At 34.8% G+C, this 126668-nt stretch overlaps 5 protein-coding genes, 1 long non-coding RNA gene and 2 pseudogenes across 7 annotated transcripts; 3 read left to right on the top strand and 5 right to left on the bottom strand.

The window, feature by feature from the left end:
• Positions 1 to 31274: 31274 nt before the first annotated feature.
• On the bottom strand, positions 31275 to 32099 carry LOC116137154. Its single transcript, XR_004129115.1, has 3 exons — positions 32004 to 32099; positions 31819 to 31886; positions 31275 to 31723 (listed from the first exon to the last, which is right to left on the bottom strand). It is a non-coding gene; the product is annotated as an uncharacterized LOC116137154 (long non-coding RNA).
• A 26-nt stretch (positions 32100 to 32125) lies between these two features.
• Positions 32126 to 33239, bottom strand: LOC116137057 (annotated as a pseudogene).
• Positions 33240 to 41215: 7976 nt separating this feature from the next.
• LOC116137058 (acidic leucine-rich nuclear phosphoprotein 32 family member E-like) lies at positions 41216 to 42124 on the top strand. Its single transcript, XM_031422747.1, has 4 exons — positions 41216 to 41301; positions 41396 to 41506; positions 41617 to 41751; positions 42013 to 42124. Exons 1-4 carry the CDS (start codon positions 41216 to 41218, stop codon positions 42122 to 42124), a joined length of 444 nt encoding a protein of 147 aa, XP_031278607.1.
• A 14526-nt stretch (positions 42125 to 56650) lies between these two features.
• LOC116137182 (ankyrin repeat-containing protein NPR4-like) lies at positions 56651 to 60670 on the top strand. The gene is made up of 5 exons (XM_031422869.1): positions 56651 to 56903; positions 57174 to 57656; positions 59241 to 59387; positions 59495 to 59946; positions 60027 to 60670. Exons 1-5 carry the CDS (start codon positions 56807 to 56809, stop codon positions 60645 to 60647), a joined length of 1800 nt encoding a protein of 599 aa, XP_031278729.1. The 5' UTR covers positions 56651 to 56806; the 3' UTR covers positions 60648 to 60670.
• Positions 60671 to 66010: 5340 nt separating this feature from the next.
• On the bottom strand, positions 66011 to 67341 carry LOC116137169. Its single transcript, XM_031422857.1, has 2 exons — positions 67029 to 67341; positions 66011 to 66272 (listed from the first exon to the last, which is right to left on the bottom strand). Exons 1-2 carry the CDS (start codon positions 67285 to 67287, stop codon positions 66190 to 66192), a joined length of 342 nt encoding a protein of 113 aa, XP_031278717.1. The 5' UTR covers positions 67288 to 67341; the 3' UTR covers positions 66011 to 66189.
• A 2737-nt stretch (positions 67342 to 70078) lies between these two features.
• On the bottom strand, positions 70079 to 73084 carry LOC116137059 (annotated as a pseudogene).
• Positions 73085 to 73975: 891 nt separating this feature from the next.
• Positions 73976 to 76027, bottom strand: LOC116137026 (coatomer subunit delta-like). Of its 2 annotated transcripts, XR_004129106.1 has the most exons (4): positions 75378 to 76027; positions 75077 to 75139; positions 74893 to 74987; positions 73976 to 74296 (listed from the first exon to the last, which is right to left on the bottom strand). XR_004129106.1 is itself a non-coding variant. In XM_031422710.1 (3 exons), the coding sequence occupies exons 1-3, from the start codon at positions 75452 to 75454 to the stop codon at positions 74900 to 74902; spliced, it is 228 nt and encodes a 75-aa protein (XP_031278570.1). In that variant the 5' UTR covers positions 75455 to 76022; the 3' UTR covers positions 73976 to 74899. The 2 variants fall into 2 exon arrangements, 1 of the variants encoding a protein (XP_031278570.1); XM_031422710.1 differs by having other exon boundaries at positions 73976 to 74987; positions 75378 to 76022.
• Positions 76028 to 94001: 17974 nt separating this feature from the next.
• Positions 94002 to 98334, top strand: LOC116137061 (ankyrin repeat-containing protein NPR4-like). The gene is made up of 6 exons (XM_031422750.1): positions 94002 to 94119; positions 94389 to 94871; positions 96916 to 97062; positions 97182 to 97424; positions 97521 to 97633; positions 97714 to 98334. Exons 1-6 carry the CDS (start codon positions 94029 to 94031, stop codon positions 98332 to 98334), a joined length of 1698 nt encoding a protein of 565 aa, XP_031278610.1. The 5' UTR covers positions 94002 to 94028.
• The last annotated feature ends 28334 nt before the right edge of the window (positions 98335 to 126668 follow it).

Below are 126668 nucleotides of genomic sequence, written 5' to 3' on the forward strand. Positions count from 1 at the left end.
TAATCCAACGAAATCTTCCCTCTTCAATAGCCATATATGCATCTATAATATATTGCTGTAATAATCTACCAGATCTCATCAGAGTATGCCCTTAATACAATCTATACTACAATCGAAATGCATAATATTCTCTCATGTTTAGCCTGTTTCTCTTTGAAGACTTTTTGTCGGCGAACTCCTTTTGGTTAATGTCAATTCTGTATCCATCTTCTCCATATGGGAATAATATAGGATAACTTAATGCCATAAAGCTTGAATGCAAGACAGAAATCCTTTGAAGACCCATTTTTGAATGATGAATGATGACATCTTTCCCAGCTTTTGAAATTCCAATATCACCAACAATTAAACCTACAATTTCATATGGGAATAGCCTTTGAAGACTTTTTGTCGAGAAACTCCTTATGGTTAATGTCAATTCTGTATCCATAAAGCATGCATTCATGCTTAGCCTGTTTCTTTTGAAGACTTTTTGGTAGGAAACTCCTTATGGTTAATGTCAATTTTGTATCCATCTTTTCCATATGGGAATAATAATGGATAACTTAATGCCATAAAGCTTGAATGCAAGTCAGAAATCCTTTGAAGACCCATTTTTGAATGATAAACAATGACATCTTTTCCAGCTTCTGAAATTCCAATATCAGCAACAATTAAACCTACAATTTCAAATGCAGTTGGCAAATTGTATTGTCTTGCATCTTTTTCCCTTTTCATTTTTAACCACAAATGCATATTTGTAATATCATTCCTATGATTCCTGACAAAACGAAAACTTTTAACCAATTCATTATTCATATCAAACATCAATTGCAATTCCTGCACTAATTCTCTGTCAAGAGTACCATCACATGTATTACCTCGTATAGAGTTTAATCTGTGATTGGTTTCGTACTTTGTGTCATAAATCTAAAGCTGCACAAACTGAGGTTTCCTTCCTTCAGGTGGAAGCAACGATCCTATTCGGTGGTAATTTTGCCCACAAAGTTTTAAAACGTATGGGCCATCCCCTTGATTAATCCCATGGTCAAATGTCCTCCCATTGATGTAAATGAGAACAATGAATTGTATATTCTTAACTTGCCTTTGAAACTAATCCTCTTATTACCACTAACTACATCCAATAAACCTTTTAATGGTTTTGGCGATTCTTTCAATAACAGTAACTAAATTTTGCTATCCATACAACACAATGAAAACAAAGGAATGGTTGGCTTTTGGTTCTTAACAGTTCACTCTTCATACCACATAACTTATCCATAATGAATGCACTTGTATGATGGTTCACCAAAGTTCCAAGGCTCTTTTTCCACTGTGCAAAGAAATAATGTGATATTTTTAGAAAGTAATAAAGTTAATACTTAAATGTTTACTGTTAATTTGGAAACTCATAATGATATTCTTTTATCCGAGTAACTTTAATATTTGAGTTAACATTTAAACATATATAAGTAACAATATGATATTAGTTACCTCTTTCTGTTGAGCGAGATTTTGAACCTCTACTTGTCTTTGATAAAGATTTCTTTTTTTTTTTCAATGTGTACCTAGAAATGAAAATTATAAAAAAGATCATCACGATATTCAACGGCATTTCCAATTTAAAAAAGGTTCAGCAAAGTTCCACACCTTTATTTTCACGATGCAATGAAATAACATTATGTTTTTAAAATATAACAAACTGAATGTTTAGATGTATGTTGTCAAATTCAAAACTCACGATTGTATTGTTTTGTATCAGTAACTGGAATATTAGAATCAAGCTCTGCACATGGAGAAACACCAAAAAACATACATTTAGTAAGCCAATTTAATTTATGATAATCTAGAAAACTTAGGTAACCATGATATGATATTTTTTTACCTCTCTTCCTTTTGAATTTAGACATTCTCTCTATTCTATTTTCCTCGGATATCTCATTTACATTTACAAAAGACTTTAAAGAACTTGTTGAACCCTTCTTTGTCTTCTATACACATTGTTTCTACTTTTTAGATGTCTCAGCCGGATTTCAAAATAATAACAATATGATTGATACTATATTATGCAACAATTTATATCATCAAAAAGCTTAACCAAATGACAAAAATAGTAATTAAATATCTCATTTATATTTACAGAAACATGTAAATAAATTGTTGAACTTTTCTTTGTCTTCAATACACATTGTTTTTGCTTTTTAGATGCCTCACCTGGAATTCAAAACAATAATAATATGATTGAGACTATATTACACAACAAATTATATCATTAAAAAAAACAATAATTAGTTCATTTGACAACTATTTCATATCTATCAAAAAAATATTGACAACCATGTAATATACAAAATAATTATATGACTACACCAAAATAAAGAAGCTAGTTACTTTCGTTTGGAGCTTTATTATGGATCATTTTGATCTGAACTTCATATGTCAATACACTAATTTATAGTTGGCAGATAACTAAAACAAATTATCACAACGAAGATATAGATTGAACTCCTTTACTTCTAGATAATAATTATATGAAGTTCTAATATTAAATACCTTTTTCCTTTTTGGAGATTGACTTTTTGATTGGCTTTGGAAACCTAGGTCTTTTTTTTTTCAATATAAACATTCTCAATTTTCTAGTCTCCTTGCATATTTTTGTTCTCAAATCAACGATACTCATTTTTCTAGAATCATATTCCAATCTGTAGTTTTCAATCACTTGCAAATATAATTTCTAAACATATGACTGTATAGCTACTGCATCTTGATACGTAATAACTATCTTACAATTTTGTACCAAACGAAAACAAAAAATATATTATATTAATTCCCCTTCTTTTTTTACCTTTTCCAAGTCTAGGTTATTATAATTGTATGTAAAAATTGATAACAAATGATTTACTATAGTTTTTTTATATAAATTTATGGATCGACAAATGTTTTATTATAACTTTATAGCATGGAATATTATGGTTTTGCAGCAAGATTTTAACTGAAATAGAGCTTCATCTATTACAGCCATGCATAAACAATAGTTCGTCAACAAAGAGATTTCCAAATAAAGGAGACATTTATTATTATAATTGTGAATAAATTGTTGGTTCGGCAATGGTCTATCACAAGTATATCATTATTTGTTGGTTTGACAACTGAGAATAGGTTCGACTCTGATATTATAACCAAAAAGATACCTGTGTCTATAACAATTATAGATACGTTATGGTACTGCAATTGACTCGTTACAATTCTACAGGGCCATTATACATAAATAAGTGGTTCATCAATTAAATTTTGATCTCATGGAGAACTTAATGGATTACAATACTAATGCAAAATTATGATGAACCATGGAGTTTTCAATTTGTCCTTTATTGGTTTCCAAGAATTTATGTAAATATTTTCAAAAATTAGGATCACTAAGCTCACTTATATTAAACAACTTGAGTGATTTGAATTTTATATCACAATCAAAATTCAATTTAACAATCATACAAAAGTAGTTCACAAAAAGAATATATTCATTACCTTTAATAGGAACTATACTGTAACTATAAGGAGCAATCATTTCATCCAACTATATTTACATTAACAAACAATAAAATAAAGATGTAAGAAAAATACACCAGTAAGAAGTATATAAATATTATTATGCATAAATTATTTAAGAAATAAAAGCAATACAATACAATACAATACAATACAAAAAAAAAATGTAAACCTTAAATTAGATCAAATATATTATACACAAGATAATAGCAATCTAACATTCAGATAAATCTCTTATCTCTCTCTCTCTCTCTCTCTCTCTCTTTATATATATATATATATATATATATATATATATATAAGACTATATATATATATTGTTTAGACATTGATTTATAAACAATTTCAGATATTAACTGTTCAGATATTGTTTATAAATCAATGTCTCAAATGAAGTGTAGGAATTGTAACACCAACCATATCTATCATCAACTTCCATTATCTTCTCCTATTCAACCATCACCTATTCAAATGTAATTTTTGTTCACAAACTATGTGATAATAATCAGTTTAACGTTTTAGTGAATACTATACCTCATCAACATTATGCCACATTAGATTGGTAGCATATTTCAGTGATGTTTTATTCTCAAACATTTCCTTCTCAATCGGAACTTGATTTAGAATCTTCTTCTGTAATTGAATTACGGGCAGAATTCCTTTTCTGAAATAACAAAGAGCATATAAAATGTTAAAAATGAATCTATCTGTGAAATTATTTTAAAATATTGTTTGTCAAACACATACTCTTTCTGTAGAGAATGCACCTCCTCAACATCTAAATTTATATAAATTCTAGATGCCGAAGTTATATTGAGATATAATCTTCCTGTATGGAAAAAGAATAAATTACTTATCGAAAATATATTAATTTCATATAATATATTTTTATTACCTTGGAAATCTTTAACATTTGTTCAAGTAACTTTTATGACAATTGGGTTGGTATTTGCTGATTGCAAATCTTCATTGATCTCTTCAAAAAAAATTCCCCATAACATAATGTCAATTGTCTCTCTGAAATTAATATTGGTGTGAGTTATTTTGAAGTGGAAGAAGAACGTAAAAACATTAACAAAAGAATTTACTGTGCCATCTGCAATCTAATGTCTCTTTTTTTAGTCTTTATTGATTTGATCTCTTCAATTTCTCCTATTGCATTCAAAACTCCAAAGATATCTGCATATAATTTATTACATTTGATGTAACAAGATATTTCTTATGCATTTAAAATACAAATATTCAAATTAACTATACCTAATAATAACCTTGTATCGTTTGCTCTAGTATGAAGATCATGAAGACCAACAAATTCAAATTTATATCTCATAATAACAATTCTCGATTCTTTTATTTCTTGCACAGTTGTGATCACGAGAAATTGTATACAATATATACCATCAACAAGTTTGTAAGGAGCAGACGGTATGACTTTTATATGTCTGATCAAATATATCGACCCTTCATGAAGTTGATTTTTAAACTTCGTAATCCTATTCTTTGGTATCGAGCCATGAATGACTTGATTCTAAAAAACCAATGAAAATTACAAATTTGAACAAATCTGTATAAATCGAAAATAAAAGTCTTAACATTATTTTCAGATTATATTTTATGCCTATTGATCAATCAAAATCATGTCAAGGCTCATAAGTTTGTCACCCATTCTGAACTTCCTACATTCCCATAATTTAGATACTTTGCCAGTGACTATCCAGTCATCTCTTGATTCACCAATATCTTTAAGTGAATTATTAGACATTGTTATGACTTGCCTGTAAAAAGAAATTCATCTTTAGTACTGAAATTTTAAACTCCAAGAAGAACTTACTAATTTACAATTGTCACTACAATATTGTTCGTCGGCTTCTTTATTACAATTCTATAATATAATTATACGCAAATTAATAGTTTTTATAGGCGAATTCATAGTTCAACATACACAGTATTACAATAGAAAGGTAAAAACAATTGAAGGTATCACATTACCTGTAACAAGAACTATATTTCAACTATACCAGCAATTTGCTTTCTTTTTTTTTAATTTTTTTTTTTTTTAGCTGAGTATACCTACACCAAGATGCAATAAAAAATATTTATAATAAGAGCATAGTAGTCAAACACATATAACAATTATCTAACAATGTACTTTTAAGTACTTTTAGTTATTTCTCTTAATCGTGTATGACAACATAAACAACTACATGTATATGACAAACACATTAATTTCAAGAGTTATGTATAGAACCTTTCACATTCAAATAAATACTCCTCACAATTCACATTAATTTTGCATTAAAAATAATACATAACAAATACAATGTATCGATTTCTTTCAGATAAATATCTATCTACAAAATTGCATTAACGTCAATAACATTTCATAAACAACATAACAATAATAACAAAATTAAATAACGACAAATCAAACACCACGAAAATATCTAAGAAGGTGAAGTGAAAACAAATATATAACAATCCTGTTATATTAACATAAATATCTGCTTTTATGAATTCCATTAATACTGTATAAAAATCTACATAACAGTACCATTTATTTCATTAACACTTTTAAAAAAGCACTACCCAAAAGCGGAGACCGAAATTAAACCAAAATTCTACTATCCTGATCATTAATGGTAATCTCACATTAAAAATATCACACAACAGTATAATGCACTAATCAATTTTAGATAAATATATATATCCATAAACATTTGCAATGTCAACACAATGCACCTATATAATTATTAATAGCAATCCTACGTAGATTTCATTAAACTACAAATCCAATGCACCAAAAATGAGCAATTGTAAAGCTACAAAACAAGATATGACGAGACTAACTCCAATCTTTATATCTTTTGATTTAGACCTTTGTAATACCATTGCAATGCACCTATATAGTTGTTATTAATACACATCCAACATGTCAAAATAGTTAGACCTCTAGAATGTCAATGCAATGCACCCATACTAACAAAAGAAGTAACAAATTGTCATTCATAATCAGATAGCACGATTGGTTCGGCAGTTTGTTTATTACAATTCATTAGCATAAAATATTATGGTTCACCATTGAGTTTTTGAAATAAAGCACACCTTTGATATGTTCAATAACTTATGACTCAGCATATGGTTTATTACAATCCAAATTGTCAAATTTATCATATTATGAAGAAACTAACTCCAACCTTTGTATCTCTTTATTTAGACCTCTGAAATGTCAATGCAATGCATTTATAAAATTGTTATTAATACACATCCAACATGTCAAAATGGTTAGACCTTCGGAATACCAATGCAATGCAGCCATACTGACAAAAGAAGTAAAAAATCGTCATCCATAATTGGGGTGCATGATGGTTTGGCAGTTTGTTTATTACAATTATTGGTATAAAATATTATGATTCAGCATTGAGTTTTTGAAATAAAGCACACCTTTGATATATTGAATAAATTAGGCATAGCAAATGGTTTATTACAATGCAAATTGTAAACTTTATCGTTTATAGACTGGTACTGAAATTTTCAACTGAAAGAGACATTGAAACTTTAACTAGTTATGGATGGTTCACTAGCAACAGAAGACTCAAAATTTTGGAAATTACGGGTCATATGGTCAGTAGCACCAGAATCTAGAATCCAATCATCTGCAGTATTGTAATTTGAGTATAAGGAAACGATTTTACCTACCAGATTAGTAGATGGTGCTCCCATGTTCTCCTTTCCCAGTAGCTGAAGCAATTGTGCATACTGTTCTAGAGTCAAGATATTGCCTAGATTAGCTCCTCCTTTGTTATTGTCAGGTGCAGAATTAGTGTTTAACACTTGCTCTTGACTTGAGTGAACATGATTAGCTTTGACCTTCGATCCTGACTTTCCTTTATTAAACTGAAAATCTGCAGGATAGCCATCCAATTTGTAATAAGTATCCCTTTTATGCCCAGCAATATGACAATAGTCACATTCTATCTAGGGTTTCTTCCCTTTGTATTTCGAATTTTGAGTTTGATTCCCTTGTGAGTACAGTGTTGTAGAAACTTCAGTATTATGATTGAATCCAGTCAATACCTTCTGACTCTCATCTTGACTCACCATTGAATAAGCCTGGTTAACTGATGGCAGAGGAACCATCAACAAAATCTGACTTCGCACCAAGGCATATGATTCATTAAGTCCCATTAGGAACTATAATAGCTTGTATTGGTTGAGATGAGCCAAATAAGCCTTGGCTAACTCACTATTTGGTGGCGGCGGCAGACTCACCAATGAACTCAGTTCAACCCACAGAGTTTTCAATTTGCTGTAATAAATTGCAATTGTACTGGTTCCTTGTACCAAATTGGCTACCTCTCTGTGAATACCAAACACTCTCGTACCATTGACTTTATTGTATTGTTCTTGAAGATCTTGCCAGACCTGATGAGCACTAGTAGAGTATACAATACTATTGAATATCTCCTTCGACACAGTGTTAAAAATCCATGCCAAAACTAAGGAGTTACAACGTTCCCACTGTGCATGCAGAGACTCATTGAATTTTGACTTCTCACAAGATCCGTCAACAAAGCCCAATTTGTTCTTCGCCCTTAGACAGACTGTCATCACACGACTCCATATCCCATAATTTTCTGTTCCAGTGAGTTGTTCTGAAATCAGAGTTGAACCTGGGGTGTCCGACGGATGAATATAGAGAGGAGAACCTGAGTCACTAACATTTGACATATAGAATCTATTGACTTTAAGATATGTGTAGAAATCAAGCTAATCAAGAACTGATGTAGCAAAAAATTAGCTTAATCAAGGATGAAATTTGATGATGAAGATAGAAGAAATCAACTTTATCAAGAATTGATTTGGCATAAAACCATTTTAATCAAGGAAGAAATTGATGACGAAGATCAACCGATCTTGAAGGTTGATACAAAAACAGCTTCTATTTGAGGTTGATTCTTTGATTGAAAAGACTGTCACTTTCGCAGCTTAAAACACTGTTCTGATACCATGTTCGAGTTTGTTTGAGAGAGAGAGTAAAGTGAATATCTTCATATTCAGCTTAAAAAGTTGACTGTACAAGAGCTGTTTACAGCTATATACAATCTGCAGTAACTATGGTTAAGTTAACCATAGTCAATTATTTCTAACTAAACCATAACAGCATTCTAACTAACCTTAACAGCAGTTAACTAACTATAAAACTAATTAACTACTTTGTTAACTAATTACAATAATTAATCAATAATCCAAGACTCTCTATATTCTGCTTCTTTTACATCATTTTGATTTCTTCATCACAAGGCAAAGGCAATAATATTATTCTTTCGCGAGTAAGCTACAACAGACAAAATCAAAGTAATGGGTACATTTTACTAATCTTTTGACCATTACTTGTCCCCACTTTGAAACCGAAAGTAGGGGTGAATACAGTTCTATGATGTGAGAACGAAAAACCTGTAAATATCCATACTGTGAGTGTTAGCTAAAGAAGTAAACTAGATCTTCTACTCTCATATCGATATTTCTATTTACTATTTACAGCTACCGCCATGTCACGGGATGATAATGGAAATCATCAATTTGGCAATGATGTTAATGGAAATCATCAATCTGGCAATGGTGGACCACCAGCACAAAGTACATCGTCGTATCCGCGCAATGGGCGTAACATGGTAAATGACCGGCTGGACACAAGGGTTAAACCACCAGCACCAAGTACATCATCGTATCCGCGCAATGGGCGTCCAATGGTAAACGAGCGGAAGGGGGCCCAGGGCACATAATTTCAAACAGGTAGTATAGCATATATATAACTTATCTATATATATATATATATATATATATATAATATATATATATATATATATATATATATATATTATTGCAAACTTCTCTTGCTCTTAGTGATAATCAGTTGCCGCCTTAAAAACTGGTGGTCTTTGTGGAATGACTTTCAAACAATTTATATTTTTTAATCAATAAATATAATTCTTTTATACCTTGATAAACTATAAAGCTGACAGCAGCACTTTCCGGAATGCAATGTAGGTTTACAGTTGATGGTGACAACTTTATTTGGTGGCGTCGTGAATCAAGATTCGGGTCGGCAATAAGGACAGTGTGGAAGGATTGTTGTCCAATTTGTGTTCCTGTTTCATTTAAATTGTTTTGCAATTCATTTTAATAAAATAAGTAATTTACCTCACTCCTATTCCTCTTTCAAGTATAAGGAGAAGGCTGTTAAGATTCAAATTCAAATAATGAATATTATTCGGATTTCGAAATAAAAGAACTTCCTTCCTAGTAAGAATTCAAATAGAAAACATTTCGAAAAAAAAAAATCGCAGGTTGTCCAGAGCATAATCCATGAATATTTGAGAAGTGTGCAGTAGGTTGTAGTAGGGTTGATGCTTATTAATCAATGAAGAACAGTTCCACCGATCTCTTCTAAAATATTCATCTTTTAAATAGTAAAAGTTAAAATGCAAATACGAAGTTGGGGTGGGAAAAAGTCATTTACTCCATTGCCAAAATAGGAAAAAGAAACGATTCCAAGGCCCTCACTTTTACAAGGCAGTTAAAAATGATAGATCGGCTTCATTATTTTCCATTTTAACAGGGACATGACTTTAAGCTTTTACTGTTCTATCTTGTCATGCGATAGAATTTGCATATTCATATAAATGGCAGAAACTGATATTTTATTTTTCTTATTAGAAGTTTATATGAGATTCTTCCTTAAAATGAATTATTGCTTTCCTCTTTAACTTTAATTTTAACTCAATTAAGTATGATCTTATTCTACAATATTCTCTATTAATATCTTCAATATTCCCATACATAATATTACAAATTCGAGCACTACAGAGTCATACAATGGCACGGAAATGCTACAATTCTGAGGTAGCCTTGTCTTTGAATTCCTAGCAGTTACTTCAAATTTTAAAGGAATGCTCAAATCTAGTGAAGCTTCAAATCTTGAACTCCAAAACAAATATAACGAAGATATCAAACGTTTTTAGACAAAATCAAATCAGTAAGAAAAAAAAAAAAAAGCATGAGAAATTTAACCCTTAGCATAAATATAAAGTTTTTAGAGAGAGAGATATTAGGGATTTGAAAGGCTAAAAAGAAAGAGAAAAGGAATTTTAGAGTGAGATTTGGGAATAGGGAAAATTGAAAAGCTTTTGCAAAGGAAAAGAAAAGAACGAAAGTGGAGAAGAATTGAGAGAGAAGAGAGGGAGAGGAGGCAGCAGAGAATAGAGGGAGAGACTAAAGAGAGGAGGCGGCTTGTGGTTTGAATTGAAGATGAAATAGGGTTTACATATCTTGTTAAACAAGCTTTGGGGAATCTACGTACAGTTCCCACCCATGGTTTCATAACTTGCAAATTCCCACCGAATTCTAAGAGGAAAGGAGAAAAAGAGAGAGAAAAGAAAAAGAAAGAGGTGGAGAAGAGATAAGGGGAAATAGAGAGAGAGAGAGAAACGTGATCATGATCAAAAACAAACGATCAACAGTGGTGAAGTACATATAATTGGATTATAACTTCTCAACGAAGGTATCTGTACCTTAAAAGAAGTGAAAATCAAAATAAGATCTTAAGAATACTTCAGATTTGTTCTAAGCTAGCTAGCTTTTGAAATATGCCGAATTGGGAAAACTTCAAAGTCTTGAAAGCGAAAACCAGAATGGAATCCCTTTTAATGAACAAACAAAGTGCACCATTATAAATCCCTCTTAGGGCATCTCCAACCCACGCTATTTACACCAAAATAGCGTGAAACAAGTGCTCCAGTGCAGCGCCATTTGCTGCACTGTGGGTGAACAGTGCCAGGCCAAATTTGGTGATGTACTGTTCATCCACACCAAATTGGCGTAGCACCGTTTATACAGCAAAAAGAAATTTTTTTTTTTTTTTTTATTTGTATTTAAGTTAATTTGATTATTATTTATATTAATAGTTATAATAATAAATTCATAATAATGATATAATTTAAAAAATGATGAAAAATTAAAAAAAAAAACTTTATTCAATGCAAATATTATGCACAACATGATAATCGAGGATAATCGTAATGTTGATGTATCGATTGGGAATCAGATGAAAGCGCCAACTTCCGAAGTTGAAATTATCGTTGATGAAAATATCCGATTTCAAAATTTTCTTGTTCGACATAGACAAATCAAGGATACAGAGACTCACCATGCTCTTCGAAATGCATTAATTAATCGTTTGTAGGAAGAATATACTAATTTGGAAAATTAAATCACTATCAATATAGAATTTTACTTTTATGTTGTTGTTGTCTTTTTTTTTTTTCTTTTGGTATCATTTTGTATTAGATGTAATGTTTTTCTATATTAAATGTAATATTTATTTGATTAAATAAATGCTTAATTTTATTAAATTAGTATAATTTTTAAAGTAATTATTATTTAATAAAAATATTATTCATAATATTTAATTAATATATACAAAAATAATGAGTGAAATAGATTAATTATTGGTTATTACAATAAAACAAAAAGAAAAAAAATATTCTAAAGAATATTTCTTTTGGTGTAATATTTAGTATAATAGATTGGAGATGCAATAGTGTTTCACACAAAAAATCATACCACTTTAGTGCAATGGATTAGAAATGGTCTTAGTGCCTTTCAAATTTCACCAAACTGACGCCTTACTATTAAGCACCATACTCGTAGACATTCCAAAGTAAACATATCTGACCAGGCATTTGGAACAACCATTGCTAACTTTCACAAGAAAATGATTAAATAGTATCCAATCGACATCAATAATTCTATTGTTTTTCGCCAATATTACCCAACTTTCAGACGTTATCTACACGATACTATGTTAAAGGGGCACTAAAGATGACGGATTGCTAAATAATATCTGAAAACTGGCGTCCTTTCCCTTCTTTATTCCTTTTAATATCTCTCTGCTTCGTAATTAATTGACATATATAAATAACGGTTATTATGAGAATGGAGACGTTCACGTAGCTTAGTTTGCATGGAAGATGCCTTTTTCCATGCACGAGCATGACCTACAGCAGAGGCGGACCCAGCATCCTTGAGAGTAGGTCTGGGCTACCCTCAGATTTTGAAAAAAATTTGCCAATATTTATAGTTAATGATTTTTATATCAAAAAGGTATAATACATATAGCCCACACAATCAAACTAAAAGCTAATATGGTAATGCTGCAGGCTCACCCATCATAAATATTGCGAGGCACACTAATTATTAGTATAAATATTATATATGTGACATATGCGGTCAATATTTTTGTATCTCTAATTTGATTTAGTGAGTGTGCCTTTCTTTCTCTTTACTGACTCGGATAAAGTTATAATTTTTGAAGATTATTTTATGCTTTATCAGTTTTAAATATATATATTACTTATTTTAATTTAATTTATTTTAATTTAGTTTATTCTAAGATTAAATCATATTTGTTTTTATAAAGTTTTTTATTCTGATAAAAAAAAGTATAAATCTTGTGAGTTTGCTTTGTGTTTGTTTGATTTTGTAATTAGTTGAAAACATTATTATTAATTTGTAACTTTAAATATCACAAATACATTTATAAAATTAATTTTTTATAAAATTAGAGGATAGTTTGATTTGCACCTATCATTTATATATTAATAATGATATTTTTATTATTTTAGAATGTGATTAGTTGACTAAGTATGCTCTAATAGTAATTAAATTAAATCTAGTTGATCTATACCAATAATTTAAATAAGTCAAAAAATTGATTAGCAAATTATATAAGTTTTTAAATTTCACTAAAATAATTTTAAATATAAGAAAATTAACATAATAAAATGATTAATTAATTGCTAAAATAATATTTTAATTAGATCTAATTGTTACATCTAAAAACGTGATAAGTCAGTCCTTGTAATTTTATTAATTAAAGTTTCATCGGTCTTTCTTTGCATATATCATATTATCTTTTTTTTATTTGATAGCTATGATATCCAATTATTTCAAGAGATTAAAGAAAATTCCAGCAGAAATTGTTGATGGAGACTCTATTGATATTGAGGTTAATCAAATCCCATTAGAAGAATATTTTACTTGTATTAGAGTTGTGATTGACCTCTAAATTTGTGTGGAATATTTTTGGTGGATTGTGGTTGCTGTAAACTCTTTTGCTTAAGGTTTGGTGGTTTTTTAAAAGTTTTTATTAGTTATTTGGCAAACAATGATGGAGCCATGGAGGCCCCCCTGGGTAAAAATCCTGGCTCTGCCACTGACCTACAGGAGACTTTTGGCCTACCTAATTATATAATTCGAGGTGGGTCTCTTAACAATTTATTTCCTCTGCGTAAACGGCTTTTTCCCACCTAAACAACAGCCTAATGACACTTATATCATTCTTTTGGTGGGAAAAACTGGTTTAAGAAAAATGTCATTAGACTATTATTTAGGTGGAAAAAACTGATTTTTTTTTCTTTTTAATAATTGAGGTGTTCGAACCTTTTTTTGTTTAATAATCGGGATTAGAGTGTCCAGACCAACTTACGTACCTTAACTAATCCTCATGCTCATTGACCCCCATATCAACCGCTTGGGGCTAAACTTGTTTACTCTTTATTTAATTTATATATAGTTGGTCAAGAACCATTAAACTTTCTTCCTTTCACTTGCCCTTTTGATTCACTAAAAACATAATAGTATTTACTTTATTACCACATTACATTCTATAATTATATTATTTAAAAGAAATTATTAATTATTATAATAATTACCTTATATAAAGAAGATTCTTTTAAAAGGCAGAATTTCAGTTAACAGGTCGTTGGATTCCGGCCGTCAGCAATTGGAAATTTTTTTCTGCATAAAAACAGTAAATTATTTATCAAAATGTTCATTTTTGAACGATCTATTCATCTATATAAATTAGAACCGAAATAAAGGTGTCTCTTGGCCGAGATCTGACGGAGAAACTGCAACCACCTAAATTTTTTTTTGTCAAATCTTGGCCAAACGTTGCATCCATTGTTAAAAAAAATTGTAGGAATAGATAGAGGATTAAAATATGGTCATTTTGATATCAACATCGTTAAAATATAGCACCGAAAAATTTATCCGACCATTAGAATCCGACAACCACCATCGATTGCCGGGTACCGAGATCTGCATTAAGGGTAATTAATATAATTTAGTTTAAAAGTATTTTAAACATTTTTATTTTTAAAGTATAAATTTATTATGATATAGGGGTATTTTTGTTAATCACATTTATGTATATATAAAAAGTTTTTAGATTTTACAATTAAAATGATATAATTAATCAGAAACTTTGCCAATGGCCCAATGTACGATGTAATCACAAACAGAGATGCAAACGGCCATTATTATTCGTTGAGACAATAACCCAAAAACAAATTGCAATGTCAAGTAAACCTTACGTCACCGTATGTACTGGTAGCTAAAAACTACACAGAGATAGGAGAAAAAGCTGATGAATCAGCTGGTATGAGAGATTTGTTATAACTACTCAAAGAAAGAATCAACCAACAAAAGCAACAAATCAAGATCAAGAATCACACACAAGACCAACAGATTTACCGTGGTTCACTTGCTCTAAGATTGAGCAAGTTACGTCCACGTTGAACTCGAGAATCACACGAGCTCGCTGCACTAATACTGTCAAGATTATAGATTACACGCTCAACAACACAAGTCACTCAAAACCCCTTCTTCAACCCGTAACTAAATCCTAGAGATTACACCCTTCGAATCCCTAAATACAGTGTATACTATACACCCAGAATGACCTGACCAGTCACTCAACACTCGAGTTACAGGAAACACTTAACCCAAACTATAGAAACCTTAAAGGTTTAACAATGGTGTTTAACAAAGAAGAGAGAGAGTTCTAAAACGAAAAATGAATCGCGCACATAAACTGCCAAAATAATTCTGCTTTTATATGGTTGACATTAGGGTTGAATTTCAATCCGTTGGATCTCCTTTTCATCAACGCTCAGGATTGTTTTCTGTCATTTAGACAAAGCGACGTCGTTCCACTTAAGTGTCAATACGGTAGCGTTTCAAGCCATCATCCAACAATCTCCACCTTGATGGGTTGAACAATAGCCCCTGTGCTTAGTGCAGCTTGCCTTTAGTGAGTCCTTCATGTTCTCTTGTTACTGTTGCTAACTGAATGGACAGTAGGTTCAAGCTGCTTGAACTTTGCAATAGTAACAATCTTCGTACCCATGTCTGCTGGTTTATGCTCCGTGGGAATCTTATTTAGTATTATCTCCCTCTAGTGATCAGATCTCTAACAAAGTGATAGCGACATCTATGTGTTTGGTTCGCTCATGGTAACGATTCTACTCAAGTGTATTGCACTTTGACTGTCTGAAAAAATGGTTGGTCTCAGTTCAGTCAGTTTTGCTTCACTTAGTATCCTGTGAGCCTATTGCCTCTTTAAATACATCAGCTACAACCACATATTCAGCCTCGGTTGTTGACAGTGCAACTAGGCTGTAATTGGACTTCCAGCTAATGCAGTTTGCCTCCAAGGTGAAGTAAATGCAGTGGTTGACTTCCTAGTGTCCCTTGTCACCTACAAAACAGAGTCTACAAAACCATCCAGCTCAAGTGAGGCAGATCTTTTATAATATTCCAGTCCCACATTCACAGACCCACTAACATATTTGAGTACCCACTTCAGGGTTGTCTAATGTTCCATACTAGGATTAGACATAAATCTACTCAGCAAAGATATCACAAATGATAGATCGGCCTAGTGCTAATCATAGCATACATCAAGGATCCAATCACATTAGCATAGGGAATGGTCTCCATTCTAATTGACTCAGCTCTGTATTAGGGCATTGGACTTGCTTAAGGTGAAGTGGTTTGCTAAAGGCATAGAAACTGTTTTGGACCCTGACATTCCAAACTTTTCTACTAACTTATGCAGATATGAGCACTGTGAATTTTCAGTTTACATTTATCCTGTTTCTATCAATTTGCATTCCTAAGATCTTTCTAGCATCCCCTGTCTTTCATTTCAAATTCTGCATTCAGTTTCTCTTCTTTACTCACAGATCAGAGGCTTTGACTTACTTATTAGTAACATGTCATCTACATACAACAGTAAGTAAATAGGTTTTCATCTAAAACACAAAGTAGAACAACTGTCATATCTACTCCAGTGAATCCTATACTTACTATAAAGTATCAAACCTCTTATACCATTGTCTAGGGGATTGCTTTAAGACCATTAAAGGATTTCACAGTAGGCACATATTGGGGGCCCTTTATCTATGAAACCTAAGGGTTGGCTCATGTAGATCTCTCCTCAAGATCTCCATGAAAGAATGCAGTGGTGACATCTAGTTGTTCAAGCTCTAGATCCTGGTGAGCTACTATGGACAGCATAAGCCTTATGGTCTTGTACTTAACTACTGGGAAAAGACTTCATTGAAGTCAATTCCCTCTCTTTGGGTGAAACCCTTTGCTACAAGTCTAGCCTTATACCTGAGGGATCCTTATCAGTGATACCTTCCTTTAGTTTGAAAAGCCACTTGCATTACAAGTTTCTGATCTTTGGGCTTTGGTACAAGCTTCCAGGTTTGTTCACCTCCAAGGATTTCATTCAGCTTCCATTGCAGCCTTCCATTGGTCACTTTCTTTTGTCTGCATGGCTTCCTCATAGGTTTCTGGTTCTCTTCTTGTACTTCAGTACCTGCAAGAAGGGCAGTGTATTTAGGTCAGCATAGGAATCTCATGGGTGCCTTTACCTGTCTTCTGGTTCTGTCTCTTGCAAGCTGTAGTCTTGCAAGTGTTCAGTTGGATCTCAGTATCATCTCCTGTTTCTATCTCATCCTTATGTTTGGATCAGTTTGTCCATTTTTCTTCTCCATGTTCAGTAGCAGTTCCAGTTTCTTGACTGGTTTGAGTTTGGACAGGTAGCTCCACCTCAATTGGTGTAACTTCAGGTTGGGTGAAGGGATCATCTGTTCTTGACATGTGGTCATTCCTGTTCTGGTTTCGTTACAAGAAAACTCCCTCATTGAATATGACATCTCTGCCACTATGATTTGACCCCTGAAGTATCTCTTTCCCAGAGTCTATAGCCTTTGGTCCCTTCTTGATACCCCGGAATATGCACCTTGGTTTGACCTAGGTTCCAATTTGCCTCCGTGGTGTGTGCATAGCTGCACACCCAAAAACTCTTATGGCTTAAGCTGGACTCTTCCTGTCCACATTTCCTCAGGCCTCTTTAAGTTGATAGCAGTAGATGAGCTTCTATTTACCAGGTAAGCAGCTGTTGAAAGGGCTTCTCCCCAGAATGAGGTGGGAGTTTGGAGGTTATTAACAGGCACCTAACATTATCAAGGAGGGTTCTATTCATTCGTTCTGCCACTCCATTCTGTTGTGGGGTATATGTCACTGTCTATGTCTTAAAACCCTTGGTCACTACAAAACTTATCAAATTCTTGATTGCAGAATTCTAGTCCATTGTCTTTTCTGAGAACCTTCACCTTTTTTCCCCATTTGGTTTTCTACTAAGGTTTTCCAATCCTAAACCTAGCTAGGCTGATCTTTTGTTTTCAACAAGTATACCCACACCTTGCGCTATAGTCTCCACCAGAGACATGAGTATAATTTCCTCCATAGACTTCACTTTTCCAGGTCCCCAGAGGTCAGAGTGAATGTATTCTAGTGGACTGGTGGCTAGGTGTGTCCCTTTGGTGAAGCTATTTCTATGCTGTTTCCCTAGAACACAATTCTCACAGAATTCAAGGGAAGTGGTCTTGTCCTTTCCAACTGCCCTTTATTCTTCAGAATGTCCATGCCCTTTGACTCATGTGGCCTAATCTAATGGCCACTTTTCTGTATTGGACAAGTTAGTAGAAGTAATCACAGAGTTAAAATAGTTTTGGGAATAATTTCCACAAAGGATATAAAGGTCATTTTCTCTTCTCTCCTGTCAGTATCAGTTTTGTTACCCCTATATATGTTCAAGCATCCATGTTCTCTTTGTAACAACATCATGACATCTAAGGTGCCTAGGGATATCAAGTTTCTTTAAGTTCTGGTATGTATCTGACCCTAGTTAGTTTTACCACTTTTCCTTTTTTAGCCCTTAGAGTACAGTGCCTACCCCTTTTACTCTGCAAGCATTATTGTTTCCCATGTACACATTTTCATTTTCAACATTTTCAAAGTCCTGGAACCAGTCTCTCCTAGGGCTCATGTGAATGAACACCTAGTCCACACCCCCTCTTCACCAGTGTCATTCATTGACACAGTAAGGCCTTCAGGCTCCTCTACCAGGTTTCTCAGTAGTAGCTAGGTTATTCTCAGTATTCCTTTTTTTTTTTGCCTTTTAATCCACTCAAAACATTTCTTTTTAATATGCCATGTTTTATTACAAAGAAACATTTTCGGGATTCTCCTCTATGCGTGTTACTGCCCTTCCATTTTTTCTTTTTTCTAACCCCCTGATTATTCTGATTTCCTTTCCAGTGTGCACTAAGTTCAGGTCTACTCTTACAAACAGATTTGTGCCATTCAGTTTCTGAGTTTTCAGTTCTAGTTCTCTAGCCCTAAGTCTGCTGTTATTAGGTCAAGGTTTGGTACAGTACCAGAGTACTGTAAGGCATTCTTGACTACTTGGTAGTCTTCAGTCGGAATTCAATAGAATCATAGCAAGGCTGGTTTCTCTTAAGGCTGATCTATCCCTTTAGAACCAAAGTCATTTTCAGAAAATCATCTAAGTTTTCATCTATACTCTTAGCACTATCCATTTTATAAGAAATAAAGCCCCCTTTAGAAAAGCTGGTTGGGGGCAGATTGCAAAGCTACAAGGTAGTGAGTTTACCCCAGTTCAATCGGTGATTCAATTCCATCTACCTTCCGGAGGACGCTGTCAGACAGGTTCATGATTATCAGTTGTATCCTCCTCATTGATCTCCTCTTTCTTTTTCAACTTCTCCTCTGCCATTTTTCGGAGTCCTCTCCATGCGATGGCAACCTTGTTGTGGGACAGCAGTGCTTTTTTTTTCTTCCAACTCCCAAAATCGATCTTCCCATCATATTGGAGATCTCCATACGAGTGGTACTCATTACAATATAATGAAAATAAAGAAGAAAAAAAACAACAAAGAATCTTTGAAGGTACGTGGCTTTGTTACACCAGAATTTGTCAATTACTGCCAGGCAGTTTTTAAGGCTGTTACTGGTTTCCAGCCTATATACCTTTGAACTTAACCAAGATTTGACCCCCTAGATCCACTGGAGACTTGAAGAATCACAGTTTCGAAAAGCCCCAAATTTCAGAATCCCTAATTTCACAACAAGAAACCCTAATTTCCACAACAGAAACCCTAATCTTCCAAGAGATAGCTCTGATACCACTGTTATAACTACTCAAAGAAAGAATCAACCAACAAAAGCAACAAATCAAGATCAAGAACACCACACAAGACCAACAGATTTACCGTGGTTCACTTGCTCTAAGATTGAGCAAGCTACGTTCCACGTTGAACTCGAGAATCACACAAGCTCGCTGCTCACTAATACTGTCAAGATTACAGATTACACGCTCAGCAACACAAGTCACTCAAAACCCCTTCTTCAACCCGTAACTAAATCCTAGAGATTACACTTCGAATCCCTAAATCCAGTGTATACTATACACCAGAATGACCTACCAGTCACTCAACACTCAAGTTACAGTAAACACTCAACCCAACGTAGAAACCCTAAAGGCTTAACAATGGTGTTTATGAAAGAAGAGAGAGAGTTCTAAAACGAAAAATGAATCGCGCTCATAAACTGCCAAAATAATTCTGCTTTTATATGGTTGATATTGGGGTTGAATTTCATCCGTTGGATCTCCTTTTTCATCAACGCTCAGGATTGTTTCTGTCATTTAGAGCAAAGCGACGTCGTTCCACTTAAGTGTCAATACGGTAGCGTTTCAAGCCATCATCCAACAAGATTAAAGAATAGTATCGATGAGTAAAATCTGCAAAGGAAAAACCCAGAGACAGAGAGAGAATTAATCGAAGAAAACTGATCTAATTTCTATTTCACAATCTGCTGCTCTATTGACTCTTCTCTAAAATGGTTTTTATACATAATCTAGTGGATCCATGTCACTATTAGGATTCTAGGGTTTACTAATAAACACTTTCAACCATAATAATCAATCAATAATCGAATTGATTAACCAAAATAATGAAATAAGCAAGTAGAGAGAACACAGAACACATCAGATTATAGTGGTTCGGCTTTGCAGCCTACATCCACTCTCCAAGCTCACGGTAAGTATTTTCATTACTCAACCATAAAAAATGTACGAATGATAAAGAACAAGAAGAATACAAAGGAAAACACACCCAATTCAAAACCCTTAGTTTTGCAATTGAGATCTATCACTCTTCTGCAACAACCACACTAATACACAAACATCCTTCTCTAAATCAGCCTCCATCTGTCTTTGATTTCTCCATAACCATGAGATGGGCAACAATCTAGAAGTATCCTCAGCCATGTGTTTTAGAGGCAAAGAGAGAGATGAGAGGCTGGCTTAGCAAGATTCAAGGATCGAAGTACACTATACACTTGGTCCAGACAAAACGACGCGGCATTGCTCCTTTGACTCTTAATAAGAGCTGACTCCACTGTGGCAAATCATGAGCCACATCAGCACAGTCACTTTACATCACAGCCGTTCATTCACTTCCAAACAAACACACGAACACTAATTTCATCATTCAATTCCTTTTGTCTTCTCTACTGCAACTCTGTTCTCAGACTTAGAAGAAAGAGCTGCCACTGTTTAACTTTATTTATTTGAAATTTTCCACAGTTTGAAGATTGTTGAACGAAACCGTATTCTTGCAAGGCTTTCTAACAAAAACTGTTATATTTAACAGACTTTTCTTTCCTTTTTTACTGGCACCTGAGTATTCACACTTCATTAGTTCTGCATTTCTTCTTCAGTTAAGAAATTTTTAAGTTTCAGCTTGTATATACTGTTGACACGGCACAACAATTCCATGATCCACTGCATATTCAGTAGAGTAAAACATGAATTTTATTCATTGATACTGAATAAGAAGATGTAACACATGAAGTTGAAGTATAGTACTCACCTACCTGCTGTTAGTGTTTAAATGAGAAGTATTGACTTCGACCATTCCGACGAATTTCTATAGTCATACCTGAAAGTCAAAAGGAATGTTATAATTGAATGCCAATATTTTTGTCATGACAGATGAAGCCATTACAACTTAAATCCAATACCCATATAAATTATGCAAAGTCAAATTTCTTACTTCCACTCCACATCATTCTGCCTAACACTTGGTGCCTCTCGAAGAGCTGGAAGAGGTACTGGGATCACAACATTTCGAAAATCAAACATGACGAAGCTGCAATCATAAATCCACATAAATGCTTTTAGCATAGAGAAAATTCCATGGAGAACTCGAACCCACTTGACAATGGAACCATTGACTCATTAGCACTTTGCATTCTCCCCTTCAAAAGACCAACACCTCCTGCATCACCAGCTTGGCCTGTGGGCAAAGGCCTATTAGGGTCCTTCAAGCCTAGTATATTTTCATTGGTGAAGGTTGTTTGTTCATATATAGTGTTTGAAAAGAATGGCCGGATTCACTCCAGTCTCCACCTGAAATAACGCAGGATATATTGTAATGAAAAAACAGAACAAATCGAACAACTTGACAGCAAATCTAGAAATCAATGTCACTTGGCAATTACAGTCAGGTCAAGCATCTTTCATTCAAAGAGGAAAATATCGGTTGGAGCACAAAATGGAAGCCATCACTTGGCACACAGATAATCTAATAGAGAAAAGGAAGTACCTGAACTTGAATTAGAACATCTTCTTGATTAAGAATTTGAAGCGACAAAGTTTCTTGGAATCAAAGTTACTCATTCCACCGTCTAGTATCAGAGTTACGTTAGTTTTCTCCTCAACTGTCAAAGAGATAGGATCATTTGTTGGAGCAACTGATCTTCTAGAATCACTATACCTTCTTTCAGAGATTCCAGAAATTGATTTGCCTTTGGAATTTACCAAGCTGCATGTCACGACCGTTAGGAGGAGCTGTGGTGGATAACCTAATGATGGAAGTAAATAATAGATAAGAATTCTCTTCAGTTCATAAACAAATCATGAGGAATCCAGAAACAGATCCATTAAGCTGATGTCCACAAAAAGCAACAAACAGATATCTTAAAGACAGAACAAGGATAACCTATCTGCCTAGGATCTCCAAAGGAAATTCTCAATTATTTAGCTACATGCATTCCTATTTGCTAACTCAACGAATGAATGTCAAATAAATCCACAACCATAAAAAATTAGAAGCATACGCATAGAATTCATTCCACTAAAGGACACATACCTTTAGAATTTCTGGAAAAGGACTCAGCATTAGTGCTCAACCAAATCCAGTCCCACTTCCACCTAGAAATGCCATATCACTAAAGCTACTTTCAGTTCTCCGATCCCATCGACTGGAAGACATAAACCCTCCTTTTTTTCACCTCTATTCTTCTCAATCTGCAGAATATACAGAGTTTCAAATGGCAATGCACAAAGGAAGTTATGGGAGGCACCAATTAGAAATGGAACCACTGCAGAACCATCAAGAAGATTTGTCACTCTTACTAGCTTTGTGCTTGATGACATCCTTGGAAATAAGAGGCCAAACGGCGAAGCCCAAATATAAAACAGTAGCCCATGAAAGGATATAAGATGGTCCAAATGGATATTAGTCCAATGGGCCCTAACATGAATTAGATTACATGGCATCGGTGCAAAACTGCATGCGAAATAGTTGGTCACCATTCTCATCTAACTATTGTTATGTCTGACTCCTTTCTTGACTACGTAACAAAAGCTTTATTTAAACAGTAAACGAAACCCCAAACTGACTCCTTCCCTGATTGTTAGGTGCTGGGAGAATCTAACTATTCCTGGATGCTGAAATGAATCTCAAAATGTCAGTCCAAGATCACATTTAGCGAGAATTACATGCCAAACTATGATATTGATCCATACCTCAATTGACTTCGCATATGTAGAATTCTACGTAGCTGCTGTCTCTGTCCCTTCAGTATCGTATTCCTACTACCTTAATAAGCTTCCCAAAAAAATGCTGCCATACAACCCCTGCCTTCCATTTCTTAAATTTCTCAGCCTTGTAAATCTCTGCCTTCCATTTCGTGAATTTCGCTGCTGTAAATAGCTGCTTTCAATTGCTAAAATTCAACAATGCCGGCCAATTCTTGAGTTCCAATAATTCCACCTTCCCATTGTTACCCTGTAATTCTTGCAACTCTTATCATAATGGTATCCCACTTTTTTTTAAATGACTGAGACTGTTATACTTAGTTTGCACCATATCAACTAATCTCACCTCGATGAATCTCTTAGGACTGAAACTACAACCGGGAAGTAACTCCAGTGATCATCCATTAGCAGCCGTGGACTCATCCATGTTAGATTCCCACTCTTTTTTTAGGGACAGAGCGGAACTTTTGTAACAATGTCAAATCTATTTCTAATATTCATTTTTTTAAATGTTTAGAAGAGATATAGTTTTCGATATTTTCAATAGCCTTATACACACTTAGGGTTTAGGGATGGGGGAATTTTTTTGAAATTTTTTCTCTGAACTCTATCCAACGGCCGGAAATTTTCTGGCCCGACTTGAACGATCCCGTCATCGGTTTTCTTCGATCCACGCACCGTTCGAAAGCTCTTGAAATCCTCTTTCCTTCCGTACCTAGCCCGTCGTCATTGGACTTCCCGTTCGCCGGGAAATCGCCCTGACATTTCGCCAAAAAGGCAGATTTGCAGTCGCTTTTCCGGTCGTTTTACTGATCGGAAACGGCTGTGGTTGGTCCCGTTCAAACCGTCTGGTCTTTCTCTTCAAAACCTGGTCTTTATTTGCCTTGGTTGTTAGTGGTTTGCCGGAAAAGCTCCCTGCTTTTCCGTGAAAAATTGTGTTGGGTTGCTCTCTTCTAAGCTTTCTTCATCACAAGGCAAAGGCAATAATATTATTCTTTTCCATTATTTTGATTTCTTCATCACAAGGCAAAGGCAATAATATGATTCTTTTACATCATTTTGATTTCTTCATCACAAGGCGAAGGTATTATTCTTTTGCAAGTAAGCTACGATTACTAATCTTTTGAACGTTACTTGCTCCCTCTTTGAAACTGAAAGTGGTAGCTATATATAAATATCCATATGTGAGTGTTAGCTACAGAAGTAAACTAGATCTTCTACTCTCGTATCCATATTTCTATTTACTATTTACAGGTACCGCCATGTCGCGTGATGATAATGGAAATCACCAATTTGGCAATGATGATCATGGAAATCATCCATCTGGCAATGGTGGACCACCAGCACAAAGAACATCGTCGTATCTCCTCAGTGGGCGTAACATGGTAAACAACCGGCTAGACACAAGAAGGGTTCAACCACCAGCACCAAGTACATCATATCCGGGCAGTGGGCGTTTCATGGTGAACGAGCGGAAGGGGCCTCAGGGCACATAAATTCAAACAGGTTATTAGCTCATATATATATATATATATTGTGGCAAACTTCTCTTGCTCTTCGAGGTAATAAGCAGCCGCCTTAAAAACTGGTGGTCTTTGTGGAGTGACATTCAAACAATTGATATTTTTTAATTAATATATATAATTCTTTTATACCTTGATAAACTATAAAGCTGACAGCAGCACTTTCCGGAATGCAATGTAGGTTTACAGTTGATGGTGACAACTTTATTTGGTGGCGTCGTGAATCAAGATTCGGGTCGGCAATAAGGACAGTGTGGAAGGATTGTTGTCCAATATGTGTTCCTGTTTATTTAAATTGTTTTGCAATTCATTTTAATCAAATAAATAATTTACCTCACTCCTATTCCTCTTTAAGTGTAAGGAGAAGGTTGTTATAAATAAGTGTGCAGTAGGTTGTAGTAGGGTTGATGCTTATTAATCAATGGAGAACAGTTCCACAATCTCTTCTAAAATATTCATCTTTTAAATAGCAAGTAAAACTTAAAATGCGACTAAAGTTGGGGTGGGAAAAAGTCCTTTACTCCATTGCAAAAATGGGGAAAAGAAACGATTCCAAGGCCCTCTCTTTTACAAGGCAGTCCAGCCGCGCACGCAACCTAATGCTAGTTGGGGTTTAAATTTTCAATTGATTTCATCAAAAGGCAGTTAAAAATGATAGATCGGCTTCATTATTTTCCATTTTAACAGGGACATGACTTTAAGCTTTTACTGTTCTATCTTGTCATGCGATAGAATTTGCATATTCATATAAATGGCAGAAACTGATATTTTATTTTTCTTATTAGAAGTTTATATGAGATTCTTCCTTAAAATGAATTATTGCTTTCCTCTTTAACTTTAATTTTAACACAATTAAGTATGATCTTATTCTACAATATTCTCTATTATTAATATCTTCAATATTCCCATACATAATATTACAAATTCGGGCACTACAGAGTCATACAATGGCGCGGAAATGCTACAATTCTGAGATAGCCTGGTCTTTGAATACCTAGCAGTTACTTCAAATTTTAAAGGAATGCTCAAATCTAGTGAAGCTTCAAATCTTGAACTGCAAAACAAATATAACGAAGAGATCAAACGTTTTTAGACAAAATCAAATCAGTAAGAAAAAAAAGCATGAGAAATTTAACTCTTGGTATAAATATAAAGTTTTTAGAGAGAGAGAGAGAGAGAGAGAGAGAGAGATTAGGGATTTGAACGGCTAAAAAGAAAGAGAATAGGAATTTTAGGGTGAAATTTGGGAATAGGGAAAACTGAAAAGCTTTTGCAAAGGAAAAGAAAAGAACGAAAATGGAGAAGAATTGAGAGAGAGAAGAGAGGAAGAGGAGGCGGCAGAGAATAAAGGGAAAGACTAAAGAGAGGAGGTGGCTTGTGTTTTGAATTGAAGATGAAATAGGGTTTACATATCTTGTTAAACAAGCTTTGGGGAATCTACTTACAGTTCCCACCCATGGTTTCATAACTTGCAAATTCCCACCGAATTCTAAGAGGAAAGGGGAAAAAGAGAGAGAAAAGAAAAAGAAAGAGGTGGAGAAGAGATAAGGGGAAAGAGAAAGAGAGAGAGAGAGAAAAACGTGATCATGATCAAGTTAAGTACATATAATTGGATAATAACTTCTCAACGAAGGTATCTGTACCTTAAAAGAAGTGATAATCAAAATAAGATCTTAATAATACTTCAGATTTGTTCCAAGCTACCTAGCTTTTGAAATTTGCCGAATTGGGAAAACTTCGAAGTTTTGAAAGCGAAAACCAGAATGGAATCCCTTTGAATGAACAAACAAAGTGCACCATTATAAATCCCTCTTAGTGCCTTTCAAATTTCACCAAGCTAACGCCTTACTCATTAAGTCACCATCTAAAAGCTGACACTGGTGAAGAGCAATAATCTTAAGTAATAATGAAACATGCCGGACTGATAATGATATTGCCCCCATAAAAGAAGATTAATATTAATATAATATTAATGTGATTACGTGACATTTGTAGATTTGAACCTAGTAATTAGTAAATAGAATAAAAAAGTAACAAGGAAAGGGACCATAAGTGGTTAAAAGGAAGAGCAACGTGTGCGAGTAAAGTGAAGGATAGATTCCACAATAGGCTAATGAAATTTCGCTACTTTAGGTGGCAGGCAAGGCGAGGCAAGGGGCATATAAAAACGGTTAGTCAAAGAGGCCTAATTTTAATAAGGAAAACAAAATCTTCAAAGCAGCATGATATGATTTCTTTGGACACGTAACAGATGTAGACATACATAGAGATTAAAAGATTCTTCCACACCTGTTCATACCACGTGTTGGTTGGTTAAAAGCAAAAGGACATTATCTCATGTTTGGTAAGGCTTTTAATAGGGAGAACGACTTATACATACCTAAGGTTTATCGTAACGATAAGTTAGTATTCAAAAGGTTTTGAAACGATAAATAGGTACTTTCCGTCATGTTCTGTTAGTGATTTTTGTTTATTAATAGTGAAAAGACTAAAATGCCCTTCAAAGTTTGAATTTTAGTTTTTTATAAATTTAAAAATTTCTAAAAAACCCCCTAAGTTTACAAATTTAACTAAATACCCTAATATATAAAAATTTTATAATATAACAAAAACACCCCCCACCCGCAAGTGCCAGATTCCGGCCACCACCGCCGGAATCTGGCCGGAAAGTTGCGTTACGACACAGACCCGTCGAATCTGTGTCGTAATGCAGTTTTCCGGCCAGATTCCGACGATGGTGGCCGGAATCTGGCACTGGGGTGATGGGGGTGTTTTTGTCATTTAACAAACTTTTTATATATATGGGTGTTTAATTAAATTAGCAAACCTAGGGGGTTTTTTAGAAATTTTTAAATTTATAAAAAACTAAAATTGAAACTTTGAAGGGCATTTAAGTCTTTTCACTATTAATAAACAAAAATCACTAACAGAACATGACGGAAGGTACCTATTTGTCGTTTCAAAACCTTTTAGATACCAACTTGTCGTTACAGTAAACCTTGGGTATGCACAAATCGTTCGACCCTTTTAATACAACAAACCAAAAATAGCAGGCTTAGGTGTCACCTCCACACCTCACTGGTTTCGATTTAATATAACCCAGGAATATATATAAAAATTTATCATCCATGTCAAACTTTAAACAATAACAAACAAAAGCACCTAATTAAATTATACCTACATATTATTTTAAATGCAATAGCCCAATCAATACACACATATCTGGCCCATGTTTATTTGTTTAAAACTTACCAGCAAAATTCCCTCTAGTGTTGGATATAGAGAATAATATATGTAAAATAAGTTCTAATATTTTTGAAAGGACAAATCTAATTTATATCTTGACAATAGTCCCTGGTAACGGAAATTATTTCCATGCAAAATAAGCCAGGGAGAGAAACAAAGGTTTCAGCTCCAATCATGTAAGTTTCAAGTATAATATTAAAGTCAGGGTAGAAGGAAAAATGAATCAAGATTATTTTTCTTAGATTTTATGACTTACCTGAATGGTGCTGAAAAAGAATAACCTAGATATAATGCCGATAAATCAACAATAAAAATCAAAATTGCTGCCTATATTTGCTCACTAACGACTCAAAGGAGAAAAATTGAAGATAACTAAATGAAGCAGAAAGATGAGCAACCTACTACACTCCACCTTGACGGGCAACTTTTCCTCCAATCTGATTACCTTTCTGGTTAACCTCTCCATCACGGTTGCTAGTGCCACGAGCACGACCTGCAAACTCACCACGCTTCTCATATCTGACCAGGCATTTGGAACAACCATTGCTAACTTTCACGTGAAAATGAATAAATAGTATCCAATCAACATCAATAATTCTATGGTTTTTTGCCAATATTACCCAACTTTCAGACGTTATCTACAAGAGACTATATTAAAGGAGAACTAAAGATGACGGATTGCTAAATAATATCTGAAAACTGGCGTCCTTTCCCTTCTTTATTCCTTTTAATATCTCTCTGCTTCGTAATTAATTGACATATATAAATAACTGTTATTATGAGAATGGAGTCGTTCACGCAGCTTAGTTTGCATGGTAGATGCCTTTTTCCATGCACGAGGATGACCTACAAGAGACTTTTGGCCTACCTAATTATATAATTCGAGGTGGGTCTCTTAACAATTTATTTCCTCTGCGTAAACGGCTTTTTCCCACACAAACAATAGCCTAATGACACTTGTATCATTCTTTTGGTGGGAAAAACTGTCATTAGACTATATTTTAATAGATATAGTCTAATGGCACCGTACTGCATCCATTGTTAAAAAAAAATAATAATAATAATAAAAATAAAAATAAAAAATAAAAAAAATTGTAGGGTTAATAGATAGAGCATTAAAATATGGTCATTTTGATATCAATATCGTTAAAATATAGCATCGAAAAATTTATCCGATCATTAGAAACTGACAACCACCACCGATTTCCGGGTACCGGGAATTGCATTAAGGGTAATTAATATAATTTAGTTTAAAAGTATTTTAAACATTTTAATTTAAAGTATAAATTTATTATGATATAGGGGTATTTTTGTTAATCACATTGATGTATTCATAAAATGTTTTTAGATTTTAAAATTAAAATGATATTAGAACAAGAGCAAATATAATTAATCAGAAACTTTGCCAATGGCCCAATGCACGATGTAATCACAAACATAGATGCAAACGCCCATTATTATTCGTTAAGACAATAACCCAAAAACAATGTCAAGCAAACCTTTAGGTCACCTACAGTATTTTCATTACTCAACCATCCAAAATGTACAATGGATGAGTAAAGAACAAAGAAGAATATAAAGGTAGAAGCACACCCAAATTGAAAACCCTTAGTTCTGCAATTGAGATCTATCTACTCTTCTGCAACAATCACACTTAAATACACAAACATCCTTCTCTAAATCAGCCTCCACCTGTCTTTGATTTCTCCATAACCGTGAGATGGGCAACAATCCAGAAGATTCCTCAGCCATGTGTTTTGAGAGGCAAAGAGAGAGATGAGAGGCTTAGGCTTAGCAAGAGTCAAGGATCGAAGTACACGATATACAAGTTGGTCCAGGACAAAACGACGCGGCATTGCTCCTTTGACTCTTTATAATAAGAGCTGACTTCCACCGTGGCAAATCATGAGCCACATCAGCACAGTCACTTTACATCACAGCCGTTCATTCANAAACACTCAACCCAAACTGTAGAAACCCTAAAGGCTTAACAATGGTGTTTAATGAAGAAGAGAGAGAGTTCTAAAACGAAAAATGAATCGCGCTCATAAACTGCCAAAATAATTCTGCTTTTATATGGTTGACATTAGGGTTGAATTTCATCCGTTGGATCTCCTTTTTCATCAACGCTCAGGATTGTTTCTGTCATTTAGAGCAAAGCGACGTCGTTCCACTTAAGTGTCAATACGGTAGCGTTTCAAGCCATCATCCAACAAGATTAAAGAATAGTATCGATGAAGTAAAATCTGCAAAGGAAAAACCCTAGAGACAGAGAGAGAATTAATCGAAAGAAAACTGATCTAATTTCTATTTCACAATCTGCTGCATTTCTATTGACTTTCTCTAAAATGGTTTTTATACATAATCTAGTGATCCATGTCACTATTAGGATTCTAGGGTTTACTAATAAACACTTTCAACCATAATAATACAATCAATAATCGAATTGATTAACCAAAATAATGAAATAAGCAAGTAGAGAAGAACACAGAACACATCAGATTATAGTGGTTCGGCTTTGCAGCCTACATCCACTCTCCAAGGCTCACGGTAGAGTATTTTCATTACTCAACCATAAAAAATGTACAATGAATGAATAAAGAACAAAGAAGAATACAAAGGAAGAAACACACCCAAATTCAAAACCCTTAGTTTTGCAATTGAGATCTATCTACTCTTCTGCAACAACCACACTAAATACACAAACATCCTTCTCTAAATCAGCCTCCATCTGTCTTTGATTTCTCCATAACCATGAGATGGGCAACAATCTAGAAGATTCCTCAGCCATGTGTTTTGAGAGGCAAAGAGAGAGATGAGAGGCTTAGGCTTAGCAAGAGTCAAGGATCGAAGTACACGATATACACTTGGTCCAGGACAAAACGACGCGGCATTGCTCCTTTGACTCTTTATAATAAGAGCTGACTTCCACTGTGGCAAATCATGAGCCACATCAGCACAGTCACTTTACATCACAGCCGTTCATTCACTTCCAAACAAACACACGAACACTAATTATTCATCATTCAATTCCTTTTGTCTTTCTCTACTGCAACTCTGTTCTCAGACTTAGAAGAAAGAGCTGCCACTTTGTTTAACTTTATTTATTTGAAATTTTCCACAGTTTGAAGATTGTTGTAACGACACCGTATTCTTGCAAGGCTTTCTAACAAAAACTGTTATATTTAACAGACTTTTCTTTCCTTTGTTACTGGCACCTGAGTATTCACACTTCATTAGTTCTGCACTTCTTTCTTCAGTTAAGAAATTTTTAAGTTTCAGCTTGTATATACTGTTGACACGGCACAACAAATTCCATGATCCACTGCATATTCAGTAGAGTAAAACATGAATTTTATTCATTGATACTGAATAAGAGAAGATGTAACACATGAAGTTGAAAGTATAGTACTCACCTACCTGCTGTTAGTGTTATAAATGAGAAGTATTGACTTCGACCATTCCAGACAGAATTTCTATAGTCATACCTGAAAGTCAAAAGGAATGTTATAATTGAATGCCAGATATTTTTGTCATGACAGATAGAAGCCATTACAACTTAAATCCAATACCCATAATAAATTATGCAAAGTCAAATTTCTTACTTCCACTCCACATCATTCTGCCTAACACTTGGTGCCTCTCGAAGAGCTGGAAGAGGTACTGGGATCACAACATTTCGAAAATCAAACATTGACGAAGCTGCAATAACATAAATCCACATAAATGCTTTTAGCATAGAGAAAATTCCATGGAAGACTCGAACCCACTTGACAATGGAACCATTGACTCATTAGCACTTTGCATTCTCCCCTTCAAAAGACCAACACCTCCTGCATCACCAGCTTGGCCTGTGGGCAAAGGCCTATTAGGGTCCTTCAAGCCTAGTATATTTTCATTGGTGAAGAGTTGTTTGTTCATATTAGGATAGTTTTGAAAAGAATGGCCGGATTCACTCCAGTCTCCAACTGAAATAACGCAGGATATATTGTAATGAAAAAACAGAACAAATCGCAACAACATTGACAGCAAATCTAGAAATCAATGTCAAGCCTTTGGCAATTACAGTCAGGTCAAGCATCTTTCATTCAAAGAGGAAAATATACGGTTGGAGCACAAAATGGAAGCCATCACTTGGCACACAGATAATCTAATAGAGAAAAGGAAGTACCTGAACTTGAATTAGAACATCTTCTTGATTAAGAATTTGAAGCGACAAAGTTTCTTGGACATCAAAGTTACTCATTCCACCGTCTAGTATCAGAGTTACGTTGAGTTTCTCCTCAACTGTCAAAGAGATAGGATCAGTTGGTGGTGGAGCAACTGATCTTCTAGAATCACTATACCTTCTTTCAGAGATTCCAAGAATTGATTTGCCTTTGGAATTTACCAAGCTGCATGTCACGACCGTTAGGAGGAGCTGTGGTGGATAACCTAATGATGGAAGTAAATAATAGATAAGAATTCTCTTCAGTTCATAAACAAATCATTGAGGAATCCAGAAACAGATCCATTAAGCTGATGTCCACAAAAAGGCAACAAACAGATATCTTAAAGACAGAACAAGGATAACCTATCTGCCTAGGATCTCAAAAGGAAATTCTCAATTATTTAGCTACAATGCATTCCTATTTGCTAACTCACAGAATGAATGTCAAATAAATCCACAACCCATAAAAAATTAGAAGCATACGCATAGAATTCATTCCACTTAAAGGACACATACCTTTAGAATTGCTGGAAAAGGACTCAGCATCAGTGCTCAAACCAAATCCAGTCCCACTTCCACCACTAGAAATGCTCATATCACTAAAGCTACTTTCAGTTCTTCCACATCCCATCGACTGCAAGGACATAAACCCTCCTTTTTTTCACCTCTATTCTTCTTAATCTGCAGAATATACGACAAGAGTTTCAAATGGCAATGCAACAAAGGGAGTTATGGGAGGCACCAATTAGAAATGGAACCACTGCAAAACCATAAAAAAGAATTTGTCAATCTTACTAGCTTTGTGCTTAACGAACCCAAATTGAGAGGCAAATAAGAGGCCAAACAGGCGAAGCCCAAAACATAAAACAGTAGGCCATGAAAGGATTATAAGATGCTCTAAATGGATATCAGTCCAATGGGCCCCTGACATGAAATTAGATTTTATTTTGTTTTTTCATTTTTCTACCGCTTTAGTTAAGTTTATAACATATTAGATTCAGTACATTGGAATGGCGATGCAAAACTGCAATGCGAAATATGTTGTCACCATTCTCATGTAACTATTGTTAGGTGCTGACTCCTTCCCTGACTACGGTAAACAAAGCTTTATTGAAACAGTAAACGAAACCCCAAACTGACTCCTTCCCTGATTGTTAGGTGCTGGGAGAATCTAACTATTCCTGGATGACTGAAATGAATCTCGAAAATGTCAGTCCAAGATCACATTTAGGCGAGAATTACATGCCAAACTATGATATTGAATCCATACCTCAATTGACTTCGGCATATGTAGAATTCTACGTAGCTGCTGTCTCTGTCCCTTCAGTATCCGTATTCCTACTACCTTAATAAGTTTCCCAAAAAAAAAAAAAAAATGCTGCCATACAACTCTCTGACTTCCATTTCTTAAAGAAAAGTACTATCCTTATAAAGAAGGTTACAAAGTGTCCAGAAAGAAAAAAAACAAAAAATGAGAAAATGAGAGAGAAATCATGAAAATTAAAGGTGAGAATTATCTTTGTATGCTTTATTTGTACGTGTTTTGTAAAACTACCATCGGTCTTTCTTAAATTTCTCAGCCTTGTAAATCTCTGCCTTCCATTTCGTGAATTTCGCTGCCTTGTAAATAGCTGCTTTCAATTGCTTAAATTCAATAATGCCGCCTCGTATCTCTCTGCCGGCCAATTCTTGAGTTCCAATAATTCCGCCTTCCCCATTGCTACCCTGTAATTCTTGCAACTCTTAATTCATAATGGTATTCCCACTTTTTTTTTAAATGACTGAGTTGTAGGGACAGAGCGGAACTTTTGTAACAATGTCAAATCTATTTCTAATATTCAATCTTTTTAAATGTTTAGAAGAGATTAGTTTTCGATATATTTCAATAGCCTTATACACAGGTAAGGGTTTAGGGATGGGGGAATTTTTTTGAAATTTTTTCTCTGAACTCTATACTACAGCCGGAACTTTTCTGGCCCGATTTGGACGATTCCGTCATCAGTTTCTTCGATCCACGCACCGTTCGAAAGCACTTGAAATCCTCTTTCCATCCGTACCTAGCCCGTCGTCATTGGACTTCCCGTTCGCCGGGAAATCGCCCTGACATTTCGCGAAAAAGGAAGATTTGCAGTCGCTTTTCCGGTCGTTTTACTGATCGGAAACGGCTGTGGTTGGTCCCGTTCAAACCGTCTGGTCTTGCTCTTCAAAACCCTGCTCTTGGTTTGCCTTGGTTGTTCGTGGTTTGCCGGAAAAGCTCCTTGCTTTTCCGTGCAAAATTGTGTTGGGTTGTTCTCTTCTAAGCTTTCTGTGATCTGATTTTTTGTGTTTTTCACAAGATATTTTGTGGGTTTTTGGTGTTTATTGTTTCTGCAGTTTTCTGGAGAGATTGGGACGTGTTGGGTGATTTTTTTTTGGTAACATTTTGCTTGGGTTTTTTTGGTGCACACCAACTGCTCGCTGAAATAATGAATTCTTAGTAACCTAAATTTTATTTAATTTTTCGATAACTGAAACTATAAAGCTTTGAATTTAAAATATGGAAGAAGAAAAATAAAACTTTTATTATAGTAAAATATATCTACCTAAAGTAAAAGAACGAGCTAAAAAAAAATAGTAAGGACTAAAAAATAAAAATCATTTTCCACCTTGTATTCAAATAAAGTAGACACAGTAGCCTATAAATTATAGCCTAGAAAAATAAAAAATGGTGTCAACATCCCCAAAGAAAGAAAAAATATATGTATATCTTCAAGCTTGTGGTTGAGATAAATTGAACTTGTAATATCAATAAAAAATGTAAATAATAAATTAGTAATGTTGATAAGGTGAACTTGTAACATGAGTTGTGACATAGATTAAGAGGCCAAATCATTCAGAATTGTAATTTCCACATCGTAGGTCCAGTCACCAGTGCATACATGGGCTAATATTCCACAGATAAGACAAGTAAAGAAAAAATATACAATTATCTTAAATTAAAAGATTGGAGAAATGCTAACTACTCAAATCAGAAGTTACAATTATTTTGATATTTATGATTCAACTAGGGGTGTTCAAAAAAATGCAAAAACCGAACCGAACCGGTAACCGAACCGATAACCGAACCGAAAAACCGGTTAACCGAAAAAATGGTTCGGTTACGGTTCGAAAAATTCAAAAAACCGAATTTCCGGTTCGGTTAACGGTTCGGGAAAAAATACAAAGCGGTTAACCGAAACCGGTTTTTTGAACCGGTTTTACAAAATATATATATTAAATAAAAATAAATATTATATATTAAATAAAAAATAATAATATTATATATTATATATTAAATAAAAATAAAAAATAATAATATTTTTAATGTATCGTTAGTAGTAGTCAATGAATATATATGAATGTCTAATTTTTATTTGGATATGTATTATTTATATTTACAATTTAATTTAAGAAAAAATAAAAAAAATAAGTTTATAAAAAAAAGGGAAAACCGGTTCAAAACCGGTTAACCGCTTTAAAAAAAGCGGTTAACCGGTTTTTCGGTTAACCGAAAAACCGGTTTTCCCTCTAAACCGGTTCGGTTTCGGTTCGGGAATTTTCTCGAACCGAAAAACCGGTTCGGTTCAAAAAAGCGGTTAACCGGTTCGGTTAACCGCTTTTGAACACCCCTAGATTCAACATGGATTAAATCCCCACCTTGGTGGTCACCCGAAGAAGTTATATATATATATATATATATATACCAACCATTTGCTTTCTGTCTTTTCAAAGAAATTTCATTTCAATTTCCTTAAAAAAATAATAAAGTGAGGACTTCGTCAATAAACACAAACTGTTGCAAGTCAAAGTTAATGATCTGGTTTTCTTGTGCTCTTCTCACAAATGTAGAGTAATGGTATTTTTCCACCAAGTCAAACTGTGTGCCTCTTCATAAGGCTCCATTAAAAGGTGACTGGAAAAGTGCCAAAAAGTTGTTAGAAAAGATCCTACGATGTTGTGTGCTGGTATCACAAAGGGACATGAAACTGTTCCTCATATTGCGGCAGGAGCCAGACAAACTGGCTTTGTAGAGGAGCTAATAAAGTTGATCCAATCGGAGGACCAAAAAAAAAAAAAATACGGCCTTCTGTTGCGCCGCTGATTATGTTGAAGAAGATCCTAGTCTTTTGACAATCCGAGGTGGTGAAAAGATGATTTTAGTGTTGCTCGTTAATTGATTGAAAATTGTTCCATATTCAATTTTATCTTGATTTTTATATTGCTCGTTAATTGATTGAAAATTATTCTCCATTGTAACACGTTATTTTTTATTTGATTCTTTAATCTTGGTGCATGTAGTGGCGGACCTAGGATTTTTGTCCAGAGAGACCTCCGTGGCTCCGTCATTGTTTGTCAAACAACTACTGAAATTTTAAAAATTATGTTGAAAATAACATTCAATTCACGAGGAAACACAAGAAAATTTTTACATGGAAAAACCTCTTCAATTAAAGAGAGCAAAAGATTACGGGAATCTAACGATCCACTTAAATCCAATATAATTAAAAGAGTTTACAACAATCACAATCTACCCAAAATGTTCTACACAAATTTCTTATTTCTCCATTTTTTTTGTTTTTTTTTTTGTTTTCAAAGATTATAATATAAATTTTCATGACTTTAATTAGACATAACCTAAGCTAAAGACAATCAAATCAATGTTGTCTTGACTTTTAATATGAATTAATAAAAAAAAAAAAGAGAAATTTTCTTAGTATAAACATAGATAATAACTCAAACTTCTTTAATAATTTTGATCAGCTAAACGGTGATGTTTGAAATGTAGGAAAGTGGTGGGTGAAAGGTGAAAAATAACGTTCAGTAAAATATAGTTAAGGTTTAATTTGGGAAAGTGAGAACATTCTTAAACACAAAACAAACTCACAAGATCCATGCATTTTTTCATCAAATTAGAATCCTCCAAAAAAATAAGCATGATTCAACCCTAAAATAAACTAAAATGAAATGAGCAATATACATATCTAAAACTAAGAAAACAAAAAATGAAACTAATTGTGGCACCTTGATGAGTGAAAACTTCAACAATTTCAGTCTTCAAAAGTTTTAAGAATGAATAATATAGAGAAAGTGAAAGAAAGAATGAGAAAATAAAGAATTTTAGGGATAAAATCATAAAATACATATGTACGTAGAAAAGAGTGGAGAGAGTTTTAAACTTTTAATATGATGTAAGTATGAAATATATATATTAATAATAAGTTTTTTATGAGTCTGAATCTTATTTTTTTAAAATCTAAAGATAGGCTCTATATATATATAATTTGTTATAAGCCTATATAAAGAATTTTTTTTTAAAATGTGAGGGTAGGCCTGGGCCTACCCTCCAAAGGGCTGGGTCTGCCCCTAGGCGCATGGGATGAGTATTAACAATAATTATATAATTACATTACATAAACATTCTAAAAATCTAATCATTTTAAAGAAAAATATATAAAGTTAAAAAAATATTATTCAATTTATTTAAACCCCCTAGATTTATTTAAAAATCCAAAATATACATTTATTTCCTTATTCTCAAAATATTATTCAATTTTTTTAAACCCCCTAGATTTGTTAATTTAACTAAACACCCCCAAAAAAATTTTAAAAATTGACAAAGACACCCCATAACCCACATTTACCAGATTTCGGCCACCACCGCAGACAACTGGCCGGAATCTGGATAATGGCGCACTACCGGCTGGATCTGGCCTGTAGTGAGCTGCTATATCATTTTCCGACCAAATCTACGGCCAAAGGTCTGCCCACTGACGGCCAGATCTTTGGCCGTAGCCAGTCCTCAACGAGGCCATATCTTTGACCGTCGTTGACGATCAAATGCGGCCAGATCTTGCCGTCGATAGCCAGATCCACTGTGGATCTTGCCGAAAAAGTCCCAGCCCACAGCAGCTTCTGCGCGCGCCTGCCGCTTGCATAACCTTTTACACGGGTAACATTTTTCAAATATTCCAAGTTGGTGTAATCAAATATTCCGAGTTGGTGTAATTAATCTTTGTGTTGGGATGATGGAGTAAAATTTGTAATAATATGTTTACAAAAACATTATTTCAGAAAAGAAAAAGGATTTTTTTGGAAGAAAAAGTTTATTATAAAATTATCCATTTATTGAGCTATTTTTGGCTCACCCTTTTATACATTCCTCTCTCCAGGTAACTACAAAACTTCTGCTAAATAATGATTTTTTTTTAGGTTGGGCCACCCAGCATAACTTCATTTTGCATATTGTGTAGTTGATTTGCCATGAATTTTATACATGCAGATTTACGTACTTGTTCATAGGGTTGAGACTAAAAAATCTTGCTCTCAGATTTGAAGTTTTATGATATGTTCAGTTGACTTTGTTATTAAAATGAGTTATATGATAATTTAATCAAAAATAGTTTTCCTTCAATACTATAAACAACACATCTCGATCACCTGAATCTTTTATAAAAGTTTTTCAATTTTCCCTGTCTCCAAATTTCACCCAAAAATTCCTATACTCCTTTTTTGGCCTTTCAAATCCCTAATCTGTCTCTCTAAAGACTTTATATTTTTTCTTACTGATTTGATTTTGTCTAAAAACATTTGATCTCTTCATTATATTTGTTTTGGAATTGAAGATTCGAAGCTTCACTAGATTTGAGCATTCCTTTATTATTTGCAATGCCTTTTTTTTGTTTTTTGAAATGTTTAGGATTTTGTAATTATTGAGAAATTATATGGTAAAATTTGTGGGTGCGTTTCTTTTAGTATTTTGGATAGTATTTTTGAAAAAGTAAGAGTTGGGTAGTTATTACGAGGTAGATTTGAAAATTAACAAATATACCTCATAAGTTTGTTAATTTACAAAACACCCTAGTAATAAAACATTGAAAATTAACAAAAACACTTTCACCCATCCATTAGCTACTGGCAGGCGGCCACCACCGTCAAAGTGTGGCCAGAGTCATCGTATCAGGGCACGACAGGCTGGATCTGACCGGTAGTGCACCGATATGACCTTTTCCAGTTATATTCACCATGGATCTAGCAGGAAAATGCCAGATCTACGGCCCTAGATCTGGCCATTGATGGCCAAATCTAGCCGCGTTTGCTACGGATTTGGTATTTTCTGGCCAGATCTACGATGGATCTGGCTGGAAAAGGCTACATCGGAGCACTATCAGTCAGATCCAGCCGGTAGTGCGCCATTATACCAGATTCTGTCCACCTTTCAATGGTGGTGGCCGGAATCTGGCAAATGTGGGTGTGTAAGAGTGCTTTTGTTAATTTCTAAACTTTTTTTTGGAAAGTGTTTAGTTAAATTAACAAATTTTCAGAATAGGAAAATAAATGTGTATTTTGAAAATGATAGGAATAGGACAGGGCAAAAATAGGAAAACATATGCACCCTGTAGTTTATCTCCTTTTTTTTTTCAATTATATATTAACTTTTTGACTTCATCCCGTATGAATTACATTGTAATTGGTTGAATTTTATTTATTATTTTTTTTCTTTTTTATTTTGTTTATTTATCTATTCAACCTGGATCGCACCTAGATCGGTGCGATTCCGTTGCCGGCGGAAAAAGCTGCTTCAAAAAATATGGAGGCTGGTGGGGTGAGGCTCTAGGGACTGGTGAAGAACACATTGGTTGGTAGGGGTGGAGTGCGTAGTTTGACCTAGAAGAACAATCAGCAAAGCTTTATTTTTTTTTTATTTTGGACTGTTTGATTCTTAGATGTTTAATTATTGTTTCTGATTGATTGGGTTGAGAAAAATTAACTTTAGCTTGTGTTGTGGGGCTCTAGGGACTGGTAATGGTGGCCTTGCTTGGGGCCACCACCGTGGCCGCAACAGTGGTCTTGTAAGGTCAGGTCACCATTGTGGCCACAACAGTGGGCTTGTAAGGTCACAATTCCAACAAATTTTCAACAACAGAAATTATCAAAAAGCGGCTAAGATCGGATTTCCAATAACAAATTTTCAGTTCAAGACAATTTTAAAACTATCAAGTAACATAATACAATTTCATGCATAACAACAGATACAAATTGAAATAGAGGACATATTACATAAACGAAGAAACCTGCTCAACCAGTAATGCCGACAATGGATCGAACTGGATTCACCACAGAACTAAATTAAATTGTCACTCCGGCAATCTTTAAACCTGTATGGCATTGGATAAAGTGCATTAATCAATAATAAAGAATATCATGTATAAAAGAATCGTTAAAATTACATTCCACAAAGACCGGTTATTAATTTTTGTATTTTATATGAGTTTTTATGGCGGCTGCTGACCGCCCACGCACGAGGGAGATAGGACTTAGATGTCGCAACATAAGAATGAAGAAAGTGAAAAATAAAAAAGAACTCGGAAAGAGTTGATAATGGGTAGAGAAGAAAGTGAAAATATAAAAAAAAAAAACTCAGATAGAGTTGAGTGAAATCAGAAGCCCTAAAAGGCATGATGATGATGATGATGTGAATGGGTATGACAAGCTCGGTGACTCGAATCCCTGCAAGGGAGGGAGATAACCATTCTGCCGGTGCTATGACCGTCCAGCTCGGTGATCCAATCCTCGCAAGTGAGGAAGACGATGGTGATACTGGTGCTTATGACCGGCCAACTCAGTGACTCGAATGCCGGCAAGGGAGATGATGAAGACGATGATGAGTCGGCTGGGTATGGCAAACTCGGTGACCCGAAACCCTACAAAGGAGATGATGATGTGCTGATGCTTATGATCGGCCAGCTCGATGACTTGACTTCCCACAAGGGATAGAGATGATGAAGACGATGATGAGTCGGCTGGGTATGGCAAAGTCGGTGACCCGAAACCCTACAAAGGAGATGATGATGTTGCTGGTGCTTATGATCGACCAGCTCGGTGACTCGACTTCCCACAAGGGATAGAGATGATGAAGACGATGATGAGTCGTGTGGGTATGGCAAACTCGGTGACCCGAAACCCTGTTGTTGGTGCTTATAATCCGCCAGCTCGATGACTCGACTTCCCACAAGAGAGAGAGATGATGAAGACGATGATGAGTCTAGTGGGTATGGCAAACTCGGTGACCCGAAGCCCTACAAAGGAGATGATGATGCTGCTGGTGCTTATTATCGGCCAGCTCGGTGACTCGACTACCCACAAGGGAGAGGATGATGAAGACGATGATGAGTCGGCTGGGTATGGCAAACTCGGTGACCCGAAAGCCAACAAAGGAGATAATGATGCTGCTGGCGCTTAGGATCGGCCAGCTCGGTGACTCGACTTCCCACAAGGGAGAGAGATGATGAATACGATGATGAGTCGGGTGGGTGGGTATGGCAAACTCGGTGACCGGAAACCCTACAAAGGAGATGATGATGCTGCTGGTGCTTATGATCCGCCAGCTCGGTGACTCGACTTGCCACAAGGGAGAGAGATGATGAAGAAGATGATGATGCTAGTGAATACGGCAAGCTCGGTGACTCGAATGCTCATAAGGGAGACGACAAAGACTAGAACGCCCACAAGGGAGATGACGAAGATGATGATGATGGTCATGGTGGCTGTGAGTAGGGTGAGCTGGAATGCTGGATGATTGGAACGCCCACAAGGGAGACAGATGGGAAAAAAGAAAAAAAAAAATCCAAAAAATCTAAACCAACCATTATCGAAATTAAGGCAGCCGTTGAGTGGTTAACATGAAAGCTCCAGTGGTGGGATACGGCGGTGCACTTGGTGCTGGTGGTGTTGATGAAGGTGCAGTTTGTGGTCTATTATCAAAGTGGTTCCAGGCAGAAGAATGTTGATAATTGGAGACAGTTGATGATGTTGCACTGCTTCCTTCACCACCATAACCCCGTAACATGGCGCTAGCGGCAGTTTTTGTTTGTGTTTGGATGTGGGGAGACGGTGGATTGGCAGGGTTTGTTGAAGTTGAACCACGAAAGTAGCCATAGGCGTTAGATGCACGTCCTCCATTATTTGACATCCTTAATGCTCTCTGATATATTGATTTCTAGCTTGGAAGTCTCTTACTCTAATCTCACTGTATTTATTCGCAATCATTAATGGGAGAACAACTAACGCATACCTAAGGTTTATCGAAACAACAAGTTGATACTTAAAAGATTTTAAAACGATAAATAGATACCTTCCGTCATGTTCTGTTAGTGATTTTCATTTGATAATAGTGAAAAGACTAAAATGCCCTTGAAAGTTTAATATTTTAGTTTTTTATAAATTTAAAATTTTTTAAAAAATCCCCCAGGTTTGCTAATTTGACTAAATATCTCAATATATAAAAATTTTACAAAATAACAAAAATACCCCAACCACCAGCAGTGCCAGATTCTGACCACCACCGTCAGAATCTGGCCGAAAAATTGTGTTACGACACAGACCCGTCTGATCTATGTCGTAACGCGTCAATTTGGCTTTTTTTGTCAGGCTTTTTTCAGCCTTGACGACCAGATCTGACCTTTTTCGGCTAAATCATTCACTGATCTGGTCGAAAAATGTCGAATCGACGTGTTATGACACAGATCCGACGGGTTTGTATCGTAACACAATTTTTCGGCAAGATTCTGGCCTCGACGGCCAGATTTGGCCTTTTCTAATATAGACTTTCACATGTAGAGAAATTAATAAAATATAAATATAGTGAACAAGAAATGGAAGATGATGTTTTTTTCTACGATCAAAGCCATTAATACGTGTAGAGCATGCAAAATAAAAAGGTGTCTCAATAGATGTCACATGTACGGAGCATCAACGTATTATGCAAAATTAAATTTTGTTGACCCGTTAAAATATCCAATTATCTTTAAAAAAACTATATAGTATATCACATTTAGTTCCGTCTCGTTTTAGTTTTCTGACTTTCTAGCAAGTGAGCGGCCATTGTTGCAGCAATAAAAATTATTCATCAAGGTGAAATCTCTTATTCCACCTTTTTTATCCTATTATATTCCACCTTTTTTATCCTATTCTTCTATAAATAATACTATATTAATTACACATTTAACTTTCTTCAAATACGATATACACTGTAAATCTGCAATTATTCATTTCCTCTCCAAAACTGCAATTATTCATTTCCTCTCCAAAACTTAAATTGAAGATGACTGACAAAACATTACAAAAGTAAAAATGTGTGATTGACCTTTTTTATTTTCTCTTTCTACCTTTTTTTTTTTTTTTTTTTTTTTTTTTTACTCTTTCCTCCCTCTGCCGTCATGTTTTGACCTTTAGAATTTGATAGTTCAATTGCTGTTTTTTTTTCCTTTTAATAACCGACATTGAATTGATTGAGCTACCTTAACTAATTTTATGAAATTTTAAAATTATTAATAACATAAGAGCTTTAAAATTACTCTTATTAGTCCCAAAAGACGATATTTAATCCTCTTCTTATTCTTTTATCATTAATAATTTTAGTTTAATATATAATTCTTAAATTACCACAAGAATACGTTTCACGTAGCTTAGTTTGCATGCAAGTTGTGCTTTTTTCATGCATAAATAACGTCTTCGCTAACCATGGCCCACAAGACATTTGGCATATTTTCCAGGGCTCCCACTTTATCACTATGTACGGTCTCTTTATTCTTTAAACCACTTGAACCGTTTATTTTATTGGCCCTTTCGTCAACCAATAACACCTTCATTTTACCTGCCCTTTTTATTTTAATATTTATACAAATATCTCCAGAAATCTGGAAATAACAATTAGCTTGGTATGTTATTTTAGGTAGGATTTTGAGAACAATATTGGATAGTTGAATAGAGTAATTATTATGAGATAAAATTTAAAAATTAACAAAAAAACTTTCTAGATTTGCTAATTTAACTAAATACCTCAATATATAAGAATTTTATAAAATAATAAAAATACCCCCACCCACCTACAATGCTAGATTTCGACCACCACCATTGAAATCTAGTCGAAAAATAGCGTTATGATGCAGACCAGTCAGATCTAGCCCACGGATCTGGCCAGATAAGATCAGAACTACAGCCAGATCCACCACAGATCTGGCCGAAAAAAGCCAGATTTGACCATCACTGACTGTCAGATCTGGCCTTTTTCGATCAGATCCAAAAAGGCCAAATCGGCGAATTACCAACCAGTTCTGGTCGTTTCTACGTCATTGTGACAGATTTTGATTATCATCGACAATGGTTACCGGAATCTAGCAACTATGAGTGGATGGGGGTGTTTTTATTAATTTTTAAACTTTTTTTCTATGGGTGTTTAATTAAATTAATAAACTTAAGGAGTCTAAAAATAATTAAATAAAATAGAATAGTATTTTCTAAATAATTAAACAAACAACTATTTTGGGAATAGGATATGAAATAATAAAACAATCAGACTCAAAATCTTTAATACTATAAAATTGTGCCCATCATATCAACTATTTTATAACATGAAAAATTTTGGTCAATAAGATAAAAAGAGCAGCAACGAAATCTCAGAAACTTATACAATGGCTAATTGTCAAACTCCCATACAATTCAAAGTGTACTCTAAGAATGCCAATGGAAACTCATAATCCAGTGCATCAAATTTAGAAACAAGCCTTCACGCAACTTGGTAATTTTCCGTGGTCTAAACCGTTCCCTGTGAAAACTTCGGAGAAAGTCCACCTCTTACGGGGAGGATATTTACGACCTGCAGCAACAGCAATTTTGGGTTATAAGTCAAAATAAACAATGAAAATCCAGAGGCGGAGAAGTTAAAACGAACGACTTATTTATCCGTTTCGTTTATATAGCATCTAAAAGAACATACTGATGACCGTAAAGAACCCTAGCCCACATCAAAACTTCCACAGGTACAGAACTGGTTTAAACCTAATAGATCACCACCATAAATATCTCATGCTGTGATTGGTAGCATTCTCCTAAAGACCACATTCAAAATGTCGAGATTACAGTGAAATGTACAACATTCATTATGCCTTCACATTGGTTTTTGATCATTTAAATACATAATAATTTCCAAGGGCAGGACAAGCATTTTCAGAACAGAATTCACTTTTAACATAAGTTCTGGTATGAAGTACATATACCATAGTTATAACTGAGTTATCAAACTCAGCAGAGAGAGTTTTTATGCTTGAAAAATATATAAAAACAAGAGCAAATATAATTATGGAACAAATTATATTAGGTCACCGGAATCATCTTCTGGGTCAAGAAGCTTCATTCCAACATATACAGGTTCCAACTTGGTCTAATTTGCCTAAAACAACACTATAAAGCATCGGTAACAGAAGGCAATAATTCCCAACTTCAAGTTCACTTTCATGGAAATCTTAGTTATATTAAGGGGGTGTTTGTCTGAGCTTATGAAAATTAGCTTATAAGCGACAAGTACTTATAAGCTAATTTTAGCTTATAAGCAATTGTTGCTTATAAGCTAATTTTCATAAGCTCAGACAAACACCCTCTTAATTATTTCATACTCCTTTTACCTTTTAGAGTCTGTTTATTGCGAGGTAATTACACATTTGATATAATAGCGTAAATATTGTTAAATTAATGACGAAGTATAAGAAGACGAGGCAATATTGCTAAAGTCTTACATCTCACATAGTATTGGCTAAAGGCAAATTATTTATCTCCCTTGATTAATCAAGGGAAGCATTCATACGATATCTCTTCTTTTTCTCTTTAATAAGCATACTACATTTACAAAGAAAATATGAAAAGGTGCATTCTTATGCTTATGCCAGCTGCTTTATAGCTCATTTTCACAAGCATAGCAATAACGTCTTTTTCACAACTATCACTGGGGAACAAAATTAAAGAGAATTATAAGGCTCATGATAGATATCTTCTTTAATTAATTGGTTAAAATGTGGCAGGACCAATGTAAAATTTTCATGAAAGAAAGTCTTGATCAAACGAAACCCATGCTCATGATAGATATCTTCTTTAATTAATTGGTTTAGGGTCTTGATCAAACACCTCTATCAACCCATACTTGTCAGATTCCGACGACAACTACCGTCGGTGGTAACCGAGATCTGTACGATGGCCTACACCATGATCAAAACTGACCGGTAATTCATCGATTTAGTCTTTTCCAACCAGATGTGACCGTCAACGGCGGCTAAATCTTGGTCATCATTGACAAAAAACGACGGCCATATCTTTGGCCGTCGACATGTCTAGTTTACCTCTATTCTTCTCAATCTGCAAAATAGATGACGGGAGATTCAAATGGCAATGCAACACAAGAAATTATGGAAGGAACCACTGCAGAACCATACAAAAGTACCTTGTTTTTGAATTTTTTTCTCTGAACTCTATTCCACAGCCGGAACTTTTCCGGCCCGATTCTGGACGATCCCGTCATCGGTTTTCTTCGATCCACCCACCGTTCGAAAGCTCTTGAAATCCTCTTTCCATCCGTACCTCGCCCGTCGTCATTGGACTTCCCGTTCGCCGGGAAATCGCCCTGACATTTCGTGAAAAACGCAGATTTTTAGTCGCTTTTTCGGTCGTTTTACTGATCGGAAACGGCCGTGGTTGGTCCCGTTCAAACCGTCTGGTCCTGCTCTTCAAAACCCTGGTCTTGGTTTGCATGAAAATCTCCCAGCTTTTCCGTGCAAAATAGTGTTGGGTTGCTCTCTTGTAAGTTTTTTGTGATCTGATTTTTGGTGTTTTTCACAAGATTTTTTGTGGGTTTTTGGTGTTTATTGTTTCTGCAGTTTTCTGGAGAGATTGGGACGTGTTGGTGATTTTTTTTATCACATTTTGTTTGGGTTTTTTTTCTTGCAAACCAACTGCTCGCTGAAAGTCTCAGCCACAGCAGCTTCTGCGCGCGCCTGCCGCTTGCATAGCCTTATACACAGGTAACATTTTCAAATATTCCGAGTTGGTGTTGGGAAGAGGGAGTAAAATTTGTAATAATATGTTCACAAAAACATTATTTCAGAAAAGAAAAAGGATTTTTTGGAAAAATAGTTTATTATAAAATTATCCATTTATTGAGCTATTTTGGCTTACCATTTTATATATTCCTCGCTCCAGGTCACTAAAAAACTTGTGCTAAATAATGATTTAGTTTGAGGTTGGGCCTCCCAGCACAACTTCATTTTGCATATTGTGTCACATAGTTTTATCGTTAACTAAATGAGAGTTGATTTGCCATGAATTTTATACATGCAGATTTACGTTTTACGATATGTTCAATTACTAAAAATGACTTTGTTATTAAGACGAGTTATATGATATTTTAATCAAAAATAGTTTCCCTTCAATACTATACACGATACGTCTCGATCACCTGAATCCTATAAAACCCTGAATCCTATAGGACTGGAACTAGTCTTGTAAAAAATAGTTTGAAGTTCGCTTGCCATATGTAACTTTGAGCTTTGTCGTGTGCAGTTGATAACTGCCACATAATGGTGTTGTGATTGGGAAGATAATCAAACATTGTTTATTTTCAACTTAAATGGGTTTTGATGACAACACCAAAAAGCAGCCACATTTCCCAAATACGGCTGCATTTGTAATGAATTTTACATGAATGGTGTTATTTTTTGAGTTCCTATTATCTCTAAGTAAACTCTTTTTGTAATTATTGTCCTTGGACGAAAATTAAAGGGCTCAACGAGTAGAGGCAAACCGCAAATAAGAGGTCAAACCCAGAAACATAAAACAGTAGCCCATAAAAGAATATAAGATGGTTCAAATGGGTATTAGTCTAATGGCCTCCTCTGTTTGTTTTAGTATTTTGGATAATATTTTTGGAAAAGTAAGAGTTGGGTGGAAATATCGAGGTAAGATTTGAAATAATAAAAACGTCCCCTAGGTTTGTTAATTTACCAAACACCAATGTAATAAAACATTAAAAATTAACAAAAACACTCTCACTCACCCATTAAATACCAGCAGTCAGCCACCACCGTTGGAGGGTGGCCAGAGTCGTCGTATTGACCCACGATCGGTTGAATTTTGTCGGTTGTGCACCGATATGACATTTTCTAGCCAAATCCACCGTGAATCTAGCAAGAAAATGTCAGATCTACGGCTAGATTTGGTTGTCAATAGCTAGATCTAGTCGTCAACGACGGCCAAAGATATGGTCATCGTTGATGGTCAACGACAGCCATATCTTGGCCGTCGTTGACGATTAGCTACGGCCAAAGATCTGACAGTAAATCTGGCATTTTTCGGTCAGATCCACGGTAGATCTAGTCGAAAAATGCTAGATTAACACACTACCAGCTAGATCCAGCCAATAGTGAGCCTTTATACCAGATTCCGACCATCTGTTGGTGATAGTGGCCGAAATCTGGCAAATGTGGGTGGGTGAGGGTGTTTTTGTTAATTTCTAAACTTTTTTTGGATGTTTAGTTAAATTAACAAACCTATGGGGTTTAAAAATAATTAAATAAAATAAAATGTGATTTTTAGAAAGGGAAACAAATGTATATTTTGGGTAGGATAGGGATATGATAGTGAAAAATAATTAAACAAACGGACCCTTAGATTTTATTTTATTTTTTCCATTTTTCTTTTATCCAGTTGAATATAGGGATTCCAACTTTAAATTTTGATTGTCATCCCACCTAAAAATTTAAGTTATCAAGTAAGGAATTAACATTATGCAACTCCACTGGACACCAGTAACTGCAAACCTTTATAAAAGGGATAAAAAATTGAAGGGGAGAAGCCTAAATCTACTACACCCAAAGCCCAAATTTAGACTTGGGTGTGGAAATTTTGCAGCTAAATGCAACATATTATTGCGCTCAAAATCTTCAATGGTCGCCACTCGCCACCACTTTTATAGTCAAGCCTACATCATATAGTGGATTGAATATATTGACATGACGGTGCAAAACTGTAATGTGAAATATGTTGTTACCATTCTCATCTAATTCATAAACCAAATCAGGATAGCAGCTAGTAAGCTCAACCAAAAATTCGGAATTCTCCAGTTTAGCTGCATCGAACACGAGATTTGAAGGAGTTTTAGTTAGGTTCGCCTACTCCAAATCATCTTGATTTAATATTTCTTCCCAAGGACATTTCACTGATTGAAGAGCTTGAGTTGATACCACATCCTTGTTGCAATCCTACTTCATTCCTGGGACTAAGAATCTGGGCAATAAATTTTATGTTGAGTCAATTCAGAGATATGATAAATCGAAGTGTTGGAGAATTAAAACTAACATGAGCTGAAAAGCTTGCTCAATAGTCCTTGATTTCTATTTGCAAATACTGAAGGTTTTCGGGCTAAAACATGTATGGTTGTCTAACAATTTTCATCACGAGCCACAGCTAATTCTGGACTATTCTTTAGCAAAATCAATGCGAGATTTGAGCAATTCAACTATATAAGCAAAAGAATTGAATGCAAATTTAGCATATAGAAATAATTTATGATTCTAACTAGTCTTAATTTTTCTTAGAAAGATGTACAAATTATGTATCAAATATACAAGGTTTGTCATATTAGTTTATAAAGAGTAGTTTTTATATGTAGTGTATTGTTTATCTTATTATTTATATGTCAGTATATATAATATGGAAATATACATATCACTTATGTATGAAAATTAGGATGTATAGAATGGAATTGGACGTACCCTTACCATATAAATCAGTACTCAGACAAGTGAAAAGTAGAGTAATTTGGTCCTCCCTTGTCAAAACATGTTTAGCTTTAGCATATAAAAATGATGTCATGTCCTTAACAGAGCAGCCATATAAAATGGTCAATGGTGCCATATTGTTACACATTCGGATTGTCGATAAACTTGGATTTGTTTTCAACATAATCGTCGCGATTTCAATAGCTCCAGCTGCGGCAGCAAACAGAAGGCCGAGTTAAGATAAAAAAAAAAAAAAAAAAAAAAATTCTTGGAATTATAAAATATATTGTTTGTTTTGCCAATGCAGCTATATAAAGAGTAAGCTTAAAGTAAATTGGGGGTTTGAGAGAAAAAGGAACAGAGAAAAGAAAACTTTTAAAAAGTGACGTCCATGTGTATTGAGTCAGCTTTTATGAAATAAAATAAAGGGCGTTTATTGTTAAAAATACGATTAGAAGGGGATTGAAAAAATTTCCAAGGTATGTGGGGGCATGAGTTTTATAGTTGAACATTAAAATATGAGGTTTTCAGCCAATTACAGTATAATTCAGAAAAACATGAGGTCAAGTCATTGTTGAAAGATTAGAAAATAAATTTTAAAAAATTATGATATATTTCTAAAAGAATTACAAATCCTCAGCATTTCAAGGAAAAAAAATAAAGAAGTTTGGGTAACATATTTTGAAATATATTTTTTTAGGTATAATTTTCACTAATATTATTGTAAATTATCAAATATTATTATAACTTAGGAAGCGGCACTTATTTAAATATGTTAGAACTAGGTTTAAATAATTTCTCCCTTTGTTTAAGTGTCACCTTTCTTATTTTTATTTTTATTTTTTATAATTTCTCTGTACCATTACGGTTCATTTTATTATATAGTTTAAATATTCTACATTGATTCTTCCAAATTAAAAACTTAGGAGTTGTTTGTTTTTTCCCACTTTTCATTTAAGTCTTTGGAAAGTGATTTTTAGCCCCCATCCTCTATTACCAAATACATTAATTTTATATTTAAAAACTTCTCTTTAAACCCTATTTTATTAGAATTTTTCTTTACACCCCTTTTTCAATTTCAATTTTAGAATCGAAATATCACTTTTAACTGTTGTGAAAATTGAAAAAATGAAAGTATGTTTGCATCAAACAAACAATTTCAATGATAATGATAATTTACATTGATGATTTATGCAAGAAATAAAGGTTTAATATTACAAAATAAATTGTTGGTGTATTTAGAATTTATAGTGTTCTTTCTTGTGATTGTCTTGAAAGTTAAACTTATTAACACAACAAACTTTTAAAAGCCTCTCCCCCCTCCCCCCCCAAATATTACCACTTATTTTCAGATAAGTCTTCTGAATAGAAAAAATAAAATTCCATAACTTACCCCCCCATATTACCACTTATTTTTAGATAAGTCTTTTGAATAGAAAAAATAAAATTCCATAACTTATATCTAGACACTAAAATTTTTAAAGAAACACATGATTAATTACCTAATATACCTTTATCATAATAAATATAAATTTATATATAACTGTTACTGTATGCCATAAAAACCAATCGTGTCGTCAGTTTCAAGGTATTATGTTATATATATATATGTTAATGTATATATTTTGTATATACAATTTTATCTTATTAATAAAATAAAATGTTCTTATTTCACATGAGGTTTATTGCTTCATTTATATATATGTAATACATATGAAATGTCTAAATAATACAAATCTTTAAAAGGTTAAAATCATCAAATTATTCCTTACATAGGTAATATTAATTGGGCAATAATATTACATAGTAGGCATACTGAATGCCTCTGTTGAATATCATATGATGGTATTAGTGTGGGTGATTATAAAAGTTATATCACTAAAGCATTAGTATGGATAAACGGTCAATGAACTGTTTATCGAATATGGTCATTTGTGATTAATCACATGGACATTTAAAATGTAGTCAATGATGCATCATAAGATCGTACTAGTATATTATTACTCATTAGACTTGAGATATCATAGTTGGATTTTGCATAAACGCATATGATTCATATAGTGTGTAAACACGAGGCTAATCATGTCATGTGTTAATAAATCGATTTGGTCACGTGTCATTTATGTGTGAAGACAAGATAGTCAAAATGGGATCCGTTGACTTGGTATAGATTAATATCAGGTTCCTAGACAAATCTTAAGATACGTTGGAAAAGGGAAATCTTCGGCCAGGGTATATAAAATATTACCTGAAAGGCTATTTCATGGTAACACGTTCCGTATGTATTGATTTTCAATTTAATATAAAATCAAGATAAAGATTTTGACATACCATGAATCCATTCTTAATTGGGATTAGACAACAGAAGGATTTGATTACACAGTGCGTATGATTATAAAATGGTTCGTTGGAATACATCTTCATTGTGACGTAGGGGTTATCGAACATTGCTAGATACCTACTATAATCGGTGGGAGTTTCGGTTATAAAGAGTTATGACCAAACATATCGGAATAAACTATGATATTGGGCCCACGGCTAGGCCACTATAAACCTAAGACGTCACACATAAAAACTAAGGAGAATAGAGAAATAGCCAAAGAAAATTGATTATCCAAAGTTGGCTAGCACCTACTAAAGGTAATAAAGTTATTTATATTATTATCATTGAATTAGATTCAATGGAGTGTTATATTAGTTATTATGAATAATTTAAGAGTTAAAATGCTGAATGAAATCAAATGGAATTTCAATTCATAATTAATCATTTTCTTTATATTAAATTGAATTTAACAATGGGTTGTAATTGTAATCATATAAATAACTTAAGGGTTAAATTGTTATGTAAATAATTTAAGAGTTAAATTGTTAATTATGATTAAATATTAATTAAATGTTATTATTTAAAGAAGTTTAATAACTTCATATTAATTATGGAATCATTTACAACTCCAAAACAACGAATTGTTTAAGGAAGTCCAAAACAATTATCGAATTGTTTACAAGGCTACATATATAAAGAAAATGATATATCAATTTTTAAGAGAGAGATCAAAATTTCTAAGAACCGTAAATGTCTCTTTTAGCCTAATTCTTCTTTTACCTTAGTGTGGATAATCTTTTATTTAATTTCTCTTGAAATTTAAAGTCTCTAAGGTTGCTAAGGACTTAAGGTAACAAGTTTTCCCTTATTTGTTTTTAATTTGATTGAATTTTTTTTGCAAAATTCTAATATACATGTTATAGTATCACATGTAGCATTCTCCATGTATTCCATGTTTCAATAACTACTAAACAAGTTCTAGAATTTATTTGTATTAAGGAACTTTTAAATATATTGAATAGTACAATAACAGAAATGCAACTAGTTGCCGGAAACTGATGACTAGAAAACTTCCAGTATATGGAGGAATCAATAGCTCAGGGCCCAAGAAATAGAAAACCACCAACACCAAAAGAGTGGTTAAAGCAATCCAAAACATAGTGAAACAGTACTAGTGATGGGCGCGGGCCGGGGAATGGGGTCCCCGGCCTCGTCCCCGACTTCAACCCCATCCCTATACCTGACTTGTCCCCGTAGACGAGGATAAATCCCATCCCTGGCCCCGTGGGGATGGAGTCACTCCCATCCCCGTCCCACCCCGACTCGACAAATGGGGTTTTGCAGGGATTTTTTGCCCCATATGGATCAATAATTGATCCTAAAAATGATTAATATAATCAAATGGAATTAATTTTTATGTCATTTTCTTTCCTAATTAGTATTTTTTTTTTCTTTTGCTATGATTAGCATTTTATTATAGTGGCTCATTTTTATATGCAAATTTTTCCGTTTAATAAATATTAATCAAGTATCTTGGTGTAGTTTTGTCCTTTAACAAATTGATACATTGATTAATTATTCAATCTTTAACATAATTTGCTAGGTAATTTGATTAATTATTCAATTGTATGGATGTTAGGATTAGTCAGCCTTATTGATTAATTAATTTTTCATAAAATTAATATAACTATATTCAATCTTAATATAATTTACTAGATAAACTAATTAATTATTCAATTGTATGGAGGCATAGGCTTAGTTAGCTATGTTAATTAATTAATTTTTCATAAAATTAATACAACTATATTTAATCTTAACATAATTTACTACGTAAATTGATTAATTGATTCATAAATCACTATATCCACTACAACTAATAAATTAGTTCATTTGTGAAAGGGACAAATCCCATTATCCCAAGTTTCCAACATTGATTAAGTTTAACATCATAATTAATTGATTAATTAATTAATTAAAAAATAATTGAATTTGTGAAACTTATAAGTTGTTAACATTAAGCAATTGTGTATATTCTTATATTGGTTTTGTAATAATCTAATTTGATTTATTTTTGGGACATGTGAACTTGAATAATAAGTTGGGACATCAATTGGTTAGAGAATTTTGTGAAATTCAACAAATAATGATACATCGATTTAATTATTAGACTCCCTCCTTTAAATTATTTTTTTTATAAATTTAATACAAATATTAAAAAGTATATAAAAATAAAAATCATAAATTTAGATGTATTACTTAAAACCATGATTCTTAAATCATGGGACCTGACTTTATATATAATCGAGTAAAGGAAAAAAAAAAACATAAAGTTCTTAATAAATGAATAACAAGGCGGGTCTCCATGGGGGCGGGTCAGGCCATGATTGACGAATCCTCTTCCCTAGCCTGTCCTCGACGTCGAGGAATTTTATGAGGACCATCACTGATCCCATCCCTAAATTTTCGGGGATTCCCCGCCCCATTTAGTCCGGGTCGGGGATGAATCCTTGTTGGTTCATGAAAAACGGCCATCCCTAAACAGTATCCCAAAACAGTTTAACAACAACCTCAAAATAGTGAAGATTTTTGCCAAATATTTTTTTTACTTTAGCTCCCATCTTCTCTGTAGATAGGGGTATAAAGTACTTAGAAAAAAACGTTAACAAAGGTTCTCATATATATTCAAAAATCTTAGAAAAAATTTATCAATATGTTCATTATTTTGCTCTAGATTTGAAGTCTTTTAATCTCCTCTATTTCTAAAGTTGTCAGCTTTAAAAATACTCAAAAAATTAACACAAATACCTTGTTTGATTCAAATCTATTCATTTTTTGGTTATATGATCAATTTTTTATTTTTTATTTTTTTTATTTAGACAATATAATTCTCAACTGTTTTCCCAAATATCAATTTAATTTATGTTGTTAAGAAGAAATATAAAGTAATTTTGATAATTACCATGAGCTTCAAATTACTAGTGAAATTATGAATTCTTAGTAACCTAAATTTTATTTAATTTTTTGATAACTGAAACTATAAAGCTTTGAAATTAAAATATGGAAGAAGAAAAATAAAACTTGTATTATAGTTATATATTTACCTAAAGTAAAAAGAACGAGCTAAAAAAAATAGTAAGGACTAAAAATCATTTCCCACCTTGTACGCAAATAAAGTGACACAGTAGCCTATAAATTATAGCCTAGAAAAAGAAAAAATGGTGTCAACATCCCCAAAGAAAGAAAAAATAATGCTTGTGGTTGAGATAAAGTGAACTTGTAACATCAATAAAAAATGTAAATAATAAATTAGTAATGTTGATAAGGTGAACTTGTAACATAAGTTGTGACATAGATTAAGAGGCCAAATCATTCAGAATTTTACAATAGACCAAACCATTTTAATTTCCACATCGTAGGTCCAGTCACCATTTGCTTTCTGTCTTTTCAAAGAAATTTCATTGCAATTTCCTTAAAATGTTGCTTCCACTACTGGACCCAACAAGCGAATATTTCTATTTACTTTATATATTTTTCTTTGATTCCTAATCTTTATTCATATGTAAAGCAGATTTACTTTTATTTTCTCTATTTATGATTCGCTGAAAAAAACAATAATAAAGTGAGGTCTTCGTCAGTAAACACAAACTGTTGCAAGTCAAAGTTAATGATAATAAATATAATAATGGTATTTTTCCACAAAATGTGGAATAGATTTTATTAAATTTCGTAAACTCTATAAAAATAAATATAGTTTTTAAAATTTTAACTTTTAAAAGAATTTTATAATGGGTTAATTTCATAAACCCCCCCTAGTAGCTTTAACAGTTACAACTAAATATTATGTTTGGGTATACTTAGAAAAAACCCATTTCAGAAATTATTCAAAAATCATACTGGTGGGAGCTGCTTGAATCGTATCTTTTACTTACGGGAAATAACAAGGCTCAAAGTACATCCTTCCAAACTCGAATTTACAAACCCCATTAACACTAAACTTTGAGGTTCACGTTTTTTCACCAAACCTAAGTGATGATGGTAACATAGATGAGGTCAGTGGTCACAAATAGTGATAAGGCCTTTTTCTAAAGTATCCACACTAGAGTCTGTTCACCGATGAGTAGAATGTTGTGTCCTTAAATTCCACAGAGTGACTGATCTAGCCCCAACAAAATAATCTATAAAAGACAACCCTAGTAACCTTGTCTTCTAGAGTTAATTAACCAACTCTTTTCAAAGATATTCTTTCTGAAGAAGAAAATGGGTGATTCACAAATAGATGTTCATCGTTTAACACCAAACGGGACTTCAACTCATGAACAAAGACAGAGGCAGCCTTCCCTTCATCTCCTTTCTAGTGAGCTCACTCTCTTTCACTTGCTCTTTCGCATATTCTTTCAGGGATAATAGTATTTTTCGTCCTTGAGGTTTGCTGAAAGTAGTACATGAGTCCATTACAATAATAAATATTTCTCTTCCTCTTTGTACGAAGAATGTTTTATTTAAACCTAAGCACAAATCCCATATTCTTGATGCTCTCTCTCTCTCTCTCTCTCTAAGTTTGCATGCATGTTTATAAGTCAAACACTTTATAAATTGTTTTCGTCTATTGAATTTGCACATGCAGGAGAAAATTCAAACCTTTATCTCAACAACTGTGTGCCTCTTCATAAGGCTGCATTAAAAGGTGACTGGAAAAGTGCCAAAAAATTGTTAGAAAAAGATCCTACGATGTTGTGTGCTGGTATCACAAAGGGACACGAAACTGTTCTTCATATTGCGGCAGGAGCCAGACAAACTGGCTTTGTAGAGGAGCTAATAAAGTTGATCCAATCGGAAGACCTGACCCTGCAGGACAAAAAAGAAAATACGGCCTTCTGTTGCGCCGCTGCAGCAGGAGCTACTGATATCGCTAGGATTATGTTGAAGAAGAATCCTAGTCTTTTGACAATCCGAGGTGGTGAAAAGATGATGCCTGTGTTTTTGGCTGCTCTGTTAGCACAAGGGGAGATGGCATCTTTTTTATACGAATTATCTCAAGCGAAACATGTTTTCCAGTGGGAGGACGAAATTGCTCTATTTTTCACTTGTCTCACCAATGGTTTATATGGTAAGACTACATATTCCAATTCACTTCTTTTCTTTAGATTAACTTTTTTTATTTTTTAATATATGTCTTAAGTGTACATGTCTAAAGCATTATAAGATAAAAAATTTACTTATTTTGATATATATTATATAGAAAAAGATTATAAAAAAAATCAATTTTTAATGTGTATAAACTTTTTTGTCTTCTAATATTTTTAAAGTATGCTCATAAACAACCATTTCAAAAAACTAATATTAAACGTCCTAACTCTTATATTAAACTTTATCACAAGTGATATACATGTATTTTTATAAAATATTGACATGGAAATAACAAATTGATATGGTAGCCTAGGAATTTTGGATTATATTTTGGTGATCGGGAGTGTCTAAGTCAACTTATGCATACTTCAATTAAACTCCTGAACCTTAAAATTGATAGCCAGGTAAATCCCCTCCGTGGCACCCCTATTAGCAATCCAGGTGGACTGAACTTATGACATATTGAATAATACACTTGAGAGTTCTAGTTGACCGTTGAGCCACCAGTGATGGTTTGATTAATAATATTCATTCTAAAACTTATCCTATGTTATATATTGAAGTAAAATGTTATTATATGTGATATTGTCACTATCATATAATATCACTTTATTTATATGTTAGTGCAACATATGATAACACATAATTATTTTTATTATATATAACATAAACATAAATTCCAAATAATAATACAGTAATATTTCTTGACAAGTTTTCTTATTTAAAAAAGGAGTCAACGATTTCTTTTTCCCACCCAAATAATGGTTTAATGACTCTTTCCCACCTATAGAATTTTACAATACCACTTTCCCACCCAAATTACACCTTTTAATGACATTTTCCCACTTACCCTACCAATCACTGGCTGATTTTGTCATTTTTGAGACTCCACACTAGTACCATTCTCTCCCATGTTCATCACTCACCAAAACCCCTTGAACCCTTACTCCTACTGACTCTGTTAATTGTCGATAATCGAACAATTAGTGTTTGCACATTCGCTGCTCCCAAGTCAAACACCGACCAATCATAATCACAAAAATCCAACCTTCAACCACCAAAAGACTCAACGGCCTCCTTTCTTTAAAAGCCCTAATAGCATGGACCGAGTTTGCTCTCCGCTTGCCACTGAATCGAAAAGTGTATATTTCTGGGTGGGAAAATGGTATTTTAAAAGTTTGTTGGTGAAAAAGTGCTATTAAGCCATTATTTGGGTGGGAAAAAGTTGTTAATTCTTTCAAAAAGTTATAAAGCCAACTGCCTTAGTACCCTACCTTGACTTAAGGAATTTTTTAAAATAGCTAAGTTTTCAGCAGGTTTTTACCCTATGCACATAATTTTCGAAAACAAATTTTCTGCAAAAAGATAATTTTAAATTAGAAAAATACATAATTGAAAATCAAACAATAAAAAAAAAAAAAAAAATTAAAATAGAAAATATGGTAAAAAAAAAAAAAAAAAAACTCTCAAAACAATATAAAACGTTCAAAAAAAAATTTAAAGAAGCTAGCTAAATATTAACATTCGAATTTTTTGCTTACAATTAATTTATTGAATTGTTCAGATCTCGCATTAAAAATGCTAAAGGGTGATCCCAAATTAGCTACGGCTCGTGATGGAAATTCTGAGACTGCCTTACATGTTTTGGCTCGAAAACCTTCAATATTTTCTGACAACAATCAAGGTCTATTCAGAAGGCTTATCAACTCATGTTAGTTTCTTCAACACTTAATTTTTTTTTTTTTTTTTTTTTATCTATGATTTTAGTCAACCATTAAATTAATTAGTACAAAATTTATTGCATGATCTAATTCTTAGTCTCAGGATTAATGAAGTTGAATCACAGCAAGGATTTCGAATCAACTCAAGCTCTTCAATTAGTCAAATGCCTATGGGAAGAAATGTTAAAACAACATGTCTCGAATGCGGAGCTAGATAAACTAACACAAACACCTTCACGAATCATCTTTGAGGCAGCAGAATTTGGAAATTCCCAATTTTTGGCTGAGCTCATTTCCCGTTATCCTAGTTTGATAAATCAATTTGATGAAAATGGTTACACTATGTTTCATATTGCAGTTTTACACCGTCATGCCAATGTTTTCAATCTAATATATGAGATAGGTTTAAGTAAGAAGTTGTTCATGACTTGTGAAGATAAGGAGCAGAACAATATGTTGCATTTGGCTGCAAAATTACCACATCCAAGTCGAATTGGTATCTTATCAGGTGCAGCTCTACAAATGCAGAGAGAATTATTATGGTCTAAGGTAATTAAATTTTCTGAATCCAGTTATTGTCCTAATTTCAATTGTCATATTTCAAACTGTAACATGTTTGATATCTATAGGAGATAGGAAAAATGGTGCAACCTTCCTTTCGAGAAAAGAAGAACTCAAAAGGCCAAACACCTCAAGTGTTATTCACTGAAGAGCACAAAGAGTTATTGAAAAGCGGAGAACAATGGATGAAGCATACCGCTAACTCATGTATGCTTGTTGCAACAATCATTACCACTATAATTTTTGCAGCAGTTTTTAGTGTACCAGGCGGTAACGATAGTAGCAAAGGATTACCTATTCATCTGAAAGAGACATGGTTTCAAGTTTTTGTCATATCAGATGTAATCGCATTATCCTCGTCTTCTATTTCTATTCTGATGTTTTTGTCGATCCTTACATCGCGATATACAGAAGATGATTTTTTGGAGTCTTTACCATTTAAATTGATGGTTGGACTCTCTACACTCTTTGTATCCATAATCACCATGATGGTAGCTTTTAGCACAACTCTTTTATTAGCTTATCATGATAGATTAAATTGTGTCACGATGCTTACTACTGTATTTACGTCTGTACCAGCCACTCTATATGTTCTATTGCAGTATCCTCTTCTAGGAGATATATTTTGTTCAACATATCATTCTAGGTTTTTGTTTAAACCAAGTAAACCCATGTTCAGATTTGTTTGACCTTGAAAGTCTATTGTATTGTATCATCGGAACCTGTTTATATTTATTAAGTTTTTCGGTTCAATAATTTTTTTCCTTTTAAGTAATTATTGTTGCAGGTAGTGGAGGTTAAATTGTAATTGATAGGTTCGTTATAAATTTTTCATACATTATAGTACAATATGACTATATAACATGTTGGGAATAAAAAATCAATATAAGTCCAATTAAATATCAAAGATTAATACACAGAATTTCAATATAATTAAATATCAAATATTAATATCCATGAGTCATCTTGTTTGAATGGGGAACTCGTGGTCATGAGAAGGACGGTGGAGGTGGTTATTAGTAAATCGAAAGATGCAGCTCTTTTATTTTGTTTAATGTTTTTAATATAATTTTATCGTTAACAAGAAAACTAAAGGATAAACCCACAAAGAAGATTTGTTTGAGAAATTCTCTCTTCCATTAACTAAAATCAAACCATATATTGGTGGTCCTTCATTTTTAAGGCCTTTTTATTATATATTATCGTTTAATAAATTAAAAAAAAATTAGGGTGCATTTTTTTTCCCTATTATATTTCTATTATTTCCAAAATACACATTTGTTTCCCTATTCTTAAAATACTATTATATTTTATTCAATTATTTTTAAACCCCATAAGTTTGTTAATTTAACTAAATATCCCCCAAAAAAGTTTAGAAATTAACAAAAACACCCCCACCTATCCACATTTGCCAGATTCTGACCACCACCATCGAAAGGTGGCTGGAATGTGATATAATGGCACGCTACTGGTTGGATATGGCCGGTAGTGCGTCGATATAGCCTTTTCCGACCAGATCTACCATGGATTTGGCTAGAAAATGCCAAATCTACAACCACATATCTGGCCGTTGATGGCCAGATCTTTGTCCGTAGCTAGTCGTCAACGATGACCAAACGCGGCCACATCAGGTCATTAATGGTTAGATTTGGCCTTTTCTAGCTTAGAAAATGTCATCTTGGTGCATGACCGGCCAAATCCAATCGGTCATGCTCTAATACGGCGACTCCGACCACCCTCCGACAGTGGTGGCCGACTACAGGTATTTAATAGGTGGGTGGGGGTGTTTTTGTACTTTTTAATGTTTTTATTACAGGGGTGTTTAAAAATTAACAAACCTAAGGAAGCGTTTTTGTTAATTTTCAAATCCTACCTCATTATTACCATTCAACTCTTACTTTTTCAAAAATATTATCCAAAATACTAAAACAAACACACTCTTAGATGTTTTAACTAGTACTGTGGCCAAAATGGGTGGCCGATTGTTGAAAACCAGTGATCGAAATTTTTTTTGACATGTTTAAGAATCAATGCTCCAAGAGCCCAAAAACAGTAAAACAGCATCCCCGAAGAGCCGAAGAAGCAATAGATGAATAGTGAAAGCAGCCGAAAATTAGTGAAGTAGTGAAGATTTTCGCCCAAAACAATGAAACAGTGGCCCAGAAACAGTAAAACAGCAGCCTCAAAACACTAGTTATCACAGCCCAAAATAGAAACAAGCCCAATTTTTTTGCTAAACAGCCCCAAAAACATGAAATAATGGCCAAGCGACCAAGAAACATTAGAACATCAACCCCCAAAGACGGGTTAAAGCAGCCTTAAAAATAGAGAAACACTAGCCCAAAAACAGTAGTAAAAGAGGAGCCGAAGAAGTGAAGATTTTTGCCTCAAACACCTGCCCAAAACAATGAAACTGTAGCCCAGAAACAATAGAACCCCAGGCCCAAAACAGTGATTGTAGCAGCCTAAAATAGTAAATTCTCCTGCCCAGAACAGCAGCCCAGAATACATATTTATAAGAAATATATATAGAAATTATATTAAAAACATTAAACAAAATAAACAAAGAAATGATATGAAATATTTATAAGAAATTTATATAGATTTTCCTAATGTCAGAAACTTGTGCAATGAGTTCGGTATTTAATATATATATAGAAATGAAAAAATAGTTAATTTATTACAATATTATCAAAAAGAAAAACAAAATTAATTTCAATTTCAATTTATACCACATTTTTTTCTTAATCAACAAGTTTAATTAGTAGTAATGATATCATTTAAGGCAAATACAACATGTAAATTATTCTCTACTATAGTTTATTTCAACTATCTACTTGGAACACAAATTTTAGTTTGCATGCAGTTTTGCTTTTTATACGCATAAGTCACGTCTTTGCTAACCACGATTAGGGGTGAGCAGGTTGGGTATTAGGGATGTAGCTAGAATTTTTAATCAGTAGGGTCAAAGTATCAACTATAAACCGAAGCTCCAAATCTTATAATTTAGATTTTTCAAACAATTTATACTAATCCAATAAAATTCAACTTATAAACTCATAAAAACTTATCAAATTCAACTCTAAATATCAAGCAATTTATCAATATATCAAAATTAAACCAAATTCTCAAATCTTTACAATTTATGGTTTCATTAATTCTTTAAATCATACAAAATTAACTAAATAATTAACCAAAATTTATCAAAACTAACTTAAAATAACAACTAATTAACTCATACCTCAACTTAAACAAGATTAAATGAAAACTCAAATCAAAATCTATAAATTTAATCTTGCAATTTCAAAGCCATTTATTAAACTCAACAAAAACTTATAGTTCATGATGTTTCATCAATTAAGAAAGCTAAAAGAAAAGAATTTTAAATAAAAATAAAAATAAAATGAGCATCATGTTATTTTGTAATCCAAAGGAGTAGCATTTCTTGAATATCTAACCAAAAGAAAAAGATAATATAAGAAAAAATAAAAGGAAATGAAGAAGGAAGAAAAGTTAAAAATATTAATTAATAATTCATTTTTGTAGAGTCAACATGATTTTAAGTATGGTCAAAATTATAAATTCTACAAAACAAAAAACCTTTTTTAAAAAAAAGAAAATTGAGTACATTTAATTGAATATTTGTACGTGATTATTACCTGTTTGATACTCACCAAAATTGGAGGGAACCGGATCAAAACCACCCAATTCCTTGAATTTGAAACCAAAATGGACCGGTTCTTAGAATTTGGAACCAAACCAGCTGACTCCGTTTTAATTCTTTGGAAAAAGTGATGACTGACAGGATTAATATTTTCATCCATATTTTGAGTCAGATTTTGAGAATAGTGTTTGATTCAATATTTAGATAATAGGATTTTCAAAACCCTATTCCAACACTTTTCTAACAGCTTGACTGTTTGAATTTTTTTTTTTTTTTTTGCAGTCTTCCCCTTTTTCACGCGTTCTCTTTTGACAACTTATGACACGTTTGCATTTTTTTTTGTAGTTGTTAATGAAGTGTACGTGTAAAAATGATTGTAAGGGTTGATAATTAGTACTTTTGTCATATATGTATTAATATGATATTTTTAAACAGTTGGATTAGTACTTGAAATTAATGAGTTTTTATTTCTTAATATCTACGGGTGACAAAATTACCAATAAAATATTTAGTATTATTAAAATGTAACTTGATAAGTTATATATATAATAATACATTATTTTAACAAAATTCAACAAAATATTTTATTAATAAATCATTTATAAAAAATATATATTAATCAAATATTCTACACAAATATTAAGGTCAAAATACTCAACCAAACACATATTCTGTAAATCCTATTATCGTAATCATAACCCTATCTAACTATCTAATCCTATCCCCAAAATCCTATCCAAAATACTGAACCAAAGGTACCCTAGAATTTCTACCGTTGTATATTCAAGTTTCAAGGGGCAACTTTAATGATTTAGAAAGTGATATTAAATTCCCTCCAGACAGCCTGATTCTCTATGGTCTGGACGTCTTGGATTGGATGGAGACAGTCATATAGAGAGTGCAGTCTTTGGATTCCGAATTACCTAACTGGATTATATATTAGCAAACAAAAAAATTATTTAGAAAGAATTTTGGTGGGACTTTATTTAATTTGGGCTGATTGATTTAAATAATAAATCAAACTTAGCCCAAATTAAATAAAGTCCACAAAAAAGGGGATGGGGAGGCCAAGACAAAGTCCATAATGGAGTAAATGGGCCATCGACAATCGAAATCCCAGATGTCTGCTAAAAGGGAGGCCGGCCTAAAGCTTCCAAATTGTACACACACGTGTTAATAAATAGAGTGTTGTTATTTAAGCCCGGTTAATATCTTTTTAAGCTCTTTAGTTAGTTTTTAATTGGCCTTAGGACTATAAATTCAGCCCATTTCTTCCGTTACTCAATTTACAGAAAGAGTTAATAAAAATTTCCTTTCAGTCCTCTTAATTCTGCGCTCCTATTCAGTCCCTACTAGTTTATTTTATTTGCAATTAAACCACAAGATTATCACAAAATTGCCTTAATTAAGAGTCAACTTTTTTTATTTTTTTTCTCACCCACCAATCTTTTCAACTCAACCAACCAAAACAAATAAAAATAAGTATGCTAAATTAAAGAAACCTAACAGGTGTAAACAAACCATACACGTATCACATAAGACCGGGAGAGATGACTAGCATCAATAAAAAAATGAATACTTTGCTGCTAAATTAGTGATGATGACTGACAGAATTAATAGGATTAACGTTAAAAATACAAATTTTCTTTGACAATCACACGCCGATGCGGCATGGTGGGGTAGTTGATAGCGTTACGGAGTCTTGGTCTTATCCCTTGCAAAGCAAAAGAAGAACTGACTAATATAATATTTGGTATTTAATAATTTTTAATAATAAATTATCCCTTTGACCATCCTTATCTGAATTTCTTTTTAACTTTAAAAGAATCTGAAGAATTAAAATATTCTCTCCGTACAAAAATATTATACCAACCCAGCCGTCACTGTCATTGGAAGTTGGTTAATTTATTATCAACAATCTCTGTGGCTGTTGCGTTTGCAAGTGGGTTGGCATTTTTCGTCTTCTTTTATTTTCTTGTTTTCATGAGCTTACTGATAATACACGTACCAGTCGGTGAGGAGTAGGCTAGGTTGCGGCTGTGACGGTGGATGGCGTGGCGTGCACATTTTTACATAAACCGCCCTATTCCATCTCCATATCCAGCCACAAGCCGCCGCCTCTACCTCTATTCTCTGTGAGCTCTCTCTCAATTCTTCTCCATTTTCATTCTTTTGTTTTCCCTTTCAATCATCCAAATCTCTTTTTTTACCCTTTGAAATCCTTAATCTGTCTCTTTAAAAACTTTCTATTTTTGCCAAGAGTTTTGATTTTCACATGGTTTTTGTTTCTATTATTTGATTTGGTCTAAAAACGTTTGATTTCTTCATTATATATTTTTTTTTTCGGAGTTCAAGATTATTTGAACAACGTGGGATTCAATTAGCTTGGATACATAATTCATTGAAATGGTTTTCCAGGATTTCCATTAACAGAAATTAACAAAAAGAGGCTAAGATCTCATTTCCAATAACAAATTCAAGATAATACTGTATTAAAACTATAAAGTAACATAAGAAAAACCTCACAATTTCACACATAGATGACTCATTACATTAACCAAGAAGCCTTATTGAATATTTAAACCTGAACCAGCATTGCCAACACCGAACACACAACTAAAGTAAGTTGTCACTCCCGCAATCTTTAAACCTACATGGCATTGAAAAAAGTGCACTAATCAGCTTCTAGTACTTTATAAATAATAAAGAATAACAAAGTACCATTGGCTGTATTACTTTTTGAGTTCTAACCGACCCGAATATGAAGGTGTAAATAAAAAAGAACTGGGAAAGAGTTGATAATGGGTAGAGAAGAAATCAGAAAAAGCTGCGTCGGATGACTCGGGTAAGACTATTTCCAACCCGACCCGAATGTGAAGGTGAACCTAAAAAGAACTGGGAAAGATTTGATCATGGGTAGAGAAGTACTCAGAAAAAGCTGCATAGGATGGCTCGGCTAAGACTATATCCAACCCAACTGGGAAAGAGTTGATAATGGGTAGAGAAGAAATCAGGAAAAGCTGCATAGGATGGCTCGGCTAAGACTATATCCAACCCAACTGGGAAAGAGTTGATAATGGGTAGAGAAGAACTCAGGAAAAGCTGCGTTTGATGACCCGGGTATGACTATTTCCAACCCGACGCGAATGTGAAGATGGACATGAAGAACTGGGAAAGAGTTTATAATGGGTAGAGAAGAACTCAGAGAAAGTTGCGAGAAAGCACGAGGATGACTCAGGTAAGACAATTTCCAACCCGAACAGAAAAGATTAAAAAAAAAGATAAGCCGAAGATGATGAACTCGGTTCCCCATAAGAATGAAGAATGTGAAAATAAAAAAGAACTCGGACAGAATGATTGGGACGCCAGATTTTTAATTAAAAAACTTACAAAAATATGAACTAACCATTATCGAAATTATCCCAGTCACTGACTGGGTAACATGAAGGCTCCATTGGTGGGATAAGTCGGTGCACTTGGTATTGGTGGTGGATCGGAGACAGTTGATGAACTTGCACCCAGTCCTTCACCATAACCCGGTAACAGTCTTTACCGGCGTTATTTCTTGTGTTTGGATGCCGGGAGATGGCCGTGGTGGATCGGTAGGGTTGTTGAATCACGAAAGTAGCCATAGGCATTGGACCATTTCCTTGAGTATTTGACATACTTATCTCTCTCCGATATTATCAGTGATGTTGTCTATTTGTTTTTATTCAGAAGCAGAAGAGTTCTATTTAAAGGGAACGTTTCGTTTTCGTTTACATTGTCGTTTTCTGACGTTGCGGCATGTGATTATATTGAACATTAAATGTACATCTTGCTGACACTTGATTTGGACGGCTATTGGAAGTCTTAGTGATGTGTATTTGTTTTGAATTCAAAAGAGTTCTATTTAAAAGGGAACGTTTCGTTTTTGTTTCATTATCGTTTGCCGACGTTGCGGCATGTGAGAAAATATTGAACAACGAAAACGCCTTTTAATTTTCATTATCGTCACTCTAATATCTACTGAAAGGTCATCAAGTCAGCTTAAAATTTGAAAACGGCGTCCCTTTTTTTTTTTTTTTTTTTTTTTTTTTTTTTTCTAATTTGTAAAAATTTGACTCTATAAATCACACTTTTCTTAATCAACAAGTAGTTTAATTAATTAGTGCCCGTTTATCTATTTAAGGCAAATACAACTCCAGTACAGGTGTCCTGTTTACTTTATTAGGTATGTATGATGATGTTTGCAAGTATTGAAAAGAGACAAAGTTCAAATAAATATGTATTTGACCAGGTGTTTGGATCACCATTGTTCACATTCTTCAACTTATTTATTTATCAATCACACCTTCTCTACACGTAACTGGATCCCTATAACCGAAACTAGAAACTGAACTAAATCCAACGAAAAAATATAGTTTTTTTTTTTGTTTTTTTTTTTTAAATAGAGTCGGTTCTGGTTTGAAATTTAGGTTAAACCAGTCTACTGGTTCGGCTCAATTTGAAATCCGCTTGCTCGGAGACAAACCGGTTAACCTTTTTTTAAAAAAAAAAAATCCCCAAATTCCCAATTCCAATTTTATTAAAGACTTAAATTAGAATTATAGGAGCATCTTCAATAATACTCTTTATTTTAAAGAGCATCTTCATTGATTTTTAAATATATAGAACAGAATTTTTATTCAAATCTAATAGACTCTTTAAATTTTAAAAGAGAGAATATATTTTTTTAAGAAAGAAACTTAATTGAAGAGATAAATCATAAATAAAATACATAAACACTTGTAATTTATTATTTAAAATTAGAATAGAGAGTGAAATTTAACTCACTAAATATAGAAAGTCAAATTCACTCTTTAATTTATATTTAAAGGATAAAGAGTCTGATGAACTCTTATTTCTATGGATAAACTCTTTATAATAAAGAGTCATTTGGAGATGTTTTAATAAACACAGTAAATCAACCCTAAGTCCACCCGCCACAGCCACAGACCTGCACAGTTTTGCATTACATTGCTTCAGTTCGTTGCATTACATTCCACACACACACACAGTGAGACAAACCAGATCGATTCGAAGCATCTCTTTTTTATTTCTTAAATTATCATAAGAATGGAGACGTTCACGTAGCTTAGTTTGCATGCAAGTTGCTTTCTTCATGCATAACTCACGTCTTTGCTAACCATGACCCACAGGCACAGCACATTTGGGCATATTTTCCAAGGTCCCCACATTGTCACTATGTACTTGAACCATTTATTTTAGAGTAAACGGCATTTTCCCACCCAAGGTTTGGCTAATCTCCAAGTTCCCACCTTGGTTTCATAAATTACAGATTCTCACCTTTAAATTAACACTATTATTTTTTTTCTAAAATAATCTCTATATCTCAAATTTCTCTCAAATAACCCCCAGAGGATCCTTGCCAAGCCAAAAATCCAATCTGATTTCGACACCATTGGACCTCCCCGACATCACCATCATCATCCCCTTATCCTCCTCACCAAAACCCCTAACTTTTCCACCTAATTGCACCTCGGCGAGGTGTCGAAATTTGGTTGGAAAAGCGCAAAAAAATGTAAAAACATAAGAGAGAAGTGACGGAGATCAATGGGCAATTGTTGTTAGAAATGTTGGGGGTTTTGGTGGGGGGAAATCGGTGATGCTATTGGTGGTCTTGGGGGTGGTTTTCGGAGTCAGGACTTGCCGAAATTTGGATGAAATACCGATTGACACTAAAAGCGATGACCAACGATTGGGGGGTTCAATCAGGCAGGGAGGTTAAGGGTTTTGATCTGGGGGTTGAGGGGATTATAATTGTGGTGTCAAGAGGGGTCCATTGTGCCAAAAACAAGTCGAAATGGCTTGAAATCACTGGTGGGGTGAATTAGAAAAGTGAAGGGTTATTTTGAATTTTTTCAGTGGGGTGAATTTGAGAAGTAAAGGGTTTTGAAATTTTCATCTTTGAAATGACCATTTTACCCTTTTAACTGTTAGATTAAATAGTTATCTGTTAATTTAAGGGTGACAATCTATAATTTATGAAACCAGGGATGAGAACTTAGATTTGCCAAACCTTGGGTGGGAAAATGTTGTTTACTCTTTATTTTACTGGTCGTGTCGTCAAGCACCAGCCTTTCATTTGACTTGCCCTTCTGATTTTAATATTTATACATTAAGTTGGCGCAAAAATTGTGCCAATATAAACTATCCATAAATATCCTGATGAATAAAAAAATAACAAAAGGATAATACTATACTTACAATTCAATCTCACAAACTTTCTCTCACAATCTTACCCAACATAACAATTCATAATTGATCAGCTCATAAATAAATCTCATTTGTTCACTATGAATCTTACCTATCTAATTGTGAACTATCACCTCAGAGTTGTAAAATAAAGTTTATAAAATTGAGTTCTGAACCAATCTTTATTAATAACAAAATGGGAGTATAAAAATCTTTAATACTATAAAATTGTGCCCCATATGAACTATTCATAACATGAAAATTTTAGGTCAATAAGATAAAAAAGAGCTGCAACAGGTATCTCAAAACTTATACAATGGGTTAACACAAAATGGAAAAAGAAAAAAAAATGCTATTTGTCAAACTCCTATACAATTCAAAGTGCACTCTAAGAATGCCAATGGAAACTCTCATAACCCCGTGCATGAAATTCAGAAAGAAGCGATCACACAATTTGGTAATTTTCTGTGGTCAAAACCGTTCTCTATGAAAACTTGGGAGAAGGTCCGCCTCTTAGGGGGAGGATATTTACAACCTGCAGCAACAATAATTTTGAGTTAAAAATTAAAACAGAAAATGAAAACCAGAGGCGGAGAAGTTAAAAGGAACGAATCATTTATCTATTTCGTTTATATGGTATCTAAAAGAACATATTGATGACCGTGAAAAACTGAGCTCACATCAAAACCTCCACAGGTACAGAATGGGTTTTAACCTTATAGATCACCACCATAAATATCATCATATGCTGTGATAGGTAGCATTCTCCTAAAGATCCCATTCAAAATGTCGAGATTATGGTGAAATTTACAACATCCATTGTACCTTCACATCAGTTTGATCACTTAAATACATAATAGTTTCCAAGGGCAGGACGAGCCCTTTCAGAACTGAATTCAATTTAACATAAGTTCCACTATGAAGTACATACCATAGTATAGATTTTATGCTTGAAAATGATATTACAACAGGAGCAAATAAATAGTACCAGAATCTTTGCAAACTTATGATGTTACCACAAGATTGTAACAACAAAAAGAAAAGGAAACAGATATTCGTTAAGACAGTAACAGAAAAACGAATTATATTGTCAGGAAAACCTTTAGGTCACTGTATGTACTGGTAGCTGAAAACTGCACAGAGATGGGGTAAAAAGCTGATGAATCAGCTGGAGGCACAACAAATTCCATCGATCCACTGCATATTCAGTAGAGTACAATATCAATTTTATGCACTTACACTGAACAAGAGAATATGTAACTCATGAAGGTGAAAGTATAGTAATCACTGACCTGCGGTTAGAGTCATCAATGAGAAGAATCGACCAATCCAAGACAGAATTTCTAGAGTCATACCTGAAAGTCAAAAGGAATGCTAGTGTTGAAGGCACATATTCTTGTCATGACAGATAGAAGGAAAGATGACTAAAATCCAAAACTCACAAAGTATACAAAATCAAATTTCTTACCTCCACTCTCCATCAATCTGCATAACACTTGGTGCTTCTCAAAGAGCTGGAAGAGGTACTGAGATCACAACATTTCGCAGATCAAACATTGATGAAGCTTCATATTCGATGCTCACGTAAGTTTCGTTTCCAGAAACAGAGGGCCAGCAGTTAACTGCAATAAATATATATAAATCCACATAAATGCTTTTAGCATAGAAAAGAAATGATATAGAGAGAAAATTCAGTGAAAGACTTGAACCCACTTGACAATGGCACCATTGACTCATCAACACTTTGCATTCTCCACTTCAAAAGACCAACACCTACAGCATCACCAGCTTGGCCAGTGGGGAAGGGCCTATTAGGGTCCTTCAAGCCCGGTATATTCTCACTGTTAAAGAGTTCTTTGTTCATATTAGGATGGGCATTGAAAAGAATGGCCGGATACCCTCCAGTCTCAATCTGAAATAACACAGGATATATTGTAATAAATAACAGCAAAATCACATGGACCATCAAAGTTCCTTGAATAAGACCATCAATTCCAAGTACCTGAATTTGGATAAGACCATCATCTTGATTAAGAATTTTAAGAGACAAAGTTCCTTGGCCATCAAAGTTACTCATCCCACCATCTCGTTTCAAAGTCACATTGAATTTCTCCTCAACCGTCAAAGTGACAGGATCAGTGAATGGTGGAGCAGCTGATCTTGGCTGGCCTGCTTTTGGCTACACATCTTCAAGAATCACTTCACCTTCTGCTTTCAGAGATTCCAAGAATTGATTTGTCCTTTGGGATTTACCAAGCTGCATACCAAGACCCTTAGGAGGAGCTGTGGCAGATGAAGGTGGACGACCTAATGATGCAAATATATAAGAGATAAGAATTCTCTTCATTTCTAAAACAAATCATCAAGTAGTCCAGAAACAGATCCATTAAACAGATTTCCACAAAAAGGCACCATACAGATATCTTAAAGACAGAACAAAGTATAACCTATCTGCCAAGCAACTCAAAAAGAATTCTCAATTATTTATCTAAAATGCATGTTTGTTTGCTAACATCTAGCATGTATGTCAACAAAATCCACAACCCATAAAAAAATTAGTACACAGACCTTTAGACTTGGTGGAAAAGGACTCAACATCAGTGCTCAAACCAAATCCAGAACCACTACCAAAACCACCACCACCACGGCCACTAGAAATGCTCATATCACTAAAGCCACTCTCAATTCTTCCAGATCCCATCGACTGCAAGGAAATAAAGCCTCCCTTTTCACCTCTATTCTTCTCAATCTGCAGAATGTATAAGAGTTTCAAATTGCAACACAACCCAAGAGACTACGTAAGGCACCAATTAGAAAAGGAACCACTACAGAGCCGTAAAAAGTACCTTGCTTTTGTCAATCTCACTAGCTTTGCGCTTCATGACATCCTTGGTTTCATTGATCTTGCTCTGCAATACCAGCTTGTGCAACTTCTCTTCATGACTCTCCATCTCACAGTACTGGTTGACCTGTGCAACAGTCAAGTTTTCCTTTTGCACCCAAGAGAGATAACTTCATCTCACGCAAAAATCAGCTCGAAACCTGTCCTGCAAATACCTTCCTCATCCAGAGAGTAGGAATATTCAGGTACCTAAAGACATTAAGGAATATACAATACACCTTTTTTTCTGTATTAATCGGATTAACAATCTGTTGCGAACCTACCCAGAATTCTCAGTCATTCATACACACAAAAGCTCCTAACAGAAACAAACAGCAGTTCATTGCAACATTAAGAATTCCAGAATAACAGAATACATTGATAACATCAGTATTACACCAGTATGGGTTGTATCTCAATATTAGATCTACCAGATTTAATTAGTCAACAATGAAAATAAGAGAAACCAACAATAGAACATAATAGAAACAGATATGCTGGACTTCGAGGGCCAGCTACCTCCCCTTTTCCTAACTTCTCTCTCGATGCCTATTTCCTCCTCTGCTGCTCCCTTTATTCATTTCTTCTCCTAACAGAATTTATCCCTCCACCAGTTATCTTTCGCCACCTGTCCCTCTACCTTCAATTCACACTTTAGTTGCTTCCTTTAACACTATTGATCCCCTGGTGCTTCTTCCCACGCCTCTTGTTATACACCAGCACTTCGCTTGTTGTATCACAATCTCGGACAGACATGCACAGATCTGAAAACTTTAATTAAAAAATTTAAAAATAATATGTGGCATGCACCAATAAATTGTAGTGAGCTAGAAATGACAATGGAATCATCACCTAATGTAAATATATATACAAGAAAAGCAAGTTCCAGATCCACACTGGTAAATCCATGACAACCGACAGAAGACACCTTTCCTATCAATAATTAAATTGCCATAAGAATGAAGACGGTTCACGTAGCTTAGTTAGTTTGCATGCAAGTTGCTTTCTTCATGCATAAATAAGTCTTTGCTAACAATGGCACAAGACATTTGGCATATTCTCCAAGGCCCCCATATTGTCAAAATGTGCGGTCTCTTTATTCTTTAAAGTTTAAACCACTTGAACCATTTATTTTATTGGTCCTTTCGTCAACCAATAACACCTTTATTTTACTTGCCCTTTTGACTTTAATATTTATATGTTAAGTTAGCAATATATATATATATATATATATATATATATATATATATATATATCTCCAGGAATCTGGAAATAACAAAATCTTTAATTATATAAAATTGTGCCCATCATATCAACTATTTAATAACATGAAAAATTTTGGTCAATAACAGAAATCTCTAAACTCATACAATGGCTAATTGTCAAACTCCCATACAATTCAAAGTATACTCTAAGAATGCCAATGGAAACTCGTAATCCAGTGCATCAAATTTAGAAACAAGCCTTCACACAACTTGGTAATTTTCCGTGGTCAAAACCATTCTCTGTGAAAACTTGGGAGAAGATCCACCTCTTAGAGGGAGGATATTTATACCCTGCTACAACAACATTTTTGAGTTAAAAATCAAAATAAACAATGAAAACCAGAGGGGGAGAACTTAAAAGGAACGACTAATTTATACGTTTCGTTATACAGCATCTAAAAGAACATACTGATGACTGTAAAGAACCCGAGCCCACATCAAAACCTCCACGGGTACTGAACTGGTTTAAACCTAATAGATCACCACCATAAATAATCGCATGCTGTGATAGGTAGCATTCTCCTAACGACACCATTCAAAATGTCGAGATTACAGTGAAATGTACAACATTCATTATGCCTTCACATTGGTTTATGATCACTTAAATACATAATAGTTTCCAAGGGCAGGACAAGCATTTTCAGAACAAAATTCAATTTAACATAAGTTCTGGTATGAAGTACATACCATAGTTATAACTCAGTTATCAAACTCAGTAGAGAGAGCTTTTATGCTTGAAAACGATATTAAAACAGGAGCAAATATAATCAACCAGAAACTTTGCGAACTCTGATGTTACCACAAGATTGTAACCACAAACAGAGATGCAAACACATTATTATTCGTTGAGAAAATGACACGAAAACAAATTATAATGTCAAGCAAACCTTTAGGTCACTGAATGTACAGGGCTGAAAACTGCACGGAGATTGGGAAAAAGGCTGATGAATCAGTTCTAGGCACAACAAATTCCATCGATCCCCTGCATATTCAGTCGAGTACATTAAGAAATTTATTCGTTGACACTGAATAAGAGTATCTAACTCACTAAGTTGAAAGTATAGCAGTCACCTTCCATTAGAGTTATCAATGAGAAGTATCGACCATTCCAGGACAGAATTTCTAGAGTCAAACCTGAAAGTCAGAAGAAATGATACAGTTGAATGTACATATTAACCAAAACAATATTTTTACATTAAAGAAAGGAACTCCAATGGTAAGAAATGAAGGAAAAAAAAAGAAGAAGCAAATATTAGTTTAAATTACGGAAAAAAAAGAATATATGACGAGAGATTCAAATGGCAATGCAACACAAGAAATTATGGAAGGCACCAATTAGAAAAGGAGCCACAGCAGAACCATAAAAAAGTACCTTGTTTTTGAAATTTTTTCTCTGAACTCTTTCCCACAGCCGGAATTTTCCGGCTCGATTCTGGACGATCCCGTCATCGGTTTTCTTCGATCCACCCACCGTTCGAAAGCTCTTGAAATCCTCTTTACATCCGTACCTCGCCCGTCGTCATTGGACTTCCTGTTCGCCGGGAAATCGCCCTCACATTTCGTGAAAAACGCAGATTTTCGGTCGCTTTTTCGGTCGTTTTACTGATCGGAAAAGGCCGTGGTTGGTCCCGTTCAAACCGTCTGGTCTTGCTCTTCAAAACCCTGGTCTTGGTTTGCCTTGGTTGTTCGTGGTTTGCCGGAAAAGCTTTTCCGTGCAAAATTGTGTTGGGTTGCTCTCTTGTAAGTTTTTTGTGATCTGATTTTTGGTGTTTTTCACAAGATTTTTTGTGGGTTTTTGGTGTTTATTGTTTCTGCGGTTTTCTGGAGAGATTGGGACGTGTTGGGTGATTTTTTTAATCACGTTTTGCTTGGGTCTTTTTGGTGCACACCAACTGCTCGCTGAAAGTCCCAGCCCACAGCAGCTTCCGCGCGCGCCTGCTGCTTGCATAGCCTTACTTGGTGTTGGGAAGAGGGAGTAAAATTTGTAATAATATGTTCACAAAAACATTATTTCAGAAAAGAAAAAGGATTTTTTGGAAAAAAAAGTTTATTATAAAATTATCCATTTATTGAGCTATTTTGGCTCACCCTTTTATATATTCCTCGCTCCACCCAGCATAACTTCATTTTGCATATTGTGTAGTTGACTTGCCATGAATTTTATACATGCAGATCTACGTACTTGTTCATAGGGTTGAGACTAAAAAATCTTGCTCTCAGATTTGAAGTTTTATGATATCTTCAGTTGACTTTGTTATTAAGATGAGTTATATGATAATTTAATTAAAAATACTTTTCAATTCAATATTATACACTATATGTCTCGATCACCTGAATTCTACATGAACCTTTAATCCTATAGAATTGGAATTAATCTTGTTAAAAAAAAAAAAAATTGAAAGTTTGCTTGCCATATGTAACTTTGAGTTTGTCAAGTGCGGTTGATAACCGCCACATAACGGTGTTGGGATTGGAAAGATAATCAAACATTGTTTATTTTCAACTTTGAGGATAATTTTTTTATTATTATTAAATTTCATCAAAGATATATTTTTATTTTTAAAAAGTTCGATGAAATAGTTTACAGAGATTTTAAATGTGTTTTAATGACAACACTGAAATGCAGCCACATTTCCTAAATATGGCTGCATTTGTAATAAATTTTACATGAATGGTGTTATTTTTTGAGTTCCTATTATCATTTAGCAAACTCTTTTTGCAATTATTGTCCTTGGACGAAAATTAAGGGCTCCACGAGTAGAGGCAAACCGCAAATCAGAGGCCAAACCCAGAAACATAAAACAGTAGCCCATTAAAGAATATAAGATGGTTCAAATGGGTATCACTCCAATGGGCTCCTGACATGATTCCATTTTCTTTTACCCAGTTGAATATAGGGATTCAAACTTTAAATTTTGATTGGAATCCCACCAAAAAAATTTAAGGGTCCGTTTAGTTCTTTATTTCATACCCTATTCCCAATCATATTCTTAAAATAACTGTTTGTTTCATTATTTAGGAAATACTATTATATTATATTTAATTTTTTACACCCCTTAAGTTTATTAATTTAATTAAACACCCCCAGAAAAAAATTTAAAAATTAACAAAAACACTCTCACTCACCTATAGTTGTCAGATTCTAGCAACCACCATAGGTGGTATCAGGAATCTATCACAACGACTTACAAACGACCAGTACTCGCCGGTAATTCACTGATGATCATCAGCGATGGCCAGATCTGGCCTTTTGCAGCCATCGACGGCCAAATTTGACTGTTGATCTGGCCTTTTCCGGCCATCAGTGGTGGATTTGGTCGGAAAAGGCTAGATCGACGCACAACTAGCCAGATCCCACCTATATGCGTCGTAACGCTAGATTCCGACAGTAGTGGCCGAAATCTAACACTATCGGTGGGTGGGGGTGTTTTTGTCATTTTACAAAAATTTTATATATTTGGGTGTTTAGTTAAATTAGCAAACCTAGGGGGTTTTTTGTTAATTTTTAAATTTTACCTCGTAATAATCACTCTACTCACTATTTCCAAAATCCTATCCAAAATAACAAACCAAACGGACTCGAAGCTATCAAGTAAGGAATTAACATTATGCAAGTCCACTGGACACCGGTAACCACAAACCTTGTAAAAGGGGTAAAAAATTGAAGGGGAGAAGTCTAAATCTACTACACCCAAAGCCCAAATTTCGACTTGGGTGTGGAAATTTTGCAGCTAAATGCAACATATTGTTGCACTCAAAATCTTCAATGGTCGCCACTCGCCAACACTTTTGTAGCCAAGCCTATAACATATAGTAGATTGAATATATTGGCATGGTGGTGCAAAACTGCAATGTGAAATATGTTGTTACCATTCTCATCTAATTCATAAACCAAATCAGGATAGTAGCTAACAAGCTCAACCAAAAATTCGGAATTCTCCAGTTTAGCGGCATCGAACATGAGATTTGAAGGAGTTTTAGTTAGGTTCACCAACTCCAAATCATCTTGATTTAATATTTCTTCCCAAGGACATTTCACTAATTGAAGAGCTTGAGTTGAGACCACATCCTTATTGCAATCCTACTTCATTCCTGGGACTAAGAATTTGGGATTTAAATTTTATGTTGAGTCATCAAAGATATGATAAATCAAAGTGTTGGAGAATTAAACTAACATGAGTAGAAAAGCTTGCTCAGTAGTCCTTGATTTCTGTTTGCAAACACTGAAGGTTTTCGGGCTAAAACATGTAAGGTTGTCTCGCAATTTTTATCACGAGCCACAACTAATTCTGGACGATCCTTTTATAATATCAATGCGAGATTTGAGCAATTCAACTATATAAGCAAAAGAATTGAATGCAAACTTAGGATATAGAAATGATTTACGATTCTAACTAGTTTGAATATTTCTTAGAAAGATGTACAAATTACGTATCAAATATATAGGGTTTGTGATATCAGTTTATAAAGAATAATTTTTATATGTAGCGTATTGTTTATCTTATTATTTATATGTAAATATATATAATATGGAAATATACATATCATTTATGTATGAAAATTAGGATGTATAGAATGGAATTGGATGTACTCTCACCATATATAAATCAGTGCTCAAACAAGTGAAAAGTAGAGTAATTTGGTCCTCCCTTGTCAAAACATGTTTAGCTTTAGCAAATAAAATGATGTCATGTCCTTAACAGAGCAGCCATATAAAATGGTCAATGGTGCCATATTGTTAGACATTCGGATTGTCAATAAACTTGGATTTGTTTTCAACATAATCGTTGCGATTTCAATAGCTCCAGCTGCGGCAGCGAACAGAAGGCCGAGTTAAGAGAAAAAAAAAAATTAATTTTTTCTTGGAATTATAATATATATTGTTTGTTTTGCCAATGCAGCTAAATAAAGAGTAAGCTTAAAGTGAATTGGGGGTTTGAGAGAAAAAGGAACAGAGAAAAGAAAACTTTTAAAAAGTGACGTCCATGTGTATTGAGTCAACTTCTATGAAATAAAATAAAGGGTGTTTATTGTTAAAAATATGATTAGAAGGGGATTGAAAGAATTTCCAAAGTATGTGGGGACATGAGTTTTATAGTTCCATTAGAAATATTTTATATCAGGAACATTAAAAATAATTTAATCAGAAATAGTTTTCTGTCAACATTATACATGACACATCTCGGTAACTTGAACCTTACAAGAATCTTAAATCTTATAGGATGAAATCCAGTCTTGTATAAAATAGGTTATAGTTCACTTACCATTTATAACTTTGGGCTTTATCTTGTGCGGTTGATAACAGCCACATAACGGTGTTGAGATTAGGAAGATAATCAAACATTTCTTTTTATTATAATTATATTTCAGATAATTAGATTGAAAAAGAAAAAAATGGAAACAGGGAGAATAATAGATCTGGGGAAATATTTAAAAAAAAAAAAAAAAACAGAAAGATAAACAAAAAAAAAAAAAAAGCCTAAAACAATTCAAAAAGAAAAGAATAGAGAAGTTTTCAGCCAATTACAGTATAATTAAGAAAAATATGAGGTCAAGTCATTGTTGAAAGATTAGAAAATAAATTTAAAAAAATTACGATATATTTCTAAAAGAATTACAAATCCTCAGCATTTCAAGGAAAAAAAATAAAGAAGTTTGGGTAACATATTTTGAAATATATTTTTTTAGGTATAATTATCACTAATATTATTGTAAATTATCAAATATTATTATAACTTAGGAAGCGGCACTTATTTAAATATGTTAGAACTAGCTTTAAATAATTTCTCCCCTTGTTTAAGTATCATCCTTCTAATTTTTATTTTCATTTTTTATAATTTCTTTGTACCATTACGGTTCGTTTTATTATATGGCTTAAATATTCTACATTAGTTCTTCCAAATTAAAAACTTAGGAGTTGTTTGTTTTCTCTCACTTTTCATTTAAGTCTTTGGAAAGTGATTGTTAGCCCCCATCCTCTATTACCAAATACATCCATTTCATATTTAAAAACTTCTCCTTAAACCCTATTTTATTAGAATTTTTCTTTACACCCCTTTCTTCAATTTCAATTTTAGAATCAAAATATCAGTTTTAACTGTTGTGAAAATTAAAAAAATAAAGTATTTTTGCATCAAACAAACAATTTCAATGATAATGATAATTTAGATTGACGATTTATGCAAGAAATAAAGGTTTAATACTATAAAATCAATTGTTGGTGTACTTAGAATTTGTAGTATTCTTTCTTGTAATTGTCTTTAAAGTTAAACTTACAACACAACAAACTTTTAAAAGTGGGGGATACGGATCAAATGGGTGGGGGCTAAAAATCACTCCCAAAGCCTTTTGATTGTTTTTTTTTTTCTTTTTTCCCACAATATTATCACTTATTTTCAGATAAATCTTTTAAATAGAAAAAATAAAATTCCATAACTTATATTTGGACACTAAAATATTTAAAGAAACACATGATTAATTACCTAATATACCTTTATCATAATAAATATAAATTTATATATAACTGTTATTGTATATCCTATGAACTAATCGTGTCGTCGGTTTCAAGGTATTATGTTTTATATATATATGTTAATGTATATATTTTGTACATACAATCTTATCTTATTAATAAAAGAAAATGTTCTTATTTCACATGAGGTTTATTGTTTTATTTACATATATGTATTACATGTGAAATGTCTAGATGATATAAATCTTTAGAAGATCAAAATCATCAAAGTATTCCCTACATAGATAATATTAATTGGACAATAATATTACATAGTAGACATGCTGAATACCTCCGTTGAATATCATGTGATGGTATTTGTGTGGGTGATTATAAAAGTTATATCACTAAGACATTAGCATGGATAAACGGTTAGTAAACTATTTATTGAATATGACCATTTATGATGAATCACATGGACATTTAAAATATAGTCAATAATGTATCATAAGATCATACTAGTGTATTATTACTCCTTAGACTTGAGATATCACGGTTGAATTTTGCATAAACGCATATGATTCATATAGTATATAAACACAAGGCTAATCATGTCATGTGTTAATAAGCCGATTTGGCCATGTGTTCTTTATGTGTGAGGACAAGATAGTCAAGATAGGATCCGTTGACTTGGTATAGATTGATATCAAGTTCCTAGACAAATGTCAAGATACGTTGGAAAAGGGAAATCTCTGGTTGGGGTATATAAAATGTAACCTAAAATGTTGTTTCATGGTGACACGTTCCATATGTATTAATTATCAATTTGATATAAAATTAAGACAAAGATTTTGACATAACATGAATCCATTCTTAATTAGGATTAGACAAAGGAAGGATTTAATTACATAGCGCCTATGATTATAAAAAGGTTCGTTGGAGTATATCTTCATTGTGACGTAAGGGTTATCAAACATTGCTAGATGTCTACCATAATTGGTGGGAGTTTCGATCATAAAGAATTATGACGAAACATATCGAAATAGACTATGATATTGGGCCCACAGCTAGGCCACAGTAAACCTAAGATGTCACACATAAAAGCTAAGGAGAATGGAGAAATAGTAAAAAAAAATTGATTATCCAAAGTTAGCTAGCACCTACTAAAGGTAATAAAGTTAATTATATTATTATCATTGAATTAGATTCAATTGAGGGTTATATTAGTTATTATGAATAATTTAAGAGTTAAAACGCTAATTGGAATCAAATGGAATTCCAATTCATAATTAATCATTTTCTTTATATTATTTAACAATGAGTTGTAATTGTAAACATATAAATAATTTAAGGGTTAAATTGTTATGTAAACAATTTAAGAGTTAAATTGTTAATTATGATTAAACGTTAATTCAATGTTATTATTTAAAGAAGTTTAATAACTTCATAATAATTATATAATCATTTACAACTCCAAAACAATTATGGAATTTTTTAAAGAAGTCCAAAACAATTATCGAATTTTTAGAAGGCTACATATATAAAGAAAATGATATATCAATTTTTAAAAGAGAGATCAAAATTTCTAAGAACCCTAAATGTGAAATGTCTCTCTTAGCCTAAATCTTCTTTTACCTTAGTATGGATACTCTTTTGTTTAATTTCTCTTGAAATTAAAAGTCTCCAAGGTTGCTAAGGACTTAAGGTAACAAGTTTTCCCTTATTTGTTTTTAATTTGATTGAATTTTTTTTGCAAAATTCTAATATACATGTTATAGTATCACATGTATCATTCTCCATGTATTCCATGTTTCAATAACTACTAAACAAGTTCTAGAATTTATTTGTATTAAGGAACTTTTAAATATATTGAATAGTACAATAACAGAAATGCAACTAGTTGCCGGAAACTGATGACTAGAAAACTTCCAGTATATGGAGGAATCAATAGCTCAGGGCCCAAGAAATAGAAAACCACCAGCACCAAAAGAGTGGTTAAAGTAGCCCAAAACATAGTGAAACAGTACTAGGGATTCCCCGGCCTCGTCCCCGACTTCAACCCCCATCCCCATACCTGACCCGTCCCCGCAGACGAGGATAAATCCCATCCCCAACCCTGTGGGAATGGAGTCACTCCCATCCCCATCCGACCCTAACCCGATAAATAGGGTTTTGCGGGGATTTTTTGCCCCATATGGATCAATAATTGATCCTAAAAATGATTAATATAATCAAATGGAATTAATTTTTATGTCATTTTCTTTCCTAATTAGTATTTTTTTTTTCTTTTGCTATGATTAGCATTTTATTATAGTGGCTCATTTTTATATGCAAAATTTTCCGTTTAATGAATATTAATCAAGTATCTGGGTGTAATTTTGCCCTTTAACAAATTAACACATTGATTAATTATTCAATCTTAACATAATTTGCTAGGTAATTTGATTCATTATTTAATTGTATGGATGTTAGGATTAGTTAGCTGGTAGCATGCCGAATGCTTCAAATTAATAATCTTCCTAACCTAACTACTGAATTGTATATAGGGTAAGCAAGGGTCGATCTCATAGGGAATGATTCGTTTAATTTCTATATTCTAAAACAATGAAAACAACAGAAAAATAAAATAAAACCTAAACAGTAAACATGACGATAGTAATGAAAGGGGATTGTAGTCAAGGCAAACAAGTAAAACAAAGAAATCTCTAATGGTAGAAAAATATCAGGTGAAAAAAAACCAGTTCTCGGCTCAAGATCCACCTAAACATGCATTGGACATGAATTAATCGTAACACTATTTTATTTCGTTATTATGGAACTACTGACCTTAGGAAACAACAAGCTCTTTTACCCGAATTTTCCCTTAATTGTCACTACTGAAATAAGCTCTTCAAGTAGATCCTAACCCGTGAACAACCTAGAATAAGCTCTCTAAGTTTAATTCAATGATAGCCTTAAGAATTAGGAAAATAGATCAATCTAAGCAACAATCACGCAAGCTCGGATTATTTAACTTAGGTTATGTTATTTAAGATGATAGACTGAAAACTTGTCCATAATCATCTATCATCATGTGTTACTCACTGAATAGAAAAAGGATAATTACGTATCACAATTCTTAATTCTAACAGGTAAAATTCCAATTAAACAATTTAGCAGGTCAAAACTAAATCACTCAAACAAGAATCATAAACAACTAAAACATAATAACATAAACAATTCCAATAAAAACGAGATTAAGAACAATGTTACTAAAGTTAAGTTACTCCAATGACATGAATTTAGGCTTCAAAATCCCCTTGAACTGAAGAAGAAAGATCAGCCTCACATCTTGACGTAGAAAGTAAAAACTAAGAAAAAAACTGAACTGCCGTCTCCTCCCCCTTGGTTAACCTAACACTCCTCAATAAATAACACGTGATTTCCTTAATTCTGTCCCAGGAATCATGGAAAATCTTTCCTAGACGTTTCTTAAAAGATAGACTTCCAGATTTGTCAAAATCTTATCAGATATGGAAAACAGGATTCGTCTCCAGCTTGCACCAGGATTCTCGCATTGAGAAAGATCTTTTCTGGGCTTGGTCACTCCATAAAAATTGTAGTCCCGGATGTGTAGATGAATTTGGGCTTTTGAATCACCCACTTTCAATATCTGACACTCCAGTTAGGCCCGTTCGAATATTCAATACTCAGCCAGGAAATCCTTCTGCGACTAGGATTCTAGGTCCTGTTTTCCAACAACCACTGAGAACCCAAACGAACTCGGATTCTCGCCCATATACCTTCCTGAAAAGCTTGATTTGTCTACTTTAATTTCTCTGAAGAACACTTTGGTAATTGAGAAATCTAACTCCATGAAAAACTGAAAAACACAGCAATGGTTAGAATAACAAAAATTCTGGAATTTCCTAATCTTTTATCACTTATTTCCTAAAGTCTATCCAACTATGCCAAACTCACAAAATGAACTCTAATCAACTCAAATAGGCATAAAACATAACAAAACAACATAATATGGAAGGAATAAGAATATATAAATTACACTCTTATCATTAGCCCTATTGATTAATTAATTTTTCATAAAATTAATTTAACTATATTCAATCTTAACATAATTTACTAGGTAAATTGATTAATTATTCAATTGTATGGAGACATAGGCTTAGTTAGCCCTGTTAATTAATTAATTTTTCATAAAATTAATACAACTATATTTAATCTTAATATAATTTACTACGTAAATTGATTAATTAATTCATAAATCACTGTATCCACTACAACTAATAAATTAGTTCATTTGTGAAAGGGACAAATCCTATTATCCGAAGTTCCCAACATTGATTTGTAAGACTTGATGTGGCCACATGTCACAATTATGCAGTTCAAGGTGGTTTAAAGGAGTTATTAACTGCCTCTTTTGATCCTTGATGGGAGGTTAAAGGCAGTTGATCGGAGTTACTTGGTCCCTAGCCTAGCCATATATAAAGATATCATCTTCTCCATCAAAGAAATATCACGAAAATACAAAAGGAACAAAATGTTCTAGAGGCATAGGCTAGAAGACATCTCTCAAACATTCACTCACAAATCATTTACGTTTTAGCTTTGTACAACACTTGAACAATATGGCTGGAGGTAAGTGATTAAATTCCGCATTATATTACATACATAATATTCCACATTTGGTATCAGGGCAATACTTCTTGCTTATTGTTCAGTGTTAAGATGTGATGAAGTATGCTATAATTTTATTTATGTTTTTTTATTCAATTCTGATTCTTTCATATTCATGTTTGGGAATTTTGTTTGGTTAAATTAGTTAGAAAATTAAATTCCCTGTGAAATTATGAGAAAAAGAGCTTTTGAATCGTCTAAAACGAAGTTACATTGACTGAGTTATGGTATTTTAAATTTTCGAGTTCGAAGTGGGTTGTTTTCGGGTCGTGTATCTGGTTGCAGACCCGACTGAAGGTTGAAGACGACTGGGCCTTAAGATATGACATGTCGTTTTTCTTTAATTTTTGGAAACGACATATCGTTATTTAAATTATTTAAAAAAAAAAAATTACGCATCTGGCTCGCCTGGGACTCGAACCCGAAATCAAGTGGTTGAGAGTCTTTTATTTGACTCACTGAACCACACAGGCCGATTGACGCGCTTGCCATTTTGTTTAATTAAATTTAATTTATTGTATTCTACAAAGAATGCTTTTAATTCAGTCATGTTAATTGTTAAAAGCTAAAACTTCATTGACGAAAGTTGAACCCAGGTCTCTCGGGTAAGAGCTGAATCTCTTGACCACTGGGCTACATTATTTCTCGTGATGTGTTCTGGAATTTTAAGATTTTTATAGTCTGTTTTGAATTTTTAAGTTACTTGTATTAAAATTGTTTCTGATATTACTATATATATGCTGAATTAAATTTTCAGTGCATATTTGATATGATCAACGTGAGTTTAAGTTGATATTATTATTATTGCCATATTGAAGAAGTGAATATTGTAATGTTTTAGGAGTAGCCAAAGCATCCTAAGGCATGTTAATAATCATATAAAGTTATTTTTGTTTAAAATTCGTAAGGTTTTATGGCATGTAAATTTTAGAGATAATTGCCNCAGATCGCCATACTTGCTTATGAAGACATTAAGCCATATCTAGAGCTGTTTGAAGTTCAAGAACTTGAGCTCTAAACAATGGTTTTGAAATTGGGACATGTCTTGGATTACAGCAGACTTTTACCCCTTGGTTTCTAAAGGCATTGGTTGTGTACAATTTGGAGGCAGCTTATTATCTGGAGGCAATTAGCAGTGGAACCGCCGCCTCCACCAAATTCAGAACAAATGCTGACACTGCTGCGGACTACACGTTGGAGAATAGATATGTCAATAGCAAAGGCAATGCATGTAAGACTTGATGTGGCCACATGCCACGATTATGCAGTTCAAGGTGGTTTAAAAGAGTTATTAACGGCCTCTTTTGATCCTTGATGGGAGAGTAAAAGGCAGTTGATGGAAGTTACTTGGTCCCTAGCCTAGCCATATATAAAGATATCATCTTCTCCATCAAAGAGATATTACAAAAATAAAAAAGGAAGAAAAGGTTCTGTAGGCAAAGGCTAGAAGACATCTCTCAAACATTCACGTTTTAACTTTCTACAACACTTGAACAATATGGCTGGAGGTAAGTGGTTAAATTCCGCATTATATTACATACGTAATATTCCACATTTTGGTATCAGAGCCATGCTTCTTGCTTATTGTTCAGTGTTAAGATGTGATGAAGTATGTTGTAATTTTATTTATGTTTTTTATTCAATTCTGATTCTCTCATATTCATGTTTGGGAATTTTTTTTGGTTAAATTAGTTAGAAAATTAAATTCCCTGTGAAATTATGAGAAAAGGGGCTTTTGAATCGTCTAAAACGGAGTTAAATTGACTGAGTTATGGTATTTTAAATTTTCGGGTTCGAAGTGGGTTGTTTTCAGGTCGGGTATCCGGTTGCAGACCCGGCTGAAGGTTGAAGGCGACTGGGCCTTAAGATATGACAAGTCGTTTTTCTTTAATTTTTGGAAACGACATGTCATTATTTAAAAAAAAAAAAAAAAAATTATGCATCTGACTCGCCGGAGACTCGAACCTGCAATCAAGTGGTTGAGCATCTTTTGTGTGATGCACTGAACCACACAGGCCGATTGACGTGCTCGCCATTTTGTTTGATTAAATTTAATTTATTGTAGTCTGTAAAGAATAATTTTAATTCAGTCATGTTAATAGCTAAAACTCCGTTGCCGTGAATTGAACCAGAACTCTTAAATGAGAGTTAAATGTCTTGACCACTGGGTTAGATTACTTCTTGGGATGTGTTCTGGAATTTTAAGATTTTTGTAGTCTGTTTTGAATTTTTTAGTTAGTTGTATTAAAATTGTTTCTGATATTACTATATATATATGCTGAATTAATTTTTCTATGTATATTTGATATGATCAAGGTGAGTTTAAGTTGATATTATTATTATTGCCATATTGAAGAAGTGAATATTGTAATGTTTTAGGAGTAGCCAAAGCATCCTAAGGCATAATAATAATCATATAAAGTTATTTTTGTTTAAAATTCGTAAGGTTTTATGGCATGTAAATTTTAGAGATACTAGCCCAGCCCCAAAAGGAGGTAATTACCTTAGGACAATAATTAGAGCAAGACACTGAATTAGCATCATGATTAGACTAATCCTAGACCCAAAGGTATGGATTACTTTATGAGTGATATATGTTCGTTAGTCTTATTAATAAGTGTAAATTCAATGCGAGTTAGCAACCTCTGCCCAAAGGAAGGCTTGAATTTATAATTTTGAATTTGACATTGGTTGATTCAAATATAAAGTATGCTTACAATAGCATGACATGATTTTAATTCTTGGTTATTGCAGCTGTTTCTACTATTTTTGCTAATAATTCATCTCATGTTCCAATGTTAAATGGTGAGAACTTTTCTGATTGGAAAGAAAAGATAATGTTAGTACTTGAGTGTATGGATATTGATTTGGCGTTTCGTATGGACGAACCACTAGTCCCTACGGATGAAAGTACGCCCTCTGAAAAGGTCCTCTATGAAAAGTGGAAGCGATCAAATCGCTTAAACTTAATGCAGATAAAGACCCACATAAGTAAACTCATTAGGGGTTCCATTCCTGAGTGCACTAAGGTGACAGATTTCATGAAAGCACTTGAAGCACAATTTGTGACATCTGATAAGGCATTAGCTAGCACCTTAATGAAGAAACTTTCTAGCATGAAGTTTGATAATTCTAAGGGGTGTGCGTGAACATATTATGGAAATGCGGGATATAGCTTCTCAACTTAAGTCCCTTAAGATTGAATTTTCTGAGGCATTTCTTGTCACTTTCATTCTCAACTCTCTTCCTAATGAGTATGGACCTTTCAAAATCTCATATAACACACATAAAGAAGATTGGTCTATTAATGAACTCTTAGTCATGTGTGTACAAGAGGAAGAAAGGTTGAAGAATGAGAATTTGAAAAGTGCTCATTTAGCAACACATTTCAAAGGAAAGGGAAAGAAAGGCAAAGGTGTCTCAAAATTCAAGAAGAAGGGTAAAGCACAAGGTAATCCTAGTGGTTACCAAATTTCGTGCTTCTTTTGCAAGAAAAGGGACACATGAAGAAAAAATGCTTGAAATACAAGAATTGACTTGAGAAGAAAGGTATATTTCTTTCATATGTATGTCATGAATCTTATTTTGTTGATGCTCCCAATGATACATGGTGGATTGATTCGGGTTGTACAATTCACATTTCCACTACCATGCAGGGCTTTCTAAACCTGAGGAAACCAGTGGGGAATGAACAAAGCATCTATTCAGGCAATCGAATACATTCTGAAGTGGAAGTTGTGGGGACTTTTAGACTTGTTCTAAATTCTAATTATGTATTGGATCTTGATAATACTTTTTATATTCCATCGTTTTCTAAAAATTTAGTTTCAGTATCCAGACTTGTGAAACTTGGTTATGTATTTACTTTTAGTAATTCAATCTTTGAAATTCTAAAAGACCATGTTACTGTTGGATATGGAAAATTACTTGATGGTTTGTATAAGTTTAATCTAGATCCTGCATTTGAGCATAGTCTTATGACTGTGCATGAGGAGAATGGCAGCAAACATTGTATCATTAAAGAGGATTCCTCTAAGTTGTGGCATAAGAGATTGGGACATATCTCTATACAGAGAGTTAAGAGGTTGGTGGATGATGGAGTTTTACAAACTCTTGACTTCACTGATTTCGATACTTGTATTGGTTGTATAAAGGGAAAGACAACTAATAGAGCTACGAAAAGGAGCTAGAAGAAGTACTAATAAATTAGAGATCATACATACAGATATATGGGGACCCTCTCCTATACCTCGTCTAAATGGACAGAGATATTTTATCTCTTTCATAGATGACCGTACTAGATACATGTATCTTTACTTTTTGTTTAATAAATCAGAGGCTATAGATGCCTTTAAGGTATTCAAAGCAAAGGTAGAGAAACAAAGTGAAAAGAAAATAAAGGTTGTAAGGTCAGATAGAGGTGGAGAATATTATGGACGATATATAGAAAAGGGTCAAATGCCAGGTCCATTTGCAAAATTTCTTCGAGAAGAGGGTATTGTTGCACAATATACCATGCCAGGAACACCGTAACAAAATGGTGTGGCAGAAAGAAGGAATCGTACTCTTATGGACATGGTAAGAAGTATGCTTAGTACCTCCAATCTTCCATTAAAGTTTTGAAGTGAGGCATTAAAAACAGCAGTATATGTCTTAATCGGGTTCCATCAAAGGCAGTTCCAAAAACTCCTTTTGAATTATGGGTGGGTTGGAAACCTAGTTTAAGACATTTACACATTTGGGGTTGTCCCGCAGAAGTAAAGGTTTATAATCCAAATATTAAGAAATTGGACCCGAAAACTGTTAGTAGATATTTCATTGGTTATCCAATGAATTCTAAAGGGTTCAGATTCTTTTGTCCTTCTCACGCACCTATGATTGTCGAAGCTAGAAACCCAAAATTCCTTGAAGATCTTGAATTCAATGGGAGTGACATTCCTCGTAAAGTACAGTTTGAGGAAATTAAGGAACCGAGTTCATCTTTTCAAGATAATCAATTGATTATTGTTCAAAATGATCATTCAGTTAATTTAGAAGATCAATTGACTAAAGATGAACAAATTCCTAATCAGTCGCATCACGAAGATTCAACTAGTAATGATACTGTTGTCCAAAATCAAGATATTATGGATGAAACAGTTGAATTAAGAAGATCTTCAAGAGTAAGGAAACCAGCGATTTCTAATGATTATATGGTATACCTTCAAGATACTGATTTTGATGGTCAGTTAAATGAAGATCCCACTTCATTTTCACAAGCCATGGATGGAGAAAAATCCCTCCTTTGGTATAATGCCATGAAAGAAGAAATGGAATCAATGGCCAAAAACCAAGTTTGGGCACTCGTCGAATTACCACCAGGAGCAACAACCATTGGTTGTAAATGGGTCTATAAGACCAAAAGAGATGCTTATGGTAATATCGAACGATATAAAGCAAGATTGGTGGCCAAGGGTTTCACACAAAAGGAAGGCATTGATTACAATGAAACCTTTTCTCCAGTTTCAAAGAAAGATTCGTTAAGAATCATCATGGCATTAGTAGCTCATTTTGACATGGAGTTACATCAAATGGATGTGAAAACAGCCTTCTTAAATGGAGATCTTGATGAGGAGGTATACATGAAACAGCCAGAAGGTTTCTGTAATGAGGATAAGCTAGTATGCAAGTTGAATAGATCCATATATGGACTTAAGCAAGCATCTCGTCAGTGGTACACAAAGTTTCATAATGTTATTATTTCATTTGGTTTCATTGAGAATATAGTGGACCAATGTGTTTATCTTAAAACCAGTAGGAGCAAGTTTATCTTCTTAATTCTATATGTGGATGATATTTTACTTACAAGCAGTGATTTGGGTCCACTTCATGACACCAAAAGATTTCTTTCTCAAAATTTTGAGATGAAGGATATGGGTGAAGCCTCTTATGTCATTGACATAAAGATTCAAAGAGATAGATCTAGAAGGTTTTTAGGTTTATCTCAAAAGACTTACATTGAAAAGATTTTGGAAAGTTTTCGATTGCAAAATTGTTCACCATCTCCAGCTCCTATTGTTAAAGGAGATAAATTCAGTTTGGAACAATGTCTAAATAACTCATTGGAGTTCAAGGAGATGAATAACATACCTTATTCTTCAGCGGTGGGGAAACTCATGTATGCTCAAGTTTGTACCAAGCCTGAAATAGGGTATGCAGTAGGAATGTTGGGTAGATATCAAAGTAACCCAGGCCTTGAACATTGGAAAGCTGCCAAGAAAGTTATGCGCTATCTGCAAGGAACCAAGGAGTACATGCTTACATACAAACACTCTGATCATTTGGAGGTGATTGGGTATACAGACTCTGATTTTGGTGGATATAAAGATTCTAAGAAGTCTACTTCTGGATATATATTTAAGCTTGCTAAAGGTGCTATATCTTGAAAAAGCACTAAGCAAAATATAATAGCAACATCCACAATGGAAGCAGAATTCATTGCGTGTTATGAGGCTACATCACAAGCTTTATGGTTGAGAAACTTTATATCTAGTTTAAGAGTTATCAACTCTATTGCAAGGCCATTAAGGATTTATTGTAATAACTCAGCTGCCGTTTTCTTCTCAAAGAATAACAAAAGTAGTAGTCGCAGCAAACATATAGATATAAAATATCTTTCAGTTAGAGGTCATGTTAAAGAGCAAAAGGTGGATATCCAACACATTGGTACAGAATTAATGGTCACCGATCCCATGACCAAAGGATTGCTGATTAAAGTATTTAAGGATCATGTGGATCGTATGGGGCTAGTTAGTTCATTTGATGTATAAGTTAACTTTTACATTTGTATCTATGACCTTATTCAGATATTTTGACATATACTGTTTATCTATTTCATTTTTTGTGCACATAAAGTTAAATCTCAAAATAAAGTGGACCACGAATGACTTATAGGAAGTTCATTCATAAATTTAAGAAACTCATAAAGTACTTATATAAAATATCATGCATTGTAATAGATGGAAAGGAGTGTTTGATTTAAAAGATATGACCGCCATCATTCATGTATTGAGCTTTTATGTAAGTAGTGCTTGCTATAACTCATATTATGGCCATATTCGGATTAATCACCTATATAGTATTTTTCCAAATTGCGGCATGAGGCCAAGGTGGAGAATGTAAGACTTGATGTGGTCACATGCCACAATTATGCAGTTCAAGGTGGTTTAAAGGAGTTATGAACTGCCTCTTTTGATCCTTGATGGGAGGTTAAAGGCAGTTGATGGGAGTTACTTGGTCCCTAAACTCGAAGTCTTTTAACCTCTTCTATTCCTAAACTTGTTAGCTTTAAAAATACTCAAAAAATTAACATAAATACCTCGTTTGATTCAAATCTAGTAATTTTTTTGGTTATATGATCAATTTTTTTATTTTTTTTATTTAGACAATATAATTCTCAACTGTTTTCGCAAATATCAATTTAATTTTTGTTGTTAAGAAGAAATATAAAGTAATTTTGATAATTACCATGAGCTTCAAATTACTAGTGAAATAATGAATTCTTAGTAACCTAATTTTTATTTAATTTTTCGACAGCTGAAACTATAAAGATTTGAAATTAAAATATGGAAGAAGAAAAATAAAACTTTTATTATAGTTATATATTTACCTAAAGTAAAAGAACGAGCTAAAAAAAAAAATAGTAAGGACTAAAAATCATTTCCCACCTTGTACGCAAATAAAGTAGACACAGTAGCCCTGAAATTATAGCCTAGAACAATAAAAAATGGTGTCAACATCCCAAAAGAAAGAAAAAAAAATGTAAATCTTCAAGCTTGTGGTTGAGATAAAGTGAACTTGTAACATCAATAAAAAATGTAAATAATAAATGGGCAATGAATTAGTAATGTTGATAAGGTGAACGTGTAACATAAGTTGGTCAGGGATTAAGAGATCAAATCATTCAGAATTTTATAATAGACCAAACCATTTTAATTTCCACATCTGAGGTCCAGTCACCATTTGTTTTCTGTCTTTTCAAAGAAATTTCATTGCAATTTCCTTAAAATGTTGCTTCCACTACTGGACCCAACAAGCGAATATTTCTATTTACTTTATATGTTTTTCTTTGATTCCTTATCTTTATTCACATGTAAAGCACATTTACTTTTATTTTCTCTATTTATGATTCGTTGAAAAAAACAATAATAAAGTGAGGTCTTCGTCAATAAACACAAACTGTTGCAAGTCAAAGTTAATGATGATAAATATAATAATGGTATTTTTCCACAAAATGTGGAATAGATTTTATTAAATTTCGTAAACTCTATAAAAATAAATATAGTTTTTAAAATTTTAACTTTTAAAAGAATTTTATAATGGGTTAATTTCATAAACCACCCCTAGTAGCTTTAACAGTTACAACTAAATATTATGTTTGGGTATACTTAGAAAAAACCCATTTCATAAATTATTCAAAAATCATACTGGTGGGAGCTGCTTGAACCGTATCTTTTACTTACGGTAAATAACAAGGCTTAAAATACATCCTTCCAAACTCGAATTTACAGACCCAATTACAAAGAGCTGAGGAACAAACAAATCCGAATTCTACTAAATAAGTTAGTTTGGACAATTCTTAATCATAGCTTTCCAAGCCTTCGCAGATTGCACTAAACTTTGAGCTTCACGTCTTTTCACTAAACCTAAGTGATGATGGTATCATAGATGAGGTCATTGGTCACAAATAGTGATGTGGCCTTCTTCTAAAGTATCATTAATTTCCACACTAGGGTCTGATCACTATGAGTCAAATGATCTACCCCCAACAAAATAATCTATAAAAGACAACCCTAGTAACCTTGTCTTCTGGAGTTAATTAACCAACTCTGTTCGAAGATATTCTTTCTGAAGAACAAAATGGGTGATTCACAAATAGATGTTCATCGTTTAACACTCTCTTCAACTCATGAACAGAGACAGAGGCAGCCTTCCCTTCATCTCCTTTCTAGTGAGCTCACTCTCTTTCACTTGCTCTTTCGCATATTCTTTCAGGGATAATAGTATTTTCGTCCTTGAGGTTTGCTGAAAGTAGTACGTGAGTCCATTACAATAATAAAAATTTCTCTTCGTCTTTGTACGAAGAATGTTTTATTTAAACCTAAGCACAAATCCCATATTCTTGATGCTCTCTCTCTCTCTCTCTCTCTAAGTTTGCATGCATGTTTATATGTCAAACACTTTATAAATTGTTTTCGTCTATTGAATTTGCACATGCAGGAGAAAATTCAAACCTTTATCTCAACAACTGTGTGCCTCTTCATAAGGCTGCATTAAAAGGTGACTGGAAAAGTGCCAAAAAATTGTTAGAAAAAGATCCTACGATGTTGTGTGCTGGTATCACAAAGGGACACGAAACTGTTCTTCATATTGCGGCAGGAGCCAGACAAACTGGCTTTGTAGAGGAGCTAATAAAGTTGATCCAATCGGAAGACCTGGCCCTGCAGGACAAAAAAGAAAATACGGCATTCTGTTGCGCCGCTGCAGCAGGAGCTACTGATATCGCTAGGATTATGTTGAAGAAGAATCCTAGTCTTTTGACAATCCGAGGTGGTGAAAAGATGATGCCTGTGTTTTTGGCTGCTCTGTTAGCACAAGGGGAGATGGCATCTTTTTTATACGAATTATCTCAAGCGAAACATGTTTTCCAGTGGGAGGACGAAATTGCTCTATTTTTCACTTGTCTCACCAATGGTTTATATGGTAAGACTACATATTCCAATTCACTTCTTTTCTTTAGATTAACTTTTTTTATTTTTTAATATATGTCTTAAGTGTACATGTCTAAAGCATTATAAGATAAAAAATTTACTTATTTTGATATATATTATATAGAAAAAGATTATAAAAAAAATCAATTTTTAATGTGTATAAACTTTTTTGTCTTCTAATATTTTTAAAGTATGCTCATAAACAACCCTTTCAAAAAACTAATATTAAACGTCCTAACTCTTATATTAAACTTTATCACAAGTGATATACATGTATTTTTATAAAATATTGACATGGAAATAACAAATTGATATGGTAGCCTAGAAATTTTGGATTATATTTTGGTGATCGGAGGTGTCTAGGCCAACTCATGCATACCTCAATTAAATCTTCGAACCCTAAAATTGATAGCCAAGTAAATCCCCTCCGTGACACCTATATTAACAATCCAGGTGGGTTGAACTTATGACATATTGAATAATACACTTGAGAGTTCTAGTTGACCGCTGAGCCACCATTGGTGGTTTGATTAATAATATTCATTCTAAAACTTATCCTATGTTATATATTGAAGTAATATGTTATTATATGTGATACTGTCACTATCATATAATATCACTTTATTTATATGTTAGTGCAACATATGATAACACATAATTATTTTTATTATATATAACAGAAACATAAATTCCAAATAATAATATAGTAATGTTTCTTGACAGGTTTTCTTATTTCAAAAAGGAGTAAATGATTTTTTTCCCACCCAAATAATGGCTTAATGACTCTTTCCCACCCATAGAATTTGACAATACCACTTTCCCACCCAAATTACACCTTTTAATGACATTTTCCCACTTACCCCGCCAATCACTGGCCGATTTTGTCATTTTTGAGACCCTACACTAGCATCATTCTCTCACACATTCATCACTCAACAAAACCCCTCAAACCCTTATTCCTATTGACTTCGCTAATCGTCGACAATCGAACAATTAGAGTTTACGTAGTCACTGCTCCCAAGTCAAATACCGACCAATAATAATCACAAAAATCCAACCTTCAACCACCAAAAGACTCAACGGCCTTCTTTCTTTAAAAGCCCCAATAGCATGGACCGAGTTTGCTCTCCGCTTGCCACTGAATCGAAAAGTGTGTATTTCTGGGTGGAAAAATGGTATTTTAAAAGTCTGTTGGTGGAAAAGTGCTATTAAGCCATTATTTGGGTGAGAAAAAATTGTTAATTCTTTCAAAAAGTTATAAAGCCAACTGCCCTAGTACCCTACCTTGACTTAAGGAATTTTTTAAAATAGCTAAAGCTTCGTTTGTTACACTATTGGGAATACTATTATTAGTATTCTCAATAAAGTTAAACAATAATGTCATTATTCTCAAAATATTATTCTATATTTTTTAATTTCTTTTAAACTCCTATAAAATTGTTAATTTAACTAAACACTCCCAAATATTTTTTTTAGAAATTGCAAAAACACTCCGGCCACCCTCTGGTGGTGGTGGCCGGCTGTCCATATTTAATAGATAGGTTGGAGTTGTTTTTGTCAACTTCTAATATTTTATTATAGGGATGTTTAGTAAATAAACAAATATACAGAGTATTTTTGTTAATATCCAAATTCTACATCGTAATACTCGTCTAATTTTACTTTTTTTAAAATATTATTCTAAAAATTATGAGACTAATGAACCAAACGAACCCTAAGTTTTCAGCAGGTTTTTACCCTATGCACATAATTTTCGAAAACAAATTTTCTGCAAAAGGAGAATTTTAAATTAGAAAAATACATAATTGAAAATCAAACAATAAAAAATCCAAAAAAAATTAAAATAGTACGTAAGGTATAGGAAAGCTTAAAGAAATTTCAAAAAAATTTAAACAAGTATAAAAGCTTTTTAAAACTTCAAAAAAAAAAAAAAAAACCTCTCAAAACCATATAAAAAGTTCAAAAAAAATTTAAAGAAGCTAGCTAAATATTAACATTTGAATTTTTGCTTACAATTAATTTATTGAATTGTTCAGATCTCGCATTAAAAATGCTAAAGGGTGATCCCAAATTAGCTATGGCTCGTGATAGAAATTCTGAGACTGCCTTACATGTTTTGGCTCGAAAACCTTCAATATTTTCTGACAAAAATCAAGGTCTATTCAGGAGGCTTATCAACTCATGTTAGTTTCTTCAACACTTAATTTTATTTTATTTTATTTTATTTTATTTTTTTTATCTATGATTTTAGTCAACCATTAAATTAATTAGTACATAATTTATTGCATGCTCTGATTCTTAGTCTCAGGATTAATGAAGTTGAATCACAACAAGGATTTCGAATCAACTCAAGCTCTTCAATTAGTCAAATGCCTATGGGAAGAAATGTTAAAACAACATGTCTCGGATGCGGAGCTAGATAAACTAACACAAACACCTTCACGAATCATCTTTGAGGCAGCAAAATTTGGAAATTCCCAATTTTTGGCTGAGCTCATTTCCCGTTATCCTAGTTTGATAAATCAATTTGATGAAAATGGTTACAGTATGTTTCACATTGCAGTTTTACACCGTCATGCCAATGTTTTCAATCTAATATATGAGACAGGTTTAAGTAAGAAGTTGTTCATGACTTGTGAAGATAAGGAGCAGAACAATATGTTGCATTTGGCTGCAAAATTACCACATCCAAGTCGAATTGGTATCTTATCAGGTGCAGCTCTACAAATGCAGAGAGAATTATTATGGTCTAAGGTAACTAAATTTTCTGAATCCAGTTATTGTCCTAATTTCAATTGTCATATTTCAAATTGTAACATGTTTGATATCTATAGGAGATAGGAAAAATGATGCAACCTTCCTTCCGAGAAAAGAAGAACTCAAATGGCCAAACACCTCAAGAGTTATTCACTCAAGAGCACAAAGAGTTATTGAAAAGCGGAGAACAATGGATGAAGCATACCGCTAACTCATGTATGCTTGTTGCAACAATCATTACCACTATAATTTTTGCAGCAATTTTTAGTGTACCAGGTGGTAACGATAGTAGTAAAGGATTACCTATTCATCTGAAAGAGACATGGTTTCAGGTTTTTGTCATATCAGATGCAATCGCATTATCCTCGTCTTCTATCTCTATCCTGATGTTTTTGTCGATCCTTACATCGCGATATACAGAAGATGATTTTTTGGAGTCTTTACCATTTAAACTGATGGTTGGACTCTCTACACTCTTTGTATCCATAATCACCATGATGGTAGCTTTTAGCACAACTCTTTTATTAGCTTATCATGATAGATTAAATTGTGTCACGATGCTTACTACTGTAGTTACGTCTGTACCAGCCACTCTATATGTTCTATTGCAGTATCCTCTTTTAGGAGATATATTTTGTTCAACGTACCATTCTAGGTTTTTGTTTAAACCAAGTAAACCCATGTTCAGATTTGTTTGACCTTGAAAGTCTATTGTATTGTATCATCGGAACCTGTTTATATTTATTAAGTTTTTCGGTTCAATAATTTTTTTCCTTTTAAGTAATTATTGTTGCAGGTAGTGGAGGTTAAATTGTAATTGATAGGTTCGTTATAAATTTTTCATACATTATAGTACAATATGACTATATAACATGTTGGGAATAAAAAATCAATATAAGTCCAATTAAATATCAAAGATTAATACACAGAATTTCAATATAATTAAATATCAAATATTAATATCCATGAGTCATCTTGTTTGAATGGGGAACTCATGGTCATGAGAAGGGCGGTGGAGGTGGTTATTAGTAAATCGAAAGATGCAGCTCTTTTATTTTGTTTAATGTTTTTAATATAATTTTATCGTTAATAAGATAACTAAAGGATAAACCCACAAAGAAGATTTGTTTGAGAAATTCTCTCTTCTATTAACTAAAATCAAACCATATATTGGTGGTCCTTCATTTTTAAGGCCTTTTTATTAAATATTATCGTTTAATAAATTAAAAAAATTTTAGGGTGCATTTTTTTTTCCCTATTTTTGCCCTATTATATTTCTATAATTTCCAAAATACACATTTGTTTCCCTATTCTGAAAATACTATTATATTTTATTCAATTATTTTTAAACCCCATAAGTTTGTTAATTTAACTAAATACCCCCCTTAAAAAAAGTTTAGAAATGAACAAAAACATCTCTACCCACCCATCCACATTTGTCAGATTCTGATCACCACCATCGAAAGGTGACCGGAATTTGGTATAATGGCGCACTACTAGTTGGATATGGCCAGTAGTGCACCGATATAACATTTTCCGACCAGATCCACCATAGATCTGGCTGGAAAATATCAAATCTATGACCACAGATCTGGTCGTTAATGGCCAGATCTTTGTCCGTAGTTAGTCGTCAACGACTACCATATCTTTGTTCATCGTTGACGACCAAATGCGGCCAGATCAGGTCGTTAATGGTTAGATCTGGCCTTTTTTGGCTAAATCCATGATGGATCTAGCCAGAAAAGGCCATCTCGGTGTACGACCGGCTAGATCTAATCGGTCATGCTCTGATACGGCGACTCCGACCACCCTCTGACAATGTTGGCCAACTGCCGATATTTAATAGGTGGGTGGAGGTGATTTTGTAATTTTTAATGTTTTTATTACAGGAGTGTTTAGTAAATTAACAAATCTAGGGGAGCGTTTTTGTTCATTTTTAAATCATACCTCGTTATTATCACTCAACTCTTACTTTTTCAAAAATACTATCCAAAATACTAAAACAAACGCACTCTTAGATGTTTTAACTAGTACTGTGGCCAGAATGGGTGGTCGGTTGTTGAAAACCAGTGATCGAAATTTTTTTTGACATGTTTAAGAATCAATGCTCCAAGAGCCCAAAAAAGAGTAAAACAGCATCCCCAAAGAGCCGAAGAAGCCATAAATGAGTAGTGAAAGCAGCCGAAAATTAGTGAAGTAGTGAAGATTTTCGCCCAAAACAATGAAACAGTAGCCCAGAAACAGTAAAACAGCAGCCTCAAAACACTAGTTATCACAGCCCAAAATAGAAAGAAGCCCAAATTTTTTGCTAAACAGCCCCAAAAACATGAAATAATGGCCAAGCGACCAAGAAACAGTAGAACATCAACCCCCAAAGACTGGTTAAAGCAGCCTTAAAAATAGAGAAACAGTAGCCCAAAACAAGTAGTAAAAGAGGAGCCGAAGAAGTGAAGATTTTTGCCTCAAACACCTGCCCAAAACAATGAAACTGTAGCCCAGAAACAATAGAACCCAAGCCCCAAAACAATGATTGTAGTAGCCTAAAATAGTAAAGTCTCCTGCCCAGAACACAGCCCAGAATACATATTTATAAGAAATATGTATAGAAATTATATTAAAAACATTAAACAAAATAAACAAAGAAATGATATGAAATATTTATAAGAAATATATATATAGATTTTGCTAATGTCAGAAACTTGTGCAATGAGTTCGGTATTTAATATATATATAGAAATGAAAAATGAGTTAGTTTATTACAGTATTATCAAAAAGAAAAACAAAATTAATTTCAATTTCAATTTAGGAAAATATCCGTAAAATTGCATTTATATCACCTTTTTTTTCTTAATCAACAAGTTTAATTAGTAGTAACATATCATTTAAGGCAAATACAACATGTAAATTATTCTCTATTATAGTTGCTTTCGACTCTCTGGTTGGAACATAGCTTTTAGTTTGCATACAGTTTTGCTTTGTGCACGCATAAGTCACGTCTTTGCTAACAACGACTAGGGGTGAACGGGTCGGGTATTAGAGACGTAGCTAGAATTTTTAATCAATAGAGTCAAAGTATCAACTATAAACCGAAGCTTCAAATCTTATAATTTAGATTTTTCAAACAATTTATACTAACCCAATAAAATTCAACTTATAAACCCACAAAAACTTATCAAATTCAACTCTAAATATCAAGCAATTCATCAATATATTAAAATTAAACCAAATCTCCAAATCTTTATCATTTATGGTTTCATCAAATCTTTAAATCATTCAAAATTAACTAAATAATTAATCAAAATTTATCAAAACTGACTTAAAATAATAACTAATTAACCCATACTTCAACATAAACAAAATTAAATTAAAACTCACATCAAAAGTTAAGAATTTAATCTTCCAATTTTAAACTCATTTATTAAACTCAACAAAAACTTATAGTTTATGATATTTCATTAATTAAGAACAATAATACTATGCGTACTTACGAGTGTACTAACCAGCGTACTAACCATTGTAAGTATAAAACATAGTACGGATACCACAAACATTGTACGGGTACCATATATAATTTTAACAAAGGTTAGTAAGATCCGTGAGTACGCATAGCATTACTCAATTAAGAAAGCTAAAAAAAAAAATTGTAAGTAAAAAAAAATAAAATGAGCATCATCTTACCTTATAATCCAAAGGAGTAGCATTTCTTGAATATTCAACCAAAAGAAAAAGATGATATAAAAGAAAACGAGAGGAAATGAAGAAGAGAGAAAAGTTAAAAAATATTAATTAATAATTCATTTTGGTAGAGTCAATAAGAATTTAAGTGGGGTCAAAATTATAAATTCTATAAAATAAAAAGATTTTTTTATTTTAAGTTGAGTGGATTTAATTGAACCATATATTGATATGCAGTTACGTGCTTGTCTAGTACTCATTAAAATTGGAGGGAATCGGATCAAAACCGCCCAGTTCCTTGAATTTGAAACCAAAATGGACTGGTTCTTGGAATTTGGAACCAAACCAGCCGACTCCGTTTTAATTCATTTAAAAAGTGATGACTTACAGGATTAATTGGATTAACATTTAAAATATTTAGAATTTCTACGGTTGTATATTCAGGTTTCAAGGGGCAACTTGAATGATTTAGAAAGTGATATTAAATTCCTTCCAGACAGCCTGATTCTCTATGGTCTGGGCGTCTTTGATTGGATGGAGACAGTCACATAGAGAATGCAGTCTTTGGATTCAGAATTACCTAAATGGATCATATATTAGCAAACAAAAAAAAATTATTTAGAAAGAATTTTGATGGGGCTTTATTTAATTTGGGCTAAGTTTGATTTATATTAGCCCAAATTAAATAAAGCCCAAATTAAATAAAGCCCCAATTAAAGTCCACAAAAAAGGGGATGGGGAAGCCAAGACAAAGTCCATAATGGAGTAAATGGGCCATTGACAATCCAAATCCCATATGTTTGCTAAAATCCATTGAAACCTATCATAAACTGACTAGTTTTGGAATTTAGAACCAGAACCAGCCGGTTCCTGGAAGTTGAAACTAGAATCAACTCATTCCGATTCCTTAATTCTTGGAACCGAAACCTAACAAGTTCAGCTTCTGATTCTGGGTATCCTAGAAAATCATATAACCCCCTACTATTTTAAATAACAACAAATATACCCTGAAAAATTTATAGTTTATAGAAATTACAATTCAATCCCAGTTCTCAAATTGGTTTCTACCCAAGTACTCGAATCTCGATTCTGGTTCTAATTCTTGATTCTGGTTCTAATTCTTGATTCTGGATCCTACAATTGTGGGACCAGAACCGAAATCGAAACCGACACTGTGAAGGTCGATTCCAGGTAGGAACTACATTTACTAAGTGATAACTGACATGATAAATAAGATTAACATTAAAAATATAACAGGTAAGCAAGTTAGACACAGCAGCAGCTCACCATTCTTCGGTTGTATATTCAAGTTTCAAAGGGCAACTTGAATGATTTAGAAAGTGACATTAAATTCCCTACAGGCAGCTTAACTCCGTCAAGACTAGGAATTTGTCAACCTGATGCTCTATGGTCTGAACGTCTTTGATTGGATGGAGACAGTCATATAGAAAGTGCAGTGAGGGATCTTTATAGGTGTATGGGCTAAAAATCGTATTGGACCTAACGAGGTCCAATAACATTATAAATGTGTCACTGCCCAAGGCCTTGGCCCAATTCCGATTGAGCCCACGCTTAGGAAACCTTGTGAACTGTCTACTCTATGAGTTGGGCCACCCACGAGTTAAGCTGAACTAGGTTCGGCCCATTTGCCCACAGCAATCCACTTTAGGATCAGAATCCTAGCCAATCTCCTCTTCTGATGAGACCTTGAATCTCACCCTAAAGAGGAAAGCTTGAACGGATAAAGGCAAGAAATCTAATCTCCTACGAAGGGGAGAACTCTCCTACTAAGTAGGAATCACAGTCCTACTAGGACGGGGATCCCTAGGGCTCACCATATAAACAGGGGCAAACCTTCTCATCAGGGGTCTCTCGGAGAAGTTCCAGTATTCTGATTCCCAAGCTATTTGCATTTTCCAACAACTTTTCGACATTACTAACGCCCCTTAAATTGTAAAGGAACCCCTTGCAGGTCCATCCAGATTGTCAGTGGCTTGCATCACAAGATCCCATCTTTACAAGTTTAATTAAAGATTTTATCGTTTACAATTTGGCGCCCACCGTGGGGCCTTGACAATCAAACGATCCAGAGTGACCTACCGTTCGACCTTTCCAATTCCAATCAACTCTCATGACTAACCATACAGAAAGCGCAACACCTGATGTAGTGAGACAGATCGAAGCGCTCACCGCATTGGTGCAGGAAAGCAACAACAAGTACCAAGCCCTAGAAGCCCAGAACGCCACTATCCGCGCTGAAAATCAAGCTCTACAAGATAAGGTAAATCAATTCTACTCTTTGGATTGGTCATTTAACTAGCATCATGCATCCACCTCCCAACCTCCCATTCAACCCAGACAATTGTTCATAAGCCTAGATAGTGGCACCTTTACTGGTACCTGCATCAACAGAGACCCAAACACCACCACAGTCGTGGCCGAGCCGACCCAAGAAGATAATGTCCACCTCTCTACCAACCTAATTGCCGAAACACATGCCCAAACCATGCCATCCCAGCAACTGAACACCCCCCTTGCACACCAACAAACACATCCTATGCAATCACTAACCGGAGCAACTCCCCAAGCCATACTGCTCGGCACGGCCATTCACATCAACCTAAGGGTGTTCCCTCAATTCTCCAGAACCTCAGTACCCCTACACCAACTGCCCTTGAACAAACACTGACCAAACGACTAGCCGAAGTGGAAGCCATGATCCAACGCATCCCAGGGATGCTAGCACCCTTAAAAAAAAGTCAACCCCAGAGCTATGCCGAGTCGCCATTTGTGGATGCCATCGCTCTTGCGGATATGCCCCGAAAATTCAGCTTCTCAAACATGAAGTTGTACAGTGGTACCACTGACCCAGATGACTATATAGCCTCCTACAAGCAGAGAATGTTTGCAGCCGCCATACCAAGAGATCTTCGGGAGGCATGTATGTCCAAAAGCTAATAGGACCTGCACTCCAGTGGTACACCAGCCTCCCAAATCACTCAATCGCCTCATTCGCCCAGCTCATGGACACCTTCGTTGAGCAATTTGCTAGTAGCAAAAAACTAGAGAAGTTGTCCGACAACCTTTACCGGATACTGCAGCATTGCAATGAGCCCCTTCGTGACTATGTTGGACGTTTCAACCGCAAAAAAGTCTTAATCCTGTATTGCAACCAAGAGACCGCGGTCGATGCCTTCAGGAAAGGCCTGTTTCCAGATGGAGAGTTGTACAAGGAACTTACCAAATTTAATTGTAATACCATGGAGGACGTATTGGCCCGTGCTTGGATTGAAATAAGATGGGAGGAAGATGAAGCTCACAGAGCCAAGCAAAACACCTACGATGATCGTCGCTCCTGACGCCTCGATAAGCATCGTGACACCAGGCCAGCAGAGCCCTATCCGGTAAGGAGAGTTTTTGTGCAAGACAATACGCGCCAACTAGATCATCCACCAGCTCGGCACGATGACCCTAACACACCACCCAAGTACAGGCTGCTTGACTACAACCTCAATATAGAGCCAATGGAAGTGGTAATCGTGATGAAGGAGATGGGAAACGTGGTCAGATGGCTAGCCAAATTGAAACACCCTGGATCAAAGTGGGATACCACCAAATTGTGTGAATTCCATGGAGACCACGACTACAACACTGTTGATTGCATTGTACTTCGCCTCGAAGTAGCCGAGCTTCTAAAAAGGGGGCATCTTCACGAGTTTTTGACAGACAAGGGGAAAGGCACAATGACAAACAGAGATCGCCAAATTGCTCCGCCACCAAAAGCCCATCCAGCAGATGGAATGTGTGGAATCATCTCAGGCGGATCAGAAGTTAGTGGGGTAAGCTACTCCTCCGTGAAGCACCATGCCCGAGCCGCAGCCAACCCGCAGATTCGACACTCAAAGCTGACACAAAAGAGAGCCACCAACCTGACCATTGAATTCATGGATAACGAGGCAGCAACTCTTTTGAATCCCCATCATGATGCACTCGTAATCACTCTCCAGATCGCCAGCATCATTGTTAGAAGACTCTTGGTAGACCCCGGCTTCTCGGCAAACATCATGTTCCTTGAAGCATTCAAGATGATGGGATTGGATGAGTCCAGCATCAACCGTAGCCCAACTCTCCTCGTACGATTCAGCTCAGAGCAAAAATACACTATCGGGGAGATTGCTCTGCCGGTCTATGCCGAAGTGATTAATCAGCAAACCACCTTCATGATACTAGACGCCCCTTCCCCCTACAATGTGATCCTTCGGCGACCATGGATTCACAGCATGCGAGCCATTCCTTGACATTCTACGAGACAATCAGGTTCCCCACCAAAGAGATTAAGGGAGATTAGAAGGCTTCAAAAGATTGTTATCAAAATGCCTTCAAGTTGAACAGTGGCACCATGTAGCAACTACAGACACCTCCAGCTAGAAGAGTAGAGCTGGACAAACCAGCATTGGAAGAGTTGGATGAGGTCCAAATTCACCCAGAGTTTCCGGACCGAAAGATACAAGTAGGAGCTCAGCTCTTACCTGATATATGAAGAAAGCTCATCGACTTCCTAAAGGAGAACCATGATTGCTTCGCTTGGTCTCACTCCGACATGATAGGGATCAGCCCCGAAGCTATAATGCACCGATTAAATACTGACCTAGAATTTCCTCCCCGTGAGACAGAAGAGGAGAAGATTCACCCTAGAGAGAAACAAGGTGATCAATGAGGAGGTGGAGAAACTAATTAGCAATGGCTTGATTCGAGAGGTCCAATACTTGGATTGGTTGGCGAACATGGTGGTAGTGAAGAAGAAGAATGGGAAATGGAGAGTTTGTATTGATTTCACCGACTTGAACAAGGGTTGTCCCAAGGACTCCTTCCCACTCCCTCACATAGACATGCTAGTGGATTCCACTGCCGAACATGAACTACTCAGCTTTATGGATGCCTTCTCCAACTATAATCAGATACTGATACACCTGGACGACCAAGAAAAGACCGTATTTGTCACCAAACGAGGCACCTACTGCTATAAAGTGATGCCATTCGGCCTGAAGAATGCTAGAGCCACCTACCAGCGACTCATGAACAAAATGTTCTCCAACCTGCTAAGAGACTCTGTAGAAGTCTACATTGATGATATGCTGGTACAGTCACTAATAGCCTCGACCACCTCGACCACCTCCAACAAGCCTTCGAGGTACTATGAAAATACAATATGAAGCTAAACCCAGCTAAGTGCTCCTTCGGTGTGTGCTCAGGAAAGTTTCTAAGATATATGATGATGCAGCATGGCATCGAGGCCAATCCAGATCAGATTAGGGCGATCCTGGGCATCCCATCCCTAACTAGCATAAAAGATGTGTAGCATCTCACAGGAAGGGTAGCTGCCCTGAGCCAGTTCATCTCCAAGTCAGCGGAGAAATGTCATCTTTTCTTCGCCGCCTTTAGGAAATCAAAAAAGTTTGAATGGACTCCAGCATGCGAAAAGGCATTGATTCAATTGAAACGGTACTTAACGTCGCCTCTATTACTATCCAAGCTGAAGACGGGGGAACGACTCTTCGCTTATCTGGCAGTATCTGAATTCGCCATATCTGCCGTGCTGATTTGAGAGAAAGAAGGAAAGCAACTGTCGGTCTACTACACCAGCAAGTCTTTACTCGATGCTGAGACTCGATACAGCCAACTTGAGAAATTGGCCCTTGCCCTGATCACAGCCGCACGGAAGTTGTGACCATACTTTCAATGTCACCCAATCATAGTCTTAACCTCCTACCCTTTGAAGAAAGTACTCCACAAGTCGGATCTCTAGGGTTGGCTCATCCAATGGGCAATAGAACTGAGCGAGTTCGATGTCTCCTTCCAACCCCGCACTGCGATCAAGTCTCAAGTGCTAGCTGACTTTATTGCTGACTTCACACCTAACAGTTTTATGCAAGCAGAGAGGGAGCTCTTATGTCTGACAGATCATGCATCTACCAAGTGGATCTTGTTTGTGGATGGCTCAAGCAATATCAATGGCAGCGGACTTGGACTAGTGCTCATCTTACCAGAGGGGGATACTTTGCAACAAGCCATACGGTGCAACTTCAAGGCAACCAACAACGAGGCCGAATATGAGGCACTAATTGCTGGGCTCTCACTCGCCAAGGGAATGGGGATAAAAAAGATAGAATTGAAATTCGACTCATAGCTAATGGTGAATCAAATCCAAGGTCCTATCAAGCACGGGACGCCAAGATGACTTCATACCTAAACTTGGCCAAAGAGCTCTTATCATCATTCAAAGAGATAATAATCACCCAGGTCCCAAGAGCCGAAAACTCCCATGCAAACGCCCTTGCAAATCTTAGTTTGGCACTGAAAACCAAGCAAACAACAACTATCCCTTTATTACACCTACAAGCACCAGCGATTGCCTCTGGCTTGGCCGAAGTCGCTCCCATTAGCCCAGACGAGTCATGGATGACACCCATCCTCCATTACTTGGAGAATGATGAACTCCCTACAGACAAGAATGAGGCACGATGTCTCAAAGCTAAAGCGGCACGGTTTACAATATATGAAGGTCGCTTACTTAAGAGATCTTTTTCTAGACCATACCTCAAGTGCATCACCCCTGAGGAAGCAAAATTCGTGCTCGCAGAACTCCATGAAGGCGAGTGTGGCAACCACGCTGGGGGACGCTGCCTCGCTAACAAGGCACTAATGGCTGGCTACTACTGGCCAACCATGCGCTCCGACTCAACTAAGCATACCAAGAATTGTGATAGCTACCAACGCTTTGCTACGGTATCACACCTTTCTCCCGAATGGCTCAACTCCATCCTCACACCTTGGCCATTCATGAAGTAGGGGATGGACATTATAGGCAAGCTACCAACCGCACCAGGCTAAAGAGTATACATGCTCGTGGTTACCGATTATTTCACCAAGTGGATTGAAACAAAAGCCTTTGCCCAAGTTAGGAACCGTGAAGTGAGAAGCTTTGTATGGAAGAATATAATATGTCAGTTTGGCCTACCAAGAGAAATAGTCACCGACAATGGCTCCCAATTCATTAGCTCTGGCTTCCAAGACTTCTGTAGAATGTAGGGGATCAAACTAAGCTTTTCAATGCCACGCTACCCCCAAGAAAATGGGCAAGCCTAATCCTCTAACAAAACCATCCTCCAAACAATGAAGAAAAGACTTCAAAAAGCCAAGGGAGCTTGGGCGAATGAGCTCCCTGGAGTACTATGGTCCTATCGCACCACAACTCGGTCATCCACGGGAGAAACACCTTTCTCCTTGGCTTACAGTTCGGAAGCAGTAATCCTAACGGAAGTGTCAATCCCCTCCGCTCGGTGCCAATGGATGGATGAGTACACCAATAGGCAACAACTTTGCCATAACCTTGACACCGCCGATGAACTAAGGGATCAAGCCCTCATTCGCAACGCCATCTACTAGCAAAAGATGGCTCAACACTACAACAAAAATGTCCAAGCAAGGGCTTTCAAGGTTGGCAATTGGGTCTTACAGCAAGTGTTTCAAAACAAAAAGGAGATAGGGGCCGGTAAACTCGCGCCCACCTGGGAAGGACCATACAAGATCACCAAGGTTGTCGGAAACGGAGCCTACCAATTACAATCCGTAGAAGGCCGAAACATAACCAACAGTTGGACACAACTCATCTGAAAGCCTATCACTTCTGATAGTATTCATATCGACTCCGCCATCTGTAGAACCTAGGTCTTTTCTTACATCGAATAATATAAAATAAAAGTTAGGGTGGTCAGGTCCACTCCCCTTCAAAGCTTGTCAAGCAATGTTCTGCTTTTTTTCATCAATAGAATAGAGGTATATTCATTATTTCTAAGTGTTAAGTTATTTACTTGTGACGAAACGCCCACTAGGCTAGAGGGGGTCATCCCTCTCATACATGATCAATCGCTCTGATGGTCAGGTCACATGAATGCAAAAAAAAAAAAAAAAAAAAAAAGGTAGCATTCGAAACTGTCCCAAATCCAACCAGAAAACTTCTTCTCCTCAAAGTTTGAGATCTCCTCAGTGTGGGTTCATAAAAACCAGCATGGTTTTGGTTTGAGCAGCTCAGAAATAATAAAAGGCATAGAGAACACAAGGATACGAATAAAGATCCAAAGAAATAAACTCTTACCAAGATTTTTGCAGTAAAAGATCAAAGGAAATGAGTCTCGCGCAGTCGCAGCTCTAAAATTCTCTCCAGCGCAAACAAAAAAGAAATGGAGTATGTATTTTCTCTCTCCCAAAAAGTCTTCCCACTTTAAATGCACGCCTGACAACAACAGTAGGCGCATGGCTCCGTTAAAAAAAATAATAATAATAATAAAAAAAATCTAGGAAATATTGCTTCCTTTTCCCGCCCATTGCAACAAAGAAAAGCATGAATGGCACATGTCACTCGTGTAAGGAAACTATATTCATTGAAAAGAAATGCCAATTGTTTACATCTCCAATTAATAAAGACACCCAAGCTCCCAGTCTCAAATGCCGAGCCGAACAATCTCCAATTAATTGTCAACATCTTCATTTAGTAAAGACACCTTCTCTCCCCAGCTCAAGCGCCGAGCCGAACGATTTCAATTTAACTATTAGCATCTCCATTTAATTGTTATCCGTATGGACATAAAACCAACTCAGACTCCATTCGGCCCACATTTCCATTTTTAGTTATATAGGCCAAGCCGCATGGCCTATGCCTTTGTGGCAGCAAGTACATCAAGTCAAACCCTCTCTGAGGGAATATCGACTCATCCGTATTACACATACAATTAATAAACCTACTCTCTAAGTTAAATAACCTTTAACTTAGAGAGTGGGGGACAAACTGTATGGGCTAAAAATCGTATTGGACCTGACGAGGTCCAATAACATTATAAATGTGTCACGGCACAAGGCCTTGGCCCAATTCCGATTGAGCCCACGCTTAGGAAACCTTGTGAACTGCCTGCTCTATGAGTTGGGCCACCCCACGAGTTAAGCAGAACTGGGTTCGGCCCATTTACCCATAACAGTTCACTTTAGGATCAGAATCCTAACCAATCTCCTTTTCTGATGAGACCCTGAATCTCACCCTAAAGAGGAAAGCCTGAACGGATAAAGGCAAGAAATATAATCTCCTACGAAGAGGAGAACTCTCCTACTAAGTAGGAATCACAGTCTTACTAGGACGGGGATCCCTAGGGCTCACCAAATAAACAAGGGCAAACCCTCTCATCAATGGTCTCTCAGAGAAGTTCCAGTATTCTGATTCCCAAGCTATTTGCATTTTTCAACAACTTCCCGACATTACTAACACCCCTTCAACTATAAAGGAACCCCCTGCAGGTCCATCCAGATTGTCAGTGGCTCGCATCACAAGATCCCGTCTTTACAAGTTTAATTGTAGATTTTATCGTTTACAATAGGTAGCTAGTCTTAGGATTCAGAAATACCTAAATGGATTATATATTAGCAAACAAAAAATAAAATTATTTTATTTAATTTGGGCTGATTGATTTAAATAATAAATCAACCTTAACCCAATTTAAATAAAGTCCCAATTAAAATCCATAAAAAAGGGGGAGGGTAAGCCAAGACAATGTCCATAATGGAGTAAATGGGCCATGGACAATCCAAATCCTAGATGTTTGCTAAAATCCATTGAAACCTAACAGGTGTGAACAGACCATACACGTATCACATAAAACCGAGAGAGATGACTAGCATCAGTAAAAAACTAAATACATTGCTGGGGTTTTGTAAAATAAATAAAAACTTGAGAAGGATAGAGATGGTTTCTGTTGAATTTACAAAATAATGATTTTAGATCACCATTATAAAGAGAATTGAGACGTTAAAAGAAACTTATTTTTATTAAAGAATGGTATTCAATAATATTCGATCTACTTGACAGATATACAAAGTTTAATCCTTCGTAAGTGCACGAGTCGCAATCGCAGCATAGTGCTCAAGTAAGGGTTGATCCCACAAAGACTGGAGATACACTTGAGATCTTAGTAACTATGCCTTGATGAAAGTAACAAGAATTGAAATAAAGAAAACATATAAACGACATTAAAGTAAATCTAAATCTAACTATATACAAAGAATCCTAGGGCTCTAACTCTATCATAATTATCAGGCTACGTGTTCATCATCAAACTATTGTTCTCCCCACTCCACTCTAGGGTTCGTACATCATCAGGTTCAACCTAGTGCTTTCATCATTCAAACTAGCTAGTGGCATATAGCCTAGTCTAAACAACGAAGGAACCAATTCGCATAGACACAAATCATGCATTCACAGAGCTAATCAAGATAGGTATGACATCTCTCATTTCTAAGGTATTACCATGGCCATTCGGAATAACCTAGTGTTTCCATCAACTAAACTAACTAGTGGCATATAGCCTAGTCTAGTAACGCAAACTCATTAAGTGCAATGATCTTAAAGACAATAACCAATCTATACCCAGGCAAAGCTACAAATCAATCATTCCACACACAATCTTGTCTCATACAATCAATTAACTAACATCAAGGTTGATCAGGCCCTAATATCAACTAAAGATTGAATTAAATGCAATGACTAAATCAAGAACATTATAGAGTAGATCAAACAAATAGATTAACAATAAAACACAAGCCTTCAATTAGAGTACATCAAATCCCTAGAAAATAAAATACAATATAAAGGAAAAGAAACAACAACACCTGGAACCATAATCATGAAGAACAAAGGAAGAGGAGAGGAAGAGAACCTCCTCTCCTCTCCAAGCTCCACCTTTCCAAGAAGCCCCAAATGTATTCTCTCCAAAATGTGTATCCTAAACCTCAAAACTCCCTAAAAAGGGACTAAAGCTGCCTTTATATAGTTTTTAGACAAAATGGCAAACTTATAAATACTGGTCGCCAAAATTAGGGTTGGAAATGCGACAATTTTACATTCTGTGTGATTTGCGCCACAACTCACTTTAATTGCACCCTGGCACATTTCCACTACAGCTTAGTTTAATTGAGTCGCAGCTCAGTTCGTCGACATTGTGCTACAACTCAAAAAATCATGCTGCAGCATAAAGTCAGAATTTCACCTTTTTCTTCTTGCCTTGATTTATCCGCACTTGAATGGGTCTAAGATGTCCGAATACCAGTACAAGCACGAATAATCCATTCTTTTGCAACTGAATACCTAAAAACACACACAACACCCATGATTATGGAAGATAACGAAACCTGCAAGAAATCACATATAAATCATACATTAAACCTTAAATTCCTTATAGTTTCACCCCCAAATCACCAAATAAATATGCATTTCCAACACTCACTATACCAGATTTTCTAAGAGGGCCAGGTGTTGTAAATAGGTATTAGGTAGATTGGGTGAAGTATATGGAGCTGGAGAACAAAGGTCAGCTGGTTCTGTTTCATGAAGATCATTTGTATTTTCATGCAAATCAAAAACAGTGGAAGATGCAGTCTTAAGGTCTTGTTCCAGAAATGTTTCTAGGAGAAAAGGTGGTTGACTAGATTTATGCCAAGTAAAAGGAAAAATATATTCATGGAAAACCACATCACGATTAATATGAATAGATTTGGAATGTAAATCATACAATATATATCTCTTTTTTGTAGTAGAGTAACCAAGAAACACACAAGGAGTAGATCTAGGAGTGAACTTGTCATGGGGAATCAGATTGGTAGCATATGCCAAGCATCCAAAAACTTTCAAGTGATTTAACTTAGGCTTATGACCAAAGAACTTCTCATAAGGTGAGAGACCATCTAGGACTTTAGTGGGCAATCGATTAATGATGTAAATTGCAGTTTTGACTGCATAACCCCACAAATACTCTAGAATATTTGATTGAAACTTAAGGGCTCTAGCTATGTTAAGTATATGCCTGTGCTTACGCTCTACAACTCCATTTTGTTGTGGAGTGTACACACATGTGCTTTGATCTATGATACCTAAACTAACTAATAAGTCGTGACATTGGTGATTGAAAAATTCTAAACCATTGTTAGTTCTAATGCATTGGGGGGTCTGATGATACTGATTTTTGACTGTGTGAAGGAAATCTTTCAAGTTCTGATACACATCAGATTTGTATTGCATAAGGAAAAGCCATGTAGTCTTAGAGAAGTCAACCATTATGGCAAGAAAAAACCTAGCATTTCCTTGGGTTGGGATCTTATAAGGTCCCTACTATAACAACTCAAAAATATGTGATGTATGTGTTTCACTTAAGGAAAATGGTAACTTGATTTGCTTTGCTAAAGGGCAAATGTCGTAGTGAAAATTAGAATGTGCAGGGAATTCATGATGTAATTTTTGTAGAACTAGTGAAGGTGCATGTCCTAATCTCCTATGCCAAAGTACAATGTCCTTACTACATAGTTCCAAGGACATTACTAAAGGCTCTTTTATTGATGAATCAAAGGTTACATCACCAGAATTACAAACAAAATTCTTTATTCCTAAAACTGGATTACAGTGTTTTATTTGTGAAAAAGGTATAAAATGGTACAGCCCTTGATATTGCTTACCAATCCCCTTAAGTTTGCCACTCTAAAGATCCTAGAAAACACAAAAATTCAGATAAAATGTGATGGAACAGTGACTTGATGCAGTTAATTAGGATACCAACATCAAATTATACTTAAAATCTGGTAAATGTAAAACCTTTTCAAGAGACAAATTTTCTTGCAATTTTACAGAACCAACATGAGTAATTGGTGTTTTAGTTCCATTAGGAAGTCTTACATAACTTGTTACGGGTGGACTATTAGCTACAAAAGATTCAAGATTTTCGAAATTATGTGTCATATGGTTAGTGGCCTTAAAATCTAGAATCCAATTACAATTACTAAAATTTGAATATAGAGACATGATTATACCTGCCAGATTAGCAGACGGTGCACCTATGTTCTCTTCACCAACAACTGAAGCAGTTGTGCATACTACTTTGGAGTTAACACATTGTCGATATTAGCTCCTTCTTCGGTATTGTAACCTACTGATTTAGAGTTCACCAATTGATCCTAACTCGAATAGACTTGATTAGCCATAGCTTTTGTCCCTGACTTGCCCTTGGTGAACCCAAAATTAGCTGGATAACCTTGTAGTTTATAACAGGTTTCCCTCTTATGCCCTGGAGCATAACAGTAGTCACACTCTACGTAGGGTTTCTTACCCTTGTATTTTGAGCTTTGATTCTGATTCCTCTTATTGCCTTGTGAATATAGCGTTGTAGTAACCTCAGTGTTTTGATTAGAACCAATAAAGACCTTTTGGCTTTCATCTTGACTTACTATGGAATACACTTGCTTAACTGAAGGCAAAGGGACCATCAATAAGATTTGATGCCTTACCAAGGCGTACGATTCATTAAGGCCCATTAGAAACTGCAAAAGCTTCTGTTGATTGAGATGAGCCAAATATGCCTTGGCCGAATCACTGTCTAGAGGTGGTAGACCCACCAACGAACTTAGTTCATCCCACAAAGTTTTCAATCTATTATAATAAACCACAACCGAACTCGTACCTTATACTGGATTATCTATTTCCCTGTGAATCCCAAAAACTCTTGTACCATTCACTTTATTGTACTGTTCTTGGAGATCTTGCCAAACTTGATACACGCTATTTGAATACACAATACTGTTAAAAATTTCTTTTGAAATAGTAAATCCACGCCAAAACCAAAGAATTGCAACGTTCTCATTGTGCATGCAATCCTTGATTGGACTTCGATTTCTTGCAAGATCCGTTGACAAATCCTAACTTATTTTTTGCCCTTAGCAAAACTGTCATGGCACGGCTCCATATCCCATAGTTCTCAGTTCCAGTAAGCTGCTCCAAAATCAGAACTGAACCAAGGGTGTTCGACAGGTGGATGTAAAGAGAGGAACTTGAATATGTGACATTCGACATCTGCCTTTAACAAAATCTGATTGATCTGGAACGAAATTAGCTTGATTTAGATAAAAAATAGTGAAGTAGGAAAAATCAATCTTGAAAGATTACTATTCGATCTTGAAAATTTTTAGACAGCTTCGAACTTGAGCTTGATTTTTCAGTCGAAGTTGTTGATTTCGTAGCTTTAATCACTGCTCTGATACCATATTCAATCTTATTTTAGAGAAGAGAAAGAGAACATCATTTTCGTTTATTCAGCTCAGCTAAAAAATAAAGTTACAAACTATATCACACACTTATTACATTTCCAGTAACCATGGTTAATTAACCATAGTTTATAGTAACCATAATAACTAACTCAACCAAGTAAACTCAACTCTTAACTATACCCAGCTAAATTAACTACAACTCAACTAAATTAACTACAACCCAACTACTAACAAGTACAAACATCATACATCAAGAACAAAAAATTATAATAAACCAAGAAATAAGCTTCTCTATAACTCTACTCGTATAAACCGTATCGAACATAGTGGAAGTAAAATAAAATATAAGCATTTGTATTGGTAATTAACATTAGAATAGATAAAATGTTTGCGCAATCAAATTTGATTAGTTTAGATGTCATATATGATGGACTGAATTGAGATTTAATTAATCCACACTTAAACTACAGTTACTAAGTGATGATTGACAAGATTAATCGTAAAAATATAACAGGTAAGGCAAGTTAGACACAGCAGCTGTGACTTACCATTCCATGGTTGTATATTCAAGTTTCAAGGGGAACTTGAATGATTAAGAAAGTGCTATTAGAATTTGTAAGTTTTTTTTTTTTTTTTTTTTTTGGGTCAAATTATGAACTACAATTAAATTCTTTGTTTTCGTTTTCTTTTGCTTCTTCAAATTGCAATCTAGGTGTTACAGGAAAACTATTCTTTATTATATTTTCGTTCAACTCTTTGGTTGTGTTATGCCTAAAAAACTAGGGCTGATGTAAGCTTACGTCAGCGAGCACCAATCAACGTTTAGGAAGGCTTTGTGCCATCTAGATGCTGCCATGTTGCCCCAAAACAGAAAGAATACGGCTATCATCGACTTAGCATGTTTAGGTCTTGTCTATGAGTGACTAAGGACCGCACACTTATCCAAGCCCCAGATAATTCGAGAATATTTCCTAAGTTATCAGCCAATGGGAGGCAATGAAGGACTTGCACGATACCTACCCACTGGCAGATTTGTAATTGTTGGGGATTGGTAAAGACCACTTTGGTTTTGGATTACCCATTTTAACGTGCAGCGGAATATTACCAAGTTGATTAAGAGATTTCCAGTTTTTAACCACAACAAACATAAGTACAGAAAGCAAAGAACACAACCATACACATGGTTTAACTAAATCCACTTTTAACCTACATCCATGGGACCTTGTCTAGATTGAAGCAATTCCCTATTCAACTTTACACTTAGCACCACACTATGAATCCTTAACGTGTAGCAACTTCTTAAAGCTTCCTCTCGCCGGGAACACACCTGAAAACAACTTGTAAACCACCAAGCTTCAAGCACCGACGCCATGCACCAGCATCAACAAAGGAACCACATTCTAGCAGTCATCAAATCTATGTTTGATATGGTGAGGTTTTGGCACACAATGGAAAATGAACCTTGAACCTTAAGAGAAAGAATACTCTAAGAAATTCAGAGTAAAATGAAACAAGAGATCAAAAGGTTAGATTCATTTACGCAAGAAAAAGTATTATATAATGAAAGATTTCTTGCTTAACAATACAGTGCCACGTCAGCCAACAAGGAGCTGACCCATGTTTGTCCAAATAAGGAAAGTATTCCTTCTTTTGGTTTAGACCACAAAACAAATTGGGAAAGATAACTTTATTCCCTAGGACCACTTAAGGAAAATATGACACATGTAAAAAGGTCCCAAAAATCAAGAGACAAAGATAAACATAATCTTTTTTCTCTTTATCAGACATGCAACTCGTGTTGGGTTGCAAAAAGTCTGAAGCGAGAGTATAAGCACAGACCGTTGTGCACACACACTCGAGATGAAACTAGCCAAGACACATGTCTAGCAAACTATGTGCACTAAGAATTGATGTGCACACATACAACAGATGAGATAAGCCAAATAAAAGGATTGGCAGTAATTTGTGTGCACACACACAATTCATAAGTTTGACAAAAGTAAATATTCTACAATAATCATTACCTTGAATTCCATTACTATAAATAGAGGACTCCCCCTCTCATTTTTAGGATTTTGATACCGAACCCTCATTCTGATTTTAATCTTTATTTTCAGAGCAAAGATAACCTATGAGAAAGAGACTAACTTGATATTCTCTCTAAATACTCAGTTATTGTACCTCTGCTGGCTGTTCACTATACATGACCTATTGTAATCTCTCATATATAAAAGAAACAGTGGATGTAGGAATCGCTTTAAGCACCCGAACCACTTTAAAAATAATTTCTAATTTATTATTCAATCTTTACATTCAACTATATTGACTAGCTCTTGAATCAATCATATTACGTATAATTTCTAAGGATAGCTTAACACTTTGCATGTGTGAGTCGTTGGTGTCAAAATCACGCATCAACAGTTTGACGTTAGAAGGAAGGCTTGATTTTATATCTTCTCTTCATTCAGAATCTTTGATCAATTAGTTTTACTTAAGAACAAATGGCTTTTGGTCTTGAAATAGAGCAAACTAGCACCAACAACGAGGAGATCCCCGAAGTATAGGATGTTACTTGTCTTGCAGTATCCCCAGTTCCCCAAGGTACCGTGGCGGATATCCCCTCAACCTCTCAGCTCGATCCAGTTGTGATGAATTACTTGGAGGGGTTCAACAATACTCTCCAAACAATTAACCGAAGGTTAGATCATTTGGATCAGGTCATACCGCCCAATTTTAACAAGGCGGTACCACTTCCAAAAAGGCCTATAGGTCACGCTAAAGAGTGGAAACGGGTGAAAGCTCATACCACGCGTACTATAGTACTTAAGAAAAACGAAAAGCACGTGGTTGACAATAGGCCAAAAGGTTCGAAGGGGCTATTGAATACCGGTCGTGAAGCAGGTAGAATACCTGTAGCTTTGCGACTTGGCGGTTTGTCACAACATGAGCCATCTCATGCCAAATCGCATGGGCACCCCCACAAGAGTGCATGATATTGGGATTCACACTATCGTCGGAATGATGGTTCCGACCATCACTGCAAGGAAAATACCAACCATATGTGGGTTGGTTCTGACCACCGCAGAGGTCGGGATAACTCCCTAAGCCATTCAGTGCCTTCACATGGCTCCAGCCAACATGTGCTAAGGTATGTCGAAAACTCTAGCCGAGACATGGAAGGATCTAATCTACGCTTTTTCCTTAATGGTAATCGTAGAGAGCGAACCCACATTGAAGAAAGTAATCCTAGGTGGCTCCGCGTCCTCAGATTGAGGAGTTAAAACAAGCTTTGGATCAGTTTAGAGCTCAATAGAATGAGTGGGGTTAGGTCGCTGAGGTGTCTCTCTTTTCTTTGGTAGTTTTGATTGCTCCTCTCCTATCAAGATTTAGAATACCCGATATGAGAGCATTCGATGACAATTCTGATCTGCAAGATCATCTTTATGAGTTTAACAACCTCATGGAGCTTTACCAAGTTTCCATCTTGGTGAAATGTCGCTGTTTAACAGTGACTTTGACTGCCCATGCTAAGCGCTGGTTTAGATTGCTTCCACCAAGATCTATAAACTCGTGGTAGCAAATGAGTTTGTTATTTTTGATACACTTCCAAGCTAATAGGAAGTTCTCAATGTCGTTGAGCTATCTCAACAATATACGGTAGGAAAGGAATGAATCTTTCTAGTTCTATATTGACAGGTTCCACAAGAAGCTGAATAAGGTGACTAATGCACTTGAAGATTCAGTTTGAACTCTTATTATAACAGAAGTTCTCCTGCAAACCGGCCTTTGGAAGAAACTATAATCTAAGGATGACACTTCCCTCACTCGCTTCTACAACCTCACTGAGAAATATCTCAGAATTGAAAATTTAGTGGCTGCTTTGATTCGCTACGACCCCAGTTGGAGGGAGGAAAACAAAGGAAAAAGTAGTAGAATGACTGATCACAAGTGGGCTAATGACTATCAGAGAAATGGAAAGAAACAACAATTTAAGCCTAAAAAATCTTATGCCCAAGTCCCTCGTTGTGATCGTGACAAGAATCTATATACTCAATTGAATGCATCGGTATCAGCTATTCATGATAAGTCAAAAGAAGCTAATCTGCTCGAAGAGTCAAAGCCCATGAAAAATCCCCCTTCTATAAGAAACAACAAGAAATATTACCGTTATCATTGGGATAATAGGCACCATATCGATGAATACCAAGCTCTTAAGCAAGCTATTGAAGACCTCATTAAAAAGGGACACTTCAAGGAGTGTGTTGATGGTCTAACTCCCACTTGGGAGAATGATCAAAAGGACGATGGGAAGAAGCATCGTGGTTGTGAGGGTCTCCATTTTGTAGGGATTATATTTGGAGGACCACAGCTCGCAGGGAATTCTCAAGGTACTCAGGAGAAGTACACTCTAGAAGCTCGTTATGATCCCGTGAGTGTATTAAACACAACACCACGACCTGCTAAGGTGTACAAAGAAGACGAGATTACCTTCTCTGAGAAAGACATGGTGCGATTGCATCACCCTTATAAGGATGCACTTGTCATCACTACTGAAATAGGTCAATGGAAAGTCCATAAAATGTTGGTGGATAATGGGAGCGTCGTGAACATCCTATTTCCTCGAGTATTCGAGGAAATACAGTTAAAAGAGGTGGATCTGAAGCCTGCCTCTATCCCCCTCCATGACTTTACTAGGGATCATTTGATTCTCAAGGGAACGATTGCACTTCCTGTCACTTTGAGTGAGACCAACGAATTGCTAAAATGATAGAATTTCTAATGGTAGACTGTCTGTCCACTTTCAATGGCATATTAGGATGACCTCTACTTTGAAACTTCAAAGTTGTCACTTACATCTATCATTTGAAGGTGAAATTTCTCACTCCGATGGGGTGTAGGGAGGCAGTGTGAATCTTATGACTGCTATGTAAGAGTAGTGCAGATGGCATCTAAATAGAAAGGGAAGCCAGTAGGTGTTCTTGAGCAGGCTATAATGATCAATAGGATCGAGTCATAGCTAGGTCTAGTAGAAAATGACATAGATCTTTGTGTTCAGGAGGAGTATTCCCATAGCGGACCTATTGAGTCTTTATCTGAGGTATTAGTCGACCAAAGCAAGCCAACTCGTGTGTTGAGAATCGGAAGTAATCTCAGCCCTCAGCTCACAAACGATCTAACGAGCTTCCTCAGGCAGAATATAGATGTTTTTGCATGGACTCATACTGACATGGTCGGGACAGTCTAAATGTAATATGTCATGCACTCAACATCGATAGTAAGGTCAAGCCAATTCGCCAGAAAAGAAGAGCCATGGACCTAGAGTGTTATGCTGCTATTAAGGTTGAGGTGGATAAGCTCCTTTCAATTGGGTTCATTCGAGAGGCTCATTACTTGAGTTGGGTCACCAATCCTGTTTTGGTGAAAAAACCCAATGGCAAGTAGCAAACCTGTGTTGATTTCATGGATCTCAACAAAGCTTGTTCGAAGGACAGTTTCCCTTTGCCTAGAGTCAATCAGCTCGTTGATGCCACTTTCGAGCACGAGTTGTTAAGCTTCATGGATGCCTATTCAGGGTATAATTCGATCCCGATGTACATGCCTGACGAGGAGCATACCTCGTTTATTACAAATCGAGGACTGTACTGCTATAAAGTTATGCCCTTCGGTCTAAAAACGCTGGGGTGACGTACTAGCGCTTGGTTAACCATATGTTTTTCAAGCAGATCAGGAAATCAATGGAGGTCAATGTCGATGACATGCTGGTCAAATCGTATGTCGCTTCAGATCACATAGCTAACCTCCCGGAAATGTTTGATATACTCCGAAGATATAAAATGAAACTTAATCCTCTTAAGTGTTCCTTCAGAGTATCCTCAAGGAAGTTCTTGGGGTATATTGTTAACCATCGAGGAATTGAAGTCAACCTCGAGAAGATCCAAGCTCTCCTAGATATGAAAAGTCCCACTAATTGAAAGCAAGTTCAGAGCTTGAATGAGAGAATAGCAGCTCTCAGTCGCTTCATATCGAGAGTGACAGATCATTATTTTCCATTCTTCAATATACTCAAGGTCAACAAGAGATTTGAATGGACTCTAGAGTGTAAGCAAGCCTTCCAGAGCATAAAAGAGCATCTCGAAAAACCACCTCTTCTGTCCAAGCCTCATCTCAAGGAAATCTTATTTCTCTACTTCTCTGTCTCCTAGCATGTGCTTAGCGCATCTCTCATTTGGGAAAAGGGTAGAATTTAGTGGCCAGTGTATTACATGAGCAAACGACTACTGGACACCAAACTACGGTATCCAGAGATGGAACGATTAGGATATGCCTTGCTGATTGCTTCCAAGAAGCTGCGACCTTATTTCCATGCCCACACTATTCATATATTAACCAACTACCACTCAGACAAGTCCTTCTGAAGCCGAAAGCATCGGGTAAGTTACTTAAGTGAGCTATGGAACTGAGCCAATTCGATTTGCATTATAGACTAAAAGCAGCAATCAAAGGGTAGGGTGTTGCTAACTTTATTTTGGAGTTCTCTTATTAGCCTGATCGAGAATCCAAATAGCCAGCCAGTGAAGTTGTCCAGGAAACTATTCGAAACTTGTCAACCTAGAATATCTACATTGATGGGTCTTCGAATAGGAAAAGAGTCGGAGTTGGTCTATTGCTCATTAGCCTTGAGCGGACTCACATTTATGGAGCCCTTAGGTTTGGATTCAAAGCTACGAATAATGAGGCCAAATATGAAGCGCTATTTGCTAGTCTGCAACTAGCAAAATAAATGGGGTCAAATATGATTGACATCAATAGCGACTCCCAGCTGGTTGTTAACCAGATTCTGGGAGAGTATCAAGCCAAAGAAGAGAATAAGATTAGTTACTTGAAGAAATCCAAGGCCGCACTCGAGCCCTTCAAGCATTATACAATTAGGCAAATCCTAAGAGATAGTAATTGTATCGCGGATGCTTTGGCAAAGATAGCATCATCGCTAGACTCCGATGCTCCGAATAATATTCCAATCAAATACATAAAAGTTCCCAACACCAGCTCACCTGAGCAAGTCTTAACTACAACCAATTCGTTTCCTGGATGACTCTGATTATTCACTATCTCAGAGATGGGGTTATTCCTAATAGCAAGACTAAGGCAAGACTCCTATGAACTAGAGCTGCTCGTTACACTCTCATCGGAGATCAGTTGTATAAACGAGGGTTTAACACTCCCCTCCTCTTATGTGTAACAGATGATGAAGCAGACTATATCATGGAGAGATAAATGAAAGGATATATGGTAATCACACTGCCTCATGATTTCTCGCCAATAAAATTATCCGCTAGGGATATTATTGACCCATACTTCATGAAGATGCCTTCAACTTTATGAAGAAGTGTGACAAGTGTCAGAGATTTGCGAATATCCCGTGAGCTCTTTCCACTAGTTAACAATAATGACCAGTTCTTAGCCATTCTCTATATGGGAAACTGATCTCATCAGACTCATGCCAACTGGTAAAGAGTAAGAAATCAATATACTCAACGCAACAGAAATATAAAAATTAAAGGACAAATCGATTCCCTTTAAAGCCCAAAATCAGAGTCCAGATTATATAGTTTGTATGTTAAATAAAAAATTCTACAGTAATACGAACGATCAAAGTAAAGATTAAAGTTCATACGCACGTTTGAAGGCTCCTTCAAACTTGTCTCTGACTGGGATTTGCTATCGATTCAAAATAGAATCGAACCAGCGGTAATCCCCACGAAGATAACCCGAAGAGCTAAAGAGAGATTTACTAGATCCTCTTTAGCTTCAAGAACCAAATTGAATCAAAGAAAACTTTGATTCAATAAACCATGGGTGGCGTGAGAGTGGAGAGAAAGTGGGAGAGATGGCTGCCTCCTTTCAATGATTGAATAATCACACAAATGAAAAATTGATTTTTTCTCTCAATACACACGCACTTATATAGTGCATGTGTAAAACCCTATTCCTATGAAGAATAGACTTGGGCTCCAACCCAAACTAGCCCTTATGTCCAAACACTCCAAATTTGTATTTTATTTTAATTATTATTATTCTAATTAAAATCAAATAATATATTTATAAAATATATTAACATTTAATAATAATAATAATAATAATTCATTTAAATATATGCGTACATATATTTAAATATAATCTCACTTATTTAATTTTAACATCAAATTAAATATAGACAACAACCTCAGCAAATTTAATTGCACTGTGAGATTACCAAAATACCCTTTTGCCCTAAAAGACGAAAACACCACTTGCATAAACTGATCTTAAATTATCTTCTATGTGTGTGACCCATAGGCTCCTTATCATACCGACAGTGAGTAGTATCGCGATTAACATCAATTAATCGTCTCACTACACACGGACCAAGATTGGTCCCTTGCAAGGTATCATGGCCACTCGATAGATTCAGATTCAACGAAATTGCTACCTGTCAACGATATGGTTACCGTGCAATCAAATCCTTTCATCATTTGTTATCTCATCGAGACTGAGGTATAGAAATAGTGTCAACCTTAGTTACGCTCGATATGTTTGTATTCAGTTACTAGACCAATGACCAAAATAATAAATTAGATTGAGCCATTGTGACCACAGTTTATGTATCATTACCATTTACTAAATTGCGCCATGAGATTACTCCTCCTATACCCAGGAGTGATGAATCCTCTATCGATCCATCATAGTCTTGATACACTAATTGATGCAGCCAATTAGTATCATATTGACAGCTCTGAATAGAATTGTGTTGGGCTAGTGTCAAACTACATCAATGGGTGCACAAGGTGCTCCAGTGATCTCAAGTCTAAGGAATACACTACCATTCGTTAGAGGATTTATTCCATAGACACTGGGGTTACTGTAATAACCACTTTCTACTCAAATACTCATATGAAATACCTATAAAGCAATATAAAGAAATTGGGCCCAAATTTTCTCTTTTATTAAATATACATATACATTCTTTACAAACATATACATTTTTACCCAAAATTATACTATGTACAAAAGTCATTAAAAACATGGTAGACAGTGTAACCGCTTCCCCTTGAGCGCCAACGTCCATCCGATCGTGTCCTCATCTAGATCCTGCAAAACATAGGAAAAATAATGGGGTGAGCACTAAAATAATGCTCAGTAAGTAAATCCTCTACCCATCTATCCCCGTAGCTCTCTTTTTCTAATTCTTTCCTTACAATCCTCATTTACTCTTTCTTTATACTTCTCATTACTTTCTCTTTCTCATAACTCTTTTTCCTAACTCTCTCTCAAGTAGTCACGGCCTCATCTTATCGGAGGCACGGCCGGGACTCGCTCCCACTCTACGTGACTTCCACTCATTTTAGCCGATCGGACTTGGTTATGCATGGATTCAGAACCCTTGGCCATATGAGTGTATAATCTCTCTCTCGGGTACTCGGGTATAGTCCTCATCCGCATTGACTCTCACGGGCTACACCACTTCTCTCATACTCATGCCGCTTTCTCTCAATGCGGCGTACATGCGGGAATACTCTACCCATTACTCACGGGTTCCCCATCGCATAACCTACTCTATTCTCTTTTCTCTTTTCTTTTAGAGAAGCTCACACTCAAAGTCCTCCACTCTTTTTCTACTCTTTCTTTAATGCATAATTAATGCATATGGATGATTCATACTCATTAATGCACTCATGAAATGCAATTATGCCATGTAGAAATAATTAAGGTTCTCTACTCTTACTCATGCCTTTCTCAAGCATTTCATCATACAACTCATGTGCATATAAAACTCTACTTTAACTATAACTCTTCTCCTCTCTTTAATCACCCACAAATGGGAGAAACTCCCTCATACTCTCTAAATTCTTGTCAAATAAACTCACTCCCATAGGGTTTGCTCAAAACTCTCTCCAACTTCTAGCAACCCAACTCAACATCATAGAAGCTCAACACTTCTCATACTCAAACATATTCAATAATCATAAATAACTACTCATCTCATCTCATCTCAATTTCTCAACAAGTATAATTCATACACATACATACACAAATCTCTACTCAAATGAATTCTTAAATCTCAACTTAGGTTAGATTTACTTACCTTGTGAAAAAGTGGCTTCTCTAGCACTTTTCCTTTCCTTTGTTGTCTTGTCTTCTCTCTATAACTCAAACAACAACAAGAACAATAACAACCAAATAATACTTCACTATAACTATAAGAAAACTCACATCTAAAGCATGAATCCTTACCTTAGGATGCTTTAGATGAAATCTCTACCAAAATTACTCAAAAACTCTCTTAAACCCCTTAGAAAACTTGGAAGATTGGATGGAGAAATTGGGAGAAAAATAGGCAATGGAAGAGGCGGTGGAATGGATGGACTAAAGGGTTTCTCTACACTTAACCCTTTTTAGCTCATATTATAAGCATCATTTCCCATTTTGCCCTTGTCCTTCCTTGGAAATTCCATCTATATCATTTGATTCTTTACAAATACACCCCCATCTAAACAAAATCTCTACTAAATTTTCTTACATTTTACTCCCCACTTTTCCTACTAATTAGGGGTAGAATGGTCATTGTGCCCCAAAAGAAGAATTCTCTAGAAAACTCAAGAAACTTTTTATTAGGCTCGTCGCCGCGGCGAAGAACTTTCCGTCGCCCCGGCGAAACAGGGCAGAACCTACCCGTGGGTGCAGCTCCTCCTCGCCGCGGCGAAGCTTCTTCTTCGCCCCGGCGAAGATTGGATTTCCAAACTTCAACAAAACTCAACCAAAACCAAGGCAAACATACCAATTCAATTAAAGGCTAACCACAACAACATACAAACTCAATTGAAGCTGAACAGTGAATCCTTTAAGTAATACAGACAATCTTAAGTACGTACCTCAAGTGGGGTGTTACAGTTACCATCTATATGGAATCCTTTGGTAGGTCAGTCTAGTGAACTTGCCTACAGTAAGCACCCATGTGTTGCACTAGGTTGTGAGCAAACAATCTTGACAAGTGAGATCAGTCACTGCCTTTCAACAGGGTCATTCAACACTATGATAGCTTTACCGTATTATCTATGCCCTTGGTCAGAATAATACTAGGGCTGCGGACGTTTCTAAAATGGCCACCATATGTGCTCATAAGGTTCTCACTATCAAGATTTGAAGCACTTGATACCCTCGCCACGGTTCTACCATTCTAAGGACATAT

This window comes from Pistacia vera, unplaced genomic scaffold (assembly GCF_008641045.1).
Source record: "Pistacia vera cultivar Batoury unplaced genomic scaffold, PisVer_v2 Contig320, whole genome shotgun sequence".
Taxonomy (NCBI): Eukaryota; Viridiplantae; Streptophyta; class Magnoliopsida; order Sapindales; family Anacardiaceae; genus Pistacia; species Pistacia vera.

Excerpts from the sequence above, each read along its gene's own strand:
- LOC116137058 (XM_031422747.1), top strand. The coding sequence starts at position 41,216 with ATGGTGATACTGGTGCTTATGACCGGCCAACTCAGTGACTCGAATGCC. Across the intron at positions 41,507-41,616 it reads GCTTATGATCGACCAGCTCG|CTCGATGACTCGACTTCCCA; the intron begins GTGACTCGACTT and ends ATAATCCGCCAG. Across the intron at positions 41,752-42,012 it reads GCTTATTATCGGCCAGCTCG|CTCGGTGACTCGACTTGCCA; the intron begins GTGACTCGACTA and ends ATGATCCGCCAG.
- LOC116137182 (XM_031422869.1), top strand. The coding sequence starts at position 56,807 with ATGGGTGATTCACAAATAGATGTTCATCGTTTAACACCAAACGGGACT. Across the intron at positions 59,388-59,494 it reads CAGAAGGCTTATCAACTCAT|TCTCAGGATTAATGAAGTTG; the intron begins GTTAGTTTCTTC and ends TCTAATTCTTAG. Across the intron at positions 59,947-60,026 it reads GAGAATTATTATGGTCTAAG|GAGATAGGAAAAATGGTGCA; the intron begins GTAATTAAATTT and ends TGATATCTATAG.
- LOC116137169 (XM_031422857.1), bottom strand. The coding sequence starts at position 67,287 with ATGTCAAATACTCAAGGAAATGGTCCAATGCCTATGGCTACTTTCGTG. Across the intron at positions 66,273-67,028 it reads CTGGGATAATTTCGATAATG|GTTTAAAGATTGCGGGAGTG; the intron begins GTTAGTTCATAT and ends AATGCCATGTAG.
- LOC116137026 (XM_031422710.1), bottom strand. The coding sequence starts at position 75,454 with ATGACGGGATCGTCCAGAATCGAGCCGGAAAATTCCGGCTGTGGGAAA. Across the intron at positions 75,140-75,377 it reads GAAAAAATTTCAAAAACAAG|GTTTGACTCTAGAAATTCTG; the intron begins GTACTTTTTTAT and ends TCTGACTTTCAG. Across the intron at positions 74,988-75,076 it reads ATTGATAACTCTAATGGAAG|GGGATCGATGGAATTTGTTG; the intron begins GTGACTGCTATA and ends CTGAATATGCAG.
- LOC116137061 (XM_031422750.1), top strand. The coding sequence starts at position 94,029 with ATGGGTGATTCACAAATAGATGTTCATCGTTTAACACTCTCTTCAACT. Across the intron at positions 94,120-94,388 it reads TTCCCTTCATCTCCTTTCTA|GAGAAAATTCAAACCTTTAT; the intron begins GTGAGCTCACTC and ends TTGCACATGCAG. Across the intron at positions 97,063-97,181 it reads CAGGAGGCTTATCAACTCAT|TCTCAGGATTAATGAAGTTG; the intron begins GTTAGTTTCTTC and ends TCTGATTCTTAG.